Source organism: Macrotis lagotis, chromosome 2, assembly GCF_037893015.1.
Source record: "Macrotis lagotis isolate mMagLag1 chromosome 2, bilby.v1.9.chrom.fasta, whole genome shotgun sequence".
In the NCBI taxonomy this organism is placed as follows: Eukaryota; Metazoa; Chordata; class Mammalia; order Peramelemorphia; family Peramelidae; genus Macrotis; species Macrotis lagotis.
The window spans coordinates 149,067,991-149,212,169 of NC_133659.1; the positions used below are offsets into that span (position 1 = coordinate 149,067,991).

A 144,179-nucleotide genomic window follows, 5' to 3' on the forward strand; every position below is an offset into this window, starting at 1 on the left:
ACCCTCTCAGGCAGAACTTTTAAAACTTGGACTGCAGGCTCACTTAGATTTTCCTAAAATAACAAATACATTATAACCATGATATTTCTGAGAGTGTAAAGCCTATCACTTTTAACCAAATAGAAGGGAAGTTTAGAGAGGATTGATTAGAAAGTCCTGCCTCTTAGCCCAGTAGGATTGGTCTATGAGAATTACAACTTCACCCCTTTCTGGTTGGAAAGGGAAATTGAAGGATCACAGATTCCCTCCAACCCAGTATAGAAACCTAGGGTTACACAGAGCTTTTCTGTGACATCCATTTTACCATGATAAATGTTCAAAAATAACAAATTGGACAAGTTTAATATTTATTTAAAATATTTATCATGGCATCAGAGAATTTCTTTGGTTTGGATTATATTCATGGTGCCCCCTGAAAATCCATTGGCTGGGCTGTTACAGAAGTCTCTGTGGAATAAAGCTATAGGATTCTAGGTAAAAGAATGTGCTACTTTTCAGGTTTTGCTTAGCAAAGTGCTTCTGCAGTATATTCTTAGACCCTTAGAGATTTAGTGTTAACATCTCAGTATATATTTACTATATATAAACCTTTTTTTTTTTGCCAAACATTCCAATGGTATAAAGGGGCCAGATTACCTTTGGAGCTGTCTTACTTTACAATTGTTTTGAGCCTTAGCCCTAGAAATTTCTTCTAATTAGATAATTATCTATTATCTACTTGACAGTTTAATGATCATAATATATCAATAAATAAATCATTAAGCATTTATTAGATACCCACTATGTATAAGATACTGTTCCAGGTACTGGAGATACAAACACAAAAACAAGTCAGGGGTGATAGGAGATGGGGTGGGTGTGTGGAGGGAAAGAAGGCACTAGCAGTTGAGGAAGATGGGGTTGGGGAGATGAGGGTTGGGAGGAGGCATAAGAAGTCTCAAGGTGAAGGTGTCTCTTGGGCTGAATGTTTGACAGGCAGGACAAAGGCATGATGACAGATGATGTGTCACATATGAGGAAAGAGCCAGAAGGTTAGTATGACTGTACAAAATAAAGTGTGAAGAGGAGTAATGTAGACAAAGACTTGAAAGGTAAATGGATGTCAAATTGGGAAGAAGTTCAAATTCAAAATATAGGAATTTGTCTTTGATTTAAGTGGTAATAGGGAGCCACTAAAGTGGGGAAATGAAATGGTGTAACCTATATATTAGCAATATTACTTTGGAAACTTGTATGGCATATAGTATGCAATTGAGGAGCGACTTAAGGAAGGAAGAATAATTAGGAAATATTGTAGTGCTTCAGGAAAGATGCTTGAACTTCAAGGCTTGAACTATGGTGGTAGCTGTGTGAGTGGAGACAAATAGAGAAATGCTGTGGAGATAGAATGATAAGATTTGGCAATTTATCATATGGAATGAATTAGACTGAGGAACTGAGGATATTATCAAGTTTGCAATCCTGGATAACTGGAAGGATAGTGATATCCCCAATATAAAAAGGAACATTTTGAAGAAGAATAGTTTATTGAAGAGTTGGGATAGAGAGGAATGGTACTAGAAATTATGAGTTCTGTTTGAAATATATTGAGTTTCACATGCCTACGGGATGTGCATTTAAAAGTCCAAAATATAATTGGTGGAATCAGGAGAGATATAAGAATATATGAGATGTAAGAGGAATGCTGTGTCCTGTTTGTACTCCAGAAAAACTGAAGGTTGGAAGGAGAAAATGACTGAAATCTAAAAGTAACATTGAAATGTAAAGGGGGAAAACATAGGAAGATACTGTAGAACAAGAATTTGTCCAAAGGCACAGATAACCTTAAACAAGTTATGCAATCAACTAAGACCCAATAAGAATCTAGGAAATATAACTTGGTTGATCATCATAAATAAAAATAAATTCCAAAAAGGGAGGTCACTTTGAACCAAGAATCACTACTGAAAAGGATAAGATAGACTGCTATCATCTCATACTTAGAGGTGACAATCTAATAACTAAGAGTGTGAGAGAATCAAAGAACAGAAACTTCTGTCAATCTAAGCCTAAAGGTCATTGTTGACAAAGAAAAATGTAGTAAAACCAGTCCAAGCCAGTGATTGAAGGTAGTTACTCATCAAAGAGCAAGGCCAGGCAGCCCAGCAGAATGAACCATTTGTCAATGATGCTACACCCTATGAAGAGCCCAGTGATTGAACAATCTGCCCACACCAGCTTGGCAGTGGCAAAGCAATCTGCCCAGTCCAGGCTGCCAGCAGCTGACCCAGTGGGAAAGAAACCTGCCTTGTCTAGTCTTGTAGCTGCTGTGACTAGCAGTCAAACAACTCAATCATTATAACCAGCAGCAAGTGATCCCACATAGAATCTGGTTCATCAAAAGAGCAACCCGATTGACCTAGTCTAGCAGTGGATTGACCTTTTCAGCTGATTACACACACACACACACACACACACACACACACACACAAGCCCAATCTAGCAGAGGGGAAAAGACATATACATGTAAATATATTCAAATGAATAAGTTTAATTTAATAAAACCACCACCTATATTTGCATTCAAGGCCACTGAAATTCTACTTCATCAATCCCAATATCCTCTTCTATTTTACAAGGTCAGTTGACATCTTTTCCCTCGGTCCTCCTCCACTCTGGCCTAAGGGCAAAGCAAGTTCCTATAATTGTTTTCTACCTCTCTCTTCCTCTTCTCTGAGTAGGACTATTTAATTCACATTGCAAGAAGTTGACAACTCAGGATGTATGCCCTTGTGGGCCAGCCTCCAGCTCTCTCAAGTCAGCCTGAGGGACCTGTCCAGAGACTGAGTTGGCCTACATATTTAATTGCTTTCTCTTTTAGAAAAAGTATTGGATTTGGAATCTGGAGATCTGATTTAAATTCCACCTATTATACTTCATGAGCTGTGTGATCATGGACAATCTTTTATTTCTTGGAGTTTCAGTTTCCTCTTTAAAATGGGAATGATGGTCCTTTGATTCTCTATCTTACAGGACTATTATAAGGAAGGTCATTGATTACTCTTATTATCTCTTTCTTGTTATATATGTCAAGCAAATTTAGGGAAGAATGTGAATGCTGGGCGGCTAGGTGGTGCAGTGGATAGAGCACCAGCCCTGGAGTCAGGAGGGCCTGAGTTCAAATGTGACCTCAGACACTTAATAATTACCTAGCTGTGTGGCCTTGGGCAAGCCACTTAACCCCATTTGCCTTGCAGAAACCTAAAAAAAAATAAAAAAAGAATGTGAATGAATGGCCTGTCACAATACTTGGGTGTTGAGGGATAGACAGGATAAAGGCATGGTGGCATATGATGTGTCACATATAAAGAATAGCCAGAAGGTTGGTATGATTGGACCAAATAATGTATGGAGAGGAATCAAATGCTATATAAAGAGGGTATAGACAGATGAATAGTGAGCCATACAGGTCTAAAATAATGAGAACCTCCAACACTTTCATCATCCCATGGGACAATATCCATGTTGGTAGATAAGCAGTGTATGGAAATGCTAGGGGCCTAGTTTTAATAGTGTTTTTCTTGTAGTTGTTGTTGGGTTTGTTTGTTTTTTTTTAAGTGGGGCAATAGAGTTATGTGACTTGCTCAAGGCCACACAGCAAGTAAATAAGTATCAAGTATCTGAGTTCATATCCTCCTGATTCCAGGACTGGTACTTTATCCACCTAGCTGCCCCAATAGAGTTTTTAGAAAAAGAATGTCTAATGGTAGCTGTCATGTCCCTGGTGAATCAAAGGGTTCAAGGAACATGGACAGTAGCAAAAAGAGGAGAAGTCCCTAAAAATTTACTAGAAAGGCCCATTCAGGATGAGGGAGATGGAATTATTACTGTACCACATCAGCAAACTTGTGGGAACTTTTCAGTAGCCAGATCTAATTAGTACTGGATATGGTTAAGCCTTAAGCATATCAAGATTGTGTAATAGGAGGCAGGCCTGGGAGGGAAGGGCCAAAAACTCTTTTGGATATTTAATAAAGTCGGTATTCTCTTTCTTTCCTTTTTGTGACATTAAATAGTAGGCTGAATGGATGGAAAAACTAACTACCTTAACAGTAGTTTCATCTTCTGCTCAGAAATCTAGTAGTATTAGACCTGATGGTTAGTCTCAGTCCTGTTCGTACTCCAGAGTTACATGGTTAACAAAAAATCTCTTAAGCATGTTCTCAAACCTCAGATACATCTTCTATCAACATTCTGTATTCTAATTCTCTAACTGTTTGGAGCACATGAATAAAACAAACAAAGAAACCCAGTGATTGATGTCCTTGTGTAATGAGGGGATTGGCCAATGAGGGCTTAGTCCTTAGAGCATGCTTAGATCTGTCTGTTGGTGAGTTATATAGTGTGTACAGATATTTGTTGCCTTGTCCCAATCCAAAAAGTGGAGATTTGGGGGAGCCAACTTCTGGCCACAAGTGGCTGAGGGGTTGATACTGGATGGTGATGAAGAGTTTTCTGGCTGGTTGAGGAACTAATGATCCATAAGATGCAGAGGTGGAACAGGATGTGTATACAAAAGAACTAATTTACTTCTCTGAGTTGCTTTTTATCTTATTTTCCTTCCTAGAAGCAAGTAAAGTAGAATTTCTGTGAACTTTTAGGAGGAAGACTGAACAGCAACCCTTCTTCCAACTGGTCACCATTTATATATGAGCACATGTTGCCTCTAGGTTCCTTGTGTTAATTCTTCTGTGATCCTGAATGAATATTTGAAGAGGGGAATGTCCAGGAGACTAAGAGATCCATCAAAGGCATCAGAAGTACCACCAGTATTAAGAATGGTAGCACATCCTGCTACAGCAATGATAGCCAATGACAAGAGTGTCTGTAGATGAAGTTGGATAGTTCCCTTAGGATGGTAGTAGTTTCAGGGATCATGTTCCATTGGAACAGAGAGAAATATAGTACTGGTTTTAGATAAAAGAAAGAGAAGGGCCTGGCAATGGGCCAGGATTGAAATGTAAAGACAGTATTCTTATACCTTATTCCATTCTGTATACTCTGCAATCCAATGTCACTGGCTTCTTGCCTGTTTCTTACAACATACTCACATCCCCAATCTGCATTATTACTGTATGTTTCCCATGACTGAAATTCTCTTCATCTTTATCTCTTGGTTCCCTTGGATTCTTTCAAGTTTCAGCTAAATCCCACATTCTGCAAAAAAAGTCTTTCCTGTCCCCCTTAACAATGTCTTCCTTCTGAGATAATCTCCAATTTATCTCACACACACACACACACACACACACACACACACATACACACATCTATGTAGCTGTTTGCATGTTGCTTTTCCTCATTAGATTTTTGAGATCTTTGAGAGTAGGGACTATTTGGGGGATATTTTTGCCCTTATTTGTATCCCCAGTACTTAGCATAGAATCTGATCCATAAATGGAAACTAATAAACCCTTGCTGACCTGACTTGATTATATAGCAAAGTCAGGATAAGGTATCCATTAGCAGCAGGCATATCTAAAAATTGTGTTCCTTCCACTTTTCACCAGAGATATAGGAAACATAATAAAATAGATACCTACTGAGATATGAAGGAGATTTTTTTGTCATTAAAAGTATGTGCATTTATTTGTGTAAAAATAAGTGCTCCATGTGTGGTTTTCCTCTCTTTCTACATTTGTTCTTAGGTAGAAATCTGCCATAGGGCAGCCAGGTGATCCAGTGGAAAGAATATAAGGATTAGGGTAAGGAAGATTCATCTTCCTGAGTTTAAATCTGGCCTCAGATACTAGTTCTGTGACCTGGCCAAGTCAGCACCTCCCATCTATTATTATGAGGACCATACAAGATAAAATATGTAAAGTACACAGTAGATGCTGTATACATGTTAGCTACTTTGAGGAAGAGGATGCCAGTATAGCTACTTGCTCTTGTGTGAGTGATAATTTCATCTCTTTAGGTTTCAGTTTCTTCACCTTAGGAGGGGATTGCACTAGATGAGCTCTTATGTCCCTTCAAAGTCTTAACAGGCAGCATATCGAAGATTTAGAGCTGGAAGGGAAGATTTTATAGGTCATCATGTGCTACCCTCTTTTTTTTACAGATGAAGATACCAAGGCCCAGTCAGATTAAGTGATTTGCCCATCTTACAGGTAGTAAGCAACAGAACTGGATGGAATATGAATCCAGATCCTTTTTACTCAAAATCCATTGGTTTTTTTTCATCACATTGTTAGAATGAACACTTAATTTGTAGTTATGCTACTAAAAATCTTTTGGTTTTTGTGGCAAATCACAACCTCTCTGGCCCCCTTTCCTCATTTGTAAAGTGATAAATTTAGACAAGATGATTTCCATCAACTTGGATCTAAAAACTTTAAGAAATCAGTTGCCTATTTTATCTTGTATGATCCTCTCTATCACTTGTTTAGTCATGAATTCTTCCTCTATCATAGATCTATATGAAAGGCAATTTCTTCTCTAGTGTTCTAATTTTTTTTTTATGATGTGAACTATATCTATATCTAGATCCATTGGGCTTATCTTGGTATATGGTGTCAAATGCTAGTCTAAATCTGAGTTCTTTCAGATTGCTATCTAGTTGTTTTATTTATTTATTTAAGGCAATAGGGTTAATGTGACTTGCCCAAGGTCACACAGCTAGGTAATTATTAAGTGTCCAGATTTGAGCTCAGGTCCTCCTGACTCCAGGGCTGGTGTTCTATCCACTGCTCCACCAGCTGCCCCAAGTTTGTTTTTGCTAACAGTTTGTTAAAGTCTTTACCTGAGAAACTTGGGTCTTTGGGTTTATCAAATGCTATGCTACTATATTTACTTACTTTTGAAAATGTGTACTTCATCTGTTCTATTGAGCAACCTCTTTTGTAAAATATGTACTGAATCATTTTAATGATTATTGCTTTGTAGTACAGTTTGAGATCTTTTGTTTTTTAGGTTTTTGCAAGGCAATAGGGTTAAGTGGTTTGCCCAAGGCCACACAGCTAGGTAATTATTAAGTGTCTAAGGTCAGATTTGAACTCAGGTACTCCTGACTCCAAGGTGGTGCTCTATCCACTGCATCACCTAGCCACCCCCATTTTGAAATCTTGTACTGATAAAACCCTTCCAATTATTTTGTATTTCAATCTTTTGCTCCTCCATATGAATTTCACTAATATTTTTCATAATTTCATAAAATATTCCTTTGATGGTTTTATTGTCAGGACACTGAATAAGTAAATAAATTTATGTGATATTACCATTTTGGATTAACTGGCACAAAAGCAAATGAAGTATCTCCAATTACTATATTTTTTAATATAGTATATAATTGGCTTCATATAGTTCATAATTGAATCTTGGTAAATAGACTCAAATATATTATAGTTTTTGTAGCTATTTTGATGGATTTCTCTTTTTATTTCTTTTGTATTTTGTTGGAAATATCAAGGAATGCTGATGATTTACATAGATTTATTTTATATCCTACAAATTTGGCTGAAGTTATTTCAGCTATTTTTTTAACTGACTTTCTAGAATTCTCTAAATGCACTATCATAGCATCCACAAAGAGATAATTTTCTTTCATCTTGGTCTATACCTATACTCTCAATTTATTTTACTTATTGATATAACTAATATTTCTAGTATTAAATAGTATGGGTGACAATGGATATCCTTGTTTTACTACTCCTGATGTTATTACAAAGTTATCTAACTTGTCCATTACAATTTTTTTTTTACATTTGGAAGAATATTATTTATGACACTAAGGAAGGGATCATTTATTCCTATAATTTTAAAATCAAAACAGGTGTTAGATTTTGGATCTTGTAAGAAGTTTTTTTAAACATCTATTGTCACATTTTTATTACATAGTAATTATCATGAATTATTATATTCACAGTCTTTCTTAGATTGAAGCAACCATGAATTCCTGGTATAAAACAAATTTGGACATAATGTACAATCTTTCTAATAAATTGTTTTATTTAAATGTTTGTATCGATATTCATTACGGATATTGTTCTACAGTTTTCTTCTCTCCATTCTCTCCCTGGTTAGGATATTAATAGCATATTTATATTACAGAAAGTATGGAAGAGTGCCTTCTTTTATTATTAGTGCAGTTTACATAGTAGTAGAATGAATTGCTCTTTGGTATCTGATAGAATTCACTTGTGAATTCATATGGTCCTGGAAAACAGATAAATCTAAGATAAAATATTAGAAAAATCTAGATTAAAAACAGAGATAGTATAAGAATTATAGAACTATATGAAATCCTTGAATTAAAACAAAAGTCTGGACACCATATTTTAAACAGCAGTAGTAGTAGCCATAGTTATATTAGTGATTGTAGATGGGAGAGGCCTAGTGGTAAAGAAAGAAATTACTCTCAATAAGAAAATGAAAACATAATAGCAGAATGAGGATTTGAATACAGGTCCTGTACTCCTGAATCCACATTGTTCTAATCACACAATAACACTGAACTACAACTTTGTTTCCAAAGGGCTGGGTAGGAATCAATTATTTACATTTATAATATGTATGTGTATGTTTGTCTCTTCTGTATGTATGTACATGTGTTTGTGTGTGTGTGTGTGTGTGTGTGTGTGTCTGTGTGTGTGTGTGAGACTGCTCTTACTTTTTGACCCAGAGGTTCCATTCCACTTAGTTTTTTCTTATACTAAAGTCGAAAGGAATAAAATGATTAATTTGTAATCTTGCAAAGAAACTGTCTCCTATTAAGGCATGAATATTAGCCTTTCAATTGATTATATTTGTAATGAATGATGTTACTAGATTGTGTTTTAAGCATTCTTTATTGATTAATACTACATTTATGTGTGTGTGTGTGTGTGTGTAATAAAATGACTATCTTAAAAAAAGATGAAGATTTATTGTTTTCTTTCTCTCTGCTCTCCTCAAGTTATAATTTAATGAGAATCCATAGGCAAAAATTTCAACTTCTAAGTCTTTCTAAAAGATGATTTTCCCTAATTATTTTTAAAATGATTTAGTTTCTTGAATTAGTTTTATATTTAGATCAATGATCTTCAGAAATGTTTGCCTTCTCATGCACGATACAGCCCTACTCTTATGCTTTAACCTACTATAGGCAAGATCCTTGCATTTTCAAAGGTTATGCTAGTAAGATGCAATTCTGTTAGGTTCTACTAAATTGGAAAGATTTCAGATATTATTCCATCTGCACACTAATTTGTTGTTCTCAGAGAGACATAGGTATAGGAAATGAATGAGTAAAATCTTCCATAAAGAACAGATGATTACAATGAGATTCAGCATCTGTAGATGGATTGCAAGTTGATGAACTATTGGAAACCCATTTGTTTAATATAGTGTTTTAAAACCCCTTTTGAGTGTGTGAAACTTCTGAATGGTTTTTCATGTCTGGAACATCAGCCTCCTGTCTCTCTCTCATAGGGTTTTCCAATTAATCTTCCTTTTACAATCATTCTGGTGATTTCTTCTTTATGAGCTCTCTAGAGTTTATGGAATAATGTATGATTAATTTAAGGTCTGTCACAATCTGATAGTACCCTGACTTTCTAATATTATCTAATATTATTCCCCAATATACATTCTATGTTTCAGTCAAACAGAACAACTCTGTCATTTGAGTGTATGCTGTACTTTCCTGTTTCTGTACCTTGGCTCATACTTTTCCTAGTATATTTTTCCTTACATTACTGCTCTTCTGAAATTCAACAAAAAATCATCCTCTACAAACCCTTTCCTAATTATCTTGCTAGTAATTAATTAGACATTTGAAACCAAAGTAGTCTTTTGTTTTATACTTCTCTAAAGTACTTGGAGTGTTACTATAGTTTGGGGGATCATATAAAAACCACAGGCCCATGATTTACTAAAGTGGGAGTGCCTCAATTCTGGATTCTGACCAGGTTCATACTAAGAAGGCTCATATTGAACAAAGGATTAGGCTGTTAAAGAATTATGTAGAAACAACGCTGAACTGGGGATTCCTCCCACTAATCCCAGAGTCCCATTCTGGAGACAATCACTTAAACATAGCTCAAGTTACAGTCATGGAGAGGGTCTCTCCCTAATGAGGTCTTGTCTAGAAAGTGAATGTCCTTCAATAATAAATATGAATTTTGCTTACTTGTAACAAATATGAATGTTTCCATTATATCAACAGTCACAAGATGGCACCATCCTGGAGGGGGGAGATTCCCATGCTTTGTGTTCTTCAGCATAACTGATATGGCACAAAGATCTTGAGTTGGGAGGAATGGGAGTGACCACTCCTCCTACCCCAATGGAATTTCTGATAATGAACTTTCTGACCCTAATGAAACATCCTGACTGTACAAGAGCAGGAGCAGATTCCCCCTTTACTGGTATTTTTTTGTTTGTTTTTTTAGTTTTTTGCCAGGCAAATGGGGTTAAGTGGCCTGCCCAAGGCCACATAGCTAGGTAATTATTAATTGTCTGAGGCCGGATTTGAACTCAGGGACTCCTGACTCCAGGGCCAGTGATCTATCCACTGAGCCACCTAGTCCCCCTTTACTCTGAATAATGCTTCTCTAAAGCTTACAGACCTAATAAATGCATATATTCACCTAATTCCATTTGTTCTTTCTTAATACTAAATTCTGAAGGCTAACACATATTGGCTTAATTGTGGAGCTTAACACATCTGTTTAATTCTTTATTAAAGCCAAACTCAAAAGGTCATCAAAAGCAACTCAATTATAAGCATATACAAAATATATCAGGTATAGGAGAGCTATTTTATTTCCTCTATCATAAAAATTAAGCTAAAAACACAAAAGACTGACAAATGCACTTGAAGTATTAAAACTATATACAAGAGTTTTATTTTCAATTTAGATCTGTTTTCTGAGTAGTTCACTTAAGGTCCAATTGTTTTGGCCAGACTAGAATGCAGTTCTCTCATCATCACCTCTGCTTCTTGGCTTCCCTAGCTCTTGCTCCCCCAATGCAAGTAACTATGTGGTCTCAACACCTGCTAGAAGTAGGGGATTTCTTCCACTGGCTCCAACTTAATGTTCAAGGGAAAGCCTCAAAGCTTTCCAAACACTGGAGACAAACAGCTGCTTGTGCTGGTTAAATGACAAATTTTCTATGACCCAATCTCCAATGGAGAGTCTGGAATGACGTTTCTGGTTGTTCACGTCTTTTATCAAGGGGCCTACCAGAGAGGGAAAGGGTACATGGGACAACTCACTGAAATAGGCCTCAGATCTGGGGACAGCACATATCACCAAAGGAGACTGGTGACCTGTGGTCCACAAAGGTGCCTGGCTCCAGGTACCCTTCTTCCCAAGGAAGGAAGATTGTTATTCTCAGATTGCCCAGGAGAACTATTAGCTTCGTAAGGATCAGTACTTTGCTAGATATCCTGTCACCTAGCAGCATTCTGCACACAAAATTTTAAAGATTTCTGTTGTGGTTGTGAGATGTCTCTTAAGTGATGAATCAGATACAAATTAAACCTATACTCATCCTGTAGTTTAAGGAACTCTACATCTTGAAGAAAACATAGCTTCTTAAAAGTCAAAAGTTTATAATAGCTGGAGGTGAAATGAATCTTAAAGATAATATAATTTAATTTTCTCATTTATAACTATTATAACTATTAGTATTCAACTAGGGGTTTCCAAGAATGTCTAGACTTATTCATTGAAGTGGATGATACTGAATTAACAAGCCACAGAGACCTAACAACATCCACCACATATGGCACCTGGCTCAGATTCCCAGAGAATAATCAAAATCAAGCCTATCATTTAGAGATTCCAGATTTTAGTTTGTAAAATGGAACTAGAAGTAGAAGTGGAATGTCTTCTGAACTAGTTGGCTGGACATTTTGTTTTTGCTTTTATTATAGAGCTAACATGCTGTCAAAGGTCTTTTATATATGTATTTGTTTTTATTTTATTCACTCTGAACTTAATGCTAAAAAACCCCCAGCTTTCCATATAAAAAAGTGGAACAGAAAAAAGAATTCATATTTTACATATTTTAGATGGATTTTTAAATTCATTTTTATTCATTTTAGATGGATAAAGCATTTATCCTGGGCTAAGCATAGAGAATACAAATTCAAGCAGTTTGCTATAACAAGACATATGGGTTCCCTAAAAGCACTTTGATAGGAAATATTACACAATAAAAACCAGAGCCTTATGGGGAAAATAATAATAGATAATATTTATAGAGTGCCTACAATTCTTCAGGCACTTTACAAATATGATCCTGATTACAACCCTGGTAGGTAGGTGCTGTTAACATTTCTATTTTACAGACGAGGAAACTGAGGTAGTCAGCAGTTAAGTGACTTGCCTGGGTCACACAGCTAGCATCTGAGGCCAAAATCTCAACTGAGGTCTTCTTGACTCTAGGCCGGGCACTCTATTCACTGAACCACCTAGATATTCAAGTTATTACAAAGTGGTGCAGTGTTCTGCATTCTCCGTGTTTCTCTCATAAGAAATTGTGCAGAAGCAAACTCAAAATTTAAGCATGCTCAAAATGATCCCTAATATAGTAATAGTGTTGGAACAAAATTATATTTTCAAAACATACTTTATAGCAGAACTTACTGAACAAGCATCAAAAGACATCCTTGATACCTTCTAATGGGGAAACACAGTCATTTAAAAGGGAGCTGGGAGGAAGGCACAATAATGCTCACTGGGGCAAGGCAACCAAGTTCATATACAGACATTTCACTATATGTTGATAGGTAACTATCCAATTCTGCCCCTTACAATACCTAGGAATAAATCAATCTCCACTAAGTAGTTGCGTCTTATACAAATGATATTTGAACCAATGGTTGCATATATTTCAATATTTTTAGACTTTCAATTGTGTGGCAATTAATGTAGAACCAATGCTGAACCGGAGATTCCTACCACTAACTTGTGTGACTTTCAGCAAACACAGGACCAGGGAATCATAGATGTAAGACCTGAGTCTTCAGAGAAGGCATCTGAACTGATCTGTCTCCAAAACCACTGATCCTTCTTCTGGATGGTATATTGGGCTAGAGTACAGGACCCAAATCTTGGGTAATTACTTGTTTAACTCAGTTTCCTCAACTGTAAAAATAGGACAAGAATACCATCTACCTCATAGGATTATTATAAAATAACATTTTTAAAGCCTTGGCACTACTTATTATTATTATTGGCAATTAGGTGGAATAGTAAGGGGAATAGTCCTAGGTCTGGAGTCAAGAAGACCTAAGTTCAAATCTAGTTTTAGTCGCTTGTTTTGTGATCCTGGGCAGGCCGCTTAGCGCTGTTTGCCTCAGTTTCCCCATCTGTAAAATAAGCTGGAGAAGGAAACCGACAATAAACAATACTCTTTGCCAAGACAATCGAAGGGGTCATGAAGAAGGGGAAATGAAGACATGATTCTAGGCAGGATCAAATAAGATTGAATAAAGCTATCAGTTGTGATTATGAGTATTACGATGATGCTAACTCCCTTCCTGTCCTCAGTCCAGCTTCCACGGTGTCATCGGGCTTACAGAGTGGAGTAGAACAGGCCTCTGAGTTTTATAGGGAGGAAAAGGAGGTTTGAGGATGATTCCGTGACTCTGTCCCTGGCGCACTTTAGAACTGGTGTTCGGACTTTGTAAGAGTCACAGGTGGTCTCTCTTACGGCTCCAATATTTTCAGATTTTGTTTCAAGATCAGGTTTTAGGTCGGATTTCTGAATTCATCCTCCGTGCTTTGGTTTGGAAAAATAAAGCAGAAGGCGCACTAACACGGCGCGGGCGGGGCCGGGCGGGGCCGGGGGCCGGGGGCGTCCCGCCCCGGGGCCAGGCAGCGCGCCCCGCCCCGGGCCCGGGCAGCGCGCGCACGCGCACACCGGCGGCTCGGCGCGGCCCGGGCGGCCCGGCAGCGGCGCGCCTGAGCCATGGAGCGGGCCCTGGCCGACGCGCTGCTCGCCCAGAGCCCGGACCCCCGCCGCCTGCTCGGGGCGCTCTGCGCCTGGGAGCCGCCCGCGCCGCCGGAGCGCGTGGAGACGCTGCGCTTCCTGCTCCAGCGGCTCGAGGAGGGCCCGGAGCGGGGCGGCGGCGCCCTGCTGCAGGAGGCGGCGCGCGAGGTGGCGGCCCGGCACCTCGTGCCGCTGCTCCGGGGCCCGCGGGCGGCCGGGGAGCCGGGGGCGGCCGGGGAGCCGGGGGCGGCCGGGGAGCCGGCGGCGGGCGGGGAGCCGGGGGCGGCCGGGGAGCCGGGGGCGGCCGGGGAGCCGGGGGCGGCCGGGGAGCCGGGGGCGGCGGCCGGGGAGCCGGGGGCGGCCGGGGAGCGGCGGCGCCGCGTGCTGCGGGCCGCGGCGGGGGCCCTGCGCTCCTGCGCCCGCCTGTCCGGGGGCCCCCAGCTCGCGGCCCGGCTGGCGCGGGAGGCGCTCCGCGCCCTGCTGGCCCTGAGCCCCGCGGCGGGCCCGCAGGAGGCGGCGGCGGAGGAGGCCCCGGCGGCCCCGGGGGACTGCGGCCGGCTGGGCGCGGAGGAGGCCGTGGAGGTGCTGCTGGCCGTGGGCCCCTGCCTGCGGCCCCGCGAGGACCGGGCGCTGCTGGAGCGCCTGGCGCGGGCGGCGCTGGCCGTGGCCCTGCGGGACGAGGACGACGAGGAGCCCGGGGCGGCGGCGCTGGTGGCCGGGCGCCTGCTGCCGGCGCTGGGCCGGGGCAGCCCCGCGGCGCTGCGGGCGCTGTGGGACGGGCTGCTGCCCCGGGACGGGGCGGGCCCGGTGGCGCGGCAGCTGCTGGTGCTGAGCGCCCTGGCGGAGCGGCTGCTGGGCGCCCCGGGCGAGGCGGCCCCCGGGGACGAGGCCCCCGACGCGCGGCGCTGCCCCCGCTTCTGGAGGGCCGTGCAGGCCGGCCTGGTGCACGCGGACGGGCTGACCCGCAAGCGAGCCCGCTACCTGCTGCGGAGGGCGGTGGAGGCGTCGGCGGGGCCGGGGCCCGAGGCCGGCCGCCACGCCCGCCACGACGCGGGCCACGACGCCCACGGTACGGGGGAGCACTTGCCCACCGTCACACAGCACCCGCCGCGCTGCATAGACTTGGAGGGCATTGCCCCGGGGGGCCGCTGGGCCCTGCGGGCAGGAGCACCCGAGGTCAAACCCAGCCTCAGACGCTTAACCTGGCTGTGTGGCCTTGGGCAAGTCACTGCCTTGCCAAAACCTTACAAAAGGGCATTAACGTGCACAGTGTGCAATTGAAAAAGCTAGTTTTTGTCACAGGCGGCCCGTGTACTCTCACATCTTTAAAAGAGGCATTGGCGGTGCACATCAATTTGGGGATCTCTTTCCAGCGGAAATAACTAGTGTCACAAGTGTGGCTGCCCCAGCTGAGATTTCATCAACCCTTATTTCCCTTCCCTTTATAAGAGCTGAACTAGGCGTATTTTCCCCTTATGAATATGACCTTCCAGATTGATGACTTTACAGCATATTTGAAAATTTTCAGAAAACAATGGATTTCATAAAATTCTGTTCAAAATGAAGGGCGCACAAAGTTGTGTAAAGAATATAACAATAGAACCTTTATTGCAATGATGAAACCAAATATAAGATAGTAAAACACGTTGGCCTATTATTTTTTTCAGCCTGTTTGACAAATAGTCTCACATCAAAGGACATCATTCTTATTTAATTTCCTTTATTTCCCTGATAGGTCTAGTTTCTACATAATCCTTTGGAGTTATCTCTGGTAATGCCCTTGGGAGCATTGTTGCCTATAGATTCATTAATGTATGAAGAGATATTAAGTGATATCTCTTCATACACATCTAAGGAAACAGTTTACTAAAAGAACCAGATTGAGAATTTTTTTCAGATCTTTAAGCTTCTATCTTTTAAAGAAGTTGCTGTCAAAACAGCAGATGTAATATTAAGGCCTCTAATTTTTATTCCCATTAGGCTAGACTTCACTTTTCAAGTATGTCAAGAACGCTTGACTCAGCCCTTTTTAGGTTACAGTAGGTTGTATTTGTTCAGTTTCTCTTAAATAAGAATTTCTACCTTTATAGGGGGCATTTGATAAGTTGTAAGCAATGTACCCCTTTAAAGGAATAATTCAAGAAGTAGGAGAAACATTTTCCCAAAGGGTGATCACTTCCCAGATTTTATTATAGCTAGGCAGTCAGGAAAAAACTGCTTGGTCATAAGCATACTGTAAATTGCAACAAGGTTTTTGAAAAATAAATATTGGATATTTATAGGGAAATTTTGCTGCAGTTGTAAATGCATTAATTCAGTTATCATTTGCTAGTAGGATTAAAAAGCTTCATTAGAAAATATTTTTTACCCACTGAATGTTTTTAGCAACTCTTCACATACTTTTAACAATTACAAGATTATTAACTTATGAAAGTGATCATAAGCTATTGAGAAAATGAAGTGCTGTAGGTCTTAATTTAACTGTTTCTTAATTTCTTTTTAGATTAGATCCTCCTGTTACTTTTGCACATGGGCTTATGTTAGACTTTTACACACTAGAAAGCATTATTTTCATAATGTTAATAACATGAAATGCCATCATTAGTGAATATTTTGAGGTTAGTAGTACACAAAAATGACTGCATTTTTCTTATACTAGAACCAAGTCTGTTTTGGTGGTCTGATAAGAAAAAAGAAGAGCTTTTAAAGTTTTGGGAAAACTATATTTTAATCATGGAAACTCTAGAAGGAAATCAGGTAAGTAATTTAGTATTTTTTTTCCACCATTGCCTTTTCAGGAAAAATTACATAATACAGCAAAATGAATTCTAAGTAGTTTCAAAATTCAAGATAGGAAATATAAATATTCTTTTGCCTTTGATTTAGCAGAATAAAGTCTGATTAACATATGTCCTACTTTTTGATAAAAACAAGTTCCCAAAATTGAATACAATTCATATTTTTGTAAATTAAATTATCTTTCTTTGACTTAACATCATAATTATGGAACTATGCAGCTTTCTTCCTCTTTGTTTTTTTTTTTGTTTTTCTGTGTTTCTTTGTTTCTTTCCTCCTTTTTTTCTAACATTTAGTTTTCAGTTTTTCTTAAAAATTCAGTTGTCAGATTCCTGGCCTCTCCAAATGAATGATCTATAAACAAATAATTGAATATATCAGGGGAGTACTTATTTCAAAGAAAAAGTAACCTTGACTTAAATTCTTAAGTCAGTAATTTATCTTGTTTTATTATTTTGAATCCTTTTAATACTAGGATTTCTTAGAAGAATAATATATTTATTGATATGACATGTCTATTGACATCTGCATTTAGGAAATTTATAAGTGCTGATGAGAATATCGATTCTATGGATTTTTTTTTAAATACTGGAAATTAAAGTAATTTATAATTGACTTTAAATGCTTTAAAAAACAGGGCAGCTAGGTGGCATAATAGAGCACTGGTCCTGGAGTCAGGAGGACCTGAGTTCAAACTCTCCCTTAGACACTTAATCTACCTAGCTGTGTGACTTTGGGTAAGTCACATAACCCCATTTGCCTTGGCGGGGAAAAACCCAAAACAAAAAAAAGAAATACTCTTAAAAATAGATGTGTGTAGTGTGTTTATATATATACACACACACATACACATTGGGCCTAAATCTGGGATCCAGTCCTAGTTTTCCAACTTGCTATCCATGATACCTTGGCTTATCTTCTAGGCCTCTTGTTACCTCAAATATAAATGAACTAGAGTCTTTTCTAGCTTTAACAATGTATAATTTTAGGAATTCTCAGCAGATTGCTTGATTTTCCTATATTTATGAGGTAGAGGACTGAAGACACTGAAAATTACATTGAGGAGATTTGCTGCTGATTTTGCTGCTCATTGTGATCCTGGGAAAACTTGGAAATCTGCCTTAATTTTCTCACCTTTAAAATGGGTATAATATGTACTCTGCTGTTTGCTACCCATGTGAGCTTGAACATCTTACTTGATCTTTCTGGATCTCTTTGCTCATCTATAAAATGAGGGACTTAGGCTAGATGACTAACTCTTGAGGGTCCTTCCAGTTCTAAATCTGTATAATGCCTACTTACCTCACAGTGCTATTGGGGATCAAAGATCAAATTAGAAATGAAGGTAGTATGTGCAAAACAGCATTAGAATTCATAGAATGGCATATAAAATCTATAGTTTGCGCATATTCTTAAGTATACATCATCTTTGTTCTTCATAATTTTAGTTTTCTGAAGCTATGTGCTATATAAAAGAACTGTGTTTTTAACCATTAAATTCTTAATAATTTTCCAGTGTGATGATAAGACAATACTGTTTTATAATGACATCAGATCTAAATCTAAACACTTTTTGGAAATGTTTTCTACAAAATCTATTTCTTTATATTTCAGATCCATGTTATAAAACCTGTCTTACCAAAGCTAAACAGTTTATTTGACTTTGCAGTGTCAGTGGAAAAAGGTAATAGTTGCCCTTTCAAGAAGATGATTTATTCCTAAGTTTTTAAAAAGTGTCTTTTTTTGTGGTAGCATTACTTTTGTTAAAACCCCTCATTATCCCTTTAAAAACATCTGCTTTTGCCTCAGTAATTGCAAGTTACTTTTTAGGACCTTTAGACATTTTACTTGCACAAATATGTAAAGGTGTATTAGCATACTAAGATTGGTGGGGACTACAAAAAAAAGAATGAATCAGGGTCCCTGTTTCTATTACATTGACGGTAACAAAAGATGGATAGTTACTTTTAATTGCCACATAGCTGGGATTTCTTAATCAGCAGTAAGAATTCTACGATAAATCTAAAGTAGAATTCCTGGGCCTTAACCATTCCCAGTATTAGGGATTCTTTTCAGTGCAGGATGTATAGAAACTATTTAGGTAATTCTTACTGATGTCTTATAAGACAGGTTTATGAAATTGAAGTTCACATCAATGTAATAAGCAAACATAGGTTAACAGTATTTTGTATTCATGTGAATGATTAAGTACTACATTATAGTGTTTACATATGAGAATTAACTTGGTTGAGATGGGTTTTAGTATCTGTCTCAGATAATTACAATTTTAATAGGTTGACCCTTTAGGAATTGAGTCTTATTCAGCTTATTGCAGTAATCTTCTGATGCACTGGGATTTTCACAGACCATAAGAATCTATGGTCCCACCTGGGGCTAGAATTTAATTGAATCCTGGTGTGACTTCACTTAGCTATCTAGTATTAAAATGATACGCTTATTATTATGTTTTGCCCACAGCTCTTAGAATATGAAATCAAATGGCAATGAATGATTTTTAAAAATTACTGCTGCCAAAGAATTTTAAAAGCTTCTTCATGTAGATTGTAGATAATGAACTAATTTACTTATAACATGGTGAGAATTGAAGTTGAAAAATCAGTTTTATAAAAGAAGAGCCAGAAATATTTTTGTAACTAGAAGATAATTTCTCATTCTGATTTCCTCATCTGTAAAATGGGGCAATATTTTAATACAGCTATTCCTTGAGGTTGTTGTGGTGGAATGTACTTTGAAAACATAAAACATTCTATAAATAATAAGCTTTTGAATATCTGAATAAAATTTATATCACTAATTCTAAATCTATACCTCTTCAAAGCAGTGGATTTTTGTGCTTAGCAGTCCTCAAATTTACATGGTTAGCTCTACAATGTAAGACTGACTGATTCCAATGGCTTTCAATACTGACCCACTTTCCTATTGTATTATCCCCTTTAGTGACCAGTGTAATAATGAAGTAAAAATTTAGGTATTTTAAATTATAATTTAAATAGATTACATATATTTGATAACCTAAGATGAAGGCAAAATTGTGCTTTTGTTTTGACAGCATGTTGGCTCCTCCATCCCTCCTGGCATATGTGTATTTATAGAAGAATGTTTGAAAGTGAAAACAAAACTCTGACCAAAGAAGGCATTATACACTTTTTGGAGCTCTATGAAACAAAGAGTCTTCCAGGTGCACCAGGATTTTCTGAGGTAATAGTAGTCTTTCTTGTCCTCATGGTCAGGAGATCAAAAGACATTTGTTAAATTTTTAATCGTTAAGGGATTAATAGAACACCATTATTTCATGACTTGTTTCATGACTTTTGGGAAAACAAATTCTACTTAATATAGAAGAGCATCTATATAGGATGCTATATAGGAAAAGCCAACTGATAGCAAGATTAGCTTATAAAGTAGATTTTAGTCTTGTCTACCATTATAAAAAGGTTTCATTGTATTAGTAATAGAGATCACATAAATGTATCAGTGTGAATGCAAATTGTGACAGAATGAGGTCTATTACTTATGTTTTACATATATATATATATATATATATATATATATATATATATATGATTCAAAACAACAATGTAATGGCTTTTTTCATTAAATGCAGCCATTTCAAGTATTTTGGGTTATGATAGGAACTTTGACCCAAAATCAAGTCTAAAAGTGTTAAAGATACATTTGTAAACTTTGTCATTTTAGAATAATTTGTTGCTTTTGGAAAAATACTAATTTTCTGCTTTAACAAAGTTTTGCTCCACCCTTTCACTTATCTGAATAGATAACATGATGTTTTTAGAAATGCTGTGTAACTAATCTCATTAAGTCCTGAATTTACCAATTTAACCAATCAAAATTCCAGAGATAAAATTTAACATTTTTTTTTCCTTTAACTTCCAGGTAAGGGGCTTGAATCTCCTCTTGAGCACCTTATTCTCTTTCTCTGTCACTGCCTTTATTCCAGCATGTTACTACTTCAGCTTCCTTTCCTGCTTCTTGAACCAGCACATGAACCCTCTTCTCAGTATCCCAAACTTTTATATCAGGTGGGCAAATAGCTCTGCTGATTTTATCATTCTGGCAGAATTTATCTGCTTAAAAAGCACATCATTGTGTTCCAGCTTCTGTTAACCTTGGAGTCAAACTTTAGGGTGAGAAAGGTCTGTTTTGTCTGTATCAATCCTTCCTTCTCCTTATGTAGGATGAATACAAATCAAAGCAAGCCTAGTTATTTACTGGATTTCAAGATTATAAATATAATTTAATATAAATCATGTCTTTCTTTTTTCAGTTTATTATTGGACCACTAATGGAAGCACTTTCAGAAAGTTCTTTATATAGCAGGTAATTTTCTAATAATTATAGTGCATAGCAATAAGGAAAAAAATATGTTTGTCGGGGTGGCTTGGTGGTGTGGTGGATAGAGCACTGGCCCTGGAGTCAGGAGTACCTGAGTTCAAATCTGGCCTCAGACACTTACTAATTACCTAGCTGTGTGGCCTTGGACAAGCCACTTAACCCCATTACCTTGGGAAAAAACCCCTACAAAAAAAGAATATGTTTGTCATAGGCTTGGTACAGTACCAAATATCTTGTGGGGTGCCTGGCTTTAAATTGATGGTTAGTTTTAATATAGCCTTTACTCTTTACAGTAGTTGTTTTCCTGTCCCTTACCTTTTTTCCTTGTTCTAATTCCTTTATCAATTTTTTTCTTTATCCTCCTTAATTAAAGACAAACATAAACCCCCAAATTTTTCTCTCTTGTTATTTCTCTTTCTTTTTTCCTATTCTTCTCCCTTCTCTAGTATGTGGTTCCCCCCCCCCCCCATTCCTCCTTTTTGGTTTTTAGAAATTGCATCATCAGCCCCCTACATCAGTGATTTTTGACTTTGACTTGGGCCTGCCCTTGTTGAAATTGAAGGCTCTGGTCAACCACCTACTGTCAGTGAGAAATACCACTGATCTGGAATAAGAGGAGATTGTGAGTAGGTTCTGCACTTTTTGTATTCTTGAATTCTGTTTTCAAGAATTTTGCACTTTTGAAAGTAATTTTCTTGTAAATAATAATATGAAGAAATGAACATTTCTGTGTTCAACATACCTATGTTTGATATTTATAGAAAACACATTTGTCTATACTTCTGTTAATAATTAGATTTATTGAATTAGTATTTTCAAGATTTTATGTGCTAAGTTATGTTACTATTTAGCCTAATTTAATCACTATATAAAGAGTATAGCAATGCTTGATGTTTCAATTATTTTGTAGTTTTCAAATAACTCATTATTCTTGAATAGCTTATTGTAGTAATTAGACAGCTGGAGAGCAGTAAAATCAATGAAGACATATAATGTTTTCTGTAAGGTTTGGAAAACATTTATTATGGCATGCTTTTTAGATTCTAATGGTCTAATGTGTTCAATTAACAGATAATGTTCACTGCAGAATCATATAGTAGCAAAAAATGATTGGTAAATGTTAACAACTAAATGCTATAGCAGAAATAATTTATTGCTAATATCCATCTTGGCCATGAGAAAAAAAATGACCATTGTTTTTCAATTTAGCAAGACAAAGATGATCTTTTGGTGATTTTTTTTTTGATACCAAAGTGAACATAGACTTCAGTACTTGACTGCACAATGTCTGATACAGATAGGAGCTCATATATGTTTATTGGCTCCGATTGATCTAATTGCCATGGGTATCTTTCTCATTCATTTGTACTTTTTCATACTGTGACTTTCTTTCCCCATGTCCTCTGGTAGAACTTCCCTAGGGGAACCTTCCTCCCTGGTTTTTTTACCCTCATGTGGGTCAAGAATTGTAGCTCGATTGTCCATATGCAATCTGTCATTCTGCTACATTGCTGGTCTACCTCCTTTCCCTTTCTTTTTTTTTCTTCTAATTTTATTTATATAAGGCAGTGTAGTTAAGTGACTTGCCCAAGGCCACACAGCTAGGCAGTTATTAAGTATCTGAGCACAGATTTGAACTCAGGACCTCCTGACTTCAGGGTTGGTGCTCTGTCCACTGCGCCATCTAGGTGCCTCCTATCTTTCAACTAGAGGAGATCTTTTACATATGCAAAATTCAGATATTCTTAAATTAAAAAGTAATTGAGATATTGTAATACAGACTGTCATTATGTAATATGATCCTTGGCCCTATTCAGTCTCAGAAGGTAAAATAGAAGAAATTGAGTGCTGTGATCAGAAAAAGCCTGACCCATCCTCTAAATGTGTACTCAAGAAAACATACTTTCCCCTTTGTTCAATCATGAAAGACTTGTGGGCCAGGATGCCTTTGGATGCCTTTTAGTCTTGTATCATGATTTTTAACATTATTTTTTTTTCCTTTCTTCATTATAGATCCCCAGGCCACAAGATAGGAAGCTGTTCCCCTTTGGGAATGAAATTACAGACATTTTTAGTCACTTACGTTTCCCTTCTTTCAGAAGACATAAAAAGTAGGTTCTAATGCAGTTTTATTCTGTGAATTGAGTATATCTTTTCATTTTTTTTCTTAACATGAGGCATTCTCATTCTGAATGTAATTAAATAATAATTCTACAAACATTTATTAGCATCTGCTATATACAAATCACTACCACATTAGCTATTAGGGAGGTGGAAGGTTTGGGGACCCAGTGTGACCACATGTACCTTAGATAAGTAAGTACAAATGACTTTAAGTACTAATCAACTTAGCCTGATCAGCAAAGCTTTCATGGAAGAAGTAGCATCTGAGCTCAGCCTTGAAAAAAGTTAAGGATGCTTAGAGTTATAGATGACTAAAGTGTTCATGGATGGACATGGGAAATAGAACCCCGATTTTGGGAGTTCACCAGTAGAATAGTTTGGCTAGAACATGGCTTATGTAATGGAAGTCATATATGCTGTACAGGCAGGCTGCAGCCAATGTGGAGCTTAAGTGCCATTCTGAGGAGTTTATATTTTATTTTGGGGACCTGGAGCAAAGATTTTTGTCCAAGGAGTGACATGGTCAGACTCTTGTTTAGGAATATTGATCTGGCAACTATATAAAGGCTGGACTGGAAAGGGGCAAAGCTGGAAGGAGGCAGAGGAGGCTATTTCAGTGATCTAGGTGAGAGATGATTAGGGCTTGTATATAATGGGCTTGTGGCCATACAAATCGAGCGAGGGATGATTGACAAGATAGGCTCATAACTCAATATGGGGCATGAGGGAGAGGAAAGAGGAAGGGATAGCTATTGGATTGCAAATGTAGATAACTGGAAAGAAGGTTATTCCCTCAGATTTTAGAGGCTGGGAAATTTCAGTGGGAAGATAATGAGATTCTGTTTCAGGAGTGAAAAATTGCTCTTTTGCTCTTTCTGGGTGTGCTTTTTCTGTCAAAATTATAGAGGTATCTTATTGTGATTCACTAAGAATATTGCTATTAATACGTTAGTGTATTAAAGCTAGTTAGGTTTTCAGACCATCTGCCTTTTAATTTTTAGACTGGAGGAGGATAAAGAAAATTTGCGTTTAGAAAAATTTTGAAACTAAAATGCTTAAGCTGGCTAACTACAAGAGCCCTTTGTATTATACCATTCCTATCAGCATATGATTAATTTTCATTTCTAATAAAATTAATCATTGATACAGTTGCCCCTTTATAGAGCTAGAAAAGAGATTTAGACTTGCTTTATGTAACAATTAATGAACTTGAAATGTTCAAAGTGATTTTCAATCCAAGAGGTTAGGAAGTTTTCCAGAGTTGGCAAAGCAAAGCAGAGAGGTGATATCATTCTGTTAATCACAGAAAAGGCATGACATTAGGATACTTTGCCTTTATTTTCACTTCATCCTTTATAATTAGCATGAGTTATTGTGAGGATTAAATGAGATAATATTTGTAAAGCTATTTGCAAACCATGAAACACTGAACAAATGATAGCTCTTATTATATTAATATTACTGATAATAGTTAAGTGGTCCTGGTCATATCATATAACCTTCCTATTTTCATGTAATTGAATTTATATATGGAATGTTAAGATGATCACTGATATTATATGTTTAGAATTTAGAAGATATTGGAAAGAAGTTGCTTTATGTAAAGGATTTTTTCATTCACAAAAAAATTAGACATGTTATTCAAACTTTTTTTTAGGTTGATTTTTTTTTTTTCAAGGCAATGGGGTTAAGTGGCTTGCCCAAGGCCACACAGCTAGGTAATTATTAAGTGTTTGAGGCCGGATTTGAACTCAGGTACTCCTGACTTCAGGGCTGGTGCTCTATCCACTGTGCCACCTAGCTGCCCCCCCAAACTCCTTTTCCTTATTTATTCCCTTTCCCTATGTTAAAGATCTTGTCAGGAAAATGGAACAGCAAGGACAGTGGGGAGAAATAAAGATATCTCTTATTGAGGAGTGGTGTTTGATATTGTAATGTAGTATAGTACTTTTTGCCCTGAACTTTTGATCAAAGGATAACATTTGATCCTGGTTTTCTAAGGGAAGCATGATAGGATCACTTTTGGGGGGAAGTAGTCTATGGTGAATTCAATGAGTAAGCTGTATTGACTGAAATAAACTTAAAAAATATAACTGGATGAAAATGTATTCACCATTTCTGTCAGATGGATGAGAACCACAGTAGAAGAAGACTTCAAATACTATTAATTTCTATGCCATTTTTAGTGGTTTTTTTTAACCTAAAAAAATTCAGTTGCCTTCATGAAATCATGAATTAAGTAATAATTCAGCAAATATTTATTAAGTGTTTTATGTATCAGAGCTCTGATAAGCAATAGGAAATGTGAAATTTAAATCTTTGCTCCCATGAAGCTTTTTCATTTAGCAGGGGTATAAAAGTAACTGTAATACAAAAATATACCCAACTACCTGAGAGGAAGTACAAAGTACTTCCTATATGAGAGGGGAAAATATCATTACCACTTAGGGGGGAGCAGGTATGAGTTTAAGTTGGATATTAATGAATGGTTAGGAATTCAACAGACTGAGAGAAAATATGTTCTTTTTATGTCCACAAGATTAATGAATAATTATAAGGTAAAACTTTATGAATGTCAGATGATGTCAGGATTTAGTAATTACTAGCAGCATTTACATATATATATATATATATATATTATGTAGATATATTTAGCAAATTTCAGATCAGAAGTTGAAGAAATGAAAATTTAACATAGTATGAAAAGGAAGTTCTGAGTTTACTTAAGTCTTGAAGGGTGGGTATAAGCTGAATTTTTTTCTTCTCCATTTCTATATTTTGGTATTGAACTTTATAACATGCTATAGAGGTTAATAGGTAGATGTAACTAAATTTTGTCATGCTGTTAATTGGGTATACAGAGTACTTTGGTATGATTAGTGGGTGTACTTTTGAAAAGTAATGATAAGAGGAATATGATTTGAATTACTTTAAGAATTTTGCACTGACATAAGTATGTAATTTAGTTTTATTCTGGAGTTAACTGTAGTAAAACAATACTTAATTTAGCTAATGAAGAGGAAAAATATATTAGTAATCTTATTTCATATTGATTTTTTTTCTTTTAGGTAGTTTCCTATTGAAATTTATTAAGAAGATGACAAGTAGGCACTGGTGTGCTGTTCCCATTTTATTCCTGTCCAGGGCTCTGGCACACATCCCACGATGTAAAATGCTTGGAGTAGAAGGCCTCTTGGCTCTCAGGTAATGAGTTATGTTCAGTGAATATTTAGGGTCATATATTGTAGATTACAGGGACTTTTTTTTTTTTTTAGGTTTTTGCAAGGCAAATGGGGTTAAGTGGCTTGCCCAAGGCCACACAGCTAGGTAATTATTAAGTGTCTGAGACCGGATTTGAACCCAGGTACTCCTGACTCCAGGGCTGGTGCTTTATCCACTACGCCACCTAGCCACCACTGATTACAGGGACTTTTGAAGGTTTCCTTCACCATGTTGAACTTCCTTCACAAATTAAATGTTATAATTTTCTGTTGGAAAGTTGGATCCCATGGTAACACTACTATTTGTTTTCATATCTGTACTTTATTTGGCCCTGAGGGGAAAAACAAAACAAAAACCAAAAAATCTCTGGAATGTAAAACTGAGTATTCTGGGTATGCTTTCTTTTATGTATGACCAATATAAATAATGTAATACAGTTCTTAAGGTTTTCTGAAGCACTTTAAATAACACTAGAGCCTTTTACACTAGTCTTTAATCAATAGAATTATAATTATAAATTAGATAGAAATATAGAATGATAGCTGGATTTAAATAGTACTTATATAGTATAGCAAAATAAAAGGTTTGTGAAGTTCCTTACATGCATTGTCTCATTTTACTCTCACAACATCCCCCAAAAGTAGATACTGCAAGATATCACCATTTTGTAGATGAGGAATGTAAGAGAAGAGCTGTTAATTGGTTAACACTTCTTTTCTCATTGCTACTATCTTCTGGCCCTCACCTGTTTTCTGAATCTCTCCAGGTGACACCATTCCCTTGCCACACTTTCCAGTACTGGATCTTTTTTCTCTCATTCTGCCCAGCTGATAGGTAGCAAGAGGCTAAGGGAATTGGGATATTTCTTGCTTCCCATTTCCTCTTTCCAGCTCTCCCTCTGCCTCTTTCATTAAGCCGTCTTTCCTCCTTTTGAGTTTCACACTCTTCACTTTTATTGCCTTTTTCAAAGTCTAATGACTGTTATTGTAATGATGATATTTCCCTGCTTTCTCAAGTTAGTCTTTTGAAAAAATGTTTTGCCCTTTGTAACATTCTGCCATCCACACCTCCTACCACCATCCACACCTCCTACCACCATCCATACCTCAGATACTCAAACCTCCCAGTTCTTCAGTCTGCTAAATTCCCATCACCTATATCTCCATTGTTCCATCTAATCTACACACAAAGTTATGTCCTAAATCTCCACAATACTCACTAAAGGTCTTTTTCCTTATTCAAAAACTCTGAAATTCCTTTATCTGAGCATATCCTTTATTTATTCATTTCCCCTCTTATGTAATCCCTAACTTTAATTCTCATCATAATCTCCATTCCTCCACCTCAGCTCATTCATCACTCTTAGACTAGCTAAACTCTCTTCCTTTTCTTTTCCCAACTTCTTAGTAAAACAATTCAACTCTACATTATTATCCATTCTCAAATCCCTTGCTCCTCACCTTATTCTTTTTTTAAATTTAACTTCCATTTTCTTTAAAATTTTGAGTTTCAAATTTTCTTCCTCCCTTTAGTACCTTCCCTACCCACTGAGGAAGCAAGCATTATGATTTCAATTATACCTGTGAAATCTATCAATTAAACAGGTGACATCCCTTTCCCCATTATTTCTTGCCACATCTCAACATTGGGTTATTCCTACCATAGGCCTCCTTTTCCTTCTTAGATGCTGCTGAAAAAGTTGAGGGACATCATGAAATTAAAGATGGGGTCCACAACAAATTTATCTAATCTTGACTGGGCCCTCACTGCAGCAAGGAAGGCATTCTACTCCTCCCTAACTGATATTACTAACTATAGGTGTCTCCTAAAGCTTTGTCCTGAGTCTCTTCTTTTAGCTGAATATTATCTTACTTGGCTTCAATTATCTCACTGAAGGTAATTCCTGTCTGTGTGCCTAACCTTAGACTTTTTTTTTTTGATTCTAGTCCCATGTCACAAATTGCCCTTTGGACAGCTTGAATTTGATGTTTCATAAGTATCCCAAACGCACCAAGGTTAAAACAGAGCTCATATATCTTTTTCCCCAACTTCTCTGTTAACATTATCCTTCTAGTCACTCTTGACACATTTGGAGTTGGGATTTTGGAATTTGGAGATGGGATTTAGACCTAACTCTTAGCTTCAAGGCCTGTAACATGCCTTTTACTGTATCTAACTGCAATTCTGGCAAAACATTCTAAAATTTTAATTTAAATGCGAACATAAGGAAGATAACAGTCAGTATGGTTCAGTGGAATGATTACTGCCTCTAGTGTCAGGCAGAGAAGCTTTAATCAGAGGATCTAGGTTCAAATCCTGTCCCATTTGTTTACTATATACCTGATTTTAGACAAGTTGCTTAACCATATCAGATTTGAATTTCCTCAACTGTAAAATGAAGGGGGTGGCTTAGATGACTTCTTAACTATATAACCGTATAAAAATATGTGAACTGTGAAATTACTAGATAATTTTGCTTATTTAAACATCAGTTTCTAGGTAATGAAGAATAAATTTTTTTGAAGTTGAAAGTAAAACTTTGATGGTAGAAGTCTTAATTAAAAATCATAGAAATAAAAAAATCTGACTTTCAGTGTAAGGAATGAGATGAAATATAAATTTTAACTATTGTTAGTACACAGGCCTTATTATTTATGAGTCATACTTTTAAGGACTATTATATATAGTTCTATAAATGTGAAAATGTACATTAAAAGAATGTTTGGTTGTAGGGATGTTCTTCAGTGTACTATGATTACACATCAGATTCTATTGAGGGGAGCAGCTCAGTGCTACCTTCTTCAAACAGCTATGAATTTGATAGATGTGGTAAGTTCTTTACTTCTTCAGTATTTCGATTAAAAATATTTTAGAACCCAATTGTTACTTAATGAATGAATAGAATTTAAAAAACAAATTAACAATGAACTCTTTATTTTTGTAATTTTTGTGGGTCTGGGTTTGAATTTTCCCCTTAATTTCTTTTACATGCCTAAAGAAAGGATATGGTTGCCTTATGGCACAAAGAGAAGGGCTACTAGTAACTGGTTCCCTTGCTTTCAATATGGAGGCAAAACCTCCTTTAATAGCAGTGGTATTTTTATGACTTTTCTTCATCATATATAGGAATATAATCCTAGAGGGATGGAAGACCTAGGAGAAAACACTGTTTAGTCATTTAACCTTGAATGAGCAGAGTTAATAGGAAAGAACCATACCTCTTTGATTAACAGTGACGTTTATAGAAATCACATCATTAGTTAAGACTTTGGGTATGGTATTTTACAAATGGTAACTTCACTTTTAAGGGAAATAGGTTTATACTACCCTATTTGCAAATATTTTGACTTTTTCCTTGTAATATTTGGGATTTATTTATTTATTGTTTAGTTTGAAATATAAAATTATATAATCTGTTGGGTTTGTTGCATGGGGGAGGCAGTTGGGGTTAAGTGACTTGCCCAGGGTAATACAGCTAGTAAATGTCAAGTGTCTGAGGTCAGATTTGAACTCAGGTTTTCCTGATTCCAGACTGGTGCTCTATCTACTGTGCTACCTAGCTACCCAAGATTATATAATTAAAAAAAAATAGGTTTCCTATTTATTTAGTATTCGACTTAATTAGGGATAGTACTATATTTTAATTTTAATGTACTTGATTTTTTTCCAAAGTAATTTTGTTCTATTAAAACTGTTTTGATCTTTTTGGCTAAATATTTTCTTTCCTATTCCTCTAGGAAAAGGTATCATTTTCAGATGTCTCAAATTTTCTCATGTCCTTGAGACAAGAGGAATCTTTAGGTAGAGGTACTGCACTGTGGACAGAGGTAAGATGTGAAAATAATAAATCAAGTCTTTGGAATTGTATAAAAATTGCAACCCAGTAAATTTCTTACTAGACAGTTGTACAAGATATAATAAGCAGAAGAAAACTGTCCCATTATTCATAGTCTTCCCTAAGCAGTTAGATGCAGATCATTGTGGAGGAATAGAAGAGAATATTTGCCAGAGGGGTATGGCTGCAAGAAGAGGCAGTGGTGGTGACTAGATCTTTAGGTGGTCTGATTGTTTGGTTAGATAGAGCCTAGAGATGATGGAAAATGTTAGATTTAAGGGAAGATAGAAATTGAAGAGAGTAAACTAGATAGGAAGACTCAGAGAGAATATAGATTTAGTTAAATCAAAGAAAAGTCATCTTTGATTGTTACTGTAGTTGAGAACTTTAGAAAGGGTATTGGGCAGAAGGAAGATGGGGGAGGAGCAACCTATAAGTATCATCTGTAGGCTTAGAAATGGAATTAAGTTATTTTGGACTGTTTAGTAGCTCTTTAGTCTCTTTGCTATTTTAATTTAGTTGAACAAATATTTAAGTGCCTACTGCATGCTAAGGATTCAAATTTAAATAAAACATAAATGCCACTCTCAGGTAGCTTGCTTATAGTTTGCTTAGGAGTGACATGCCTTAATTTAGTGATATGCCTTAAAGAAATTTTGTGGCGCATTTTGAACTTTTTGAATTTAATATGTCAGGTAATCATTTGGGAGAAAAAGAGAGATCAACAAGGTATTGAACAAAAAATTTTGGTACTAACCCAACTCTCACATTCAAAGAACAGTGAAACTCATTTGAAGACTGACTGTAAGAGATCCTTCTAGTTATCTGTCCCTAGGATATAGTATAAATTCGACATTTCTTTCCAAATACAAACTCTTTGTTAAACTCCTACTCTGTGTTATACTTTTTACTATGGAAGATACAAAAGAATGTTAAGGATGTTCTAATTGAATTGGGGAACCAACCCTAAGACACAAAACATGAAAAAACAGTAATCAAGTGATAAATGATCTAATGCAGATTATAAATGCAATAGGAAATTAAGGGAAAAAAAGGGTCATTATTTTAGGTTAGTAAACATTTTGGAGAAAATTAGGACTTGATGGGGATTGCCCTTGAAGGATGAGTAGAATTTTGATATGTAGAAAGGAAAGGGGTGGGTATTTTTAGTGGTATACCCCAGTAACCTCAGCAAAACCTATGTCAGGAAGGAATAGGCAGGACCTAAAAGGGGCAGTGGAGTGAACTGGTGTCTCTTTGAGAACTGCACTGTATCCTGCTTCAGCCGCTTAATAGCCTTGCGATATCGAGCTGGTAACTCTCCCTTCAGTGTTCATAAAATGGGCATAATGGTACTTACCTGGCAGGGTTCTTTAGTCCTAAAGGCAGTAACATGAAAGCAATGCAAACCTGAAAGTGCTATGTAAATACTGATAGTAATGACCATATTGATAGGAGATCAGAATGTTGAAGGCTTTTAATAAGGGGTTCCAGTCACATATGACCAGTGGACCACACATTGCCCACAATACTCCCAAGCATGGCCTAAAGCAAACTAAAACTTGATTGGGAAATATCAAACAAAATAAATAAAAATATAATAAAACAGGTCATATTATTATGTAGTTTTTTAAATCACTATGCAGCTAGCAGGGATGATACTTATATATGGTTTTGTGACCTGCTTTTCTGTTTGATTTTGACACTGCTGGTTTACAGAGTGATTAGAAGACAGGATTCAGAGAAAAAGAGTCATTTTTATGACACAGGGCCGCTATAACTTTGCCTGCGTTTCTTCTGAAGCTCCCCCAGACAGAGTTGAGACATCCTAGCTTTTCACCTCTGCAGATTTTGCTGTTGGGTTCATTCTGTAGAGTCTTAGAAGCATTTCACTTTTTATTGACTCATTTGCTCATTCATTAGTAGCAGCATCTGAATCACCAGTGGTAGCGTTTCCCCGAACCAGCTCTGGATTGCCATCTAGTGATGAAAGTGCACAGCTACAGAGTGTGCTGCCTTCCTACTGGTTGGAAGGGAAAAGGATGCTTGTGTTCGGCTTTCAAATGTAATTATTCAGGCATGCAGAATTCTTAAAAATCTACATAAGTGATTAAAATTCAGCAGGTAGAGGGCTGAAACTTTCCATAATGGAGGAAAATATTTAAAAAATATTTCTAATATGCCTCTCTACCGTAAGAGTAAATTGCTGATTCATTCATTAAGAGCTTAGTATTACATTGATCTTTAATCTTTAATACTTTAGGGTAGGACCGGCCTCAGGAGTCTAGAAGTGTTTGTCTCACACTAAATGACCTAGTCTGTCATTTTATTTTTTATCTCCTGGAATTTTAAATATATTTTTCTGTTTATTCTTTCAATGTGAGTTATTAAATCCTAATATTGATGGATCTGCTTATAATAGCATCCTTCATTCACTTGTTCACTTTAGTCTTTCTGATCTGTTGTTCCACAGATTCTAAATTTGTCATAACTGCACATAAAAATAAACTTTGAATGATTGCTGAAGGTTATGTCTTAGGGATTAAAAATGCCTGATTTATCTGTTTTAGCTCTTGAGAGGGCTTTTTTTGTTTTATTTTTTTAGTCATTTTTAATATAACTTTTTTATCTATGTCCCAGTTTTTTAGCTATATCCCAAGGAGCTAATGCTATGAAATGAGAAACCTTTGTCTAGATGAAGGACAATTGTATGTAAATGAGTCTGATTATTGGTACATATTTTAAAAAAGGAAAACACTTTAAAATGGCATTTATATTATTATCTGTGAAAACCATTATTCTGAAAAATACAGTAAAAAAAAAATCAAACAACTTCATATTTTTCCCATGTCAAGTCAGGCTTAAGTCAGAAAGGTATCCCTTATGAAATTTTGGCTTATAGCAGGAGCAAAATTAACATTATTTGTAAAAAAGGTCTACTTAATACTTCTATCTTTCCTATCTAAGTACCCTTGTTTTGAAATAATGGTTATTAAAATTAGTTTTTAAGATACTAGCTGAAATTTAGAAGAGGTGGTCTCTAGAGTTTGCTAGTCTGATAGATCATCTGAATCATAGATGAGTTCTGCTTGAAACTGAAGCGATTCATTCTCTGGCTCTTGTCCTTCTTGAGGAAAGTGGAAAGAAGGAAAAATTGAATTCTGGATGAGCTCAAGGAAAGACAAAGCCAGGAAAATGTATGACTGATTCTTAGAGGGAAAAAATGTAAAAGGTCTGAGAATACCAACAAAAGTGACTGAGGACACCCTTGAGACCTCATGAAATTTCTCCTGTGTTTTTTTCCCCTCTATCTATATTTCCCTGTTGGGCCTTTGTAGCAAAAACTCTTTTTTTTTTAAATTTATTTTTATTAAAGATATTATTTGAATTTTACAATTCACCCCCCAATCTTACTTCCCCCCACCATGGAAAGCAATCTGTTAATCTTTACTTTGTTTCCATTTTGTACCTTGATCCAAATTGGGTGTGATGAGAGAGAAATCATATCCTTATAGAAGAGAGAAGTCTAAGAGGTAACAAGATCAGACAATAAGATATCTGTTTTTTCCTAAATTAAAGGGAATAGTCCTTGAACTTTGTTCAAATTCCACAGTTCCTTATCTGGATACAAGATGGTACTCTCCTTTGCAGACAGCCCAAAATTGTTCCTGATTGTTGCACTGATGGAATGAGTGAGTTCTTCAAGGTTGATCATCACTCCCATGTTGCTGTTAGGGTGTACAGTGTTTCTCTGGTTCTGCTCATCTCACTCAGCATCAGTTCATGGAAATCCCTCCAGGCTTCCCTGAAATCCCATCCCTCCTGGTTTCTAATAGAACAATAGTGTTCCATAACATACATATACCACAGTTTGCTAAGCCATTCTCCAATTGAAGGACATTTACTTGATTTCCAATTCTTTGCCACCACAAACAGGGCTGCTATAAATATTTTTATACAAGTGATGTTTTTACCAGTTTTCATCATCTCTTCAGGATATAGACCCAGTAGTGGTATTGCTGCTGGGTCAAAGGGTATGCACATTTTTGTTGCCCTTTGGGTGTAGTTCCAAATAGCTCTCCAGAAGGGTTGGATGAGTTCACAGCTCCACCAACAATGTTATAGTGTCCCAGATTTCCCACAACCCTTCCAACAATGATCATTATCCTTTCTGGTCATATTGGCCAATCTGAGAGGTGTGAGGTGGTACCTAAGAGAAGCTTTAATTTGCATTTCTCTAATAGTTAATGATTTAGAGCATTTTTTTCGTATGGCTATGGATTGCTTTGATCTCATCTATAAATTGCCTTTGCATATCCTTTGACCATTTGTCAATTGGGGAATGGCTTTTTGTTTTAAAAATATGACTCAGTTCTCTATATATTTTAGAAATGAGTCCTTTGTCAGAATCATTAGTTGTAAAGATTGTTTCCCAATTTACTACATTTCCTTTGATCTTGGTTACAGTGGTTTTATCTGTGCAAAAGCTTTTTAATTTAATGTAATCGAAATCATCTAATTGGTTTTTGGTGATGTCTCCAACTCTTCCTTAGTCATAAACTGCTCCCCTTTCCATAGATATGACAGGTAAACTAGTCCTTGATCTTCTAATTTGCTTATTGTATTGTTTTTTATGTCTAAGTCTTGTAACCATTTGGATCTTATCTTGGTATAGGGTGTTAGGTGTTGGTCTAATCTAAGTTTCTTCCATACTAACTTCCAATTTTCCCAGCAGTTTTTATCAAAGAGGGAGTTTTTATCCCAATGGCTAGACTCTTTGGGTTTATCAAACAGCAGATTACTATAATCATCTGCTTTTATGCAAAAACTCTTTTAGAGCATATCAGAGGTTTTATATTACATCTAGGGAATAGAAGAAAGGCAGGAAAAGAAAGGAAAGTTCCCTCAGGAGAAATAGATATTGGGAGCCTAGGAAAAGATGAGGACAGGGATAGCAATGAGAAAAGTACCAGTAACATATAGCCAAGACTTCTTGTTGAGAAAATGAAGGGGGGGTTAATTAATTATGTTATTGGTAACTCATAGCTATATTGCCAAAAGCAAATAACAAAATCAATGTTAGATTAGCATTTACTTCCACAAGTTTTCTAAAACCCGTTAAAGAAATAATACAATTTTTAAAAAATAAATGAATTGAAATATATTTTGATAAGCAGAGATGGTGGTCAAAGGCAATGCCAGTTTACAACATAAACTTGTTTGTAAAATCTTACAAAGGCTGATATCATCTTAGAAAGAAAAGAGATTAGTGAATAATGGAATCATTTTATAGAAAACTTAGCAAGAGATCCAATTTAGCAAAGTGATCCCAGGAGCAATTAAAGATGAAAATGGTGAGAGGATAACAAATAGGAAAAAAAAATAGAAAAGATTTGTAAAGATTGCTATAAGAAAACATTTAATCATCAAGGACAATGGCTCTTATGTTTGGACCCTAGGATTATAGTCTTGGATTTGCCTATAGGGGAGTTAGAAATGGCACTAGAAGAACAAAGTTGGTGGGGAAAACAGCCAGGTTACATCAGGTATTTTGGGAAGAGAATTGTGCTCGAGAAGAGATGATTGTGAGAGTAGTGAGGAGTGAGTATGTAGGAAATGAAGATATCTGAGGTGTGAAAAAATCTTGGAACTTATTATCGCCAAAAATAAAAAATAAAAAGACGATAGCCAACAGCTATCAGCCTACTAGCCTAAATCATCACATGAATAATGTACATACAAATGAAGCTCATTGTTTACCAGCAATATTTAGTAATAGACCTTGGTCATTTTTCAAAATGGCTGAAAGAGAATACATGGTCTCCTCTATATCTTATCAAATTCTAAAAAGGCAAATATGGTAGAATGGAAAGTGCAGTGGGTTTAAAGTTAGGAGTCCTGTGTTCAAATCTTTGCTTTACAGTCTAGTGGCTATATGATTTTGGACAAATCACTTCTGTGACTTCCCAAAAGCTTACATGTAGAGAGCAGCACTTTAAGGTTTGCAGTTATTATCTCATTTGATTCTCACAACAACCTTGGGAGGTGGTTACTGCTATTATCCCCATTTCATAGGTGAGGAAGCTAAGGCTCAGAGGAATTAAATAACTTGCCTAAGATAACACAGCTAGTAAGGTGGATAGAATTTGAACTCAGTTCTTCTTGACTTCCCTACTCCTTTTTTCTTACTTGATTTTCAAAGTGTCTTTTTGAGCTCTTCCATAGCCTGAGCCTAACTCCTATGTTTCTTGGAAGCTTTGGATACAGAAGCTTGGACTTCGTCATCTTCTGAGTTTATGTTTTGATCCTCCATGGGACCAAATTTTCTATGGTCAGGTTCCTTTTTTTCTGTTTGTTCTTTTCCCCAACCTGTGCCCTGGTTTTGTGGTGCTTCCCAAGTTTAGAGTATTATTGGGACACCCTGCAAGGACCTCAGTTCTTTCAATATTATGAGAGGCTTTGACTGCTCTCCTGGCATACTTCTCTGCCCTGGAGCTGTGAGGTAGGTCCTTGCTTTATGGCAGTGGGGGGCCCCAGACTGTGACCAGAGTTTGAATATGACAAAGCACAAGATTCCTGTCCCAGGGACAGAGGAGAGACCTTGATAGTATCCCCTCACCCTTTTATCTTCCATGGGCTGAGTGTTCTGGAAGCATCTGCTGGGTTGCTCTGTGTGCTGGGCAGCTCTGTGGGCTTGCTTCCATTTCCTGCGCTGAGGGCTGCAGCTGCGCCTGAGGGTCATGCTGGCTCCCACTCATGCTGGCAGAGGTTTCCCCGCTGATCTTCCAAGTTGTGCTTGGTGTTCCCTGGGTTGGCAGGTCAGGACACTGCTTCTGCTGCCAGGAGCTGGCACTCCCAGGGACCCAGGTGCCCCACGGGCTGTTCCCAGAAGGCTAGAGCTCTTTTACTCCTGTGCGTTGATCTTGGCTGTTCTGCCGTCCCCTCCAACCCTGTGGAACAGAATCTTTCCACAGTCTCCCAGGTTACCTTGGGCTGGAGCATTGCCTTACTGGATCTTTCTGTGGGTTCTGTCTCTTGAAAATTTAGAGTCATAATTTTAAGGTTTTTGAAATATTTTGGAGAGAGCTTTTAGGAAAGACTGTTCTCAAGTTGCCATCTCCTATTCCTTTCTGTGCTTCAGTTTCTTCATAAAATGATGATCTTATTGTGTGTATTTATTTTTTTTATTATGAAAAAGCATTTGATTCAGTAGAGCAAAATACTTCCTTAAAGTCATTCACAACTAATTAAAAAATTAGTTGATCTCCCTTTGTGATGGAGATCTAATGTCGTGTGCCACTTGAGGAGGGTTTCTCAGAAGGTGGTCACATCTTCCAGATGTACCTGTTGATGGATGATATATTAATTGCATGAAATCATGGAATATTACAGAGCTTCCTAGATGTTATTAATGGCTCATAAATATAAAAAGCTTAGTCTGGAATAATTAAAATAACTTTTATTAACTTTTCTTCAGAAAAGGACCATTTTCCCTAGGAAAGGCCTCAATTGTGTCAATATTTATTTTTATATGCAGTTTGAAAGGTGTTCTCCTTCCCTCTGAGCCAGCCATTGGTCTGAATTGCCAGGGTTATGATACACCCAACCCATACTATTCTCCAATATTCTTTCCCTTGCCCTGGTCATTATCCTGATGAACACAGGGGGAGTGTAACTTCATATGAATGGATCTCATTAAGCAGGTGCACATGCAGGGGACAGGGACCCTGGGACCCTAGGTGTAGATGGAACAGGCCTGGACTGATCACAGGTTGGGAGACCTCTCCCAGGTCTGTGAATAGTTGGGGTCAATTCCTTTATCTCCCCTTTTGTTTATTCTCACATACCTGCAGGTAGGCACAACAGCCACAGGCAGACCCCAATATCTTAAGGCAGCTTCCTCCCTGTATTTCTCACACTGGAATAGATCTATAATTACTCAAAAACCTTTAATCTGACCTTCCTCACTGGAAAAATCAAGTAGGTGAAGAATGTCCGTCATCCAGATCATGACATAGATTGGATGCCCACAGAGAGACATTCTAGACCTTGTATATATGTTCCTGGGATAGACATGGCAGATGGAGAGTTATTAAGTAACATTCAACCCCTTTTTAGATATGGAGTTAATTTATTAACTTTATGCTGTGTATATTTTTAATGTGTACTTGTCTCCTTAATTAGGATGTAAACTCATTTCAAGTAGGAGTCACTTGATGCTTTGTACTCGATAGTCCAGTGCTTGCTTGGCACACTGTCATTATTTAATTAAAAAAATATTGATTACTTGGTGATTGTTATTTGTCTCTTATCAAAGATTTTTTTTCCTATTCAATCCTTCTTTTATTCTTTTTGTCTTGATTTTATTGGTACAAAAATTTTTCACTTTTGTCTGCTTATCCTTTTATTTGGTTTAGTTGAGGTAACTAATATTTATTAAGCACTTACTATGTCCCAAGCACTATTCTAAGTTATGTTGAGAATACAAATACAAGCAGAAAGAAAGTCATTCCCTGCTCTCAAGGTGCTTTTATTCTAATGGGATTTTTTTTAGGTTTTTTTTTTTTGCAAGGCAGATGGGGTTAAGTGGCTTGCCCAAGGCCACACAGCTAGGTAATTTATTAAGTGTCTGAGGCTGGATTTGAACCCAGATACTCCTGACTCCAGGGCCAGTGCTTTAATCCACTGCGCCACCTAGCCACCCTTCTAATGGGATTTAATAGGAATTTGGAAAGGTTGGGTGGGGAAGAGGTGAAAGACCTGGAGGAGACTCTGAAATGCAATCTTTGGAGGCTTCCTTTGTTGTTGTGTTAAGAATTTTTCCCTCTAGTCTTACATAGAAAAATACTTGATTCTTTTTTGTTTTATTTAATATTCAAGCTATGTATCCATTTTTGAGATTATTGTAGTATATCTATTAAGCTCTATTCTTAGTAAATATCCTTTAAATTATTTTTATTAAATTAGTTTCACTGTCAGGCATTTCATATATAATTTTTTTTTTTTTTTTTAGATTTTTGCAAGGCAATGGGGTTAAGTGGCTTGCCCAGGGCCACACAGCTAGGTAATTATTAAGTGTTTGAGGCCAGATTTGAACTCAGGTACTCCTGACTCCAGGGCTGGTGCTCTATCCACTGCACCACCTAGTTGCCCCCCATATATAATTTTTAAAATATGGTTTTAAATTTTCCTTATTAATGAAAATTATGAGAGGCAGCCTTAGAGTCAGAAAGACCTATCCTGACTTGTGTCCCTGAATGAATCAACTATCTTCTAAATGCCTCTCTTAAGATTATAAACTGATCTGCATGGGTAGAAAGAGTTTCTAGACCAAAAAATTGAAAATTTAAAAAAAAAGATTGGGGGGACAGAGCTTGACCAAATTCTGCTGATTCTCTCTTTTTTTTTAAATAAGGAGGAACTTTTTTCTGATTCTCTTCTGAATTCTCTGATTCTTCACCTGCATCATAGAGGTTACTGAAAGTTATCCTAGTGGAATCTAAGCTCTGGCAGACCCTGCCAAGCTTGGAAGGCTTTGATTATGGACTAGTGATGATGAACTATTTGTCATCTGAGTATGTGAACTTGGTTCTGAGTAGCTTAGTTCATCCTTGAGAGACTGCCCATAACATTTGATAAATAATTTTGAACTATAAGAATGCTTGCTAAAGTGTTTAGAGGTTGTGATCTTTGTTAATGGTCCCATATGAGTGAAACCCCAAATTTTGAGAGAGATCGTAGGGCATATTTTATCTGTCTATGTATGTCCATATGACTATATGAAGTAATTACTATTTTTTTCCATGTCTTAGCTCTGTGACTGGTTACGGGTTAATGAGAAGTACTTTGGAGAAATCCCTGACTACATTGGCTTTTCTGGCAGATGTTCCTTAAATGTTTATGTACAGTGCCTGGTACAAGACTATATTAAGTCATCTGTCTTGGAAAGTAAGTTGGAAATGATTTTTTTTGGTGATAATAATGAAAAATATTTTTAGAAGGTATCTCTGCAGAACCATCTCTGTAGGTGAAATCGGACTTAACACAGTTGCTAGCTCATTGGTAGCAGTAACTTATTTCAACTCACCATAGAGGCCAAATGTCAGTACTGGACTGATCTTTGGATGATTGCATCCTGGCTCCTATCACTGCTAGTTTCTGCATTTCAAAATGGCATTTTTGGAGAAATATATATATATATATATATATATATATATATATATATATATATATATATATATATATATAACCACTCTGGCCATTTTAATTAAAAATGTTGTTTTAAAACAAAGTGTGTTCCTTTGCTTTCCATTATCAGTGCTGAAAGATTTGAAAATAACAAATATATTTGATTACAAAAATGGATTTGAGAATAAACTGTTTTTTGGTAATATCACTTGTATATCAAGTTAGCATTTATTTCTTTTTAATCCCTCTTTAATATCCAGAAAAGAGCCATTAGCAAATTCTTTGGGATTAAATAGGGATGTTTAGAATTACTAATTACACATAATTAGGGGGCTGTTATATATGTAAGAAATATTTGACTTACTGATATATCTTCAGAAGTTATGGCTGGAAGGTAACTGTGGAGAGAAGACACATTTTGGCTCAGGATAAAGACCTTCCTAATAGTCAGAACTGTTCAGAAATCACATAAGCTGCCTCATGAGATACCACATCTTTTGTTACTGAGGGATTAAAACATGGCCTGAATCCTCACTTACCCGGGATGTAGTAGAGCAGGGACCTTTTTTGTTTTTGTGACATGGACTCCTTGGCAGTCTGTTAAAATCTATGCATTCCTTCTCAGAGTCATGATTTTTGCATAGAATAAAATACATAGGATTACAGAGTAAGTCAAATGTTAGTGAAAATAAAGACATAATTTATTTACCCCATCAAGTTTACAAGACCCACTAAATCTACCCATTAATTTGTGGTACTAAGGTTAAGAGCCCTTATAGAGGGAATTCATACACAAGGTAGGGAGGAGATTGGTCTGGTCTATGTGGTCTTCAAGATTCCATTTTTCAAGATTCTTTGGATTCTTTTTGCTTTTCTGTTATCAAAGTATTCTCTCATTAAAAAGATTACTTCCATTAGTATCATGAATAAATGATCATTTGCATGAATTTTACATTTTGATTTTCTCACTGTTTGCCAGAACTGTCCCAGACCAAGTTATAATTTCATATATTGATATTACCCATCAAAGACATATAGACTATATTAACAGATGATTCCCCTTTTTGAATAATACTGTGCTTTCTTTCCTGTTGGAGCATTCACCTATTGTACAAGTGTTCAATGTGTTATGTAAGTTCTATGTATCCAATTGCTTAGGAGATTGTTTTAGTAGTCTACTTAACATAGCTTTTTAAACAACCTAAATTTATGGGGATACTATTTCAATATCTTGTAATGTGTGTCATAAATTTTCAAATCTGATTAAATATGTAAAGTTTGCATATGAGATTGCTGTTAGGAGCAAAGTGTGTTCCTTAAAAATTTAAGGAGTTGAGATCTTGATGTAATTAATGGAAATTATATTTAATAATTTAAACTCTTTTGCTGACTTGAAAGGGAAAGGGAACAAATGTCATTGTGGAAGAACTGAGAGGCAGTTTAAAGTGGTAAATAGAGAGCTGGGTTTAGAGCCAGGGAGACCTGGGTTTAAGTCCTATCTGACAGAATCCTGATTGTGTCCTTAGGTTTGGCACCTGACCCTATCTAAGTTGTTTAACTCTAACACTGTAAGTTGTTTAAAGGTGTTGACCTGCATTTGTAGAGTGAGTTTCCTTATTTGTTGATTCCCCATACAAATGAAATTTCAGCTCCAGTCCCTGTCTCGTGTTGCCAACACTACATGGGCCAAAACTTGAAAGGTTTTGGCCAAAAGCTCTTACAAAACTTGGGAGTATGAAAATTAAATGTAGTGGTCTTTGAAGTAGGTTATACAGCTCAGAGCAGTGTTAAATTGAGCTTTTGAGAATGAAAAACTGTACTATTCTGAAGTTGATTTTGGCTTGATAGAATCCTCAAGCTAAAACATCACCATACTAATTGCTGCATCTAAAATAACTTTTGTTCTGATTTCTCAAAGCGGCCAATGCAGAAAAGAGAAACTAAGTTAAGAACGTGTCTGTATCGGGCAGTAAGTAACAGACCTTTTTTGTTTTTTACACCAGACGCTTGATATTTCTCATTTTTCTGTTCTGAATTTAATGAACACCAAAAACGAGCATTCCCATATAGAAGGTAGAATATAAGAAAATTATTTATGAGAAACCTACCTTTTTCAAAAACTGTTCCTGAGGGCAGTTAGTCATAGTAAGCCTAGAAAACTTATATTCTAGTTCCTGCTACATAGATCAAAATAAATGCAATTTTTGAAATTCTTCTTGGGTTCTACAAATAAATTGAAGGAGGCCTTTGACATCTGCCTTCAATCACAGAATACTATAGAAGTGAATAGATGGTAAAAGTTTATCTGAGCTTGGATTAGCTCTAAGTATAGAGATCTTTTGTGATTACTTTTGAGTAATCTATTTTGTACCAAATAGTCAGCATATCAGGTAAATTATTTGGGTCAAAGATCATATTGTTCCTACTTGAAAAGGGATGGATAGTCCAAAGAAATTGATTAACAGCGAAGTGTATCTTATGGCAGCTCCAACTAATTGTTAGGTTCTATAATTAGACATAGGACATTTTTGAATGATATCTCTCTGCATTTTTGAATGATGTCTCTCTGAGTTAAGAATCCTATTTTAAAGTGTTTTGGAACTTCCCTTATTCTGTATCTGTTTCCTCCCCTAAAAAAACTTTTAGAGTTTGAATTATTGGTCTAACAAAGCCAGTTATTTTTAGCGCTTTTCTTTAGGAGATGTTATCAAGTGCTTAAGAACTTAGTATTTTTGCAGTCTATTTAAAAAAACCTGTTAGCCAAAAATATTCATTTTTAGATTTGTTGTTTAGTCTCTAAAATAACTGGAATCTCAGTGTTTTTCAGGGATGGGTAAAAACTGTTCTTCCTCCTTCATGAATTTCCCCTTATTCAAATCTAAACAGAGAAACAGAATTCAGAGCTCTAGGAGAACTTCAGAACTCTAGGAGATCTAGTTTTGACTGCTTCTTTTCACAGATGACAAAATAGACTGGGATGTTAAGTGTTTATTTACATAAAGTTAATCTAGTAATATAAGAATCAGAACCATGTTTGAACCTAAATCTGGTGTTCTTTTCTTAATTGAATGATTGATAAAATGAAAATGTTTTTTAAGTCCAAATGCAAGATACATACATATATATGTGTATATGTATGTGTGTGTGTGTATATATATATATGAGACACACATGTGTCTGTATATGTATGCATGTGTATATATGTATGTGTGTGTATAAAAGTAAGATAATTCTTACCTTCAAGGAACTTATTCACATAGAAAGAGGTACTATTATATATGAGAGAGTTCATCTATAGAACAGATGGATGGAAAGGCCCAACCTGCCAGGGCAGATAAGGCCTTTTCTTTAATGTCATTTCCATCGATGAAACCATACCTGCTTCTGATGTTGAATCATTTGATAGTGCTAAGGACCTATACTTGGCAACTAAGTGTGATTTTATATTTTATATCCCTTTCGTCATTTTTATCACAGTCCCTTTTGTACCATAACCTACATACATTATTTATTTGACATATTTGTGAGGTAAGTAATAGAGAGGTTATAATCATTGTAATAATGGAAGAAATGGAGAATCAGAGAGGTTAATTTATTTGTTTGACTTACTACAAGTACTTTTCTGTACTTGTTCTAGAGATCTCCATTTATCTGCTAACACATTTTATATATCTTCTTTCTGTACTTAAGTTGTACTTTGTATTCCTGGCTTCACCTAAGACTACCTATTCATCATTTATCAACTCAGATGCCACCTTCTTCATGAAACTTTCTCTAATGTCTGCTTTATCCAGAAGGGTTCTGTGAAATGACATTGCACCAATTTTAATATTCACTCATTTATTAGGTACCTACTTTGTGCAATGCACTCCTTTTTGTTACTGACATACATATTTCACTGTAAACCAGATTGTAAGTTTCTTGAGGTTTAGTATTGTGTCTTAATACCTTGATTTTGACTAGCTCAGTATCTTGCAAACTGTAGATGCCTAGCAAATATTTTTTGAATTAATGGTACAAGATTCTTAAAATCATTTTTTACTGATATTTGTTTTTATACCACCTGAATTTTTCTCCCTGCATCCTTTCCTTTCTATCCCTGGAAAGCCATTCTTTATAATAAATATTTAAAAGAGGAAAAGGGGGAAAATTTCAGTGAAACCAGTATTTGATGTTATATGCAATTGTTTCTACATATGGACCCTGTCAGCTTTGCAAAGGAGTGAAGGAAGTATCTTCTCAGCTCTTTTTGGGACCAGAATTGTTCTATATATTCACAATATTAATTTTCCACTGTTTTGTGAAATTTTTTTTACATTGCTGTAGTCACATATATATTTTTTAATCTTTGCTTCTTTTTGTGTTGCTTCATTCTTTTTACTCATTATGTTCATCATTTCATGTAATCAAAAAAAGCATTTATTATGCATCTACCATGAAGCATTGTTTTGTTTTGGGAGTACAACAAAAGTCCTCCTCTACCCCTGACCTTAGCAAAAGAACAGTCCCTGCCTTCAAGGAACTCACAGTCTCATGGAAGAGACAACATGCCAACAACTATGTTTAATTCCAAATTATATCCCAGAATTGTGTTATTTGTAGAGTTTTCAATGAATTCCTTAAGGATAGGGGCTGTCTTAATTGTATTTGTGCTAAATGTCTTACATCAGAAATATAGCAGGTATGAAATATTTTTAATTAAATTATATACTAACTATTGAATGTATTTGTTATATTAGGGGATTTTCTTGGACCTATATTTTATTGAAAATTTTTTTGAAGTGAATTGTCATAATGGAAATTGTGCTGTATTTAATTTCAATTACTTAATTCTTTTCTAGTTTCATATTAGTATTACTTAGAAATTTGGTATTTACTGTTTATAAAATATTGTCGTATGAGAGATATCAGTAAGTTAGGCAAAGAACCGAATAATAATTGATTGATTCACATATGAACTTGATTATAATACCTTACAAGCTTTTAAATATTATTGTTCAAGCAGGAGAAAATTGCTTTATGCCTGATTGGTATGAAGCTAAACTTGTTGCTGTAATGATCCTGCTTGCTGCAGATGTGGAGGAAATGAAAAATAAATATAGGTAAGTATGTTACCTTAAAAAGAAAGGTAATTAGTTCTGTGCTTCCATTCAGATGACCGGATGCAGGGGTTTACTCATTAGATTTGTTGATGGCATCATAGGTGGGATGACTAGCATCTTGGTCTGCCTATGAAGAAAATGTTCAAAAATAATCAAAGTGATTTTGAAAAATAGCAAATTAGTCAGTTTATGGAAGAAGAACAACTGATTTTTTTTTTATAATAAGGGCCAAAAACTCATTATACTTTGGATAGCAAGTACACAATTATTTTCTCCAAATCTCCTAAGTTGATTAATATCACAATTGAAATTTCCTGAAATTCTCCCTTCCTGAATATTTTGTATTTATTGCACAAGTAAAAAAGGAGCATTTTTTTAATGTGTCCATAATTTAAAATTAGTTTTTAGGGCTATAAGATTTGAATGCTTTGTATAAAAATAGGAACACATAATTGACTTATATTTGGATGGGATACTAGTGTTTTTATCTTTTTTTGTTATATGTGTTATTCACTTTTCTTTTACTTTATTTTTCATGATGTAAAAAGTAAATATAACCCCACCATCCCCACAAAGGAAGAGAAGAAACCTTAAGAAAAAGAAAGTGAGAGAGAAAAAAAATTTTTCTTCAACCTATATTCAGATGCCAACAGCTCTGTCTTTGGGATAGATAGCATTCTTTATCATAAGTCCATCAGAGAAATTGCTTCAAAATTTTTTTCCCACAATTGCTATTGCTAGTTGTATTCTTCCCCACCCCTATTTATTCTCTCTCCTTTCATCTTGTCCCTCAAAAGTATGTTGTATCTTACTATATTCTACCATGATCTTCCTTTCTTCTATCCCTTGTTCTGTTCCCCCCCATGTACCCCTCCCCATCTTTCCTTGACTATTTTCCTCTAGGGAAAGATAGTTTTCTATGCTCAATTGAGTATGTGTGTTATTTCCTCTCTGAGCCACTTCTGATAAGAGTGAAGCTAAAGCTATTTCTTGCCTCTTTTATATGAAATAACTTGGCCATTTCTACCTCTCCTTTCCTTTTTGTATTTATGCATATTTGGAAATAAGTATAAAATTTACTTAACCATGCTTTCCTTCTGAAGTGAATCTTATTAAACTTGGGGGGGGGATATGATTAAAATGAAAAATTGGAAAGTTCGGAGTTAAAAATCTGCCCAGGTATGAAGTATACATTCATAAATTATAAAACTAATTTATAACATTGGTTAATATTTAGTAATTCTGGGGAGGTAGTAAATCCATAAAGTTGTAGGTTGAATGGGATTTGTCTTAGCTTGAATAATTTATTTTGTTTTGTTTTTTGTTTGTTTTTAATGTATAGTGAAAGGAAGAATACACAGAATGAATTAAAGACTTTCCTGCAGCCTCTTATGGATGTCCTCATGAAACTTGGCACAAATGCTTACATACCCTTGTTGAAAACTGATAAATGCTTACAGTTGTTACTAAAGTTGTTACAAACTTGCTCGTTGAAAGATTCCCTCACACAAGATGGTAAGTTTTATGCTTGGACTGTTTATTGTTTGGGTTTGGGTTGAAGGGATGAGAAAATAAAAATGACTAAGTACTTTAGTATTTGACTTGATGAGAATATATATTTCTTCAGTGTGGAGAAACTCATCCATATCCAAATAGGTAAGTTCTAAATGCCTAAGTGGAGAAGACAAACAAAAAAGAGGAAAGAAGCCTTTGTGAAGCATGTGATTTATTGTGCATTGTGCTGAGCATGGGGTAGGATACTTCTGCCTTCCTGGAGCTTACATTCTGAAGGGGAAGGTGACACATAAAATAGAGCTGGAGTTAGGAATGACTGGGAATGGTGCCATGGTTTTGTCCAGACAAGATAAGAGTAGAGCTCCCTCATCAGAGCCAGTGGGTCTGTATGGACAGAGTTTTATGGGAGCAAGAGGAAGGCCAAGAGTGCAAGTGGCATGTTTGGGAAAAATAGAAGTGATGTTGATACTGTACTTAACCAGGTACGGTGCAATTTCAATCCAGGTTTCCTGCCACATTGCATATCCTTTTAGTTTAGCTAGCAGAAATTTTGTAGTCTGTGATTCCTTTTCTAGATAATTGAAATATCATCGTTTACAAAAGTGTTCAGTAATAACTACTTTTTTTAAGAGATGGATGGTGCTAGGTATTCAAAACAAATCCACAAATTAAATAATATTTATTTCTGTTACTGTGGATACAAATTTAAACAGACATGATCCATAGAGGAGTAGCAATAGTTGTATTTAATTTTCCAGAAATTATATAATGATAAATCACATATAAAATTCTGTAGATATGATTTAAACATTAAACACATGTGCAAATTAAGTTATTAACACTGTTAATAAACAGTGGGTAAATGGTTTTTCTTGGGGTAATGAAAAGAGTTGGTCATGAGTGATTTACCCAGATAATATTTTGAGTGAGGGAAATTATCCCTTAATAACATAAATAGGTTATTATTAAAGATATATGGTGAAAGTATACAATAGGAATAGGCCACATGATTGTAGTCACTTAGTTGACTCAAGGGTTCAGAGAATATATAAGATCCTCCTGCTTATTGTTTGCTAACTAAAAAAAAAATTTAGTTAAAAAAAAATAAAATATTTCCCTCAAGGCTCTTTTCCAACAAGTTTTCTCCCATGCACATATTACAGTACAGCCTATTCTTTTAAAGATGGAATAGCAAAGATAACTTTGTTTGAAATGAAGATGTATGTTTACCAGTGTTTTTTGCTGTTTGGATGATGTACAGCATGGAATCCAAATGGAAGTAGGATTCCTGCTGATGAATTTTCAAGGCACATTTGTTGTGGATGACCTTGTGCTGATTGCATTGGGAGCTAAAACACTGAAGATAACCCTGTCATGTACGAGAGATCTAGCAATTCCCACAGAAAAATTCAAATAGATGAAGTTTTTATCCAGATTATACCAAGCAATTGGATGGACAGGCTACATATACAATGCATTCTTCAATCATTCATAAATTTGTTCTTGGACAAATGCTGCAGATGGACAGTAAAGTCAACCCCAAACTGAATAGGTAAATTGCACAGTACTTATCTTAACCCTGAGCTTATCCCTGAAACAAAACTCCAGATTTTTAATATTAATACTATTCTGGTGATTCTGTATAGCTACAAATCATGAAATGCCACAGTCTACATAGAATCAAAATTGCAAGTCATTTAAAGGGCAATAGATGGATGCATGGTGGGTATGGGTAGGTTGTAGCATATTACCAACAAAATACTATGCACAAGAAGTAGTATAAAGATAGCATCATAGATGCACATGACTGAGAAAAAACCATGGTCTGGCTATGTATTAAGAGGAAGGGGTAATGGCTGGATATCCTATATGCTCTTATGGTATCCATGGGATGTCTAGAGATCTGGTAGACAGCTGCTAGTATGGTAGGTGAAGCCCTGTAGAGAATTTATGAGAAACATTATAAGACAAGGGTTGCATAGGATGAGAAAGCACAGATGGATTTAGTCTGAGTCATAGAGGGAATTAGATTGATTGGATGTATTGAATAGATCACAAATTTGTTTAAAGCTATGGAATAATAATAGTATCTGTTATACTTTGTTATCTGTTATCTGTTTTTCTTACACAGCTCTCTGATGTTAGTGATCTTTGTTTTACAGATGAAGAAAATGATAGGTTAAAAGTGATTTATCCAGTATTGTATAGCTTATAAATGGCAGAGTGGGAACTTTAAATCTGAAGGTCTACTTCAAGTCAACAATACCATACTCAGGCCTGGTCATCTTGGTGAAGCTCTCAAAATATTTTGAATATTTTTATTTAATTCACCTGTGACCTATTTTGTCTGTAACTTTCTGGAGACATTCATGAAATTGGAGGTAGAAGAATCAGGGTCATAGAAAAGAGAGATTAGTGTGCTGTGTTAGTTGAATACTTATTTCTAATTCAAATTGATTAATTTTATTTGGAATATCAGAAAATTTTGTAGGTACTGTAAGTTATTTTCCATTTTCTTCTACAGGGTATCCCCATTTTCCTTTTTTTATATAGATGAGAAACTGAGGCATATAGCAGTTAAGTGACTGTATGTATGTATGTATGTATGTACACAAAATAGAAGTGGAAAGCAGTAAGAAGGTCAGAGGAGCTCAGATGAAACAGACATTACTTCTGCTTGGTGGTATTGGGAAAGATTTCATTAAGATAGCATTTGATATGGACCTTGAAGGATGGATTGGAACTCATCAGATAATGGTCAAGAGGTAGTGCCATAGGAAAAACAAAAGTAAAGGAACAGAGGTAGGAAAGTATGGGACATAGAACTCATAGAATGATTTATACAAGTGTGATTCCTAGAGATATTCTAGTTCCATTCTTTTATTTTATAGGTAAAGTTACTAAGATCCAGAGAGAGAGAGAGATTTGTTCACAGCCACACAGTGTAGAGGTAGAGCAGGGACTGGAATCTATGTAATTCTTGAGTTTCACACCAATCTCCTACTTGTATACTTTACTGTCTTTGGGATCCCACAGCATATTTTGGGGGATGGTGAATACTGTGAACAGTTTCCTACCTTTGCCAAAATCAGTCTTCCTAAAGCACAGTTGACTTTGTCATTCTCCTATTCAAGGAACTTTAGTGGCTCCTTACTGACTCTGATAAAATTTAGAATCCTCAGTTCATCATTTAAAATCTGCCTCTGGTTACTTTTCCAGACTAATTTTCTAACATTTCCCTTACTTTGTTTCAGTTAAGCCTGAATCTGCCTGTTTTCAGAATCCATCACTACTCATAGTTCTGCCATCTAGGGTCATATTTAAGTCTAATACTAGAAGACTTATCATGTTCCTCTAAATCACTTCTCTTCTATTGATCACCATTTACTTCATTATTCTGGTTTTTCTAAATGCCTACTGGCTTTTTAATATTATTTCTAAAAAGTTATTCCTTTAGAAGGATGAAATTATCATTGAGGCAATGTAGGAAATTATTAGTTGCTATTTTTTGGCATATAGGGTTCCAAGCGGATAACTCAGGTCACTAAAATTCTTTCATTCTTCTTATGTTATGTTTCCTTGTTCAGTTAGTGATTTACTGTCTAAACTCAGTCATTTCACTTTTCATTCTGATGAGTTGTAATATAATTTATTTTTTTGTTTTGTTTTTAATCAATAATTTATTTTATTTTTCCAATTACATGCTATGGTAGTTTTTCGATACTTATCCACCTACAAATTTGTAAGTTACATATTTTTCTACCACCCTTCCTTCCCTCCCCCCTTCTCCTTGGAAGCAAATAGCCTGGTAAAAGTTGTACATGTACATTTGTGCTTAACATATTTACATATTAGTTATTTTGTATAAGAAATATTAGGACTAAGGGGAAAGAAGGAAAACCATGAGATAGAAAGGAAAAACATAAGAAAATTTTTTAAAAAGTGAGCCTAGTACACTTTCAGATTCAGTGGGTTTTTCCCCCCCTCTGAATATGAATGACTTTGTCCATAATAGGTCTCTCAGGGTTATTCTTGATCTCTGAACTGCTGAGAGGAACTGTATCCATCATAGTTGATCAGTTTACAATGTTGTACAATGTTCTTTTGGTTCTGCTCCCTTCACTTAGCATCAGTTCCTGTAATTCTTTCCATGTTTCTTTAAAGTCCAGCAGCTCATAGTTTCTAATAGAACAGTAATATCCCATAACATTCATATACTATAACTTGTTCAGCCATCCCCCAATTGATGGGCATCTCTTCAGTTTTCATTTCTTTGCCAGCTATAGTATAATGTTAGGTCATTGTCTGCTTTGGGGTTTGTTAGAATAATTTTTTTACACTTCTGTTTTGTATTTATTGATAATTATCCAAATTCTTTCCATCATTTTCCTCCCTCCTGGTTCTTGTATCTGAGTGTCTTTCTTGATATACCATGCTGTGCACTTTCCACCTCTCCTGCTTTTACCTGGCTTGTTCCTTTGAGTAAGATTCATTCATTCATTCATTCATTTATTTATTTATTTTGCAAGGCAAATGGGGTTAAGTGGCTTGCCCAAGGCCACACAGCTAAGTAATTGTGTAAGTGTCTGAGGTCAGATTTGAACTCAGGTACTCCTGACTCCAGGGCCTAGCCACCTTGAGTAAGATTTATTTTTAATAGAGCTATATTTCTGCCACCAGGCCATGGCAAATACCTGAGGTCAGATCTATTTCCTTGGGTTAGGAATTCTAGTTTATGTTTTATTTATCTAATTGCTTACGCTTATGTATATAGTTCTCTGAGGGCAGTTGTTTTATTGGGGATTTGTCTCTTGGATATGGGACTTGTACAAACTACCCCCTTATCATTCTGTTATTATTGGGGGAAAAGACTTCTATCCATCTAAAACCAAGTCCCTTTTACCCTTATGTAATATATTTTAAGATCTGACTAAATCTGATTTGTATAGCCAGTTTTGTATAATAAGAAACTTTGTTATGCGTTTATAGCAGTACATTGTTCTATAAGAAACCATGAGTGGCTGAACTTTAGAGAAGTATGGAAAGAACTGATATTAAGCAATGGGAGCAGAACCAAGAGAACATTGTACATGTTTCAACAACATTGTGAGTTGATAAACTTTGATGGTTGCAGCTCCTCAGACAGAAAATGACTAAAATGTAAAAATATCTTAAGCACAAATGTACATGTACAGTGTTCACTGGACTTTCATTGCTGAGGGGGTAGGGTGTGGGAAGGGAGGTGGAAGAAAATTCTGTAACATAAATATGTATGTGAATAATGTTGAAAAACTTTCTTAAAATGTAATTGGAAAAAATATCAATAAGAAAAAAATTTTAAATGAATATTTATAGAAGTGCCTGTTGTGATACTCAAGAAAGTGGATATACATTAATTGGGGATCTGCTGAACAAATCATGCTATATGATTTTAATGGAATGTTACTATACCACAAGAAATGATGAATGCAAATAATTTAGAGAAATTTGGGAATACTTTATGAATTGAAGCATAGTGAATTAAGTTGAACAAGATAGCTATTACATGGTTGACACAGTAATGTAAAGAAAAATAATCTCAAAAAAGTTCAGAATTCTCATCAGTGCCATGACTAGTGACATCAGCATATTAAGCCTCTGTCCTGCTTCATCAGAGGATTGTTGAATATACCTATAAAATGGGTCATACATTGTTATACATAACCAATGTGTTGATTTATTTTATTTGATTAAACTTCATTACAAGGTGTAATTATGTTGTGGGGAAGTGATATAAGAAGAAAACAATCAGTGAGGCAAACTGACAAAAATACTTTGTCAGAGGGTTTTATTCTGTTAAAAAATTTCCACTTTTTTAAGAAAACATGTGTTTAGAACTTTGAGAGATCATTACAAACTCTAATTGTTGCAGTGCTAAACATGAAAGTAACATGGCATTCTGTAGGTTGAAGTATGGGCCCATTGTGGCTTCTATTGCTTGTAAATGTCTGGCTACTGCTGAGACCCCTTTATCTCACTGATCTCAGTCTCTTGCTGAATTTGGCAAAATGAAGGCTATGGACTTAACTTTGTGCAACTCTTTGCTCTCTTGGGTTATTCTTAACTTGTGTTCTCAGTTGGAGTCTTTCTCTTTTGTTCATGTGATGTCAGAACCCAGCCGAAATGAGCATCTTACATTTAATTTAAAAAGGTCATGATGCACTTTTCTGTATTCACTAATAATGGAAACATTTGACTGCCACTATTTCAGAACGATTTTAGGTATATAAGTTATGAATATTAGGATGAAACTAAGCCCATGAGCCTACCACAGAATTCAGACCCCTTACTTTATAGTCACTCTCTGTGTACTTCTTTATTGCTGTTTCTTTTTCTGGGTGTATTTATTATTCTGGCTCTTCTCTTATGCACTGTGAGGAATTGATGACCCTTGTCCCTAACTTTCTGTGAAAAAGAAAACTAAGCTGTCATGTTTATAAGTAAATGAAGGAAAATCATATTATGTTACTCAGGCTCTAAGTCTTCTACAAAGGGGTTAGGAGGGTTATGCCAAATATGTTTTTTATTCTAAATCCTTCAGTTTTTTCCAAACTATAAAGCAAAGTTACTTGCTAAATAGTTAACTCATTTTTACTAAGTACTTACTATGGAAAAGGGACAGCATCAAAGGCTCCATAGTAGAGGGAATATGTCAATAAATAGCTTTCTATGTCAGTGTTATACTAATAAAAAGCATGTGTAGGGACAGTAGTGATAATGGTTGAAAGAAAGAGAATAATATCATGTTTCTCTGTCTTTCATCATCCTACTTACTTAGCCTTATATCCCTAAAAATTGCATTCTCACTCATAATAAATTAGGCCGATCCTGTGTGATTAAAAGTGCATAAGAGTATTTGTATGTATGTTAATTAGTATATATAGAATGTCATTTAGACAAGAAAATGAAGACGAAATGTCATAATTCCTTTCCTGTCATTTGGGTGATGGGGAGGAACTCTAAATTAACATACTTTTATTAAAGAAATTGCTTGCCTCTATCTGCCATTAGCTTGTGGCTTCTTTACACTAGGGGTCCAGCATGAACAGCTACTGTGGTAATGTGTAATGATGTAGCCAACATTAGTTTCTCTAAGTTTTGTATTTCCAGCTAAATTCCCACTTTCTGGAGGAAGCTTTTCCCCCATACCTCCTTTTACTTAGAGCCCTCCCTTTATTGCTCTTTCTAAATTATTCTGTATGTCTCTTACTTGTTCAGAGGTGTTTACAGGTTATCTCTCCCCTGTTACACTGTGAACTCTAGAGCTGGGATTTTTATTTATTTTTTAATCTATTTTTGTATTCCCAGTGCTTAGTACAATACCTTCCATAGTATGTGATTAAATGCTTTTTGTCTAGACCGTAATATTTTTAGTTCCATTTTTGATCTTTCTGGAGTAATGTGTTTTTTTTTTCTTTTGGAACAGATGGAGTACTAACTCTTCTTCAGAATTCTGTCATGGCCACTACAGAAAGCATTTTTGAGTTTATTGTTCGAAGGCTAACGGCCAGTGAATTGAGTACTGTAAGTATTTAATAGAATAACCTGACAGTTGTGTTGTTAAATTGAAATATTATATAATTTTTTTTCTTTGGGTAAATCTAAACAAATCTTTGTATGTGTAAAAGCTGATGTATATGTAAGAGCTTATGTGATTACAGCCTATCCTCCATTTCTTTTGCCAAATGATTCTTGGCTTTTTTATGCTTCTCCAGTGGCTTGTTTGTGTGTATGTGAGTATGTGTGTATATTTGTAAAAATGTTTCATCTTTGATTATGTTTCCTATTTTTTGCTATATAATCCATTTGTGAAGAATCATTGAATCTTCATTTTTATTTGTAATTTTTTTCTTCAAGATATTTAATGCTAGTTGTATGTATCTTTTATTTGTCTTAGGTTTCAGATCTAGAACGTAGTCACTTATACTTAACAATATTATCTGAACTTGTGAATTTACATGGGAAGATTGGTTGGAACAACAGTAACTCCATTTGGGGGTTCGTTTCCCTTTTAAATAATGCATCCATTCTACATCTGCAAGACGTGAATAGCGAAAAGGTAATTTTTCTAATGTAATTTTTCGTGAACCTGTTGAAGCATACAAAAATATTAGGTTTACCTCTAGTAATTGATCAGTTAGCCAGTAAGCATTTTTAAGCAACATCTGATTTTGAGGTACTATACTATGTGCTGAGGATAAAAAGATAAAAATGAAAAAGTTTCTACCCTCAAGAAGCTTTTATTTATTTGAGGGAGACATGTAGCCAAATAAATGATATATATAGATATAGATATAGATATAGATATAGATAGATACATAGATATAGATTAGATATAGATTAAATGCATTAGATATAGATTAAATGAATTTTCTCTTGTGGAGAAGGGGCACTAGCCCTTAGGAGGATCAGAAGGGCTTCCTTTAGAAATAGGTGCTTCAGCTGAATTTCAAAAGAAACAAGGCATTTTAAGAAGTGGCTGTCAGTCCATTCCAAATATGGAGGACAGCAACATTCAGAGATACCCAAAAGCAGGATAGAGTGTCATATGAGGGGGAGGACAAAAAGGTCAGTTTGGATGAATCTTACAGAAAAGACAGTGTGGATAGGTGGGATGGAGCAGGGTTGTAAAGGATTCTTAAAAGCTCAAAGGAAGAGCTAGAGGAAATGGGGAGCCAGTGGAGTTTATGAAGTAGGGTAGTGATATGGTCTGACATGTGCTTTAGGAAAATCACTTTGGAAACTGAGCTATGACTCCAGAATGGTCAGACTAAAATTGCAAATCATTCTTGACTCACTAATTTCTTATGTTGGGCATCAGTTTCTCCAATGGCAAAATGAGTTTATATGGATTATATGACTTTGAAAGTCTCTTACTAAATCTATGATCCTGTGACTGTGCTTTATAATAATATAAGAATTTAGGTTACAAGAATGTAACACTGGTGTAGGCCATATAGTCTTATGAAAAGGAGCATGACTGAGCTGAAGAGAATGAATTATGGGTCATGACCTCCAGATTTAGGTCTATTTAGACTGAGCTAAGTGACCCAATAAATAGAACCCAGGACTTGGAGTTAGGTGGTCTTGAGTTCAAATCCTGCCTCTGACCAACTGTGACCCCCTAGGAAAGTTACTTAATGTGTCTCAGTTTCCTCATCTATCAATAAATATAATAACACCTATTTCCCAGAGTTGTTGTGAGGATTAACTGAGATAATTGTAAAGCACTTTATAAACCTTCAATTGCTATATAAATGCTACTTACTGCTATTGTTATCATTATTAGAAATAATACTTCCTTGTGCCTATTTCTTACATGTCAAATGGGGACATTATTTTGGTCTGTCTACCCAGGGCTGTAGTAAGGTTGAAATAACAACAGATGGGAAAGTCCTATGAGCAATCCCAAGACTCTTTAATGGAAAACATTGTTCTTATTTAAAGTTGGCTCCCTTTCCAGAATTCTTACACAGGAACAGAACTCCAAGACCTTGTGTGTGTGTTGTGTCTCAAGCATCCTCTGTGTATCCTCAGTCTATCATCCATGGACCTCTTTAGACCAGTAAGATCAAAGAATCATAGAAAGAGATTGAGAAATCTCTTGAATGTCACCTTGTTCAATCCCTTTCATTTTATAGCTGACAAAACTGAGGCTCAGAGAAGTCCTTAAGTGATTTAAGGTCATACAGGTAGTAAGTGGCAAAACTGGTAATCAAACCTGGTTCTTATATCTCCAAATACAGTGTTTTGCATTGTGTTTTGATGATAAAGGAAAAATTTAATTTAAAAAAATTATATTTTTCCATAAAATATATCTTATATCTAAATAGCATAAATATAAAACAAAGTTCCCATAGTTATATAATAAAATAATAACTACTATATGAAAATTACTGTAATTTTATAAAGGTAGGCATGCTTTCTTTGTAAAATTTCATGATGCAATTTCTTTTATTTATATACACACACACACATATTTTGCTTAAATTTTTGTTCTTAAAGGACAGGATGGCTAGCATAAATAAAGCTTTCCATCTATGGTGATGAAAAATCTTTATGTAATTTGTCAATAATTTTCAATCTATTACTAAGAATCCATGTCTTCATTTTGGAACTCAGAGGAAAGTATAGTCCCAGGGTTACTCAGGCAGAAAGTATCAAAGCTAGGATTTGAATCTAGATTCTGTTGAATCCAGATCATGTGTTCCTTCTGACACATTAAAAGATTTCATTTTTAAGGGTTCCTTTTGAAGTGCTTTGAACTTCTTTAAGGTTATGAAGGTTAATTGTAACTAAAAAAGAAATTCAATTCTTTACTGTAAAAGTTATATTTGTTATTTCAAAAATATCATAGATATTGGTTATTTTTGTCCTCCCCCTTTGGGAAAGGGAAAATTTAAACAACATTTCCTTCAAGCAGGATGATATAGGCATGAACAGGTGGTAACTTGGGAGTCAGCCATGGTCCTTGGAGCCTTCCGCCTCTCTTTTCAAGGCACTCAACTTGCCAGTACAATGCTTCCTCAAAAGAGGGTGCCGCCACCCAGGCTTCTAAGATTACAGATTATGATTTAGAATGTCTATGTCAATCAACAAGCATTTGTTAAATACTTAAACATCCACTAAACAGCAAATATTATGCAAAGCATTCAGAATCCTAAGACAGACAGAAGTTTTGTCCTTCCCCTTAAGGAGCTCCCCTTGTAAAGGAGGAGAAAACATTTATATAACTACACACACACACACACACACACACACACACACAATAACTTGGTTTATTGAATAGATACAAGTGTAACACACCCACATAATTAACTGGAAGATAATTGTAGAGGGGAGGCACAAGAGTCACACACAGTTGACAGAATATGAATGAGAAAGCGAAAAGCATCTTGTAAACCTAATGGAAGTTTATCAGTGTTCTTCAGGATACACAGACAACTGAGGGAGGAAGCTCGGGGGGCATAAGAGGTGGAACGCTATCTCCCACTTAATATACTTAATAATTGTGTAGTCCTGAAGGAGTCACTTAACTTTTCAGCCTTGGTTTCCTCATCTGTAAAATGAGGATAAGAATAACAACTGAGGAATTTGATATGAGAATCAAATGAGATAATATTTTAAAAGGGTTTTGCAAACCTTAAGATAGGAGGAGGGAGCGGACATTGTAGAAAGGTAGATTTAATATTTATTTAAAGATATAGGGGTGGCTAGGTGGCATAGTGGATAAAGCACTGGTCCTGGAGTCAGGAGTACCTGGGTTCAAATCTAGTCTCAGACACTTAATAATTACCTAGCTGCGTGGCCTTGGGCAAGCCACTTAACCCCATTTGCCTTGCAAAAACTAAATTAAAAAAAAAAGATATAATAGATTTCATTTGACTTTTTGTTAAAATATTTTGGTGTTTTTTTCTTATCAGGACCTGAAACTTGGTAAACAGATTCAGAAAGTAGTTAGTATGGAATGTTTGGCAGTGGTCTGTGGGATCCTTTCCCAGAAGTCAGATCTGCATCTTGATTCCCTAGATATTGGAATTTTGGAAAAATTTATTTCTTCTTTTCATCTCAACCAGATAGTAAGAAAGCCACATGCTGAGGAACAAAATAGGTTTGTATGTCCTTACTAACTTAAGATGTTCTTGAATTTTTTTCTTTTATTGCTTTTAGATTTTTTAAAAGTCTGAAATCCTATCCTTGTGTTTTAGTAACTGAATTAGATACTCATCTTACTCTTTTTTATGTCAGTTGTTTTACCATGTGTAGTTTTGTATGTCCTTTAGACTGCAATGATATTAGCAGATTTTTCTTCCTTCTGGCTAATGATGAATGAGCTTATTCTCTTATTGGTAGGGATAGCAGTGATGTTTAAATTTGTCTCTATAAGAACATTACTATGTATGCAAAGAAAATAGAATATAAATAAATATAGCTAGTAATGGTACTTTTTTTGTTACAGTTTATTTGAAGAATCATCCTCTTCGCAAGGATGGGGGAGAGTAGTTGCCCAATACGTTCATGATCAGTGGCTCTGCCTCTCATTCCTATTAAACAAATACCATGACCTTACACCAGCCACAGAGGTTGAGATGCTAGAACCCTTTCTGCAGGTTGCCTTAAAGCCAGGAAGCATTTTGCAGTCGGCAATTGAAGCGCTCACTATCCTTCCTTCTGATCAAGTTTTACCAGTGTTTCATTGCATGAAAATACTGGTTCCTAAGGTAAGTGACAGACTTGAGAATTTAACAGTAGAAATAGTACAATTCTTTGAAATTAAGTGGTAATTATATCTCTCTCTTTTTTAAATAGCTTCTTTGCTCCTCTGAATCACTCTGCATTGAGTCTTTTGATATGGCTTGGAAAATTATATCTTCTTTGAGCAACACACAACTGACCTTCTGGTCTAATTTAAAAGCTTTTGTCCAGTTTGTCTTTGATATCAGAGTTCTTACTGTTGCTGCCAAAATCAAGGGCCAGGCCTTTTCAAAAATAAAAGAGGTAAATTAAATTTAACTAAATTTATTGTATTATCTTTTCTTCAAAGATATAAACAGAAGAAAAATAACTAACCAATATAATTTAATGAGCTTTATATAATAAAGGGAAAATCTAAACCCAAGTATGCCATAAAATTTTCTGTTTATGGAAAAGTGGTGCAGTTATTTATTCTCTTTTTTCCTATTTTTGGGAGGGAATTTGTTCTTTTGGAGATTTCTAGATGATTATCACTACTCAAAGAAGCAGACTGAAATTTAGGAAACTAAAATGATCTTGTTAGTACTGTGGTTTATTATTTTTCTTTCTTTATGGAACTCTTTCCTAGATTTGAATAGATTTGTTACAGATTCGATGTTGGCTCCGTTTAACTTCTGTTAAAGGGCTTTTAGCTAGAGGTTGTTCGTTCACCTGATAGTTGATAGAGTCACTGATTTCTTTGAAGACAAAAATGGAAGTAAGTAAATTGACTTACATTTTATTTTCATTCCAGATTATGTATAAGATAATTGAAATGTCTACAACAAAGACTGGGGTTTTCAATATATTGATAAGTTATTGTTGTCGATCTTGGATAGTTCCTTCTTCAGCTGATTTAACTCTGTCCCAAGATCTATTCTCAAGTGCTAGAGATTATATTGAACTTGTTATTGAAGGCTGCATCTTTGGAACTGTGTTTAGGCGAGATCAAAGGTAAAAAGGAACTTGATTTCTTACTAATCATATTAACAATAAGTACTTAATTGGGTAGAATTATATATGCCATCTACTTTATATTGCTTTTATTATTTTGAATTTTAATCTCTTAAATATTCTTTGGTCATTTTTTTTGGTCAAGGCTTATCCAGGATGTACAAGCCTATATAGAAAATCTTGGGTGTAAATGTGCAGCAAATATTGTCACAGAAAAGTAAGTATGTTTAATATTTTTTCTTGTCTTAACATAAATGGGAAATTGTTTATTATTTTATAAGAAATCTTTGTTAAATATGGGAATATTTATTACTTAGAAATAAGATTTAATTCAGATAACTTTTTTAAACACTTAGTTATGTTTAAGGAACAATGATGTTTAATCCAGCTATCAAAAGACACATTTAAATGTGCGATTCTTTGAAAACTGTTTTTCCTTGGTGCTATTGCCAATTAAATAATATTTCAGTGCAGTAACCTTTGCACTAGTAGCACCGAATTTAAAAAAAAGAGTTTGACTAACAGAAGATTTTAGGGATTTGAATATACTAAAATGATTCTTAAGATTTTCTTTGTTATGAAAATTTATAGGTGGCATATCTTAACTGTTTAATGCCATATCAAACAAAATATTGTTACTCTGAAACATTTTAAAAGTTTTTGTCTGTGATTAGATCTGATTTCTCTTATCCATCTTATGAATTTAGCTTGTGAAAATTTCAGGATAGTATTTTCATATTTTATGACTAATTATTCTCTTAACTTTCTAAAACTCATCTTTTTTTACATGAGTTTTAAAATTTATTTCTTACCCTAAAGAGAGCAGTATTGTGTTATTCTTTGTGATTTCTTTTTGTGAGGACTGATAATAAATTTTACTATTCTTCACTTTTCTTTGTAAAACCAAAAACTGTAGTCATCAAAATATATTATTTTGAAAGATATTTGCACGGATATTGTAGAGCATCTACCATTATTCATGGAGCTAAATTTATCCTTTTTTTTTAAAGAGTTTGGGCTTTAAACAAGAGAGAACTTATAGAACGGGATTTTAACTAGGATGGGAGTCCATAGATAGATTTCAGGGAATCTAAGAATTTGCATTAAAAAATCATTTTTATTTTTATAATTTATGACTTAAGTTTAGAATTTCCTTCTATTATGAATTTGAAGAAAAACAAAAAAAACATTTTTTTCTGGAAAAGATTCTGTAGACTTCTCCTGACTGCCAAATAGATCCATGACTCAAAAAAGGGTAAGAACCCTTCTGGTAGAACACAGCATATATAAAATTTTCTGGTTAACTTAAAATGATATCCTTATTCATATTAGAACTGTCAGAGAGATGTGGCAGTTTATTAAATTAACTGCCAATCATTTTTGTTAAAATGGTTTATATTTAGCTCTACTTCTTGTAGTTTTTCCAAGTAGAGTATAAAAGAATCCAAGTATGTAGGCACTTTTGCTAGTTGTACCTTACATTTTTTAATATAGAAAAATACTTGCTCTTGTGATACTTGGTATTTTTTCTAATTGCTACTTGAGAAAATGAGTATTTGTAATCTCATATTCAGTCTGCCTTTATAAAGTTTTATTAGGTGATACTGTTCATCCATTATCAATAGAGTATGATTGTTGAATTAGAACAGGAGTCAAGGTAAATTTGTATAGATCCATTCATATTCTCTTGAGAGTTCCTCCAATTGACAGAAATTGTTTTTTATCTAAAGTGTTAAAGCTATAATGAAAAATTCTTTCATTAAATATGACACTTTTAATAATATTTGTTTCATGAGGGTTTTAAAAAAGCTTTAATAAAAGTTTCGTTTGCTTACTGCATATTCAAGGCTTATTAAAAATTCTTCAATGTATATGTTTTCCAGTACTAACAGAGATGACCATTATGTGAGAGTCTGTGCTATTAAATTCCTTTGTTTGTTGGATGGATCAAATGTTTCCCATAAGATGTTTATAGAAGATCTTGCAATCAAGCTACTAGATAAAGTAAAAATTTTACTTTTTTATATTTAATTTTATATTACTTAAAAATAATTGTTTTTATTGAAGTAACAATATATTAACCCAGTAGGTTCAGTTAGCAGTGCATTGATTTTTTTTTTGCATAAGCAAAAAGTACATTTTAGTTTTTGAAGAAAATAAAACCTCTATTTCTAAACATTTTGGTTTGATATTAGCATAGTTACTACATTAGGTAAAATTGTTTTACTTAATCTAGATTTCATATCTAAGAACAGATAGCATAATTATAAAGGTATTGTTATAGCCCCTGGCTTGTGGATTTCAGAAAACTGACAGGATTTGCTTTGCATAATTCTTCCCGGTATATAATTTCCCATTTCCACTAAAATAATCATTGTAGTTAGATGCACAAATTTCTTGAAACTATACTCAGCTCTGGGTGCTTTGGGAGTAAGTGTAAGGTCTTCTGAAAAGAAGAGGAGAAGGAGCATCAAGTTGGAAGCCCTTTTCACCCTTTAAATGATTTATTAGAGAGAGAAACTTTTGGGTAGCAGCTTTTGGGGCCTATGGTTTTGAATTTCCTATTGCTTAAGGAGAGAAATTCAATTAGTGACTCTGGCACTGACTTTTTTGGGGGAAGAGAGAGTGATTCAACTTTAATATTCTGTAATTCTGACAATATAGGAAATTTGGAATGTCCACATACCTTAATTTGATTTTCTTTTGGTAGGATTTCAGAAAGGAATAAAAGAAGTAAAGTAATTCAGCTCAATAGAATTAAATTTTTGATACATGTTAGTCACTAATGGAGCATCTCTGACCTCAACAAGCTTATTTACAAGCTACTATTTACTTGGGGAAAATGTCAAGTGCATAGGAAGGAAAAAGCAAAGTAATTTTGAGGCATGTGTGGGGAGGGGATAAGTGTACTAATATAATGGGAATTTCAAGAAGGGCATCTTGTATGAGGTGGCACTTGATCTGAGCTTTGAAAGGAGCTATCCAGGAGTCTTAATAGTTTGAGGTTAGAGGGAAGAACATTTCAGATATAGAGAACCATTGTCCATGGGGAAAATTCAGTAGGCCAGGTTCTCTAGAACATGGTATGCATGGAAAAGGGGTACCTCCCTTGCATCCCCTGCATCCATCATGATTTTCTACTACTCAAATAGCCATTGCCCTAAATAGCCATTTGGTTCCTTCTCCTACAGACCCCATACTTGGTTTCTTCACCTCAAGTCATATTTAAGTTTGAAGTCAGGAAAAGCTTCCTGACAGTTAGAGCTGTGCACAGGAGGAACTGGATACTTTGAGAGGGAGTGGAAGCAGAGCCAGGACAGTCACTTGTTGGACAGGTTATAGTGGGCATTTCTAAATAGCTGCAGCTCTTGGATTCTGTGAAGTGTCTCTTATCCAATCTATCCTCCACCAAGTTGCCAACGTTATTTTCCTAAAGTGCAGATTTGATCATAATACTTGACTACAAAGTGACCTACAGTGACTTCTTTTTAACTCCCAAAATAAAATAGGAATTCCTCTGTTTGACTTTTAAAGCTTTCATTGTCTAGCTCTAGTTGTTTTTTTCAGCCTCATTACTCTCTTTCCCATACTTTATGGTACAGCTAGAGTGGCTTTCTTGCTCTTCTTTGCACAACGCCTTGAATTCTGTCTCTTTACTTTTTGCATTGGATATCCCCAATACCTAGAATGGACTCCTTCACTTCCATTTTGGAGAATCCCTTATTTCCCTTCTACATGACACTTATCCTGATTCCCCACCTGCCCTTTCTCCATAAGTCACCTTGATTGGTCTTCTCTGTTAAAGAAGAATATTTTTACTTTTGTCTTAGAAGGTGGATTTGAGCCAATTCTTGAAGGAAGATTAGCATTTAGGAAGATTTGAAAGATTATAAATTAGTGACAATAGTCGATATTCTTTTTTTTTTTTTTTTTTTTTTTTGCAAGGCAAATGGGGTCAAGTGGCTTGCCTAAGGCCACACAGCTAGGTAATTATTAAGTGTCTGAGACCAGATTTGAACCCAGGTACTCCTGACTCCAGGGCCAGTGCTTTATCCACTTCGCCACCTAGCCGCCCCAATAGTCGATATTCTTGAGCAAAAGTAAAAAGCCACATGCTATGAGTTTTGAGTTCAAAGCATCTTAGCCTCTTCTTTTGTATATGTATCTTTTCCCCTTCGTGTCCCTGCACATCTTTCTTCCTTTGTACCTCATTTTAAAAAAGTTTTATTACTGTTTTTTAAATTTTTATACAAAGCCATATTTTTCCTTCCTGTTTTTCCCTCTTTTTTCTCTTTCCCCTATTTTGTGTATGTATGTGTGTATTTTTCCTTTACCACTTTCTCTCCCACTGAATACCCTAGATTGCTCATGCCTTGGGCTAGGGTGGTAGAGTTTTTTAAAAAAATTACTAGACAAAAAGAGTACTTGGGAATTTGCCACAAACTAGCTTTGTGAGCTTTAGAAAATTTTTTTTAACCATTTCTGATTTCAGTTTTCATCTGAAAAATGAAGTTTGGTTAAATGATTCCTAAAGTTTCTTCATTGTGTTCTCATCCCTTTCCCTTTAATTATTAATAATATGAAATTAAGGCATATTTTAAAGTCATTTATTTTATTCAGTAAATGAAGTTTCATTCCTTTTCTGAATTTTAGAAGCAGATAAGTTGAACTGCCTGTTTAAAAAATGAAAAAAAGGTTCTACATTTAGTTGTCTTTTCTCTTTGCTTTCTTTTTTTGGCCCTCATTTGTTTTCCTACTCCCTCTTCTCCCTTTTCCTTTTGGGGTAGTTGAATTTATAGGCTGATGGGTTTAGGATTACCTTGTTATCAATTTATACTCTACAAATTGCATTTGTAACTTATTTTAACTTTGATCTCAATTTGTAAATGCTGTTTAGAAATCAGTGTTTTTAACATGAAAATTGAATTTCTTTTTAGGATGAACTGGTATCCAGGTCTAGAACACGGTATTATGTGAATTCTTTGCAACACAGAGTAAAAAATAGAGTGTGGCAGACTCTACTTGTACTCTTCCCCCAATTTGACCAGGTATAGTTTTCATCATATACAATATATCATTAAGAATAATTTACCTTTTTTATTTGATATTATTCTGTTAAAAATGCCTGATACTTTTAAATGAAATTAGGCTGAGGATTACATATTTATATTAAGCTTCATAATTAAAATTATGTAGAAGATTCATTTTTATGAAGAAGGTTTTTGGTCTAATCATTTATTTTACTAGGATACTAAGTTTTATAAAAATAAATTGGTAAATGGACTAAATAGTATAACCAATACCCCTTTAATATTTTATTATCTGGTAATAACCTTCACTAAAATGCAAATATGAACACAGAGAAAAATGACAGAAAATATGTTGAAAAAATATGGATTAAGTTTGAAAAACCAAGAAAGGAAAAAAAGATAAATCTAAACTGCTTGCATATTTCTTCAGTAAGAGAATTGGAAGACATGGAACTTGTGGACATAATAAATACTGGATTAACAGACAGAAAATCCAATTACTGATAATGAGAATCATTTCAAAATCAGTTGTCTTTGTCTTATTTACTGTTGTAGTTAGATAAACAAATGACTTCAAATTAGATGAAGGAGTAAAAGTGAGAAGATATCAAACAATTGCAAAAAGTTTATGCTGATATCTTCAAAACACCGGCCAATGTTGGGGGGAAGGAAAGGAAAATGGAAAAAAGGCATTAATAATGACATTATCATTCTTTCCTGTAAAAATATAGTTGATTATAAAACAGTCACTATAGGAAGGAGACCAAAAAAAACCTCATCCACTTCATCCAGTGTAGACTCCATCTCCTTGCCAAGTAAGAAATATGACAGTTTAGTATACTAACTCCTTTGTAAAACACTGGGAAGGATAGTGGTAGACTATTATGAATAGTATTTTTGTCTCATAAAACTAGAAACTGTAAAAGCAAAAACATCTATAGAAAGTTTGGCATGAAACCTAGCTCAGCCAAACTGTTTCAGGAATATTCTGTTTGGAGGATACAAATAGAAAGTGTAACTTTTTTGTGTTTCTAAAATTGTAAACATCAGTAATAGGATTCAAATATGGTCATTCCTCATTGTTTTTGAGTCCTTGTGTGTTATAAGATTTATTTAAAATGGCACTTAAAAGGAAGTTTAGAAGAGCAGCTGGTTCAGACACACTGAGGCAATCTGCTGAGGCAATGTAATTTTGAAGGTGTTGAGGTTGTGTTGAAGGCGTTGAAGATGATTTAAGGAAAAGAAAGTCACAGGCAAAATATTTTAGTCACAGGGTTAGGGAGGGGAAAATCACAGACAGACAATAAGAAAAGTCATTATATTGTTATCAATCTTTTTTAGGTATCAATAACTGCATATATATATATTTTCCTTTTCTTATAAAATCTTTTTATACATATTTTTATAAAATCTTTATGAGAATGATCTAAAAATATATTTTTTTTGGTATAATCAATTAACCAAAAAAAAGAAAGAAAAAAATTGAGGCTTTCAAAATCAGTTTTCTATAGCAAACCACAGGTTTTTGGTCATAGAAATTACTGAAAGAGAATGTGTGAGGGGTGACTAGGTGGCGCAGTGGATAGAGCACCAGCCCTGGAGTCAGGAGTACCTGAGTTCAAATCCAGCCTCAGACACTTAATAATTACCTAGCTATGTGGCCTTGGACAAGCCACTTAACCCCATTGCCTTGCAAAAAAAAAAACCCTAAAAAAAAAAAGAATGTGTGATTCCACTGCATTTGTTGATTAACAAGAGCATCTGGTTTAGTAGTTTAATATGCTGCCTTAAAAATGCTCTCCTCCTACAAACAGTTTTTCATACATCTACTAAGATCATACAAGATTTCTTAGTAGTATGATCCAGAGAAATTACTCAGTTCAAGGATTTTTTTTTTTTAGCAAATAAGGAATAAATTAGATGAATATGCTCTCTTAAGGTATTCACTACTTCATTGGATTATGTCCTAGGCAAGGTCAAAATGAAAAAGAGATTACCTCTTCATAGCAGAGTGACCTAGATGTATTTTGTGGATGATAATACATCTATCAAATCAAGCCCCAGAACATTATGGGGTCATCTTAGTGGGATATATGTTTACTCAAGAGATTAGTCAAATAATCCATCAAGAAAAACTTAAGTGGATATGGAAGAAAAATGTCTGTTGTCCAGACTCCGTATTTCATGGCTGGTCCATGAATCTCAGATATATCAAAATCCATGACAGGCACTATAGCTGAATGGTTAATTGGACCCCCAAAAAAGAAAAAGTAGAGAGAAGAATGTGGTTAATTTGGGAAATTTTGTGGTATTCTCAACAATACCAAATTGCACACTGGCAAAAAAAGTCAGCTTTCAAAAAAAAACCCAAATGTTCTTCTAATGATTCTGTATAGTTGTAAATCTTTAAAAATTACAATTTCTGAGAGCCAGTGTTACCAGGGTCCCAAAGTTCAACTTTTATCTGTCCATTTTAGTCAAAAGTAGATTAAAATATATATTTCTACTGAAAAGTATATGTAAGAATTAAAATCATTGTAGAAATATATAATCAGAAAAAGATGTGAGCTGATGGATTGAGTGCTATAGATAAGTTATACCAAATGTCTACAAAATGTAAAGACTTTTAGAGTGAGGTTTCTAGTATTTTGAGTAGTCTTTGTAGAAAAGTTCTGGGAGATAATAGAAGAAAGTCATTCATGATGGGAAGATATGAACAAGTCGCTATCTGTATAGATGGGTAAGTTTACAAATTCATTTAAGTAGTAAAATATCCATGCTTTCCTACAGTAATCCTACAGAAATTCAGTTGAGCAAATTTTTAATGAACTGTGAGATATTGTGAAGTAGACTTTCAGGTCCTGTAAGTAGCAAGACGGAGTACTAGACACTTTTTACCAATTCTTATGACCTCTTAAAAATAGGAATTATATTCCAGAGATGAAGCAATTTTAGCTTTCTTCAAACACCAGACAGCTTTCTCTAAAACACCAATAGTTCTAACTAGCTAATAATCTTTGTTTACTCAAGAAATTAAGGATTTATTAAGCTTCTTTCTTGAACCTTAACATTCTCATTCAAACTCCTTCCCCATCAAATACTGTGATCTAGCTGGGCTGCAGAAGTAGATTCATGGTCTTGCAACAGAATTGAACTCTGGCTTTCCCTTCCTCTTCCCCTCCTTGCCACAGAACTTCTAAAAGTAGAAGCTTGCTCTATTAGGTTTGCAGCAAGGCAGTGTTCTGTGCCTCAGTAAAGCTCAACTGGAGAACTGAAGAACAAAGAGAACCGAGGCAGATGCTGATGTGTATGGTATATCACTTCGACTGAAGGAAAGGACCCAGTATTCAGCTGGGGCCATCTCTGTTCCCCCAGAAGTCACTTGGGGTAGAGATTGAGGCCAGTGAACCATAAATTGCCAGTAACAGTCATCAAAGAGGAAGAGTCAGAAAATTAAATATAAAGAATAATATATAGAAATTACCAAGATCTTGAATCAAAAGGGAAGCAGTAGAGGGAAAGATGAAAATAACAGAAAGGAATCTGGCCTCCATTTCAGTTTACCAAATCGAAGGAAAATGAATCAATAACCCAATGAGGCAGAGAACTCTGTAGATTAACAAAAGAACCTGGATCCGTATAGAGTAGCCTGTTCCCAAATGGTAAAAAAGGGGGGAAAGACTTGTATAAGTAGTGTTTATGGCCTGCACAACGGAAATAATCTACAGATCTGTAAGAAATAATGAGCTGATGGTCTTCAGAAAAGCCTGGAAACACTTGCATGAACTGATTCTGGATGAAGTAAGCAGAACCAGGAGAACATCATATATCTTAACAGCAATATTATATGAATGAGATCAGTTATGATGGTCTTAGCTCCTCTCAGCAGTTCAGTGATCAAGGATATTTCTAAAAGACTTGTGGTAGAAATTGCCATCCACATTTAGAGGTAAAGCTGTGGAGTCTGAATGCAGACCAAAGCATATAATTTTTAAAACTTGTTTTATGTTCTTTCGCCCTTTGTTTCAATATTTCCCCCCCTTTAATTCTGTTTCTTCTTCTTTCACTTTATGTCTAATGTGAAAATATGTTGACTAAAATTATAAATGATTACCTATATAAAATTTTTTTCTGTCATGGGGAGGGGGAAGGAAAGGAGGTAGAAAAATGTCGGCTTACAAAAAAAAGATAAATGTTGAAAACAATCTTTGCATGTAATTGAAAAAAATAACATTAAAAAAATTGATGGAACAGGAAAACTTGAAATCATAGCAGAAAACTGCTAAAGAAATGAAAGAACCAGCTTGTGGGTCAGAGCCAAGACGTTAACATGAAACAAGCATGCTCCTGAAATTTTCCCTACCCAAAGCTAAATGAAGCCTCTATACAGACATTAAAGCTAAAAAAAAAACACCAAAAAAAGAAAAGATTGAAATGTTTTCAACTATTCATGGAGGATCTTCAGCGAAAGTCTCTCTCTTTGGGGCGGGGGGGGGGGCGGGGAAATAAAGCCCAACTAGATGGGAGAGCAGGAAAACCAGCAGGAGACCAAGCCACAGTGAAGCCCAGGTCCTGATGGCTGGACAGCAGCACAGGTTCTGGCAACAAGATAGCAAGCTAGCCAGCAGGGAGGGTCCCAACGCCAGATAAAGTCTGAACCCTGGGAACATTGGGGCAAAAGACAGGACTAGTTTGGGAACAAATCATTGCATAAAAGCAACATCTTGAACAGTGAGAAGCCAGGAATCAGACCCCAGCCCCAGCACAAAATATTTCCTGTACCTCAGGAGCAGAACTCAAACAAGCAAAATGAGCCAAAAAACTAAAAGAGTACTTAGCATTGAAAGTTACTATGCAGATAGAGATGATAACAATGCCACCTCTGAAGAAAGCAATGACAAATTGCCTACAGGGGAAATCACAAAGGAGTCTATGAATTGGACTCAAATCCAAAACCTCATAGAAGAGCTTTAAAAAGAATTTAAAAACCAAAGAAGAGCAGAAGAAGAAAATTGAAAAAAAGAAATGAGAGCCATGCAGGGAAATTCAGAAAAATTGATCAAAAAAATCAACTCCTTTAAAAGTAAAAATAACCAACTGGAAAAAGAATTTAACTCTTCAAAAAGTAATATCAACTAACTAGAAAAGGAATGCAACTCAGCATACAGTAAAATTAACCAACTGGAAAAGTAAATGCAAAAGCTAACTGAAGATAAACTCTAAAAATTAGAATTGGATAAATTAAAAACTAATGAATCTATGAGACATCAAGATTCCATCAAATAAAGTCAAAAGGCTGAAAAATCTGAATAAACATGAAGTACCTTTTAGGAAAAACAAATGATCTGGAAAATAAATCCAGGACAGGTAATTTACAAACTATTGGTCTACCAAGAAGCTAGATTAAAAAAAATCTGGAAACATCTTTCAAGGAAATTATCAGGGAAAACTGCCCAAATTTACTAGACCAAGAAGACAAAATTGCCCTTGAAATAATACACAGAACACTTCCAGAAAGAGACCCCAGGATAAAAATTCCAAGGACAGTTATAGCCAAATTCCAGAATCCTCAAATAAAGGAGAAAATACTGTCAGTAGCCAAAAAGAAGCAATTTAAATATAAACAAAGCACAATCAGAATCACACAGCTTAAATCAGCTTCAACATTAAAGGATCTGAGGGTCTGGAATATATTTTAGAGGGCAAAAGACCTTGAATTACAACCAAGAATTTATTACCCTACAAAACTCAACATGTTCTGTCAGGGGAAAAGATGGATGTTCAGTGAAATAGAGGACTTCCAAAATTTCCTGATAAAAAGACCAGAATTGAACAGGGAATTTGATCCTCAAATACAGGACTCTGAAGATGCATAAAAATGGTAAATGGAAAGGGGAAAAAAAAAAAAAACAAGTGTTATCAAGAACATTAAATTGTACACTACAAGGAAGATAACTAGTTGAAGAGATTATATTTAGAGGATATGGATAGGATTGGTTCTTGTCCTTCAATAGTGAAGAATATCAAAATGACATCACTAAGTTTGAGATAAGTTGCAATGCATCTACCTGTGACTGATCAGACCAATATGAGCTCAGGATGCTCTGTCACAGGCTGGGCACAGATAGTCCAGATGAACATCTGGGACATTTGCTCTAAAGTTACATATCTCAAATTTTCTTCAAGCTTCTTTAATTCTGCCTTGCTCATAGAGTTCAGCACCTTCTCTGATGAGGGCACTCTAGGCTGGATTGTCCTGTGCCATTGTCTTCCATGCCTTACCATCACTGCTAATGGTTCTTAAAAGAGATCTTCAAGGTGTCCCAGTATTTAGAGACTCTGTGTAATTAAATCAGAAGTAACTTTAGTAGATACTTAGAGGTTTATAGTACAATTAGAGCAGAGAGTAGGATTGTATTTAAAAAAGATTGGTCATAAAGAGATTATCATAATCCATACTTTAGTATCATGGTTTTGGTGCTAAAGGGATAGTGGGAGAGAAAATACTGGATACTCTGGCTAGGAAGGGCTGTAGGACTTTGGTTGGAGTACTATAGAGATGGAGGGAGAATATACTTAGAGGGACTGGACATGAAAACATGATGAAGAGATATGCTTTGCTTGAAGCTTTGGCTGCAATTGGAGGGAGTACAAATGGTTCATGAAATAATTTGGCTTTGCATGATGCTTTGACTCATGAGGGCTGTGTTTCCATGGAGGGTACTTAAAAATGGAGTAAGGTATAAAGTGATTATAATTTGATATGATTCATGACCCTTGAGAAGTGTATTTCTAATGGGACAGAAGAGGGGAGAGTGCTTAGTGTCTATGAGGTAATGTTGCTTATCAGTCAAGCAATCACTGATTGATTGTACTTTGAACTTAACAATTGAGCAATTAATGAGTCGACCTTTGTACTCTGATAGTACTTTGAGCTTATCAATTAAGCATGTAATTGAATTTTGATTGATAATACTTCTTTCAGGTCAGATAAAAGGCGTATGTTTTGACAAAGGGAATGTAAGTATAAGACAGGGATAAAACATTTACTACTACTACTACTACTACTACTACTATTAATAATAATAATAATAATGTTCTTCATTTACAAAGAAGACTGTGACATCAGGGAGATGATGCCATGACAAGCATGTGAATTAGATTTGAGTGAGGGTGAACTGTGCTAAGTCACCAACCTCAGTTTCTTCTCCAGATATGAATTAGGATGATTGAAGACAGCCCTGTATGTGGGGCAATAAGTGACTTGCCTAAGGTCATATAGCTACTAAGTGGCAAGTGTCTGAGGCTAGATTCAAACTCCTGTCCTCCTGAATCCAAGACTAATGCTCTATCTATTGCACCACCTAGCTATTCTGGGTTAAAACAATAAAAACATAAAAAGGATGACTATCCTAGGAGAAGGCTAGGCATCAGTGCATAAATAACACTAGGTGAAGAGGCACAAAAACTATTATAGTAGAGGGAAAGAAGGGAGGGTCTGAACAGTGAGTAAATCATGTGCAACAGATGTGACTCGAGAGGGAATGACATACATTCCCAAATGGGTTTAAAAATCTATTCTACCCACAGGGAAGTGGGGGGGGGGGGCAGGGGGAAGAAAATGGAAGAAGGGACGGATAAAAGGGAATACTAAGGTATAAGTGAAAGTAAACTGAAAGTTAAAATTTAAAAGAAAAGGTAAAGAGTAAAGGGAGCAAAACATTGGTGAAGAGAGATAAGTTGAAAGAGAAAAGTACAACCAGGGAAAGATAATACGGAGGGAAATAAAGATTTAGTAATCTTAATTGTAATGTGAATGTGATGAACTCTCCCATAAAAGGGAAGCAACTAGCAGAATGGGTTAAAAACCATAATCCTCCAGTGTGTTGTTTACACAAAAACATTTGAAGCAGAGATACACACATTAAAGGTATGGAGTACTTTTGTTCTATAAAAAACTATGAATGGTCTCAAACTTCGAGAAGTATGGAAAGAATTGCAGAACAGAACATTGTACACATTATCAACATTGTGAGTTGATAACTTTGATGATCGCTGCTCCTCTCAGAAATTCAGAGAACTAACTAGGACAACCCTGGAAGACCTGTTATGGACAATGCTATTTACATCCAGATGAAGAAAATATCAAAACAAATCAAAACAACCCAACAGAATCTGAATGAACACCATGTTCACTTACTAAAAAAAATCTCTTTATGTTTTTCCTTCCTATCCCATAGTTTTTTTTTCCTTTTCCCTTAGTCCTAATTCCTCTTAGAGAAAATAACTAATATGGAAACATGCTAAACACAAATGTACATGGAAAATGTTAATAGACTGCTCACCACTGAGGGAAGGAGGGGTGAAGGGGAGGAAAGAAGGAAATTATATAACTTCTAAAAATACATATGGATGAATGTTGAAAACCTTCATAACATGTGATTGGAAAAATGAAATGCCATTTAGAATATAAATACATAGAAATGAAGGATGATCTTGGAACTGAGATGCAAAAACCTCCAATAATCTTAAGACAAAAATTGCAAAGGGATAAGCAAACATGAAACATATATTTTGATATCAAGCAATTTTTTGTTTTTTCAAATCCAGCTTCATACACTTGCCATTTATTAGCTGTGTGACCTTGGGCAAGTCACTTTAACCCTGACTACCTCACATTCAGGGTCACTTCCAGTCATCCTGATTCATATCTGGCCACTGAACCAATGGTTCTGGAGGACAAAGAGACTAGTGACTTAGCACAGCCCCTCCACACTCAAATCCAATTCGTGTTCTTGTCATGACATCACCTTCCTGATGTCATGATCTTCTTAGAGAATGAAGGACAAAAATCACCAATAGTTGTAAGTATTATAAATGACCTTGTGAACTTGGTTACTTTCAATTGTTAATGTGTAGTTTATTTCAATCATTCCAGTAACATTTAAAATTATTGATATAGAAATGTGCCAAAACAATTTAATGGTGGTTGTTAGGATTAAGTTTGCCTATCCAGTATTGAGTGGTTTGCTGAATATTTTAGAAAAATTCATGAAAAGTGAATAAAATTAAGCGGTGGGTTTTTTTGTATTTTATTTTATTTTACTTAATGTTTAATGAGCAAGAAATTATTTTTCCTCAGGGAAAACTGATTTTCTGATTTTTTTTTTTTACTTAGAACTTCTTGGATCAGATTATTGGCAAGATTTTTGAAGCAGGATTTGTCAATAACCAAGCATCCATAAAATATTTAATAGAATGGATTATTATATTGATTCTTCATAAATTTCCTCAGTTTCTTCCGAAGTTCTGGAATTGTTTTTGTTATGTAAGTAAATGACAGTTTTCATGTTTTGTTTAGAAAAAAGTTTCACTTAATGTATCTGTTTCATATTCTGTAGTAAAATGTTTGATGAATTCAGCTTTGAATCTGAGTACTTCATGAATAAGAAAAAGGAAGGTGTAAAAGAGAATAGTAATAGAGTTAACCTACTATGTTACCATTTAGTCTTGATTAGAAGTGATTTTTCTAAAACAAAAAAATCTGTAACAGCTTTTGTAAATAGAAACTAGTAATTAGAATGGATTGGGTATTATATCTATCTTCGTGTGTGTGTGTATATATATATATATATATATATTTGTGTTTATATATATATCTGTATTTATAGATATGTTTATCTACACTGACATAATTTATATACACATATATCAGACAAGCCCTTTGATTTGTTATTATGACATTGTTAATCCATTGAAGGCATTTAGGTAAAGATTAGTGAGGCAATATCCCAACCATCCTTAGAGTCTTGAAACCTAGGTCCAGGTCCTGCCTTTGACATGTGCTAGTGATACAACCATGGACAAGTCCCATAACTTCTCAGTACCCTTATAGCTACTTTCTATGTAGGTCTATAAGTTGTAGACTGCTCAGTTTGCATTGTTGGAGTCAGTTTCCATATTAAGAGTGCCTTATATTCATGAATTCATAGAGCTAGACTTCTCCAAAACAAAGAAATTCTAGAATTTTGATTGAAGAACTCTTAGAAGAATAGTTCCCGAAATATGTCTTGTTCTTTGTGTTGATTCTGTTATGCCCTCTGAAATATGACTTCCAAAATGCAGCAACTTTCAAATCTGTTAGCTTACCTGTAATCATCCCCTTCCAAACCATCTGATGTACCCCCACTATTGTCTTCTTCATCTTTTAACAATGTACTTTTATATCTCCACTGCCCTTAAACCTTTAATAAATGCTTCCATTTTACCCCATAAAGTTCATATAATGTAGCAGAGCAGTCAAGGTTCTTTCTAATCTCAATCCAATAGAACTTTATGTCTTTGCTTTTCCTGCTCCTCTGTTGGAATCTTTTGCTTTTGTGGATATAGTGCTTGCTTTCCCATATTTAGTATTTGATTTGTTCCAGTCCCTTCTTCAAGGATTCACAGTTTGCCAAACCCCTACCTTTGTTTAACTGATTTGTTGTTTTTTTCTCTGTGAAACTTTCTCAGACCATTCTAGTTCACAGTGACTTAGCATTCTCTTCTTCACCACTCTTTTTAATATCATTCCTTCATATACTACTTATGTTGTAATATTTGTATTATTAACTTTTTATAATCTTATAACCTTATCTTCCTTACTAGAGTATGAACTTCTCAACGTTAAGGATCATGTCATATCCTTAATTTATTTATATCCTTCAAGTGCCTTGTACTGATTAAATACTTGCACCAAATGCTAACTGATTCTTTTTCTCTAGGGTGAAGAAAAACTCAAAATGAGTATTTGTACATTTTTATCAGTTCTGTCACATTTGGATATCATTATTCAGAATATGTCTGATATGGTAAGTTTAAATGTTTAAGGTAAAAAAACATGTTTTACATATATAGATCATCAATTTTAAACATCAGTAGTAATTTCCTTGATATATTGAATACTTGCTATTAGTTTAATTTTACCACCTTCCCTACTACCACAAAAAAGATTACAACTATTTCCCTTTTCAAAAAAAGTTAGAAAAAAATCTGAATTTGTAGACAAAATAAATTATTTAAAGATTACAAAATTTTTAAATCTGTCTGGAGTTAGCTAGCATGCTTCCTCTTAAGTTCTTTTAAGTTGTGGCGGATCATTGTGTTGAAGAGAGATGCCAAGTCTTTCAAAGTCATTATCTTTTTAATATTGCTGTTACTATGTATGTTCTCCTGTTTCTGCTCATTTTCTTTGCATGAGTCTTCCCAGCTTTCACCACTCTTGTCATTTCTTATAGTAAATAGTATTGGATCACATTCATACATCTCAACTCATACAATTCATACATTCTCCAGTTGATGAGCATCCCTTGTTTGTAATTCTTTGCCATTACAAAAAGAGTTTCTATCAATATTTTTATTCACAAGGGTTCTTTTCACTTTTCTGTGTTTCTTTAGATTACAGATCCTAGTAGCTGTATTGACTGGTCAGAGGGGATGCAGTTTTATACTCCTTTGGGCATAGTTCCAGATTGCTCTCCAAAGTGCTTGAAACAGTTCACAACTCTACTAACAGTGCTCTAGTGTACCTATTTTCCCCATATTCCCATCAATATTTGTCATTTTCCTTTTCTGTCGTATTAACCAATTTAGTGATTAAGAGAATTACAAACAAGGGGTGGGGTGCTCATTAGCTGGAGAATGATTGAACAAGTTGTGATATATGAATGTGATCCAAAACTATTGTGCTATAAGAAATGGCAATTGTGACTAAGACTGGGAATACTCATGCAAAGAAAATGAGATATCTCAGAGTTTGTTTTAATTTGCATTTCTCAGTGATATAGTTTTTTCTTAATTAGTTCCAAAAATTTTTGTAGTAACAACAAAACTACTACATTAACAGTTCCTTAATTGTTAATAATAGAAGCCAATATAAGAACAACTCTAGCCACAGTATCAGTTTAAAATGAACATGTCAGAAATGGAACTGAATTATCTTTTCCTTTTTAATTTTCCTTTCATCTTTAGCTTCTATCTTTCAGTTTGTCCTAGTGATTCTTCCACTATAATAAATCTCAATTTCTACAGTTTTTTCATTCCCGTTGCCCCATTCCAAACACCATTTATATGGTTTGTGCCTAGACCATTACATCATTTCTTTTGCTGATCATTTAAACTCAGTCTAGCAGATACCACCTCCAAACTTAGATCATATGGTAAAGAAAGTCATCTTCCTCTAAAATCAGTTTGTCATCAGAACTTTTCATCCTTCCCTATTTTATTCCTATTCTTCAAAACTGACCTGATCATTGAACTACTAAGTCTTTTAGCTGTTGGTGGTGTTTTTTTTCCATTCTGTGATCTTCCCTCTAGCCAGAAAATTATACTCATTTTCTTTAATCATTTTGCTTTGTCCCATGTATATTATATGTAACTATTGACAATACTATTCACTTTTTACTTAATCTTATAATCATACTTAGTGTAGTGACTTTTTTTTTTTTGCTCGGCAATGGGGTTAAGTGGATTGCCCAAGGCCACACAACTAGGTAATTATTAAGTGTCTGAGACTGGATTTGAACTCATGTACTCTTGACTCCAGGACTGGTGCTCTATCCACTGTGCCACCTAGCAGACTCCTACAGTGGCTCTTAATACATATCGATGACTGTTTGAATAAAGGAATTTAATGCTATTTTAAATGTGCTACAATTGTACTGACTAAGTGATTTAACTCTTGACTGTCTTGTCAATACAGATTCCTCCATCTAATTATTAGCAACTTATTTTTGACCTTTAAGATAGAGATGTATCTAGCTCAGCTAAGACTTCCATCTGACAGGAGTATCTGAGTGGTTAATTTAGCAAGTAAAAAAATAAATTGACATACTTTTATTTAAAAGTTTGATTCTTATAGTTTCAACATTTAGATAAAACAGACTCTACCTGAATAGTTGTTAATTGCCTAATAATCTTCTTTCTAATCTAAAGTAAACCTTGTGATTTAAAAATAAGGAAAACCCAATTAGTATATTAATGGTAATTTTTTGGTTTTATGTAGGAAAGTGAGCATGGCCTAGTGGATAGTCTTATCTGGCACACACAACTCTTCTTCCTTAAAATCTGTGACCTTCTCTGTCTTCTTCAGCTATAGTATTCTTACCTTCCATCTCTGAACCTTTGTACTGCTTTACTTTGTACTATAAGGTAAACTCCTTTGGAGTAGGTGTTGTTTCCTTCTTTGTATTTTTATCCCTATCACCTAGTTGCATTGCTAGTTATATAGTAGGCACTTTTAAATGCCTGTTGGTTATTCAAGATTCTATTATTCCAGGATCATTTTTACCACTGAGTCCCTATATAATTTATAAAAGACAATTATCTTTGAACATTTCAATTCCCTTTCCAGACCCTCTCTGACTTCATAGGAACTTTTAAATAAAAGTGTGTCAATTTATTTTTTAACTTGCTAAATTAACTACTCAGAGTTCTTGTCAGGTGAAAATCTTAACTGACCTAGATATATCTATCGTAAAGGTCAAAAATAAATACAAAACACATTTATTGAGCACTTAATGTGTGAACAGCTCACTGTACCAGATACTAAGGAAGAAACATAATTTAGACAAAAATGATCCCTGTCTTCAGACATCTAATTATTTAAGTATTCTTAATTTATCAGCATAGGATTTATGTAAAGCTTATGATTGTGATATTTTTGTAATGGAAAAAATCCCCTGGGTACTCTAGAGTTGGATTTAGGATATACAATTCGTAAGGTTTATTTTTTAATTGATTTTTTATTGGTAATTTTGATTTTTCTTACAAACTAGCATAATTTTACAAGATTAGTAGGCAGTGGTATCAGTTCTGTGAAGAGGAATAATCTTTGATTTTATTGAAATAGAATATGAGAAAGCTAAATTGCCTTGTTAATTTTGCATACATCTTAATTTCCTACTACATTCTTTATGCTGACATCAAGTTGATTAAAAAAGGTATAGTAGCAAAAGTAAGCAATGAGAGAGGTACCTAAGTGTACCTAAGTGGTGAAGTGGATAGAGTTCCAACCCTGGAGCCAGTAGGACCTGAGTTCAAATTTGGTCTCAGACATTTAATAATTAACTAGCTATGTGACCTCAGGCAAGTCATTTAACCCAATTGCCTTGCAAAAGTTAAAATAAAATCAAAAGCAGTGAGAAAGACAGAAGCTCTTTATGTGGTATCTAATTTGCAAACATTTAACAAATTTTTCACTTAGTTCTTAAAGAATATTCCATGTTATAGTTAGAAAAAAGGTGAAAGAAATAGTTGGAGCTAAACTTTAACAAACACATTTTCTTTTTAACATCGAGGCTATGCTACTAATTAATTTTGTGGTCTTGGGCAAATCATTATCACTCTTTGGGCCTCATGTTGTAAGAAAGGGCTGGATTAGGTGAACTTTTAAGATCCTATCCAACTAATTCCCCATGATTCTAAACTATTTGAATTAATCAGGAAGCATTTATTAAGCTCCTAATATGTCTTAGGCACTGTGTTAAGTTCCGGGGATACTGAGAAAGACAAAAAAACCCCCCCAAAAACCCTGACCTAGAAGAGCTCATGGTCAATAGGCAAACAACTATGTATAGACATGCTATACATGGACATTTATATATGTGTATATTATATATATATATATATATGTATATACATACATACATACACACATATGTATAAGAATCAACAGAGGGAGGCACTAATTTAATCCAAATTAACCTTTTTTTTAAAGTATTAACTACAGAGTTGAGAAAACTTTTTTTCCCTATAAAATGCAAATGTAAAAATGCCTAATCTAAAATGAAGTGGTTGTTAATTTAGGTGTGTTAATTTTCTGAGTCCTAATACAATGTATATTATTGTGATGATTGCAATTTATTTGTACCTAATTCCTTATTCACTAGGTTTTTGAGGTAGATGGTATGAGTGTTATTATTCCTGCTTTCTTGATCAAGAAACTGAAGCACAGCGATTAAGTGACTTAATTTTCACTCATCAAACAACACTAAACCCAGATTCTCTTATGTCAGCCTTATTCCCCTTTGACTAATGTGGAATCTTCATCAGTTTTTAATCTTTTTGCACAGGTGGTAACAGATAATATTTATATTTAAATTTGAAGATTCTTTTTGTCCTTTCTTTTAGAAACCAGCTCTAAAACAAGCTCTTACTGTTGTACTTCAGTGGTGTTTCAACTATAATTTTAGTGTTCGACTGTATGCTTTATTAGCTCTTAAGAAAATTTGGGCTATGTGCAAAGCTTTGCATGTAGAGGAGTTTGATGCTCTAACTGCTGTTATAGAATCCAGCCTTCATCAAGTGGAAACCATGCATGGTGCAGGGTATGTAAAATTCTGTAATTAGTGCTTTGTTTATTTCTATGGTTGAGCTCTAAGATGATACTGGTCTGCTAATATTTTTGCCAGATTGTAGCTGTCTTCCTTTATTTTAAATGTTATATTAGATGGTATATATGGAGATTCTAAAACCACATAGTAAATTCTAATCTGTCCAGTTTAATGATAATTGTATTTAAATTGAGCCTGATTTTTAACTTTTGCAAATTATATATTTTAAGCCTTTTATTCTTTATATAATGTTTTACACATTTTCAGGGGTGGCTAGGTGGTGCAGTGGATAAAGCACCAGCCCTGGAGTCAGGAGTACCTGGGTTCAAATCCGGTCCCAGACACTTAATAATTACCTAGCTGTGTGGCCTTGGGCAAGCCACTTAACCCCATTTGCCTTGCAAAAACTTAAAAAAAAAATACATACATACATATATATATATATATATATATATATATATATGTATATATATGTGTATATATATATATATATATGTATAATGTTTTACACATTTTGAGAAAGAATTACTACAAGATTTATACAAAGTCAATAAGCAATACTAAGGGTTTTTTTTTTATAAAATTACCATGCAGGTCTGGAACAAAGGGATCTGTGGGAATGAGATTCATTTTGTTGTATGTGTTAGACTTAACTTTAATGGAGTATAAGCTTATTTGTTAATTACTTGTTGATTGTTATAGAAAAAATAAAAATGCTAGCAAAAATTTTATAAGGTCATAGATGTAGAGATAAATAAGGATCTTGGAAATCAGTGGGGGCAGCTAGGTGGTGCAGTGGATAGAGCACCAGCCCTGGAGTTAGGAGTACCTGAGTTCAAATCCAAACTGTGTGGCCTTGGGCAAGTCACTTAACCCCATTGCCTTGCAAAAAACTTAAAAAAAATTTAAGGGGAAGTCATTGAATCTTTTTTTTTTAAGGTGTTTTTTTTTTTGCAAGGCAAATGGGCTTAAGTGGCTTGCCCAAGGCCACACAGCTAGGTAATTATTACATGTCTGTGACTGGATTTGAACCCAGGTACTCCTGACTCCAAGGCCGGTGCTTTATCCACTACGCCACCTAGCCGCCCGAAGTCATTGAATCTTAAGTGACTCATTTTGTTGATGAGAAACTGAGACTCAGGTGAAGCAGGTTGCCCTAGGTTCACCCTAAAAATAAATAATAAGCAGTATTCAGAATAAGAGAATTCAGACCTAGATCTTCAAACTCCTATATTCTGCCTCTACTGTGCTTGCGGGTAGCTAGGTGATGCAGTGGATAGAGCACTGGCCTTGGAGTTAGGAGTACAGGAGTTTGAATCCAGCCTCTGACACTTACTAGCTTTGTAATTCTGATTATTTTGCATCCAGGGCCATCTCCAGTCTCCTGATTCATATCTGCTCACTGGACCCAGATGACTCTGGAGGAGAAAGTGAGGCTGGTGACATTGTATAGCACCCCTTACTCAGATCCAATTCATATGCTTGTCATGGCATCACCTTCCTGATGTCATTTCTTCTTTAAGAATGAAGGACAATCATCATCCTCTCCCTATATCAGTAGAGTCATTAGATTTCCCAAGTCTGTTTATAATTAGTTTGAGAAGGCTGAAAGTTTTATTAATTTCCAGCAGCCTGGGAAATGAATGTAGCCTATTATTAAAAGTGCTGATTATTTTTAGTTAAAACATTAAAAGAATTAGTTTGGCATAGCAGATAGAGAGCTAGACTTGGAGCTAGGAATATCACATATTTGGTGTGTGTGACTGTGAGCAGGTCACTTAACCCCGAAATTACCAAAAAGTTGCTGATCTGCATTTGTGAAGGAAGTTTGTGTGTGTGTGTGTGTGTGGCATATGTATATATTTCATCAACAACAGTTTATATTTATGTAGTGCTTTTACATAAAAACTTGAAGGAATATATTTTATTAGTACTCAAAACTTAAATAGCTTAGGAAATTTGAAAAAGAATTATATGTGAACCATTAATGTATTAGAATTTACAGTTTTGATCATCAAAAAGGAGATATTTAAGTCAGTCACTTAATAAATATTTTGATAGGAGCTAGTAATATCATGAAAACAGTGTGAAAGGTTCCAGAGAAGTCAGGATGAGGAGTAGGAAAAGGCCATTCATTGCTTTTGATAAGAGATTGTGAGTAACCTTTGGAGAGATTAATTTTGTTGGCAAAGGAGGACAGATTTCATCAGAGGAGAGTTAAGAATGAGAGGAAAGGAAATGGAGACATTTCTAGTAGACAGCTTTCTCAAGGAGTTTAGCCATAAAAGGGAAAAGAGAGCTGGGACAGTAGTCATTAGTTGTTGGGAGGGGTGAGCTGAAAGAGGGTTTTTGAGAATGAGTAAGACATGATCATGTTTATAGCCAGTAGGGAAGCATCTAGTAGACAGAATATTGAAGATAATTATGAGAAGGGCCAGTCTGAGCTGTCTAGGTGGCACAGTGGATAGCCCTGGAATCAGAAGGACTTGAGTTCAAATCCAGCCTCAGACACTTAATAATTACCTAGCTGTGTGGCCTTGGGCAAGTCACTTAACCCCATTGCCTTGCAAAAAGCTAGAGAGAGAGACTGACAGACAGACAGACAGACAGTCTGCCAGGGATGATAAAATAGAATGGGATTACAGTAAGAAGGGTCAGCTCTTCCCAAGAGAAATGAGTGAAGAAGTGGTAGAAGGCATTTGGGTGAAACCTGAGATAAGGAGAGGGGGAAAAGAAGATCTTTCTTTAGAAGAAACATCTTTCTCCTTTCCTCAACAACACAAAAGTGAATGTCTTTCAATTTTTGAGTAAAATACGAAGCAAGTTTTTCAGCAGAGGAGACAAGGAGGACAGCCCTGGGAGAGCCCATGACAGCATGGAAAAGTTTCAAAGAGTTCTTGTGATAGGTGGAATAGTAAGTGAATTAAGAAAATATAAAAGGATTTCCTTGCAGGCCTAGTAGAAATTACAGCGTACACTCCTTCAGCAGGGTTTAATCTTTCGCTAGCTTCACTCAGCTGCACATGCAAATGTTGCAGGAGATGGGATTCAGTCAGTGCCTGGTCCTGAACTCATTTTTCTTGGACCATTTTATCTTAGCATTCTACAGAATTGCTTTCCCTGAGTAAGGACTAATTTTGCCTGAGGGGGGAAAAAATTTGAACACATTTTTACCTTTTATAAAATCATGCTTGAAGACAATGACCATTATTGGTGCCCAGTGTCTCATCACATATAAATTACTCATTTGATTTAGTACTGTGACAATTTTTTCCTTTAAGACAAATTTCTTTGCTTGCCTTATCGTGCAAGACTTTATAAGTTAAATTATTTCCCTTCGCTACTAGGAAATAGGTATGTTTAAGCACTTAATGGCAGTAATTTATCATTTGTATTACCCTCTAGGACCTTTTTCTTTTCACCTTTCCTTTGCCTTTGCCTAATTTTTCTTTTAATTGATTTATTTTATGTTTTTAAAGATTTCTTAGATTTTTGGGGAAGAGAAAGAAGCCTATAAATCCTAAATAAGCAATTAGCTTGGGATTCCTCCAACAAGCAAATTGAACAACTAGAACATGGTCTCTTGCAAATAAAGCTTTCATTATATTTCAGATTTTTGATTATATTGACTAGTTAATATCTAGAACTCAAAAGGAACAAAAATTTATTCCATATAATTTCAATTTTTCTTATTAAGAAACTTATGGTGGGTAGTTAGTCATCTTACTGCACAAAATACAGTATAAATATTTAAGATTCTTAATTTTCCAAGTGTGATTAACTGCTAAAGTCAGACTTTTGCTATTTCATGGGTTTTTTAAATATATATATATATATATATATATATATATATATATATAATTATGTTAGTCAATTATTTGATTTCAAACTATCTGGTACACTATGCAAAAGAAGAGCACTGAATTAGGGATCAGAGGATCCGGTATAAAACCTGTTTTTGCCCTTTAGACCAGTAAATAAATATTTCTTTATCTGCATAACTTGGGGAAGTCAATTCACCACTTGACCATTTTTCTCATTTCTAAAATAAGCATTTGCCTATACCTCTAAATTCTTTCCAGTTTGAAAAATCTGATCTGCTCTCTTTCTCCCACTCTCATTTAGAATGTATTTTGTGAAAACTGGTTAACTTATTTTCTCATGTAGAGTTAGATAAACTTTATGATAAGACCAGTTAAGTCTGAAAACAAACAGATAAAGATGAAAATTGACTCAAAAATGACATTTGTTCCAAAATATCTACAAAGATAAAAGACTTTTAAAAATTATATTTGTTCCAAAATTTCCAGTTTTGGTGGTTGTGATAGTAAGTAGGAGTAACTGAGGTAGCTGATCTTTCCATATGGAATCTCACAGGGGAAAAAATATTGAGCATTAGTATTATAACAGAATTTGTATTTATATATTTAATTTTCAGTTTTTAAGAATTATTTTAGTCATATTTATAATGTTATTTTATATAAGTTTCTAGTACTCTATGACTTGATTCCTCAAAATTGCCTTTTTTACCCACATTCTTGATTTTAAGAAACAATGTTTTTCTGGAATAAATGTTCATTTGTTCTCTTCATATATGTGCTATTGAGTGCACAGTAAAACTTTTCAGTTTATTGTTGAAAACATTTCCAATTCATCACTTCTAGATATGTCAGCTGGAATCTGGCCTAATAACTATTCTTTAAAAAATGATCTCTTACCTATTCTTTTGAAATTGTTTCTTGTAATAGTAGTTTTTTCCACCCTTTTTTGATTCTTATTACTTTTATTTGGTGGTAGGTCTGTGAATTTTTAGAGTTTGATTGCCATACTAGGGGACCTAGTGTTTTGTTATCATAACTGCTGACTGACTCATCTGTGACCTTGAAAATGGAATTTCATTTTTTTTCTTATTTCCCTTTCAAGGATGTTGTAAGATTGAATAAAATGTATTTGAAAAGTTTTTAATTGTCTTGGAGAAATATGTTATATGACAAAGTTTCATTTTCCTTCTAAAATATGTAGTAGCTAGTAAGATATCTAATAGATTTTATTTCTCTAACTATAGTTGTAAAACTCAACTATCTCTCAAAGTATCATTTTATTTTTTTTATTCTTAGGAATGCCAAAAAAAATTGGCAAAGAATTCAAGAGCATTTCTTTTTTGCAACATTTCATCCACTTAAGGATTATAACCTAGAGGTAAGAATAGCATACCATTCTAAAATTTTATTTGCTCTGCTTTTAACACTAACATTTCCTTTTGTTATCATAATTATTGAAGGAAGATAATTAAATAAAAATATTTTTCTTCCTGTTTACAAGAATTATCTTAGATTTTAAAGTTATGTTAATTTTATTTCTCATTATTTTGTAAATGATCTGCACTTCACTCATTAGTAGTGAATATTGGCTAGTTATTTTCAATTTCTATCTTTGGCCATTGCCTGTCTGACCCTGGAAGGGAATATTTAACTCTAGAAAGAAATCAGCTATTAAAAGGAAATGAGCGAAAACATTTGTGCAGGTGAGATTTTTGTTGTAGTGAAGCTTATTGTGATGAAAGAACATAGAGTTCAGTCCTTTTTTAAAACTATATTTCTCTGTTTCTGGTTGGGTGAAATCCTATAGCAAATTCTTAAGCAAATTATTTGACAGTAGTGGAATTTTGTTTGGTCATTTTAAAAACAGGGAACAAAACCCCAACATTTTTCTTGAAAATAAATGACAGCATATTACAAAAATGTTATAAACCACTTTTCTCATTTTAAAATTTATAGTAATATTCCAGTTTTGAATTATAAACTTTGACTTTTGTCATTTGCTTTCCTTTAAATACCTTAAATAGTTTCCTTTGAATAGTTAAAATGTATTTATAAATAACATCAACTATCTTACCATGCTAATTATTTAATAAGTTTTTAGATTTACATTATTATTTGTTTGTCCATATTTTAAAATTCTCCAATATGTGCTATGGTGTATATACTTTAGATTTTAATTATTGGGTATAATGGCCCAATTTTACTTCTTTTAATAAAAATAGAAAGCATTTTTTAAAAAAACCAACATTTTCTGCTCTGTGGTCTTCCAAATTCACTTTTTTTTGATAGTTTTGATACTTTCTGCAGGATTCACTTTATCATTTGTATTAATTGTCTTTTGTCAATATACTTTTAACCTGACTGGATTAATTCCCTTGTTTATCTTTCTTTGACCCTTTTCTCCTATGATCTCTTGGTGCTTTTCTTTCTATTCCTCATATAAATTCTTTAATACTATAGCTAGTATTATTAGGTCACAAAGTACAAAATGATTCTCTTCCCCCATCCCCACAAAAAAAAAATTAAAGAATGGAAAAATGCAATATAAACAAACTAGATGTATGTATGTTAGGATATTTTAAATTGAAGTCTTTTAAGGTTGGGACTGTCTTCATATATTTGAATTAGTGTTTAGTATATAATAATTATATCAACTAGAATTTCCATGATTTCAATGCCTTTGAACAGTATGTTAAAGCATATGATGATTTAAATAATTTGAATTTTAGCTATGTACTATTAAAGCAAATCAGGTTGTATTTTCCAAGTAGGAATGTTACTTTTTTAGTCTTTCATATAATACAACAAATTGTTATTTAAAAAATTCTTTTTTTATTGTTTTTTCCCTGTGGTGTAGATACCAAGAAAACTACCATTAGTTTTCAATGAGTCAGAAATTTGTTGTTTATTTATGTTTATCTAAGACCTTTTTTCTGACTCTCATTTTGTCCTTCCATAGCTTTACTTCAAACCTCTTTCAGAAGAGGAAGAGGGGAAACACTTTTTTATATTATTCATTGTGGTAAAAGATTTGGTGAAGAAAGCGTTTGGAACTAATGGCTTAACTAAAGCTTTTATATTTACTGCATTAGGTACATTTAGAAATCAAAAAGAAGTTGAAGATGTGGTCCCTGTGTTCAAGTAATTTATGATGTCTTACAGTGCACAAGACATACATTTAGAAAACAATTAGAGAATAAATAAGGTTAATAAAGAATATGATCTGTGTGTTTATAGTCTGGCATACTACATAGTTAATCAAGTTGACTATTTAGAAATTCATAAAGCTGTTATAAGGAAAAATAAAAATTGTGAACAATTGTCCTTTCAGACTATATTTTATACCCTTCCACGCTTGTCAGACCTTGTTGAAGATGAGTGGATCACCATTAATAAATTCATAAAGTTCACTGACATTCCAATAGATTCAGCATTTCATTGGTACCTTTCTCAAACTGAACTTCATGAACTAAAACCAAGTGACTGGTCCCAGCAAGATATAGGTAAAATGTATTTTTGATTTCTTATTATGTTGTTTTGACTCTTAGTGAATTGTTAATAAGTATACCTGGATTTTTTTCACCTGACTTTGCCAGTGAATTTTTATCTTCTACTTAGAGAAAAGATATTTAAGGTATATTTATGAATTTTGTAAATAGTAAACCCATAATGTCGCAACCTTTAAGTTGAACACTTCAGTGTTCAGTTAAACTCATTGGCTTTTTGGACAAATTGTTATAATTTGACATTCATATAACATGATAAAGAATTGAAAGTGGGTTGAGGATAATTCCTACATAAATCTAAAGCAGTAAATCAAAACAGAAAGTTAATAGGAATGTACTTGAGGAAAGACATTGGAATGCATTATAAGGCATATGTGTGTATATACATATTTACATATGCATACATATATACAATATACGCATATACTGTGTGCATAAACTTTGTAATCATAAAAATATTATATAAAGGTAAGTTATATTCAAAAAAGTTAATTTCTGTGAGTTTCTGTTGGAAAGAAGGATGGAAGCATTGTTTTGTTTTGTTATTATTTCCTTTTATGTTGTAGACATTGTATAATAGTTTTTCTGCTTCTACTTATTTCAGTTCAATTTGTTTAGCTATTCCTCAGAGTAGAGGAAACTTAATTTGTTTCTAGTTCCTTGCTCCTGTAAGAACTGCTATTTTGGCATATATGCCCAGGAGTGGAATCTCTGGGTCAAAGGGTATGGATGTTTTAGTTATTTTCTTTATATAAAGCTTTTCAGACTAGTTTCTAGTTTTTCCTAGAAATTCTTGTCAATTAGGAAAATTCTTAGATAATTTATGTTTTCTGGTTTATCACTCATTCAGTTATTATTAAGTTATGTTTTGTTGTTCATTTTTTAGGCTGTTTCATTAATCTTTTTTTTTTTTTAGAAAAGCATAACTGGGGCAGCTAGTGGATAGAGCATAGCCCTGGAGTCAGAAGGATCTGAGTTCAAATAAGGCCTCAAACACTTGATACTTACTAGCTATGTGACCTTGGGTACCTCATTGTCTCACACAAAAAAACCCCCCAAAAAATGAAAAAAAAAAGCAGTACCAAATAGTGTTGATGAAATCCTGATTAATAAAAGTTTGAAGTCTGGAAATGATATTGCCCTCTTGATTTCTACTTTTAAAAATTATTCTATCTTCTTGTTCCTCCAAATACAGTTTGTAATTATTTTGCCTAATTATAAAATTTGCCCATGGTGGTTTTATTTGCATAGCACTAAATATGTATATCAATTTAGGGAGCAGTGTCATTGAATATCCCTTCAGTTAAGTTCATTTTGGGAGGATCATATTTATATAAGTATTGACTGCATTCTGTTAAATTAGACTCTCATGTATGATGTTTTTGTATGTCTTGAATATGACTTACCTTTCAATTATTGCTCTTTATTACCATATGGAAATGTTGATTTTTTTTTTGTGGGTTTATTTGTATTAACTTTACTGAAGCTATTGTTTCATTTAGTTTCTTTGTTGATTCCCTGGGATTTTCTAAGTAAACCATTATATCATCAGAAATCTTTAGATCTTTTTTTTTGTGTGTTTTTGCTATTGCTCATCTTTCTAGAACCATATCAGATAACATTAGGGAAAGGGAGGGACCATTCTTGCTTTATTTTTATATTGATTGGGAAAGCTTTTATTATTTCTCATATGTATATAAGGCTGACTTTCAGTTTTAGATACTTTTTATCATATTTTAAAATGTCCTTCCATGAGTATGCATTGTAGGTTCATTAACATGAATGTATTATACCTTCTCAAAGGCTTTTTTTTGCATTGTATTGATCTAATTATGTGGTTTTTCTATTTATTAAAACATAATAGCATTGTTTCCCTAAGTTTGAACAATCCTTGTATCTCTAGTATATATCCATCTTGATCACACATCTAGTAAATGATTTAAGAAATAATTTGTTGCAGTTTTTTTTTCCAGGATTTTATTTTAAAATTTTCAGTTAATATTCATTAATAATATTTGTTCAAGGAATTATTTTTTTTCTCCCCAGGTTCCAACTCAATAGAGGGAGACAACCAATCAGAATGGATTGATGTTCAAAAGAAAATGATCCCTTGGAAAAATAATGTTTCTAATTTAGAACTTGACTTGGTATTTCAAGATCGTGCTGCTAAACTTGGAAAATCTATTAGCAGATTGATTGTAGTAGCTTCACTCATTGATAAGCCAACCAATTTAGGAGGTAATATCTTAGACTCTCTCTCATGTCTGGCAATTTTTACTAGTCTATAAAATTTTTACTAGTTTTTATTACATTTATCAATATTATAAAATGATAAATTTGATGTCTATATTATATCTAGATATCTGCCCCTTGAAAGGAAGAGATTCAGAGTGATCCCTTAATTTGCTAACTGCAGACTGCTTTTATATTATTTAAATTAAAATATTTATCCTGATCTGTTAAATCATTTTCAAAAGAGTCAGACAAGTCAGTGATTATAAAAACAACAAGCCTTTATTTGACTCTTATAAAAGAAAAAGTTTGTGGCTTAAGGTGGAAACACAGAAGCTATCATAGGGCAATAAGGAAAAGATACAGATTGGGTGCTGGGAGTCTGCACATCATGACAGGGAGGAGGAATGAAATTTAAGGATAGTTCTGTGAAGAAGTTGCTCTTCAGTGATGATACTCAAGATTGCAGCAATAATCAATTCTCCATCAATGTAGGAAATAGCCATTGACACTTCATTTCCTCAGACAAGACTCATTAACACTTCCTGTTCTTTCCCTTTCTTCCCACCTTCCTCCCCAAACAACTACTGTTGCTTCTGTAACAGCCATTATGTTTAGACTAGTGCAGCACACTGACACAGTAGAGTCAGAAGCCAGCATCTTCAGAACACATCGCATGCACATTAGGACAGCCCACACACACTAGGGTGACCTAGTGTAGACTGACTACCCAGATAATGATGAAACAGTGGCCATGGGCAGAGACAAGATCTCAGGTACCTTTTGTTTTGTCACATTATCCTCAATGTGCTTCTGACCTCTGATGTAACAGGCAGGGAGGTGCTAGTTGCATGGAAGAAAGAAATTTCCACATGCAGATTTCAGAAAAGATAATTGTATCCAAATAGAAAGTGTGTTATAAGGAAGACTAAGCATACTAAGCCCAACATATCTAAGGGAGAATTCAATACATTACCCCAAACACATCCTTTTAATTTTCCTATTAAGAGTACCACTGCCCTTGTAGTCCCATAGGTTCAGAACTTAGGAGTCACTCGTCTCCCCACTCACTTTCATAACCAGGCAGTTGTCTTCTCTCTTTTACCTCAGCAGTTTCTCCCATCCCAGACTCCCCTAGCCAAGACCCTCAGCAACTGTCATCTACACTAGTGCAGTGGCTTCCTGATTAATCTCCCTGTCTTAAGTCTGTCCCTTCTACATATACTCATTTGTCAAATTGATATATTTTAGAGAATTCATCTTACCAGAAACTCCTTTAAACTTCATTGACTCCCCTGTTTCCTTCATTTTTAAAATGAATTTGATACCTAAAATCCTTTATAATTCACTTTTTCCCAAGTTGATTACACATGACTTCCCCTTAAACACTTTAGAGTTAAGCCACATTGTACTGTTGATTGTTCCCTAAATATGAGACCTCATGGCTTGTCTCTGAGGTGCCTTTTTGTGAGCTGAATCCATGCCTGAACTGTTCTCCTTCCCCTTCTCATAGGTCTCTTGAAAATTTATTTCATGTGTGTCCCTGTTGGTCCTTTCAAAATCCCCCCTATTGTTAGTCTCCCTCCTCCCCCATCAAAGGGTGGGTGTGTGTGTGTGTGTGTGTGTGTGTGTGTGTGTGTGTATAGTTTGTACTTACTCTTTGTGCCCTCCCTAAATGTGGGGTGGGGGGAGGCAGGGGGACTGTTTTGTTGTGGTTGGACTTTGGGGGCTATCAAAAAAAACAACCACAGAGCATATGCCTTGTTACCCTTCCCTGCTACTTATAAAATTATCTTTCAGCCTCCCTAGAAAATATAAAAGGGGTGTTTCACTGAAATTTTACTCTATTTGCTGAGAGCATGAGTTAAATTAGAAACTTTTTCCTCATTTTAATTTTTGTTCTTATGTCACAGAATTTATGTTTTCTGTCATTCTATGTTCTCCACTAGAGTTCTCTTCATGGTATGAAAATCACCCAAAGTTCTTAAGTACTGTGCTAGTAGAATGAAATTGCCACCAGGCTTGGAAGACTTCAAATAAAGTGCCTAGTGATCTATCTCCCAAAATCAGTGTGAGGCACAAGGGATACAAGTGAAAAAAAAACACTCCTTATTTGCCATGAGCTTACATTTGAGTGTGGAATGTAGTTCATAAAAACACATAAAAGCATAAAAACTAGTTAAATATAAGGTGGTTCGGGAGGAAGGATACTAGCTACTATGGTCAGGAAAAGCTTCATTCAAAAGATGGCATTTGAACTGGATCTTAAGCAGAGATTATTTCAGTGAGGTCTAGATAAGGAAGGGGCCCCTCTTACTCATGAGGAGCAAAGGCAAGACAAACAGAAGGCCGGCTTGACTGCAATGTAGTGTATAAGGTGGAAGAGGAATGTCTAATAAGTCTAGAAGTATAGCTGAGCCAGAGGGTTGAGATTTCAACCTAGGAGGCTGATGGAATTGATGAGTGTAGGGTATTACATTGCCAGATTTATGGTTAAGGAAAATGACTTTGGCAGCAGCATATAGGATGAACTGGAAAGATGAAAGTGGAAACAAATTAGGAGGAATTAGTGAGAAATGATGAGGACCTGAATCAAGGATAGCTGTGTGAATAGAAAGAAATGTTTGGTTGCAAGAAATGGTAGGAAGGTAGAAATAAAACCTGGCAATTTACTGGTCATGAAGAGTGATGGAAATTAATGATTAATGCTGAGACCCAATCTCTAGACTGATGGAGAGTGATTCCTTTGTCAAATAGAGGCAAGTTTAAAAGAGGAAGTGGTTTAAAGGGAAAGATAGTACAATTTTTAGACATGTTAATTTGAACTATCCTTTTTGGTTAAAAAGACTCATCACCAGTTTGGCTGCAAGGTGATACATTTTTTGGCCTCAGAGGGTCCCAAAGTCCAACTTCTAATATTTCGAGTTATGGTTGAGTTTGTTAATAAGGGAATATACATATGGGAAGATTAAAAGTTCATTGAATATTAAAGTAAGCTATTCTGTGTAAGCATAATGTTATAAAAAAATACATAATTTTGACTTTGTTTTTAATTTGGTTTTGTAGGTTTGTGCCGAACCTGTGAAATATTTGGTGCCTCTGCTCTAGTAGTAGGTAGTCTTCATTGTATCAATGATAAGCAGTTTCAGCATCTCAGTGTTTCTGCAGAACAATGGCTTCCTCTGGTGGAGGTGAGTAAAAAGTAATTTATCATGTAATTATCTTATTTGGAAATGTTTTGTAGAGTTCTTTTTTTAAAAATAGCATTTCTGTGGAAATTTTATAGTAAGCCAACCTTAAAAGAAAATACCCTATAGCAGGTAATCACCATTTAGTTTCTCCTTCCTCATTTATTGAATTTTGTTTTTTAGCCCTTAGTGTGGTCAACCTGTTAGTAAATGGCAGTAAATTTAATGAACAAAAATATGGCTTACATATATTGTAGAATGTGTTAGCCTTTTTTGTCTTGAGAATTTTATATACCACAAATCTTGTTTCTTGAAATTTTTGTTATTGATTTTTCTCTAAGAATGGCTATAAGTAAAATTTGCTAATGTTGGGATTCTTCAATCATTTTTAAAATTTTTAGGTAAAACCACATCAGCTTGTTGATTACTTACAGAAGAAAAAAACAGAAGGCTATACTACCATAGGTGTGGAGCAAACTGCCAAAAGTTCAGACCTAACAGAATATTGTTTTCCTGAGAAATCTCTGCTCTTACTAGGGTAATTCCCTTTTGTCTACTACTTCCTTTTTTTTTTCTTCTAATAAGTTGAATAAATTACTGTTTATTTAAAGGAGAGTGACATCAAGCTAGCTTTTCTCTGGAGTGATATGACATTCATTTAGATCTGTTCAAGATAGGAGGTCTCATTCATTGGTCAATGGTTTTGTGCTTGTTAGAAGGATTTTTTACCCTATTATCCTAGTAATTTTTGATTTGCAAAGGGCTGATCTGTATTTTTATATAAGCATTTTTGTGTCCTTTTCTTGCATGCTCCTGTTAAAATCTAGTATTTTACTTGAAGACTATATGAAAAGTTGCCTCTGTTTCCTTTTGTTCTCATCAGAAATGAACGCGAGGGAATTCCAGCAAACCTGATTCAGCATTTGGATGTGTGTGTGGAAATTCCTCAACATGGCATCATACGGTCCCTTAATGTTCATGTGAGTGGAGCTTTACTAATTTGGGAATATACCAGGCAACAGATGGTCAAACAAAAAGATATAAAGTAATTACAAAAAGAGAACGTTTTGTGCCTTATCTGAAATTAATGGTGCTATTGAGATATATTTTTAAACTCTTTGCACTTATGGAATTGGCTAACTTTTATTGAGGATAATTCTGTATTGTTTGTGATATATTTATTTTAATGGTTTAAAATATTAAAAATAACTTTGTAAATAAGCAACTGGGTGCTTTGTGTTCATTCTTTTTTTAAAATTTTACTTATTTAAAGCAGTGGAGTTAAGTGACTTGCCCAAGGTCACATAACCAGGTAATTATTTCTGAGGCCGGTTTTGAATTCAGGGTCAGGTGCTCTTGTGTTTATTCTTTAATAGAAATCATGACTATCATAATTATTTCATTTCAAGAAATATTTATTAAGTTTTCCTAGACATGTTTAGAGCCCTGTTCTAGGAGAATGGATGATTCGGTTTATATAAGACACAGTCATTGCCCTCACAGAGCTTATCTATTACTATTACATTGATAAGTCATTTATTGAATAAAATACATGTTGTAAGGGAGGAGGTACTAAATCAAGTCAGAATTCAACCAATAAATGGAGGGTAGAGCTGAGTAACAATAGAATTGCTGGGAAACATTGTGGAATCTTTGTAGCTTATTTCATACACATTAACTGTGGGGTATGCTAAATTATGAGTTAGGGCCACCTGGGTTCAAATTCTACTTCTGGGCCTTCATTCCCTCATCTGTAAAATGAAGGGTTTGGAATGGATTAATTCTGAAGTCCCTCTGTCCTCTAGTTCTTTAATCATTTGAGTTTTCATAATGGCCGTGGGAAATAGGCAGGTAAAAGATCTCCAGTTTTCTGGACAAATAAACCTAACTTCATAGAAGAAAATACAAGAGCACATGACTAGTTAGAAGCAGCAAAACTAAAATCTTAGCCTTCTGATGCCTCTTGCTTTCTATTATGCCTTAAATATTATATTCTACATAAATCAAAAGAACAACATTATGCTGATATCTTTTCCCTTGAGTTTATCATGACAGTCTTGAAACATTTCCGTTTTACAAGTACAGAAATGTGGCAGTCATCTAACTAGAAATAAAAGCATTTGGCCCCAGGTTATGACTTCTTAATTTATGATTTCTAAAAAGACTGTGTTATTTACAAATTACTGTTTATTAACCATCACATGTAGCAAAATACTTAATAGGGCTCTAATATAAAATCTACCCCTTGAAATTTTACATTGCATCATATCTTAGTGTTAGCTTTCAAGTTTTTTCATTTCACTCAAGTAAAATATTGGTGTTATATGTAACACTTAAAATATCAATTCCAAAACAATGTCATTCTCATCTTGAAAAAGGGGGGGGGGCAATCACATTTATGTTTATTTTGTTATGAAAATGAACAATAAAAGCCACTTCCATAATATAAATTGCTCTATACTACTTTATTCAAATTATTCCCTGGATTAATTAAATATTCTAATCCTATTGGATTCTTGATCATTTCTGGTACTGTTAAGAGCAGGAGAACTGTGTTGTCAGGCAATGAGTCCCATCTGTCAAACTTCATAATTCAAACAATCTAGTATTTGAAAGAATATTCACTGTTGTCCACAAAGAACAGTCTTAATGTTTGTAAAAAAAAAAAATTTTTTTTAACAAAGAACTATGATGTTGATCTTCTTTCTGAAGGCTCAAATTGTCCCGCTTCAAACTTTTCTTTGAACTTTAAGTAATCTCTTCTTTTATCAAAATGTTTAATCTATTAAAGAGAGAACACAATTAGGGAAACAAAGTAAAAAAAACCACTATGCAGCATGGCAAAATCAGAGCAAAAAAGCAGTCAATAAATTGAATCATTATCTGAACACCTTTTATAGCATGTACATATGTCACAATCAAAATTTAGAGCTGGAAGCAAATTTAATAATTATGCTAAATCACTTCATTAGAAAAGGTAAATACTGTTAAGTCTTTTATGTTTAAATTAGCCTACAATAAGGTAGAATTATAAAAATAAGTAAATGTAGTGTTGATAACCACGATGCTTGCAAGGTAAGTGGACACTTAAGAAAAAGTATGTTTCCACCCACTTAGGGAAAAAAGATAGAAAAATCTGAATGGATATAAGATTGTAAGTCAATTCAAAGTTACTAATATGTACAAATAAAATCTAATTTTATACACACTATCTTCTCACAAAATGGAAAAGCACAGATGTCATCCTTACAATTTAATGCTTGCTTTGCTATTAAATCATTAGTTTTAAAATATGTCAATTTCTTTCTTTTACACTAAAGTGACTATATTAAACCATTAATATGAGTACAATAAATTTTTTATACAAAATGTTGGTGTTGTATACAACACTTTAAATATCAATTCCCTTTGTATATATGTGTATTCCCATATATATATATATTATATATATATATATATATATATATATATATATATATATATATATATATACACACACACACACACACACACACATACATATATATTTTTAAAATATCAAGCTTCATCATGATGACTTTGGGCTCTTCAAGTTATACAAATAGTGAAAATTTGATAGTGCTTCCAAAGCTAAAAAAGCTATCAGTGAAGAAAAAGTTGTGGCAGGGCCTCCTATTATGTAAAAACTTCAAATGTGAAGGGACTTGAGAAGGAGGCATGTCATCTACCATGATGATGTTCCACTCCTTCTGTTTCTGGAGAAACTGAGTCCCCAGAGAGGGTCAATAACAAAAGTCAAAAAGTTGGTAAAACTGGCTTTTGAAGCCAATTCTTCTGATTCCAATTCTAATGATCTTTTCTACTACACAATGATCTTCATGAAAATTCATTTCTTAAAAGTTTCCTGTTTGCAAAATATTTCTATAATCTGCCTCTTTATAAAATTTTCTTCAAAAGGTTATAAATTTACATTTTAGATAAGCCGTATTATTCAGCTATATAACAATTCTACGATGCCATTAAAAAATGACATAGTAATTCAGTGAAATGTAAGAACAAGGACAATGAACACATGACTATACTGATGCAAACAAAACCAAAAGGCAGCCAAATTGATTGTTATGACTATACTGGTCCTAGAGAACAGGGTTAAGTGACTTGCCCAAGTTCATAAAGAAGACCCTAGGCACAGAATGTTGCAAATATCCTAATCTGTTTATTGGTTTTGTTTAACTGTTTTTCTTGGTGACACATAGGAGGGTATGTTGGGAAAATGACTGATATAATGATGATAGCATTAATATAGTAGCAGATATCTTATGCTCACAACAATCCTAGGAGGTATTGGTGCTATGATTTTTATCTCCATATTACAAGATGAGGAAACTGAGGCAGGCAGGTTAAATGGCTTGTCTAGGGTCACACAGCTAATTAATGTCTGAGTTCAGATTTGAACTTGAGTTTTCCTCTATAACCGAGGCCATCTCACTACCTATTAAAACCAAAACTTTTTAAAGACTATTATTAAAAACTTTAACAGAAGTCAGCATGATATAGTGGAAAGTTCATCTGGGATTACCCAGAAGTTAGAGACCTTGGGCAAGCTCTTCAGCCATCAAGCCTGAGCTTCCCTTGACTCAAAATATAAGGCTGCACTGATGACTTCTTGCTAAGGTCTTTTCCAACACTAAAATACCAGTGTTTCTTAATGGTTTTAATAGGCATTGGGACTTAAGCTATTATATTATGTATTATGGTATTGAGAATTTCCCAAATGAAGCAACACATCCACCAATGCAGGCTGGTACTTTCCATTCAGGCTTATGAGCTGCCTGTATGCAATACTGTGACTTCCCACAGTCAACACAGCTAGTTTAGGTCAAAGGTAGGATATTTTGCCTCCAAAAACAATGCTATGGGGGGCGGCTAGGTGGCATTGTGGCTGGCCTTGGAGTCAGGAGTACCTAGGTTCAAATCTGGTCTCAGACACTTCATAATTACCTAGCTGTGTGGCCACTTAACCCCATTTGCTTTGCAAAAAACCCAAAAAAACAATGCTATGCTATTTTCAATAATATGATACCTGATTATAGATAGGAGTTTGGAGTGATATTTTCCCTTTCATTAAGAAGCGTTTTTAATAACCAAAAATGGCAATTTCTTTTTAAAATAACTCATTTTTATCTATTCTGTCTAAACTACAGGCAGAAGTGAAATGGATACTAACAAGGATACAGTGTTTAACAGGAAATATGTAAGAAAAAAACTGTACATGTATGCTAATTCTTTGATCACATCTCATCTTCCTTCCTATACCTTGCCTTCAACACAGTTCTCTCTTTCACATCGCCAGAGTGGACTAGCTCATTCCCCTTAATGAATAGATGAGGCAACCAAGAATGACAAGTAAAGTGACTTATCCAGGGTCACAAAGTTGCAGAACTTAGGATGTGAATCCAAGTCTTTTCAACTGACACTTTCCCTCTACCACAAAATACTTTACTTCAGGAATATGATCAACAATATATTCAGACATTTCTCATCAAGTTAACAAGTATTATAAGTTCTTACTTTGTGGCAGGCACTGTACTAAATGATATTAAATGTTATTAAAAATGAGTATCTCCCTATCTATGTAAAAAGATAATTGCCAGCATTACTTACCCACTGAGGGGGGCAGTTTGATTCCAAAATGCTTCTTAATTTTTTACACTTAGAGGCATCTTCACTATTTTCATCCAAGCACTTCCAGTAGTCATCCCGAGCTCCCCAGCAAACTTGCCTTTCTTTCTTGGAAGGTGCTGTCATTTTTACTGCTATCACAGAAAAAAAGAACCAATGCTTGAAGAGATCACTGTCATTTATTAGGCAACTTGTACTACATAAGATAAGGCAGAATTCTACTAGAATCTTATTGCCTACAAATGACAGCATAGTGCTGAAGTGCACAGAGCTGCCTTTAAGTCTAATTCATAGCTTATAACCAATAGTGCAGTAGTGATTCTTTTCAATATTCTTTCCTTCTTTTGTCATCTTTGAATTGTTTTGATTTGCATTTATCTTATACAAGTAATTTGAAGCAATCTTTAATACAATTACTACAATCTGCATTTTTCTTCCCCTGAAGAATTTCTTGTTCATTTTCTCTGGCCATTTATCCATTTGAGAATGACTTTGTTGAATGTGATTAATTAGGTGACCAAGACTGGAAAGGGAGATAAGTAAAATTATTAGAGTGGAAGATTGCAAATAATAATAAAGGCAAAGTATAGGTGAAAAGATGAAACAAAGAGAACTAAAATAAGGGAACCGATCAAATGGGAAAAAAAAATCTCATCCTCTCTCCATCCTCAATTTCTGCCAAAACTCAACCAGGGATGGACGAAGGAATACTCCCAAATCTGGTAACTACAGACTGAAAGACAGCAGAGCTTGTGTGTCGGAGTCCTTGCCGCATGAGACAAGTAGCTAAGTTGGACATCCACCACAAACACTTAATATCTGTGCATACACACACCGATATATACCCAAGTGATGTCTGTACATTTACTATATGCCGGACGATTTACAGTTACAGCAGCTGGGGGAGTAGTGGGCCGAGTGCCAGACCTGGAGTCTGACTGACCTTGGGCGAGTCACTCCACCTTTTTGCCTGTTTCCTCCACTATAAAATGAGCTGGAGGAAGAAATGGCAAGCCACTCCCCTATATTTGCCGAGAAAACCCGAAACTGAGTGGGAGGTGGCTGAACAATGACTTTACAACCTCCAAGGCACGTGACCGTCGGGGATTCCGTCCGTAACCCCGCGAAGGAAGATCTCAGAGGCCCAGTGCCGCGGCCGGGGTGTGACGACTCCAGACCCTCAGGCGGTCACCGGGGCGGGTTCCATCTTATCGGAACCTCCCCGCTCGGTGAGGCGGGGCCTCCCGCTGTCTCCATGTCACTGATGGGGAAACTGAGGCAGGAGTGAGTGCGAGAGAGGGGAGGGAGGGAGAGGGGGCGCCGGGCCCCGTCCGACTCCCCAGCACGCGTCTCCATGCCGTGCTCCAGCGGTCAGCCTCCTCCCGCCGCCCCGGGCCGGGCTGCAGGAAGCGCCCGGCCGGCTCCTTCCGCTTCCGGCCTTGGGCTTCGCCCCCGGCGGCGGCTGCGAGCGCGGGCCGGGCTGCGCGGGCCGGGAGGCGGCCACGCGCCCACCCTCTCCCTGGAAACTCTAACGAGAGGGTCTGCACAGCCGCCCCCACCCCCACCACCGTCACTAGCGCCGCCGCTTACCTGCCCGGGGCCCGCCCGGCCTGACTCCAGCCGGAGGGGGGGGGCTCCCTGCGCGCTTCCTCTTCCCTGGGAGCGATTTCCGGTTGTAGCCGGAACCCGCCGGAGGTCACGCAGCGGACTTGGAGATGGCGGCTCCGGCTCTGCCCTTGGCTTCCGCCCCGGGCGGGCCCGCTCCGCCGTCTCCCGCGCCCTCCCTGCGGCCCCGGGGCGGGAGGCTTCGGAGGACGGCTCGCCGAGGAGGGCGCTTTTGTTGTGAACCAGGTGCATGCGGGAGCCCGGCAAACACGCCCTAGCAAAGGGCTGAGCCCTCGTGGGGAGGCCCATCCGCGTGCCGGCGCGAGCGGGTGGCCCTGGCACAGGCACGCGGCCCGCAGAGCCAGGGGCTGAAGCGGGCGCCTCCCGGACCCGAGGCCGAGGCCTGGGCCTTTGGTTTCCTCTGTGTGGCCTGGCAGACCCGAGCGCGGGCGCGCGCGCACACACACGCACACTCTCTCTCTCTCTCTCTCTCTCTCTCTCTCCCCCCATATATATATGTATATATATATATGTATATATACATGGAGAGAGAGAGAGAGAGAGAGAGAGAGAGATATCTATATCTATCTATCTATCTATCTATATATATATATATATATCTCGGGTTCAAGGATCTGTTAGTCTTCTGGCTTTGAGACCATCTCTTTAGCCCCTGCACCCCTCTCCCACTGATGCCCCTTAAAAGCCCTCCTGCCTCCTCCCAAGTCCTCCCTGAACCCCAGGATTAATATGACTCCCCTCAGAGCTCTTGGTGGGTGACTTTGGTTGTAAGTGGCAGACCCTGCGTTGGTTGCCGTTATTCCAATTACTGGCGTCTCCTCCTCCTCGAGTATCAGCCCCCAAGGGGGCTGGATTGTGCTCTGTGTCACCCATTTAGCACCGTTCATTGTGCATAGAAGGTGCTAAGAGTTTATTGCTTAAGAGTAGGGATTCTTAACCTGTGGTCCATGGACCATATATGTAGGGTACCAGCGAACTGTGAGGGGAGAAAAAGTGTTTTCATTGATCTCTAACAGAAATTTAGTATTTTCAATAATGATTTCAAAACCTTCTGTAAAGGGTCTATAGAGACTCTATAGGTTTTACCTGACTTCTAACAGGGTGTGACATAAAAAAAGGTTAAGAACATCAGATGGTAGAAAGGATACTAGGTTTCATTTAGTACACTGGGTTCCATCTTTTGTGTGTGTTTGTGTGTTGTGTGTGTGTGTGTGTGTAGTCACACCACAATTCCATTTAAGGTTTTCTTTTCTTTTTTATTTTTTGCAAGGCAATGAGGTTAAGCAGCTTGCCCAAGGCCACACAGCTAGGTAATTATTAAGTGTCTGAGGTCGAATTTGAACTCAGGTACTTCCTACTCAGGGCCGATGCTCCATCCACCTCACCACCTAGCCGCCTCACATTTAAGGTTTTCTTGCTAGAGATACTGGGGTAGTTTGCCATTTCCTTCTCCAGCCCTTTTTGCTATGTGGAAACTGAGGCAAACAGGATTACATGACTTGTCCAAGGTCACAAAGCTACTAACTGAGGTCCAATCGAAACTCAAGCCTTCCTGACTCCAGACCCTGGACTCTATCCATTTATTAACTGTGATAATAATTTTTTTCCCTGAGCTGTGGTTTATTCACTGTGAGGAAAAGACGCATTATAAATGATAAAGCAACATATAAGCTTGAGTTATTATTACTGCAAAGATTTTCAGAGCTCCCTATTTCTTAAGAATTTAAATTTGGAAGGGCCTATCTAGTCCAATCTATTTTACAGGTAGGGGGAGAAGAAGGGACAACTCACAAACCTCCCCTCCACACCATATCAGATGAGTGATAGGCCAAACAACTTTTGATTAGTGACCTTAGATGAAAGTCCCAGAGAGTTGACCAAATGTAGGCAGTAATAGCTACTTTCCCCAAATTCTTAATTTTCTTTTTTTGCAAGGCAATGGGGCTCAAATTCTTAATTGTTAACAAAAATTTCGCCTTATGTTGTGATACATTTGCCTCTACAACTTTAACTCATTAATACTGGTTCTGCCCTCTTGGACTTTTTTAAAAATTTTGAAAACAGTTTTAAGTTTTCTCTAGCTGAAAACATACCCAGTTATAACTGGAAGGGATTCTTAGGGGTCACCTAGTTCATTTTATAGTCGAAGAAAATGATATAAAGAAATACAAAGATATAGAAAGGTAGATAGATAGATCTCTATATATATACATGTATATATATATATATATATACATGTATATATATATTTGTTTTTGTGGGGCAGTAGAGTTAAGTGACCAAATCTGAGATAAGATTTGAACTCAGGTCCTCCTAACTGTCACCTAGCTGCCCCAATCTGGTCCAATATTCTACTATGACAAGACTATTTTGAATTCTGACTTGTCATTGAATATGTTTGCCATCTCTAACATTGTGTCATCTACAAATTTGACAAGATTGTCATCTATGCTTTTATCCAGTTATTGATAAAATTTGTTAAAAAACAAATAATGGATCCCTGAAAAACTCCTCTGGAGATTTCCATTCAAATTGATACCAATTACACTGGGTTTATTGTTTGTTTGTTTGTTTTTAAACTAGTGGATAGAGCACTGGGTTTGCAATCAGAAAAACTTATCTTCCTGAGTTTAAATCTGACCTCAGACACACATAATTGCTTTAACACTGGTCAAGTTACTTAACTCCTATTTACTTCAGTTCCTTAATTGTAAAATGGGGGCACATTGGAGAAGGAAATGGCAAATCACTCCAGTATCTTTGCCAAGAAACCCCATGAACAAGTCCATATAATTAAACTGTGAGAATTCTTGAACACCAAATTCATAGTTCATAGAGATATACCTTTTAAATTTGTAGAAAGCCTTGCCATGGACTACTCCCAGGATCTGAATTTCACCAAAAGGTTATAAGAGGTTATAAATTGGAGGTAGATATTTGTCATATAGTTTGTCTGGGATTAGGACTAGGGTCCAGGAAAGATGGAAGGAAATAAAATGCATTATATTTATTTATCTTTATTCATACCTTATATCCATCTGTTTAAACTTACACATTTATTCTCCCATATATTAGGTCCTCGAGAATCTAATATAGTACTTTGAGTATGGTAGATGATTAATATTGGTTCAATAAATGAATTTGCCCTATTGTATTTATCAGTTTTTCTTTTTCAACCCTTTTCATCTTTTCAAGTCTTCTGAAAAATACTTCTGCAACTCTTTTTAAAATGATGCTGATGACTTTACAAGAATAAACTCTAACTGAGGTCAGTTTTTGCTATTAAGATTAATGAATAAAGATCAGTCCTCAATCTGATTCTGAAACAGATTCCATATGTTGAGAGCTTTTAGTCCTGTAGTATATAAACATATAAGCATTATTTCAATTTAGTGCTTTAGAGCTGATTTTGTATCCTTTATATTCAACATTGGCAGATTTTCAGGGTGTTTATGTGATGCTCACCACCACCACACTTATGTTCTGCAGCATGGGAAATGCCATTGATTCAGTTTAATAACACAGATGGACTCTTCACTGTGGGGTGATATTAGAATCACCACTAATTTTCCTTTTATATCATGTCCAAAGGTGACAGTTTATTAAGCATCAATGTGCTATAAATGTAACTTCTATTTAGAATGTTTCTCTTATTATGATTGCTAAGAAGGTACTGTCTTGTTTAATTATGTTATGGACTCAATTCAACAACAAACACTAAGCATTTACTCTGTGAAAAGGCACTGTGCTAGACAACGAGCTTATAAAGATGAAAATAAGATTATTTGCTTTAAAAGATCTCACATTCTTCTGGTGTTTGGAGGAGGTACAGAATTTTTACAGATGCATGAATATAAGGACATTCGAATGTAAGAATTATAACCGTGCATTAATTTCAATTTTTCAATCTTCTTTTCTCAATATAATTACCAAATCTTGCTATTTCTATCTCCTCAATATCTTCCCACCTCAAACACCACTTTGGTTCAGGTCCTTATCACCTTTCACTTAGATTATTGCAATTAACTGGTCTCTATTTTAAGTGTTTCACAACTGTAGTCCATCTTAGATATTATTGCCAAAGTGCTAAATGATAATCTAACCATGTTACTGTCCTGCCCAATAAATGCAAATGACTTTCTGTTGCCTCTAGAAAAAAATATAAATTCTTTAGCTTTTAGATTCCTTTACAACCTGGTCCCAAACTGATTCTTTTCGGACTCTTTGGACACTATTCTCCCTTCTTATACTCTTTGATCAAGCAAAATTGGTCTTTCTCACCTCCTCATTCATGATATTCTACCTCCCATATCCATGTGTTTAAGATGCAGCTCAGAAATCGTCTTCTGCATGAAGTTTTTCTTCTCACTATAACTGCTAGAGTCTTCCTCTCAAACTTCCTTATAAGTTTTTATTTTTATTAATTTTTGGTTTTGCTGTATATGTTTAAATATACTGTTCTCCTTGTTAGAATGTAAGTTCATTATGAATAGATATTATTCCCTAATCTTGCTCCAAGCACTCTTTCCAGACTATTGTATATCACTCTCTCTTTGATCCATTTAAACTGACCTTTTATCTCTTTTCCTCACAGAGCACTCTCCATCTTGAGATTTCAGTGTCTGTACTGGTTGTTTCCCATGATTGAAATGCAGTCTCTCCACACTTCTACATCATAAAATCTTTCTATTCTTTAGGTTTGTTTTTTTTAGGGGTGTTTTTTTTTTTTTTGCAAGGCAGTGGGGTTAAGTGGCTTGCCCAAGGCCACACAGCTAGGTAATTATGAAGTGTCTGAGGTCAAATTTGAACTCAGGTACTCCTGACTCCAGGGCCGGTGCTTTTATGCACTGCGCTACCTAGCTGCCCCAAATCTTTGTATGCTTTCAAGACGCTGCATGACCATTCTATCCATATGAAGCCTTTCTGGATTCCCTCAAATGCTAGTGATCTTCTCAGTCAGTCTTTCATTTCACCACTTTGTATTTATTCTCTTTCTCTTTATTTGGTAAGGGGCAGCTAAGTGGTGCAGTGGATAGAGCACTGACTGACCTTGGAGTCAGGAAGACTTGAGTTTGAATTTGGCCTCAGACAGCTCACTCCAACTAGCAGTGTGATCTTGGGCAAGTCACTTAACCCTGATTGCCTTACATCCAGAGCCTTTTCCAGTCATCCTGATTCATATATGATCACTGGATCCAGATGATAATGGAAGAGAAAGTGAGGCTGGTGACCTAGCACAGTACCCCACCTTACTCAAAACCAATTCATGTCCTTGTTATGGCATCACCTCCCTGATGTCATGGTCTTCTTTAAGAATGAAGGACAAACATTACATTTGGTATATACTTATATAAGTTCTAGACATTCTTATGCCCCTTAAAATATAAACTCCTTGACAATGATTGTCCCTTTTATTGTATTTGTTTCTTGACTGATTCGAAGGGTGAGAGAACAGGAAGAATTTTGGATTTGGCACAGGCATTTCTAAGGAAGTGGCACCTGAACTGAAGCTCAAAGAAAGAGAAGGATTGTGAGAGTCATAAAAGAGGAGGCAGTGTATTAAATAGGCATGGAATATGGTTTGTTTAGGTCAATAGAAATAGAAGGTAAAATGTTGCATAGTTCGGTTTGGCTAGAATATGGACTCTGAAGAAATAAGGTCATAAAGGAAGGTTGATGCCTTCAATGTCAAGCAGAGTAATCTTTTGCTTAATTAAAGAATATAGGGAAACACTGAAGAATTTTGAGCCAGAGAGAGACTTGGTCAGAAATAAAGGAAAATTATTTGCGCACTAGAGAAGATGTAAGAATGGTAAGAATGGACCATTGGTATCAATCCCTAAATTACTGCAATTCTTTTAAATGAAATTTTTAATCATGCAAAACATTTTGTGTTCCAAACCAAATGAGTGAAGAGTGCTTATTGTCCAAATTACATTATACAATTGATTGGATAACCCATAAAGCTGGTCATTTAGTGTGAATATATTTTTGAAGCCTCTGTAGGTGATTAATGAATTAACCTCAGAATTGAAAAGGAGAAATAAGTCAAGGTAGATTGTACAATGTTTGGCAGATTATGAAATGATTTTAATAACCCCAGACTTTTTTTTTAGATTATTGCAAGGCAAATGGGATTCAGTGGCTTGACAAAGCCACATTAGCTAGGTCATTATTAAGTGTCTGAGGCTGGATTTGAACTCAGGTACTCCTGACTCCAGGGCCAGTGCTCTATCCACTGCACCACTTAGCCGCCCCTAAGCCCAGACTTTTTAATAAACCAAAACTTAATTTTTAGCAACAATATTTGGGGAGGATCCTATTTGGGTGTGAATCATTAAATTAATTAAATTATCAAATTTCTAAATTATTAAATCTCTAAAGAATCAACAGTGTACATCATCCAAAAGGCAATAGTTGTTTGTTATAAATAGGCTGGATAACATTTCCAGAAAATAATTAAAAAATTAAAAGTAGAATAAAAGATTATCAAAGATAAGTATGATGAGAAAAGTAAAAAGGGCTGGTCATTTACCAAGAGTGAGAGTTAACAAATGGCTCAACATTGTACTCAGTTTGCTAGTCACAGATCAACAAATGTAGAGAAAGGTTCCCAAAACATTAAGTATAAAGGATTTATAGGAGAATGTGTGTGTGTGTGTGGGGGGGGAGGAATCACAAGAGTATAAGAAAACATGTTGAAAAAAATATTGATGAAATCAAAAATCTATCAAAATAGAAAAGAACTGGAAATAGAAGAAAATGGAAGTGGGAAGAATATTGTATTATTAAAATAGTGCTGAGAGATGATGGTAGAGAAGAGGTGAGAATAGATGCAAGAGATAATGATAATATGGGATTGATTTAACTGGATAACCAAATGTACTGAGACACTAGGATCATCACAACTATGGAAAAAATAAAATACATTATAAAAAAAGTCACTTGTAATCAGGAAGACCTGAGTTCAAATCTAGCCTCAGACATTTGCCCTATCATTTATCTTCTCTCAACTTCATTTTCTTTCTTTGGACCTTGGGAATAATAATAATCCTATATTATAAAACTGTTATGAGAATCAAATGAGATAATATATATATATACATACATATATATACATATATATATATATATATATATATATATATATATAAACAATCTACAAAACTTAAATGGTAGCTATTAAGCATTAGGATTTATTGTCCTTCATTCTTAAAGAAGACTATGACATCAGGGAGGTGATGCTATGACCAGCACATGAATTGGATTTGAGTGAGGGGATGCTGTGCTAAATCACTGACCTCAATTTATCTTCCAGAGCCATCTGGATCCAGTGGCCAGATATGAATCAGGACAACTGGAGATGGCCCTGGATGCAAGGCATTTGGGGTTAAGTGACTTGCTCAAGTTCACATAGCTGATAAATGTCAAATAATTGAGCATTCAAACTCTCATCCTCTTGACTCCAAGGCCAGTGCTCCATCCATTGCACCACCTAGCTGTCCTAATAAACATTATAGAAGTAGAATATGTAGATCACATTGGGTACAGGATACATTTACGTACAACATATACAAATCACTTTTCATGAAAATAAGAACTGGCTCAAATGATCACTTTTTCAAAAGATTTTTAAAAAATTATTAATACTTTTTTGTTTAGATAACACATTTATTCTGAATATATTCTGCCCTTCTCCCCTAACCAGTGAGTCATTCCTTGTATCAAAGATTTAAAATAGGGGTGGCTAGGCTGCGTAGTGGATAAAGCACCTGCCTTGAAGTCAGGAGTACCTGGATTCAAATCCGGTCTCAGACACTTAATAATTACCTAGCTGTGTGGCCTTGGGCAAGCCATTTACCCCCATTTGCCTTGCAAAAACCTTAAAAAAACGATTTAAAATAAAAAGGTGGGGGGGAAGCTTTAGAGCAGAAACATCCAATACTTCAATTCCATAGCCATACCCTCCCTACTTTTGAAAAAAAAGGGGAGGGACTGCATTTTCTTAACTCTTTTTTTCTGGGACCAAACTTAGTTATTAATAGAAGGCAAAATGCATTTTCTTTTTGTGTCTTTTCAGTTTACAATACTATAGTAATTATGCACATAGTATTTCTGGTTGTACTTCACTCTACATCAATTCATATAAATTCTCATACTTCTGAGAAGATTAAGATTGATCCTGTATCATTTTTTTAATTGACCCTATTTGCAATTAACTGATTTTGTTTTCTTAGGTCATGACCCTCTGTCTCTGAACTTCTTTAAAAGATTCAACTAATCTATAATGAATTGATGAGAGTAGATATTGATTTGGTATTTATATTAAGTTCTGTTTTCTGTCCTTTGTATTTTATTCTTTCTGTAAGAGATTCTATTTTTGTAACCATATTCTGTATTTAGGTAATAGGCCCAGTCCTTTTCTTTGTCTCTAAGATAAACAGCTCTGAAGTTCAAAAGTCCTATAGCTTTCCTATGAACATTGCTTATTAAGAAGGAACTCTGAGCATGGGAACTTTTATCTCAGCATCACCTGTAAGTTAGACTGCCAGCAAGTTTTATTACTCATATAACTTCAGACTCAGAATAGTTGAATGATATCTATGTACCATCCTTTAGAACTAGACCAAGTTTACCTTAGCCCATCCTAAGTCTCCATCCTTATAAATTTCAAATGGTTTTATCTTATGCATTTTAGGTTTGATGCTCCTGTTAAGTATTATAACCTCAAGATGTAGCTGGACTCATAAATTCACAACAGCATTTTTTTTAGTGGCAAGAAAGGGGTGCTCTGATGCCCAGGGGTGTTGAATATTCCTTCCTTAAGGTAACCAATCATAATTTCCTAAATTTTTTATGTTAACAGTCATAATCAATTATGTGATTTTTGTTCTGGCTTTGTACTATGGTTATAAAAATATGTTACACCCCCATATTGGAATCTTTTTGACTATTCAAGCAGTCAAGATATCTGCATGACTTTGCTCAGAGAAAGCCTGCCTCAGTTTACCCTTTTATAATAATTCTTTACATTAACCATTTCTTTGAACATTATAGCATTCAATTATAGCCATATGCAACAATCTGTTTAGTCAACTTTCAGTAAACAGGTTCACACTTTGCCTCTAGATCTTGACTACCACAAAAAAAAGTTGCAATGAATAATTTCATATATTGGACCTTTATAACATAATGCCTAGCAATGGGATCTCTGCTTCAAAGGGCATTTTGTTTTGAGATAATTTTTGTTGATTTATTTTTTAAATAAAAAATTGATGTAATTATATTAAAATTCAAAATTCAATTTTGTTACAAATTTGTATAAAAATTTTATATCAAAAATTTTTCTAGCTATCTTTCCCCTTCTCAGCCATCTTTTAAAGAAAAAGAATCAGCAAAACTAAGCAAAACATCAAAATAGTCTAAAAATATTTGCAATCTACCTCACCTCTACAGAAGAAAAGGGTGGGGCTATATTCTTATATCTTCTTTGTAGACCAGCTAGTTCTTTGTAATTTTGCAACATTATCTGATGGTTGCTCTTTCAGTTTACATTGTTGTAGTCATTGTGCATGTAATTTTCTTGGCTTTATTTCGCTCATTTTGTATCACATGTAAATATTTCCATGTTTCCTATGTTCATCATATTTGTTAGTTCATACAGAGGCACAATAAATTCCATTACACTCATGTGGCACAATTTGTTTAGTATTTTCTCAGTTGATATTTCTTTGATTCCAGTTGTTTGCTATCACAAAAAATATTCCTATAATGTTTTCATATATATGAAGATTTATTCATTTTCAATTCTTAAATTTTAATTTTCTTGGGCTTTAAGCATAATAGTGTAATCTCTGGGTCAAAGAGTATATACATTTTAGTAGCTTTCTTGTTTGAGCATCATTTCAAATAGCTTTCCAGAATAAATGGAATTATTCATAGCTCAACCAATTTTATTGCTTTAGTGTATCTCCTCAACTCTTTCAGAATTGTTTCAATCTTTTGTCTCTTTGACAGTGTAGCAAATGTAAGGTGAAATCTGAGTTGTTTTATTTGCATTTTTCTTATTAGTAATTTGGACACACTTTCATGCATTTGCTGATAATTCTTTTGAGAACTATTGATATCCTTTGACCACATATCCTTTAGAGTATGATTCTTTAACTTACAAATTTGTATTGATTATCTATTTATTTTGATATCAGACACTTAATCGGTAATAGTTGATAGCAAGATTTTCCCCAGTTAATAGTTTTCTTTATTTAAGCTTCATAGATTTTGTTCAAAAAGCTTTTTTTTGTTTTCATATTTATCTTCTGTTATCTCCCCTCGTTCCTTTTTAGGTTAAGAATTCTTCCTCAAGTCATAGCTGTGAAAAGGTGCAGGAAATTAGTTTTAATGACTTATTTTAAAAAATAGATTTTCACTTTCATCTTTTTTTTCATATCATCCAATTTCTCTGTATCTCCTTTGACCCTTCACCTCAGTTTTTTTTTAGGTTTTTGCAAGGCAAACGGAGTTAAGTGGCTTGCCCAAGGCCACACAGCTAGGTAATCATTAAGTGTCTGAGACCGACTGGATTTGAACCCAGGTACTCCTGAGTCCAGGGCCAGTGCTTTATCCACTGCCTAGCCACCCCCCTTCACCTCAGTTTCTTCCCTTTTCTTCCAAAGAATCATCCCCTATAATAAAGAATTTTAAAAACAACTTATAATGGTAAATCAGGCAGAGAACATACACAGAAGAAGAGATAAAGGGGACTAAGGTTAATGAGAGAGAAAAGAACATACAGAAATAGAATATTGGTAATAAGAGTGAAGACTTAACAGTGAAAATATCTCCAGAAAGATAGCAATAATGATACATTTTCCATAATAGGAACCTTTTCAAAGGATGAGATTGATATTGGGGAGGCTTAATCTCTAAACTTCAAAGAAAAAAAGAAGTGAGAAGAAAAAAATTATCTCTGTTCTTCAATTTATTTGAATTTTTCAAACTAAGAATACATAGCTAACATCATCATAAGGTACTTTCCCTATATTACAGATACATTTCAGTTTTTCTGAACTTGCAAACCTACCTGTTGCTTCTTTTTTCATAAAAAAGCTATACAAAGGGGCAGCTAGGTGGCGCAGTGGATAGAGTACGGGCCCTGGAGTCAGGAGTACCTGAGTTCAAATTTGACCTCAGACATTTAATAATTACCTGGCTGTGTGGCCTTGGGTAAACCACTTAACCCCTTTTGCCTTGCAAATACCTTAAAAAAAAGTTATACAAAAGATCTTTATAAAGAAGAGAGGAATCTTTTTTTGATGTTTCCATTGATAACATTTTCCCAAACTTACATTGTCAACAAACATTTTCTGAGCAAAGTGTGGGTGATAGAAAGAAACATTAACATACACATAGAGCAAAAAGCAAACAGAAAATCTAATCTATGCTTAAGGAGCTCATAGTCTAATGATGGAGACATGTAAACAACTATGCACAAACAAAATATAGAAAGCATAAATTGAAAACAACAGAGGGAAGCATTAGCATTAAGAGAAATGGAGAAAAATTTCTTGCTGAAAGTAAGATTTTAGCTAAGAGTTGAAAGAAGGGAAGTCAGGAGGCAAAGATGAGAGGAAAACATTCCAGGTATGAGGAAAAAATGAAAATGCATAATTGGAAGATGAAGTATTTTGTGAAAGAAGTAGGAGAGTGCTACTGGATTATAGCATTTTAAGTAAAAGAGAGTAAAGAATATATAAGAAGACTGGAACAAAAGAAAAGGGTTAGGTTATGAAGGACTTCAAAAGCCAAACAGAACTATTTATTTGATCCTGGAGGTGATTAGGAACCACTGAAATTGGTGATAACTGAATATTTATCTAGTAATTTATCAGATCCTCTCTGCCACTTTCTCCTCCGTTCTGCCTATCTCACATGATGAAGTGTCCTTACTCCTTACTAAGGTCAACTTCTGCATTTGTTCATGTGATCCTATTCAATTCTATCTCCTCCAAGAGCTCTTTTATCTTCACTTTTTTTACTTGTTTTTGATTTCTCTCTATTAGCTTACTTCCTACTGTTTACAAGCATGTCCATGTCTTTTCTCTCCTGAATAAAAAAACACTAACCTTCACTTGATCCTTCTATCCCCATTATTATACTATATCTGTTCTGCCATTTGTAATAATACTAATTGAAAAAAAAACTATAATAGATGCCTCTACTTTTTCTCTTCTTTAAAAATTTGACTAGTGGCCTTAACATTCCATTGAAACTGCTTTCTCCACACTTACTAATGTTTGCTTCATTGCCAAATCCAAAGGTCTTTTCATAATCATCATTCTTCTTGACCTTTCTGTAGTCTTTGACTCTGTTGATCATTGTCTCCTCCTTAATACTTTATTCTCTCTAGGTTTTCAGGACATTAGTCCTGGTTTTCATCCTCCCTATTTGACCTCTCCTTTTCTGTCTGCCTCCTTTGTTGGATCTTCCTCTAGATCACACCCTCAAGATGACCTTCAGGGTTCACAATAATAATAAAAATAAAAAATATAACTGACATTTTTGTGGTATTTCAAGCTCTATAAAACACATTGCAAATATTTTATTCTCACAGCAGCCCTGGGAAGAAAATGTTATTATTCCCACTTTTCAAATGAACAAACTGAGGTAGGCAGAGGTTAAATGACTTGCTGAGGATCATACAAATAGGAAGTGTCTGAGGTCAGATTTGAACTCAGGTCTTTCTGTCTCCAGTTTCAATGTTTTACCTACAACATCACCTAGTTGGTCAATTGTGGGGTTTTTACCTCATCGTACTCTACTGTAGTTTTTGATGTTACTTTTTCTTCTAAATACAGTATATCCTAAACATGATATACAGTTTTAAATTTAAATTTTACTTATATTATTGGGACTTTCCCTGTACATATGAGCATTGTAGAACAAGATAACCAAATATCTCATGAAATGATGGTTCTTAGTGCCTTTGTATGCACAATAAAACTAATTTCATTATGAAGCTGTGTGCTATTTTTCAATTTCACTGCAGTTTCTTTCTTGTTTCATTTATATCAGAATGTCCATATTGATCAGATTCAACTGTTCCAGTTGTCATTGAAAAAGGATCTTGCATTAAGAGTATCAAGAATTGAATTAAAACTTATAGATGACTCAGCAACATTGAACTTTTAATACCCTCTGTTATATTTGTGTTAATTTCTTTTTGTCTTGGGATAGCAGACTTTTTATCAAAGATAGTTTATGTAAAAGTTGTTTTTCTCAGCTGACCATTTCTTTCTAACCTAGCTGCATTGATTTTATTAATATCTTTAATGCTTTTTATTATACCTTGCCACATTCAAAAAAGTAATGTTTTTTACAAATGAAAAGTGTTATGGGGGGGGAACTATCTACCATAGAAAATAGGAAGATTTATAGTTTTACTTTATTGATCTTTTCATTTGCATTTAGTAATAGTTGTAAACATTGTTTCCTGATTTGACTTGCTTCAGTTTCAGTTCATATATGTCTTCTCATGTTTCTCTGAATTTGTCATATTCATTATTGCAGTGAATAATATTCCATTACATTGATGTACCACAATTTGTTTTCCATTCTATCCATTTTATTTCCAATGCTACTACAAAAATTACTATTATAAATATCATGATTAAATAGGACTTTTTTGCTTTTGAACTCTTTGTGCTATATGCCTAGCAATCAAATTCTTAAGTCAAAGGATATAGACATTTTAATCCCTTTTTTTCTTTGCACAGTTCCAGTTTATTTCCAGAATGATTGAATCACTTCACAGTTTTGTTGTTTGTAAAATATTATATGTGCATTATATTTAATCCAATAGGAAAAGCAATTTGTGATTTCATATCTAGTTTCTCTAGACTGTTTTAGAAATTTGCATCAGTATTTATGTAATAGTTTTTAAAAAACCTTGGGGTGGAATTCATAAGGTTCTTATGTGATAAACCAATCTCTCTCTTAGACACACATGCCCTTAGTGCAATGCTTTTACCTCACTCATTTTTTGGAAAGTTTCTATGTTGAAAACTCAGTCCCCCAATCTATTAAACTGGTCTTCATTAGCCAGTCTGACATCTTCCTTTGAGTGGTTCAGAAGTAGAGCAGATGTTTCTACTAGAGAGCCTATTCTCACTATGTAAATCCTATGACCCTCAATTTCATTACCAAGTGACTATGATGGAGGACAGAACCCATGTGCCCCCACATCAAACTAGAAGGATATCAATCTTAGAATAATTAACTTGAGGGTGGCCTTTCATAACTCCAACAACATCTTTCCTCCTGTTGTGGTCTGAATATTCCTGCTATATTGAGGTTGTATCCTATCTGCAGAGGGGACTGAGAGCCAGATATATCCTTTACCCTGAAACTCTCTTCCCTTGCCCCTTCTTCCTAATGCTATCAAGAGTCTTTAGTTGGACCTTAAGTTTTCTTGTAGGTGTGAAAATATGTCTGTAATAAAGACTAATCTTAGTCTTACCCAGGGTTCACCATTTGCATAAAGCTCTTTGTGGAGATTCAAGTTATGTGCCTATGGTGAGAGGAAGAGGTGGCATGAGACTGCTCGAAGAGGAGAGACATTCTTCCCTTCCCCCTTACTTTCTTGAAGAGAAATAAGGGGGGAGGGGAGAGAGATGAGAAAGATTGCTGAAAATGAGCGATAAATAAAAGTGCCAACTCCCCTACATTTTGGCTATTACCCAAAATATTTTATCTCAAAGAAGGGGAAAAATAATATCTCTCTTTTCTCAAGTTGTAATATCAACTCTGTCCTCAAGCATGCATGTTGTACTGAATCAGTATTCTCTTCACCAATGAGACATAGGGCCTAGCCTTGAACCCTGTACACACACACACACACACACACACACACACATACACACACACAACCAAGATGCACACAATTTATTTTTAACATTTTCTTTTTGAGTTTCAAATTCTCTCCCTCCCTTCACCCCTCCCCTACACAATGAAACATCAAGTAATATATCAATTATTCATGTGAAGTCATCCAAAACATATTTTCACATTAGCCATATTGTAAAAAAAAAGCAAAATAAGTGAGAAAATTATACTTCAATTTATGCTCTGACTAGATTGACTTCTATTTCCTCTAAGTGGATAGCACTTTTTTCCTTGTGAGTCCTTTGAAATTGTCTGAGATCATTATATTAATCAGAATAGCCAAGTCTTTCACAGTTGATCATCACTACATTGCTATTACTGTGCACAATTTCTCATTTTGCTCATTTCACTTTGCATTGTCCTTACCATGCTTTCCTGAAACCACTTCCCATTGTTTCTTATAAAACAATAATACTCCATCACAATCATATGTTGCAATTTGTTCAGCCGTTGAGTTTCCCTTCAACTACTAATTCTTTGCCACCATAAAAAGTTCTGATAAAAATATATTTTTACATATAGTTCCATTTCTTTTTCCTTTGATCTCTTTGGAATATAGACTTAGTAGTTCTATTACTAGGTCAGATTGTATGCACAATTTTATAGCCCTTAGGGCATAAAGCTGAATTATTCTCTGGACTGACTGGACAAGTTTATTATTCCAACAACAGTTTGTTAGTGTACCTATTTTTTCCTCATTTTCTCTAGTACTTGTCATTTCTGCACATGTGAGGTGCCACCTCAGAGTTGTTTTAATTTTCATGTCTCTAATTATAGTGATTTAGATCATTATTTTCATATGACTAGAGATTTGATTTCTTTGGAAAACTATTCATATCCTTTAATCATTTAACAATTGAGGAATGGCTCCTATTTTTACAAATTTGACTCAGTTCTCTACATAGTTGTGAAATGAGGCCTTGAGCAGAGAAACATACTATACATACAGTATATACTATATTTGCTATACATACTTATTATTACTTCATTGTCTATGGTGCCTTTTAACAAAATGTAATTTCCCTGATATCTTTTTTAATTATTTTTATTTTTTCTTTTGCCCTTTTTATATAAGCTGAAGTATATTAGATTCTATTCTGTCTATTCCAAATCCTCCACTCTTTTATTTTAACTTAGTGTTTATCTTTCTGTTTCAAGTTTATCTCATTATTGTTGGATTCTGATTTCTCATCCATTCTGCTATCCACTTCCATTTTATGGGTGAGTTCATCCTAGGCACAGTAACAGTTATGATTACTGACTCCATCCTATTTTCTTTTATTTATTCTTCTCTCTTTATTTTTATCCTTAAAAAGTCTATTTTTATTCTAACCACTGTTCCCCTCTTACTCTCCCTCTCTTTTATCCTTCCCCTTCCCCCTCTCTTATTCCCTTTCCTTCCTTTTTCTCTCTTGGAAAGACATATTTCTATATCCAACTGAGTGTGTATATAAATATATGTATTATATACATATATATTCTTCCCTCTTTGAATCAATTCCAGTAAATTCTGGCATTAGTCCCCCCTCCCCCATTCCCCTCTACTGTAAAAGCTTTTCCTTTTATCTCTTTTTATGAAAGAAACCTCCCCTTAACCTCTTCCTCCCCCTTTCCCCCTAGAGCATCCCTCTTTTTCATCTTTATTTTTTTGTGAATACTATTCCACATAATTGACTCAGACCTGTGCCCTCTGTCTTTGTAAACTCCTTTTAATTGCCCTATCAATGATAAAGTTTTTAGGAGTTACATGTATAATATGACTATATAGGTATAAAACAATTTAGCCCTATTGAATCCCTTATGATTTCTCTTTCGTGTTTACTGCTTTATGCTTCTTTTCAGTCTATGTTTGAATTTCAGATTTTCTATCCAGCTCTGGTCTTTATATTGGGAGTGCTTGAAAGTCATCCTTTCTTTCATTAAATATCCATTTGGGTTGTATGTCTGTTTCCTTTGCCTTCTGGAATACTATATTCTGAGTGCTCCACTCCTTTAATGTAGAAGCCCCTAAATCTTGTGTTATCTTGAGAGTGACTTCATAATATTTGAATTACTGTTTTATGAATACATGGAATACTTTTTCCTTGAAGTAGGAGCTCTGGAATTTGGATCTAATATTTCAGGGAGTTTTCATTATAGGATCTCTTTCAGAAGATGATCAGTGGATTTTTTCAATTTCTATTATGTTCTTTGAATTTAAGATATCAGAGCAGTTTTTATTTATAATTTCTTAAAATCTGATGTTTAGGTTCTTTTCTTTTTGGTCATGACTTTCTGGTAGCCCCAAAATTCTTAATTCTTGATCTATTTTCCAAGTCAATTGTTTTTCTGATGAGTTATTTCACATTTTTGTCTATTTTTTCATTCTTTTGACTTTGTTTTTATTGTTTCTTGATGTCTCATGTAGTCCCTATCTTCTTCTTGCATAATTTAAAGTTTTAAGGAATTATTTTCTTCAGTGAATATTGTGCTTCTTTTTTAATTTGGCCCATTTTGCCTTGTAAGGAGTTATTTTCTTTGGTGAATTTTGGTGCTTATCAGGCCTGTTTTGTTTTTTAAGACATTATTTTCTTCACTATTTTTGTGTCTCTTTATTAAGCAGTTAATTTTCTTTTCATAATTATCTTATATCTCTCATTTCTTTTTTAAAATTTTTTCTTGGGGTGGCTAGGTGGCACAGTAGATAGAACATCACCAGTCCTGGAGTCAGGAGAACCTGAGTCCAAATCTGACCTCAGACACTTAATAATGATCTAGCTGTGTAAACTTGGACAAGCCACTTTAACCCCATTGCCTAATTAATAAATAAAATTAATAATAAAATAAAAATTTTCCTCAACCACTAATCTTTTTCTTTAATTTTTCCAGGAATTCTTGTTTGGCTTGTATTCAATTGGCATTTTTCAATGAAGCCTTGCTTGTAGATGTTTTAAAACTTTTGTCTTCTTTTGGGTGGCTTGGTCTTCCCTGCCATTGTAGTAATTTTTTACAGTCAAGTTATTTTTATTTTTGTTGTATGTTCTTTTTTCTCCCTATTTCTTGACTTTGAATTTTATATTAAAATTGGGCTCTGCTCACCTGGTGGGGGGGCAGTGCTGTTTTCTGAGCTAATTCTGGGTGTTTTCAAGTCTCTAGTGCTTCAAAAGGTGGTGTGATTTGGGAAAAATGTGATCAAACCTCTCCTGGTCTGTAGTCTATTCCTCTTGGCCCTGGAACTGTGACCATATCTCCTGCTCTACTTTTTTTCCCCCTGGAACTGAGACCAAGGGCCTCTTCTCCCTTGTGACAGACCACAAGAACTCCTCTCCACCCAGCAATTACAATACAGAACTCCATATGGGTAAGAGCATTGTTAATTAGCAACAGCTGCATGCAGTGCCAGCAATAGTCAGCTGTAATCTCTTTCTGACCAGTTGTCTGACTCTCTTACTCTCTTTGGGTTCAGAAATTCCAAATCTGAAGCTGTTGCTCCCACTATTGCTGCCACAGCATGTGTACATTCTGTACAGACCTTTCCTCCTGACCTCCCAAGTTTTCTTAGGTCAGAAAAATGTTTCACCCTGACCTTTCGTGGCCTCTGCTGCTCCAAAATTTAACTGAAGCTTTATTTTAAAGTTGTTTGGAGGAGAATGCTGAGAAAGTTCAACTGTGTAGCAGCCTCCAATCTGCCATCTTAGCTTTGTGGTCTCCCCACCCCATTTATTTGGCTTTGGCTTATATTTGTTTCACAGGTTAGTCTTCCTTTTTTTGGTCAAAACAACTCCAAGAAACAAAACAACTATAATATACTGGAATGATCTGTTTCTCTAAATATATTTATTTTATATTCTTATTTAATATTTCCCAAGTTCCAGTAGTCATATACTTAACTACAATGAAGATATGATCTTAGTCCTCAGAAAACTTTAGTTTTCTATAGAACAAGAATGAGAACAGTGTGCCTTTTGTAAATATCTGGTAGTATTACAACTCCTAACAACATGCCTGGGCCAAGAATTAGCAATTCTTGATGATGCATGATGTTTCTTTTTAATTTTTTCCCTCAAGCTTGGACATGACCTTTACTGGAAAGTTCATATCCCTTCTCCAGAAGCTGTTTTGGAGTAAATGATCTAAATGTTTGGTAGCAAAATGCTTCAGAGCCACCAAATCAGTGGTAGCCACAATGATTACAGGTGGATAAAAAGAGAGAAGTGCGTGAGACCTCCTAGCAATGCTTATGAAAGGGATCATACCTTAATTAATCAGTTAACATGAAAGGATAAGGATTAAAAATGTATCTGAAAACAGGAAGGTACTTAGGAAAGAATTGGAACACCAGAAAGAGGCATTAAAGTGAACGTGTGAAAAGCAAAGAAAAAACTATCAGTGTTGTCTAATGTTTGCTGAATGATTGCAGAATAAAATATGTAACTTGGGTGTCCATGTTCACCTTATGAGATCTTACAGAAGGTGGGCAAAGAAAAGAATGTAGGCCCTCTAGGGTAATTAAAAATATATTGTGTTTTTTATATAAAAGAGATGTAATCTCCTTCCCAGACTATGTTTGGAGAAGAGAGGAGGTGAGGAGAGTCAGTGTGAAGAATAGAAAACATTCTGTACTGGCTGTTGCTACCCAAAGGAGGTATGCTGTGGGGGTGTTCTCTGGACTGAACTGTGCAGCTCTAAGAACTATGGTGGTGGGTTGGGCCAGACACCCATTAGCAATTAAAACTGATGTGTTGTTGTTTTTCTGTTGCTGCCCACAGACTGCTATTTATAATATGTGCAATATTACAAGGCAGTTGTCATAGACACCTACATAGGAACTCAAATAGGAAAAAAAATCCTTTGACTTACATTACATCGCACTTTCCTGGCTTTCTCTTCCATTCCTGCATTTCTAGATTACAGAATAAAAAAAGTTGGAAGGGGCTTCACAGGTTATTTAGTGTGACCAATGTGTGAACAGAAATCCCTTCTACAATATTTCTGACAAGTCATCATCCAGTTATACTTGTTAGAAACCTTTTCCTTATATCTAATATTTGTTAAAATTGTCACTTTGTATTTGGCACCTGTTTCTCTTACTTATTGTCTCTGAGGCAATCAATGCAATCTAAACTTTTCCAAGAATGTTTTTTTAGAGACAACTATGTGGTGCAATGGATAGAATTTAAGGGTTAGAGTCAAGAAGACCTGAGTTCTAATGTGATCTGAGGCATTAATTACTAAGTGGGTGATCCTTAACAAGTCACTTAATGTCCATTTGCCTTAATTTTCTCATCTGTAAAAAGGAGATAGTAACAACCTCCTCCCCTAGTTGTTGTGAAAACCAAATAAGGTAATATTTGTAGAGGACTTATGACATGGCCAGGTACATAGTAGGTAGATAATATGTATAGTAGGTAGATAATATTATATATATATATATATATGTATATATATATATATACATATATATATATATATAATACTTTTTTCCCCTTCCCCCCGTAAAATGGTATAGTCATCAAATTTGCAGATGAAAAAAACTGGTGAGGGCAGCTAACAAATTAAATGACAGAATTGATTCAAAAAGACCTTGGCAATCCAAAGCATTAGACTAAATCTAGTAAGATGAAATGTCATGTGAATAAAATGTCTTATACTTGAATTCCTGAAATCAATTTCGTAAGTACAGGAAGTGAAGAGAACAGTGGTCTGAAAAGATCTGAGATTGAAGGTTAGGAGAGAGATGGGATAATAGTTTAAGGGTTTGTTTTTTTTTAAGAATAGGGGAGCCCTGAGCATGTTTGTAGGTTGAGTGGGAGGGCAGAAAAAAAAGAAAGACAGAGAGACAGACAGATACAGACAAATAGAAATATAGAAAATATGTTAGATTAAATATGAGAGGAATAAAATGATACTATGGCTTTCATGTGACCACTGCAGAATTGTGTGACACTATTATTTCACCTGGGGCATCTAAGTAGTGCAGTGAATACAGTGTCAAACTTGTAAAAATAACTGAATTCAAATGTGGCCTAAGAGATTTAACTGGCTATTTGACCCTGGGCAAGTCATTTCATACTGTTTATCTCCACTTCCTCATCTGTAAGTTGAGCTGGAGAAGGAAATGACAAACCACTCTAAAATCTCTGTCAAAAAACCCCCAAATGTGGTCACAAAAAATCAGACATAATTGAATTGACTAAACAAAGAAATTATTTCTCCTGATATAGACACTCGTTAATATAGGCTAAGATTTCTTTACCTTTTCTTTTGTGCAACCGCTTTATAGAATTAGCTTATATTCAGCTTTTAGGCCACTCATCTTATTAAAATCTTCTTGTGATCTGCTTTTTAATTGTCCTCAGTTCATTCTCCATACTGCTTCCAAAATGATTTTCCTAAAGCATAGGTTTGACCATTGTCACTCTCCTACTTGATAAACAATAGTAGATCAAATATAAATTCCTCTGTTTTGTATTTAACCCATCATAACCTGCTTTGATGCTACCTTTACAGTCTATTTTGTTCTATTGAATGAATTCTTTACTTCAGCCAAATTGGATATTTTGCTCTTTTCCCATCTCTATATCTTTGCAGTAGCTATCACCTATGCCTGGAATTATGCTCCCTCTTCCCATCTACCTCTTGGAATCCCTGGTTTCCCTTAAGATTTGAACAATTGCCATACCCTGCACAAGACCCTTCCTTGTTGCCCTAGTTGCTAGTACTTTCTCTCCCCTCCTTCCTGCCCCCATTATCTAGTAATTCTTTTGTATATACTTTTGATTTCAATTTTTTTAATTGAAGGTAATGGAATTAAATGACTTGTCCAAGTTCATATAGCTAGGTTTTAAGTATCTGAGGCTGCATTCGAACTCAGTCCTCCTGACTCCAGGGCCAGTGCTCTATTCACTGTGCCACTTAGTTGCCCGTTGTATATACTTTTGTATGTATACATTGTCTCCTCTGTTAGAATGTAAGCTCCTTGATACAGGATCTATGTAATTATGGGTTTTGTAACTCTAGTGTCTAATGTAGCCTGGCACATATTGGATATTTAATCCAAGTTTATAAAGAAATATACTTGCAGCTGAAAATTCTTCTAAAAACTTTCTTGTCGAAGTATAGTATTTATTGCACTTACTGTGCTTAGCAGGTATAACTTTCTTGGTTGAGTAGAATCTTTTACTACTTCCAAGTAACTGAAATGACTTAAGATAATAAAATACTATAGATTTAAAAAAACCTCATAGAAAAACAAAAAAATCAGCTCTATATTGATATGATAAAAAAAACTGCATCACCTGCCTTTATGTTAATGCTTTGTGAACTAAGAGTACTATAAGATGATATTATGGTAATAATCATCACTGTCTTTTAGAGTCTAAATGCAGAGCTTAATATTTATTCCTGTTGGGTTTGTATTTTTTGTTTTTATTTTCTATTGTTTTATTTTGTTTCATTTTGTTGTTGTATTTTGAGTCTACCATCTAACACATTGATTATGCCCCAGAAGTTAACATACCAGGGAGGTGTTCAATTTAAGACAAGTTTCATTTAATATTATACTTCAAACAAAAGGTATCTATTGTTCTTTATAAAGATTAATCAATTGAATTTTACTTTTGGGCTTCTAGATCTTGATATCTGAGTGCCCCCCTTTATCTTAACTGTAAGCAAAGGAATGATTTTCAAAATTTTGGGAAAATTATTTTAGCAAATTATTTGACCACAGATGTTTCAGGCAAGTATGGTTAACTTAATCCTTGATCAAAACAATGAGCTGAAGGATTTATAGAAAAAGTTTTGCTGATTGCGGTTTTAAAAAAAATAGGTTTAAATTGGTAAAAGAGAATAAAGGGTAAAAGTTTCTATACCTAGTCAAGTATCATAATTTTTTTTCTGAATAGACTTCAACTTGAAAAAAAAAATCTCATTTTTAATCTAATGGTGCCAGCATGAGCCCTCAGTTACCTAGGCAATAGAGCTAGTTTCCATAGAAACCCAAAGGGATGCAGCACTGAAGAATCTCAGATTTTAATGGTATAAAGAGAGTCATCTAAGAGATGCTGAAGCTTGATATAAAGTGAACATTCCCCTGGTGTGATATTTGGCCTTTTCTAGTCATATTTGTATGTCTCTTTACCTCTTCTTTCATCCATGCTAAAAGGCCAGAACATTAAATGTTGCATTAAATCATCATCTGTCTGTTCCTTGTGCCGTTCAGAATTCCAGTGTCTTTCACAGTGACTGACCTATTCCTTACTACATACAAAAAAAACCCATGTGATTCTTCATTCTTTAATAAATCCAATTACATTTAGTACTTTTTAAACTTATTACAAAATTTATCAGGATTACATCCTGTTGTTGAGATGATTAAAATTATCATGCTTTTTAGCACTGGGGATCAACAATGAGGAAACTAGGTCCCACTTTCAGCACATACTTTGTGCGGGGGAGGGGTTGGGGGGGAGAGTATTCTCCATAACTCTATGAAAGCTTAATATATGTTTATGCTCCCTCTAGGTACTCAATAAATACTTGTTGACTAAGTTATTTGTGAATTGTACCTTTTATTAATAACTTTTAATTTGATTCAATTCAGTTCGCTTCCATTGATAAGTATATATTAAGTACTCACTTGTACAGACACTGCTAGGCATTTGGATGAACAAAGACAAAAACAGAAAGGCGGAAAGGATCCCTGATTTAAGAGACTTATATTCCATTACTATATTTCACTGGTTAGTGGAAATAAAGATATATTTTTTCCATCCAGGTTCATTGACCTCACTAAAATAAGCCTCCCCTTTGTAGGGAAGGGTACATGAAATTTAACTAATAATAATTGAGAGCAACTTACATTATCTCATTTGAGGCTTAAAATTTTTTTGGATGTATTTGTTTTGTTGTAAAAAATTTTATAGATTAGCACTATTCTCTGAAAATGAAAAGTAAAACTAATAATATAGTCAACATGAAACTGAAAATGCATGCAACATTTCACATCTGTAACATAACTCATACCTCTCTATTAAAAATATCAACTATATTTTTTAGTGAAATTTTCTCTCCTCATATCCCATCTTATTTAAAAAAAAAGACAGAGAGAGAGGAAAACAACTTCATTGCAACAAATATACACAGTCAAAGCAAGTTCCCTTATTAGTAATATGTATTGTATGTATGTAAGTAATATTACATATATATATATGTATATTTATATTCTACATTCCAAATCTATTACTATATGTAAGGTAAAAGAAAGAGCTCTAGACCTGTGATTTTTATCACTTCAGGAAACTCTCAGAAATTCCTTCTACTTATACAGAACAGCAACTTGTCACTTAAGCATTTGTCTATGGTCATAGAGCTATTATTATCAGAATCAGAACCTGAACCCAGGACTTCTGACTTCATAGCTATCCTTTTGTCCATTACTCTGTGCTGTTCTTCATTTTAAAATATGGCATAGCTGAATAGAGTTATTATTGACATTTAAATATCTCTATTTGAAGATAACATTATCTGTCTACCTGGGAAACCCTAGACCAGCACTGACAAAATTAACTGAGGTAATAAAATATTTTAGTGAAAAAGCAGGAAACAAGCTAAACCCTCAAAAATCACCTGCATTTCTATATACTCAAAAAACCATTAGAGAAATATCACATAGTATGAAAAATTATATTAAATATTTGGACATTTACTTATCAAAATACACCAAAAAACTTATACAAAGGTAACTTCAAAACAATTTCAATAGAAACCATGAAACAAATGAATAAATGGAAAGATATTCCCCTGTTGCTAGTAGAGTTGAAGAAAATATTATAAAAATGCTAGTATTTTACAAGATAAATTTCAAATTCAATGCATTATCAATCAAAAACCAATGGGTAACTACATAGAATTATAAAAGGTTATAATAAAATTTTTATTAAAACAATAAAATTATTATGTAAGATACAAAATTATCACAATAAAATTATATAACTATAATAAAAATATAAAAATAAAAGTAAAAATATCAAAAATTATGAAAAACTAGAAAAGGAAATAGTGCTATTATATCCTTCTAACATACCTTAAATTGATAAGAATGAAAACTGTCTAGATTTGCAAAAAGTACAGAAAAACTGATCAATGGAAGAAATTAATGATAAACTTCAATGTTTATAAAAGTAGCTGATAAACCTACACTTTAAAAACAATGGATTACTGAATTACTATTCTATAAAAAATTCTTACAGAACTGGACAATTTATATTGCAAAAGATGTTTGGATTCGTACCTCACAATACACATTATAATAAACTATAATTGGAACTGTGATATAACATTTAAAAATCATATTAAGCTGACACAAATAATGCATCTGTTTCATCTATAAATAGGTAGGTTTTAAAAATAAATTGATTGGAAACAAAATCAGCTAAATATAACTGTCTCCTTGCCAAAGGAAACATCAGTGTAAAAATATAATTATATGTGTAAAATATTATAGAGAAGCATAGTGGAAGATTCTGATTAATATCTCTCATAAAACAGCAAGAAAAACTGAAGGGGAAAACAAACATAAAGAAAACTTGGCAAAAGCTTGGCCAAGTGATACCAAGAACACTTAAGGATGAAATTAGAAAGAGGTCAATGAAGAGATGAGAAAAGGAAACAATTTCTTAATATTTCTACAATAAACTCTTTTCATCATGAAGGATAGCAGAGCTACCACTTTTGAGCTCTATCTTGAGTCTTACACTAGGAAATAGAAATATCACTGAACAAAACAAAGTATAGAAAGAGCAGTTGGTGGATACTGCAAGGAAATTGTGAAGACAATAGAATTTTGATTGAACTGAAAGATAAGTTCTCAAAGTATATGAGATAAATTTTGGGTAAGATGGGAAAGACTTGAAAAAATGTCTCTTTTTACCACAACAAAAGATGAATCAGAGAATATTAATAACTATTAGTCCATATGTTTTTTCTTTCTCTCTTCTCTACAATTTTTCTTGTAAGAATAATGTACACGGGCATTGAGGACATCCTTGATAAAAGATTTGAAAAGGGAGCAAGTCAACTTTGGCAAAATAATGTTCCACACAGACCCTGTTTCTACAGTTCAGCATTGTAGAGAGCTTAGAAAATGTAATATTCCATTGTGTTGACTGCTTGTTGACCATAATTAGATTTTTTTTCACTTAATTGAGCTAAGCACTAACTTAAAAGACTTCCCTTCAACACGGTGTCAAAATCATGCAAGATTCTTTGAAGTTAGTAATGACAATCTTATTTGATGACCCTCTGATTGTTAATATCAAATACCATAAAACCAAAATACATATACTTGTCAAATTTGTTGTCCGATAGCATGTAGTATGTCGATCACAGAGTCTAAGTCAAAGACAGATTACTCATTAATGGAGAGGTCCTCCAGATAATACATATTATTTTGATTTTATCAAGCCTAAAACAATGAAGAACCTTCTAAATCAACCCATTTGTTGATGGTCAGTTTATCAGTTGTGTCCAACTCTTTGTGTCCCCATTTGGGATTTTTATGGCAAAAATACTGGAGTAGTTTGACATTGCCTTCTCCACAGTTGAGGAAACTGAGGTAAGCAAGGTAAAGTGACTTTCACATAGCTAATAAGTGAAATGGGACCAGATTTGAGCTCAAGAAGATGAATCTTCCTGATTTCAAGCATAGTAATTTCATCCACTAGCAACCTGGTTGCCCTCCAAAAAAGCCCTAATCCCACTCAAAGAGTTTGAACTAACTATCCACAAAGTATTATAGGATCAAAGTTCCAAAACTGGAAAAGATTCAACCCTCTCATTTTATAGATGAGGAAACTGAGGTTCAGGCAAGCTATGACTTGTCCAAAGTATGAAGGTAGCAAAATCCTTTTGGGGTAGGTTTTGTGTCTACTTTTAACTCCAAAGCTAGTGTTTTTTCTACTCTACCATAGAAAACCCGATAAAATAGTACTTTTGTCCAGTCTATGTTACACCACTGTTGGGACAGTCTAAAAATATGATCCAACAGTGTACATATCAGACACTGCAAATTAACCAAGGAGTCTGGCCCACAGTTGAACAGTTATGTATTGCTTTGATAACTTCCTACTTGTCTGTGAAACAAAAGTCCATCTTTTTGACATCAATCTTTAATATCAATATTCTCCTAGTGATACTGGTGTGACTTGGGATCCCACTCTCTAAAAGAATTAAAGTTTATGTTTTCCCAGAGAACAACAAAAATGTGCACAGTGAGTATAAACAGGCATAGTATATAACAAATTGCACAGATATAGTGTAAGGGATATATGATGAAAGATATATAGTTAGAAAATGAGACTAACTGATTACACTGCAAAAGGCAGGATTATCAGTAGATTATATACTTCATTGGTAGTCAGGCAAAGTCAAGAGGAAGGCTCCTCTGCATATTTAATGTCCTTTATTTTAAAAGCGAATTTACAGGATTTAAAAAAAAGTTGTACAAAATGTGCAGTTTCTTCATTACTGGAACAAGTAGAGACATAGATGAGATGACAAATTAATCAAGAGTACTGAAATAGGGGTGGCTAGGTGGCACAGTGGATAAAGCACTGGCCCTGGAGTCAGGAGTACCTAGGTTCAAATCTGGTCTCAGACACTTAATAATTACCTAGCTGTGTGGCCTTGGGCAAGCCACTTAACCCCATTGCCTTGCAAAAACCTTAAAAAAAAAAGTACTGAAATAATCAACAAATTTTAATCACACAGATGAAAGGATTTTACCTAATATAAAACAATATATTTAAAATTAAGAAAATAGATTGGGGAAAGATAATTGCAATAAATCTACAAAAGTGTGCCATCCAAGATCTATAAGGAAACATTACATATCTGACTCATATTGTATATTTCATAATGAAGTGGAGGTTGTAGAATATGAACAATTTATGAATATTAAAAATCACATGAAATATAATTCCCCAATAATGAGAAATCAAATATCATACCTTCTAGAATGGTAAAAAAAGCAAAAAAATCCAATTCTGTAAGAACCAACATAAATGAAATAGGCATTCTAATAAATTGTTGTTGGAACCATATTCTACTGCAAATGTTCTGTAGAGAAAATGTCAATATGCAATGGGTCAAAAAAAAAATGATCTTTTGACTAGCAATGCCTGTTTTAGGATTTCATCCCCAAAAGAAGATTTAAAAGAAAAAAGTCCCTAGCTTTACGAACATATTTATTGCAGCTATTCTATTTGTAATGACAAAAAATTAGAAATAATCTTTGTCCAACAACTGGAAAATGGCTAAATAAATTGTTGTATATTAAAGTAATGGAGCATAATGATGCATGCAAAAACTGATAACCATGGAACATAAAAAGGAAATGTGGAATGACCTATATGGAGTAATATAATTAAGTCAGTAGAACAGAACTGTATATATATCCTGATTATATTACATGTCATAGGATAGAATAAAAGCACCTAGATGGCAGGAATTATTTCATTTTTATCTTTATATTTCCAGCACCTAACTCATTGCTTGAAATATAGTATACCCTTAAAAATATTTGCTGGTTGATCTTTTAAAGAAGGACAAGGTAAAAAAAGGAGAGACAAAGGTCAAAAGCAGAAAAATTTTGGACTGGTCTATAATGGGATGCAGAACAAAAGTATGTTGTTTGCATGTTTGTTGATTGTTTATTTGTTTCTACCTTGTGAAGTGCTGAGTTAATGGAAAATTTTACTACTTATTTTTATTGTTTTTGATTATTTGTTTTTATTGACAGTGACTGATATTTACGATAAAAATTGTAAAGATAGCATTGTTCAAATGTAGTAATAGCTCATTGTTCCTTACGCTTGACCTATTTTAATAAAGCGCTATAGTCTTGAGAAGTCATGGTTACAAATCTGTGATAACTTAAGCAAAAGAGCTCCATGTAGATTGGACCACATAATCAAGGCACCACCATCTGGTGGCAGTATATTCAAATTGTTCAGGTTTTGTAAGGGATAAAACCATAAATCTAAAGTTATAAAGTAATAACAAATGCTATATTCTTGTTCCTTCAGTTAATGAGATTAAGGATTATTAAGGATGATTAAGGATTATTATTCTTAGCTAATTAACTTCTTTTAGATATTTTGCTTTGGCAGCAAATGTTTGTAACACGAAGTCCATAATAACACTTTAAAACTGTTAAATAGTTTCAAAATTATTTTCTAATTCTTGCTTTCAGGGACAAAAATTTTAATTTCATACTTCTGTCATGGAAACATTTTTGGTATTTTCACCAAATAATTTCAATACAACAATATCCCAATCTTTTAAAAACATTTCCAGATACAGCTTCCTGTCTGCTAGTCAGTGAGAGTTGCTATGGAGATATAGGATGCAGAAAGCACAGAGGGCAAATGAATAGACTTTTAGAGGTTATAGAAACTGTGACACTGGAATGTGCTGTTGAGAAACCTGGGTGGGGAACAACACAGATTCATGCAGGTTTCTTGTTGAAGCAATGAAAAGCAAATAGATGAAGTTGGAGCATTAGACAGGTACATCATCATTATAGCTTCTGCTCCCACCCCCTTCCCCCCAAAACAAGCTTTTCTCTACTGAGACTCTTGCAAGTTACTGTTGCATCCTGTGGTGATGGGAAGCTATGAGTAGTACTGCTGGAAGCAGGTGTAAAATGGGTGGCCAACCTCATACACATACACACACAGACACTCACACACACACACACTATCATTTCATCTAAATCCTCTAAGAATGGCAAAAGTATTAATTCGCTGCATGCCACATACATGCAGGTTTGTTTACAATTAGTTGTGTGTGACCTATGTAAAAAAAAATAATGCTTACCTTTCAATCTCCAGAGACCCCAAAAGCTTCTCTACTCTAGGGAATTGTGAATTGACCTAGGTTTATAGTATCATAGTAAGCTAAAAATGATCACAAGCTCATTTAAAGCTAGAAGGAAATTTAGAGGTTTTACTGAATGCAATCCTCTCATTTTTTAGACAGGGAAACTGAAGTACAAAGTGGACTTTGTCAAATTTCAGGTTACACAGCTAGTGGTTCAGCTAAAAATCAAATCAAATCCTTGGGTTCCAAATTCAGTGTTTTTTTCCCCCCCACTGAACCATTTATAAGAAATTAAAGGTAAAAGACCATTTGAGAAATTTTTGCATGCAAAGCATAACTTGGCAACTCTGCTACTGATGGGGATATTTTTATTATTTTAAATGGCATTAAAACAACCTGTAATTAATTATCTTCCTGTGAGAGAGACTCATTCTGGTGTTCAATGTTCAGCCTTTTTTGGTCTGTTTCAGTTCCTGTAGTTTATATGCTTCAGTAAATTAGGATTTAGAATGGCATTACGTTTCACAGCAATTAAGAATTGTTATTTTGAAAACTTGTTGATTTCTATTCTTACTTCTTCCCAATATTATTTATCATCATGAGAAAGTCTTGACCAAGATAAATCTTGAAAAAAATTAGACCTGAGAAAAATTTTTTAAAAATTAGATCAGCTACACTATTGGCAATTATTGAATAGAAAAAATGTATGTATATTTGGCATTTATGCATGGTGAAAATTCATGGCATTTTACAAAAAAAATTTGCAATAATTGGTAAGACAAAACCCTTATAAACATTCAGAAAAGCAGAAATATAATATACATCCTTTACTGACTACAATCCCATGAAAATTATATTAAATAAAGAGTTGTTATAAGTGTATTGATCATCTGGAAACTAAATAGATTAATCCTGAAGAACTGGTGGGTCAGAATAAGTCATAGAAATGATAAATAATTTCACTATAGATAAAGACAACAGGAATACAACTAAAATAGTGAAGGGAAAAATTAATATCTCTAACTATATTTAGTAACAAAAAGAAAAAGTAAAAGGAGCAGACCAGTATATTGGGAATAAAATTAAAATACTAGAAAACTAGAAAATTAAAAAAACACAGACCAAAATTGAAATCCTGGAATAAAAAAAGAAATTAATAAAATTGTGAACTACTACTACTACAAAAACAAAACCATTAAATTACTATGTAAAACCGGGAGCTGATTTTTGAAGAAAAAAAAGATAAGCAATTATGTAATTTGATTAAAAAGAAGCAAACCAAATTATCAGTATCAAAAGCAAAAAAAAATTCAAAATAATTGAAGAATAAAATTTTATTTTATTAGAAACTTTCCCTTAAAAATATGCCAACTGGCAACTTAAATGAAATATAGAGTATCCAAATTAGCAAGAAGAAATAAATTACTCAATTTTGGAGGGGAAAAAATTGAACAAACCATAAATGAAATTCTAAAGAAAGAAATTCCCAGATCAGATGAATTCGTGGGAGAATTTTATCAAATATTTAAACAATTAATTCCAATATTATATAAACTGAAAAGGTAGTAAAAGTGAGGGATCTTACCAAATTCTTTACCAAATCCTTACCAAATTACCAAATTCCACAGATATGATTTTTTGAAACAGTGTTAAAACAGAAAACAAAACAAAATCAAACCATAGATAAGTATTCCTAATGAATAGAGATGAAAAAATTTTAAATAAAATATTAGCAAAGAGATTAAGGTACTCTATTTCATTTAAGTGGACAGTCTGGCATATTTTTGAGGGAAAGTGTTTAAAAATTAACCAAGATAAAGTCAAAATGACTAAAAGACTAAAGACATAAATGGTGAATACTATAAGCAAGTTAGGAAAACACAGAATAGTTTTACATTTAAGTTCATCGGAAAAGGGAAGAATTTATGATCAAATAAGAGATAAAGAACACTATGAAATGCAAAATTGATAATTCTGATTGCATTAAATTAAAAAGATTTTGCCCAAACAAAACCAATGTAACCAAGATTGGAAGGAAAGCAGAAAAAGGGGAAACAATTTTGATAGCCAATATTTCTGATAAAGACCTCAATTCTAAAATGCGTCAAATTTATAAGAATACAAATCATTCCCCAATTGATAAATGGCCAATGATATATGGACAGGCAGTTTTCAGATGAAGAAATTAAAGTTATCTATTACTATATGGGAAAATGCTCTAAATTATAATAATTAGAGAATTTCAAATTAAAGCATCAGAGATACCATCCCACACCTATCAGATTGGTTAATATAATAAGAAAAGGAGAATGACAAGTGTTGAAGATGTGGGGAAATTAGAACACTAATGCATTCATTGTTGGTGGAATTGTGAACTAATCCAACCCTTTTGGAGAGCATTTTGGAACTATGTCCAAAGGGCAATAGAACTGTATCTACCCTTTGATCTAGTAATACCACTACTAAGTTTATATACTAAAGAGATCACAAAAAAAGAGAAAAGGACCCTAGCAGCTCTTTCTGTGGTACAAAGACTTGGAAATTGAAGGAATCCCCATCAATTGAGGAATGACTGAATAAATTCTGACATGATTTTGATCACTATTATGCTATAGAAAATGCTGAACTGGTGGATTTCAGAAAATCTTGAAAAGACTTGAATGAATTGATGCTGTGTGGAGTGAGCAGAACCAGAGAACATTGTCCACAGTTTAAGAGCATCTAAGTTGCTATGTTCAACTATGATCAACTTAGCTCTTCTCAACATTATGATTCAAACTATGGAATCTGAATGCAGAACTATGTATACTGTTTTCCCTTTTTTTGTTTTTTGTTTTTCTCAGTATTTTCCTCTTTGTTCTAATTATTCTTTCACCACATAATGAGCATTATATATATATATATATATATACACACACACATACATATGTAACATGATTATACATGTATTACCTATATGTATATTATACAAACCTATACAAAAATTTGGAACTCAAAATTGTGTAAAACTGAATGTTGAAAGCTATCTTTACATATAATTGGGAAAAATACTATTAAGTGAAAAAAGAATTAAAACATTGCAAATAAAAGAGAATAAAATAGTAAAAGTCTTAATGTTTGTTTTCTTCCCATTTTAACTATGACTATAACTCTCAGGGTTCTGTCCTTGGCCATCTTTTTTCTCTCTCTAGGTTTTTCTCTGTGTGATTGATTCCCAGGGTCAGTTATCATCTCCTTACAGATATTTCCAAAATACCTACAGACATACAAGCATATATGTGTGTGTTTGTGTGATAAAACAATATTTATATAGTTCCAGTCTTCGTCATCTCTTGCCTGAATTATGATAATCCTAACCAGTTTCTTGATTGTATCTTCTCCCCCTGGCCAACCTATTCTCTACATGGTTGCCAAACTGATATTTCTAAAGCATTATTATGATCATGTCATTCACCTGCTCATGAAGCTTCCTTGACTTCACAATATTCCCTTCTGTCACACTCTATATTCCAGCCCATTTTACCAAAATGAGATTCATAATCCCTCAGAAAAGTTTGCCCTAACCATTTACACAGGCAAAAAATAGAGTGCATGAAGAATACCTATTGTCCAGACTATGTTTTGCAATTGGGTAGACTACTTATATTATTCTATATCTGGGTAGATACTGCAAATGGATAGTGAACTGAGTCCTGAACTAAATAGGAAGAAGAGAATTGGAGGGGTAGCATTTGGTAAATTGTGGGATGCTCAAAGAGCAAAGTTGTCTGTGAGTATGCTTCAGCATGTTATCAATGAAAAATTATTCAAGGGGAGCATTAAAAAGTATTTTATCAGAGGAGATATATGCCTGGAAAAGGAAGTGGGCTCGTCAGGCTTAGAGAGTGAGGGGTAATCAATGAACAATTTCATGCTTCATTCAAGAGATCTAGAGGAAGACCCCATAATAATAGACAAATATCCATGGACAATTTTGGGGAAGACATGGACTAGAGACAGATAGAAAATGGAAATGATAGAGAAAATAATGATGAGATTAAAGCTCAAAATATCAAAGTGTATGTGTAATGAATGTATATTGTGTGTGTGTGTGTCTCTCTATATATATATACATATATTATACACATATGTCTATAGTGTATATACATATATAGTTTATACTAGCTGACTTTTGTGTAGTGCTTTGTAATTTATCAGGTACTTCATGCACAAAATCATTTTTATGGTTCTGGCCCTGGACTTGGAGTGTGAAGGTCTGGGTTTCCATCATGACTGCTACTTTCCAGACCTGGGACTCTGTACTTTATTCTCATCTACTGTAAAATGACGGGTAGAAAGTATTCTGAATAATCTCTCCCAATTCTAAATCCTATGATTCTACCCTCAGGTATGAAACAGATTTACATGGGATTTTTAACTGTCTATTAAGCCAAATGTCAGTATTCAATTTGCCCTGGGCAGCTCACATGAGAGAGAAATAGTATTCAGTTTAACTTGTTAAATTCCTGTTCTGGGTGGATGTGATCTGGGCTGTAGTTATGATGAACACATTGTCCATCAGGGGGCATACACAGTCTAGTAACAAATCCAGAATCTTGAACTTCAGAGGCATGGTGCTGATATCACACTGCTTCTTTAACAGGTAAATCCATTTTCAGATCCTATCCCCGTTATTACAAACAGGTTTTCCCTTTGTGTGGTACTGCAATAACCTTGTAAGTTGGTTTCTCAATATTGGGTAAGTTCATTTTTGATCATTTATAGCCAATTAGAACCAATCCTGGGCAAGTCATCCCCAAGCACCCATTATTTTCATGCTTATTCCATCTGCTCCAGTTATTCTAGTTTAGTCGTCCACTTGGACATGTTCCCTCTGAGGGAAGATAATACTATATCCACAAGATTTTATTTCCCTTAACTTCTCATACTGCTTTATTCTCTTAAGGTTTTGCTAGATGATTGCATGACCAATTTGATAAACTAATTCAGATTAAGATATCAGTGCAGTAATAAGGGTTTAATATTTGATGTTCTTCAAGAAAAAGCTTAGTATTTTAAACTCTAGTAGAAAAAATAGACTTCTATTGAAGAAATCCAGGCTGTGGGGCAGCTAGGTGGTGCAGTGGATAGAGCACCAGCCCTGGAGTCAGGAGGACTTGAGTTCAAATTCAGCCTCAGACACTTTCTAATTACCTAGCTGTGTGATCTTGGGCAAATCATTTAACCCCATGCCTTGCAAAAACAAAAAAGAAAAAAAAAAGAAAGAAAGAAACCCAGGCTGTTCCATCATGTGGTCTTGGACAAATCATTTTATCTTCTTTTATGTCCAAAAGAAGAGAGTTGGACTAAATCAGTGTGTTTTTAACCTTTTTTTCTGCCATGGACCTCTAGGACTGTCTAGTGAAATCTCAGAATAACAATATTAAATAAATGGAAAACATGTGAAATTTACATTAGAGATTAGTGGAAAAAAAGAAAGATATATTTTTTTTTCTCATTCAAGCTCACAGATCCTCTGAAATCAATTCATAGATTTCTCAGGTATACTGAGACATCAGGTTAAGAGGTCCTGGATAGATTTTCTCTGAAAAACCTTTTTTCTGCCAAGGGTCCTTTGATTATTCATAACATCACACAAAATTATCAACTTAAAAACTATTTGGTCAAGCATTTAATTAAATCACTCCTAAAAAGCTCCTAGATTTATTGAGTTCCACCTATGGTTGCCATGGCTGTGCCAGACCAAATAATTTTGCAGGCCTTATACAACCCAGAGGGCCATTATTCCCTGCCCCAGCTCTAAAGGTACTCTATTTAAACTCATAAATGTGCCTTTAGAGTCAAGAATTTCAGGCATCTTCACAGGTTGAGTCTGAAGCTGGGCTGAATTAAGAGCCAAAAAATCTTTGGTCCACATCACATTATATTGCCTGTAGCTGAAGGCTGAACCTGTAGCCTAGAACAGAGGGGAGGGAAAGAAACAGCATATACCAATATTATCAATCATTGTAATTTTCTTTTTTCTGCCTTTAGAATTCCAGTCTTCTTTGCATGATTTCATTTAACTAAAAGTAGTCAGAATCTAAAACATCCAACAAGATTGGGAAATGATCATATTTGCTGGTCTGTTTAGAAAAATTCCTAAAGACATTCCTAGGAGGGACAGAAAAATGCCAAGAGAACTTGTGGTGATAAAAGCTTTTATTCTGATCTTACTCCTCTCTATTAAATCTTTCTTCATATGTCTTATAATGATCAAATTCAGTTTCTTGTCATAACTGAAATTAAAAAGAACCTGGTGATCATAATTCTAGTATGCCCTTTGGAGCATGGTTTTAGAATAGGTGATGCAGTGAATAGAGCACTGGCCTTGGAGTAAGGAGGACAGGGGTTTGAATCCAGCCTTAGATATTTACTAGTTGTGTGACCTTGAACAAGCCATTTAACCCTGTTCACCTGACATTCAGGCCCATCTCTAGTCATCCTGACTCATATCTGGCCCCTGGATCCAGATGGCTCTGGAGAAGAAAGTGAGGCTGGTGATTTAACACAGCACCCCCTCACTCAAATTCAATTCATGTGCTTGTCATGGCATCATCCCTCTAATGTCATGGTTTTCTTTGAGAATGAAAGACAAACATTTCTAGTCAAGCTCCATTATTCATCCCCATGTCCATAAAGTTAATAATACAATAGCTATTTCCCTAGTTTCCTCAAAGGGTCAGAAAGGGTCTGTTTTGGTTTTGATTTCTCCACCTCAACCCTGCCTCTGGTTTTTCATCAAAAATCCACACTGTCATCTTCCTGTTAGGTGCTGAACTATGAAGAGAGGTGACCTTTTAATTGATCTTTTTGTGTTTGTTCTGCCTGTTTGCCTGATCGATCTAATAACATTTCCAAATTTAAAACAGCTTGATTCTAAATTCCATAGCTAATTGTGCATCTATGATGGAGTCCATGTTGAGAGACTATTAGTAAAAATGGATTCCTGGTTAGTAAAGGATCATAGATTATGGGTTAGAAAATACCTTAGAAGTGATATAGTCCTTCATTTTTATCATTTTACAGATGAAAAAAATCAAGACTTGGAAAGATTAAGGGATTTAATTCCACTAGATTAGTGATTAGGTCAGAAGTAGAATCTGAGCCATGTCTTCTTAATTTTAGGTCCAGCACTAGTCCATCGCACCAAACTACCAAGAATTCAGGTCTTTGCTCTCCTTCCTCCTCCACTAAGCTGTTTGGTTTCTCTATATATTCTGGGAAGGGTTAAGGGTTCTCTGATTCCCATCATTTAAAATCTAATAAAGATGAGCATATTTTTCCCCATTATTGTTTAATATGCAAATTCATTGTTAAGGATTTCTGTATATATACTTTGTATATATATATTATACATGGCTATATACATATGTATGTGTGGATATATTTACATGTTTACTTTCATATATATGTAAATATGAGAAAGATGACATTGTAAATTGCCATTAGAAGTTGTAGTAAGATGTAACTTTAAGAAGACACTAAACAAGTGAAAAGATCTTAAAGAATTATAAATAGATGGAGCTGTAAATGAACCTTAGAGATTGCCCAGTTTTATCTACCTCATTTTGATGCAGGAAGTTATGGACTTAGGAGATGTTGTAACTGGAAACAAATTTTGTAATCTTTTACACTGTTAAATTCTGTCTGAGTGGGGAATATGTAGAAGAAGAAATAAAGAAGAAATATGTTTGGTAAGAAAATGTTATCTGTACCTGTGATGTAAATTGACTCCTATTGTTTCATTATTAAATGTAAATTCACAACCTCATGACCCCCCCCCCCCTTACAGTCTTATACCTGATTTCAGTCACATATGGGAGGGGGAGGGATTTCCCCCTTTGCCCATATTCTCTGTGGGCTAGATTGGCTTGGACTCCCCTCTGCACACAGAATCAGCCCTGTCAGCTCTCTTGACTTTCTTCTGTCTATCCGTTTGTCTGATTGTCTGTCTGACTGTCTGTCTGTATCTCTGTCTCTCTCTGACTCTCTCCCCCCCCCCCAACCTTGCCAGGCCTTTTGTTATTCGTTCCTTGCTATTCTTTTAGGAGGAGAAAAGGTTTTAATCTGTAAATTTTTCAGGCTTCTGAAAAATAAATCCTAAACTTGCAATTCCAGGGCTAAGGTGAATGCTTTCACTAGTGAGAATCCTCAAATCTCAATTGTCAATATCAATTCTCCAGCAACATAAGAAAAAACTGAGACCAAGAAAAGTGAAGTGATTGTGAAAGTTAACTCCTTAATAAAAGATACTTGACTAGAACAATAAGGTTGAACCTGGACATCAAGAAGGCTGAGAAAATAATAGAAGATGGAGGAGGAGGGGGAGGAAGAGAAAAACTAAGCAGTAGGAATGTGAGGAAAGAATGCCAGTATGGAGATAAGAGTGATGCAGAGAAATGTGGGCTTGGAAGTGATGAGATCAGTTGGAGGCAAACCTTATAAATCTTTTGTTTGCATTGTAAAGGGGCCTGACCTTCAACCTGATTTGGGTTACATTGTTTTTTGGTGGCAGCCAGGGAGCACAGGTCTTGGAAGACCACCCAAAAGATGCCTTTCCCCCAAAGTCAAAATCTCCAATGAAGGACTTGGGTCACCACCCCTTCCCATGGACTGTGGGAGAGAATTTAAGGAGGTCCAAGGTGGAAGGCAGCCTCTTTGAACTTCCAGTCTCCTGTGGAACCTTAGCCAGCCGGCCTGGCCAAAATTTATCAGCAATCCATGTGGTCTTCTCTTAAAACTGTAACTTTTCTATCCCTTTCTTAATATGCTGTAACTTCCTTTAATAAATCTCTATTAGTCTTTCCAATACCTGCATTCCCAAGTCGGTCCTGACCTCTCAAGGCAGAACTGAACCCAAGAAACAAATCAGCAGCTACAAGTGGATCAAAGCTTGAAGTGTAGGGGTTCAGATAGAAATCAGATAAATCATTCTATCTGAGGTTGTCTAAGCACAGTTATATGATTCATCATTTGTATGAGCTTGCTAAGGAGCTACATTTGCCTTTGTTTGAATTTTCATAGAAATAGAAATCTCTAATAAATATCCTTGTAGGGAGGAGTTGTAGGGAGGTAACTAGGGCAGGGCAATTGGGCATTTCCCCAAGTGCAGGATTCAGAGGGCAGCATTTGTATTCTTTTTGCAGAGTAGCATAGTGTTTCATTAGTAAGGATAATTTAGTTAAAATGGGAAGCCACCAGATGGTGATCTCAGGTGTGTTTCTCTCCCATATAGCATTGCTATTCCCCAACCTTCCAGTTTGCCCAAGTTCATACAGCTCTGTTACCTGTCTTACTGTCTGCTTCTTCTTAGTCTCCTTTGCATATCTAGATTTCTGAGAATGAGTTTTCTTTAAAGTCACCTTCTCTTTTTTCTCTCAACTTCTTCCTCAGTGATTTCATCACATTACTTCCCTTCATGTACTTCTATTTTGCCAAGTTGGGTCACTAGCTGCATCCATAATATACTATTCCATCTCCTGCCTTTATGCATTTACATAAAACATGCTCAAGGTGTTTTTCTTCCTTCAAGGTTGAGTCAGGAACTAACTTTTTTTGACTTTCTTGACTTCTTTTTGCTCTTTCCTCAACTTATCTTTTATTCACTTATCTGAATATGTTATGCCCTCCCATAAAACAAAGGTTTCCAGGATAGGAAATAGTTTAGTTTTTGGTCTTTATGCTTGAAAGAATCAGATATTTTATAAATGTTTAAGGAATTGATTTAAATTGAGAGAGCTAGAACTTGAAATCAGTTTCTTTAATTCCAAGTTTAATGGTCCTTCTAACTAAACAATGCTAGGCAGACAGCTAAGTGGCACAGAGAATAGAACACTGTAACTGGATTCAGGATGACCTGAGTTCAAACTCAGCCTCGCATGACTCTTACTAGCTTTGGCTTCTGGGCAAGTCACTTGCTTTAAACAAACAAACAAACAAACTAGAAAACTGTGCTATATTGGGAAAAGGAAGAGCCAGATGAGTTTAAGTTTGGGACCCTTGGCAATGTAATCTATAAAGACATATAAATTGCATAGGGCTGAAGTCTCTGGCTATGCTTTGTATCTGTATTTTATTTATGCTTATAATTTTGATCCCTAAATTCTCCAAAGAATAATAATTTCTTTTACTTTAAATGACTGGCCAGAGCTTATTGTGGCTGATTGAATCTCTACTGCTTTGTTTTTCAACACTACATTGATACAGAGAAACATGGGCATAGGGAGTGCTGGGTTCAGTTGGAGACAAGCTTTGTAAATCTTTTGTTTGCATTGTTAAGGGAATCTTCCTTCTTCCTTTATTGTTAGGTCATGGCCTGATTTTGGATTGCATTTTCTTTTGGTGGGACAGTCTGGGAGTGCAGATGCTGGAAGCTTGTCCAAGACAACCCAAAAGAGACCCCCCCCCAAAAAAAAGGCAAAATCTCCAATAGGGACTTGGATCTCTCCCAGGTCACAGCCCCTCCCCTGGAGAATTTAAGGGAGAATTTAAGGAGATCGGAGGAAGGGGCTTCTTCTCTTTTACCTTCAGCTGACCAGGCCTGACCAGTTCAGTCAGCAATCCACATGGTCTACTCTTTAAACTCTTCTTAACTTTCCCATCACTTTCTTATGTGTTGCAATTTCTTTTAATAAATCTCTATTTTCTTTCCACATCTGCATTTCCAATTCTGAATAGTGATTCTTCACAAGCAGTACTGAACTGAAGCAAGTGACAACAGCACCACTATAGAAAATGGTGGCAGCTACTGTTTGTAATCCCAATCACCATTACTCTCTTCATTCTTGGTCTTGGAAAGAAGATCAGAAAACAAAATTCCTTCCTTTGTAATGAGCTGTAGCATGGTGTGTGTGTGTGTGTGTGTGTGTGTGTGTGTGTGTGTGTGTATATACATGAGTAAACATGTGCTCTTCTGGTTCCCATTACAAAAGGAAGACATAATAGAACTGGAGAAAGTATAGAGATTATCAACCAAAATGATTCAAGGGGTTAAAGCTTTGTCAAATGTAAATAGGCTAAAAAGAGGAGTGTTCTTGCTGAAAAGATAATCACAAGAGATGAATTTTTCAGCTTATAGGTTAATGTGGAAAATGTAAAGAATATAGTGCAACCTATATTTGTTCCTTGGTCCCAGAATTTTACTTCAAAGTGCTGTAGGAATGTGAGTTATTTTTTCAACCATGCCAGACATGCTTCATATTGTGGGTGATAAAAAAAGATGGTCATGGTCCTTACTCTGAAGAATTCAGTTGAGGATACAAGATATAAAAATGTTCAAAATTTTAAAAAAATTAATATGAAATAAACAAACTAGAAGTTACATTTGATTATGTCAAATGACTGGCATAGACAAAAGGTGTCATGAAAGAATCTTCAGGGATAACATGTTGTTGGTTGAGTTCTTGGAACTATTACCAAAGAATCAAATAAATGGTTAAACCATTCATATTAGTTTTCAGAGACAGATTTATGATAATATTTAGGATCAAGTCATTGCCAATAGAAATTATAAAATGCCCATTTTATTCATTCTTTGAGGAACCTGAAATTATTGATCAGCGAAGATTAGCAGGAAAATCATAGAACTTATGCAGCATATCACTACCAGAAGTTTAGCATTTACAATTATGAAGAAAGACAAGATAGGACAGGCAGAAATTGTATAACAGAAACTCACTATGCTTCATAAACTAACAACTAACACAAACCTAAACTACAAATACAAATCTCAAACTATGCAACAAAAAACTGAAAAAAAACCCTGAACCTCTAGTATTCTTAACTTAGAAACATTTTCTGCAATTGCTAGGCATAACATTGATCCACAAAAAAATAAGAATGGTATTTTAATAGATATTACCATTCGGCATAATCAGATCCCCAAACCATATGAAATTAAAAGCTTTTTAATATAGTAATCAAATGGAAAAATCAAAACTTTCTGAGACCTTAATGAAGCACCATTGTGTTTGCTGTGGAAGTTGTCCTGAATATTTTTTCAGAATATAAGAGAAGCTTATATTCGAATATTATATTTCAATTGCAGAAAAAATTATCCACCTGTGCAGTACATTAAATATAAAAGAATAAAGAGCAAACCATTAAAGACACAAGGAAAAATAATGGTGATGATTATAGTCATTTATTTAAGTAAAATTTTAAGGCTTGAAAAACACTTCAAACATTCCATTTGAGCCTCATAACCACTCTAAGAGGGAAATGTCAGATGTGTTATTCTAATTTTTCAGATGAGTAAACTGAGTCTGACTTTCTTAGCGTTTTCCTAGATCCCACACCTATTACTACCAGAAATTTGGTGGGGTAAAGGATAGGATTTGAAATCAGGTATTCTTTATGTCAGTATTTGCATGTCTGTTTTAAAAAGGTTTATAGATAATAGAATCATTTAAAATAAGATCCATGTTGCTGACTGTTATTTGACTTTTATCCATTTTTAAATCCTAGAGGTATTTTTAAAAAATTTTTTTGGGTGGTTTTGTTCAATTTTATGTTTTGACCTGATCATCAGAGAAGGCCAGTTGATCAGAACAACCATTTAGGCATGCTTCCATGAATGTCAAGATCACTATCATTTGTTAAACGTGGGATTGAAGAACTTAATGGATTTCATGTTATAGTATACTTTCATTTATTTCAAATATGTTTTTCTTATCCCTTTAATGAAATGATAACTCTTTGAGACTAGGATTCCCTTATTGTTTCTTTAAACCTTCTACAGTAAAGAATCCATAGGTCGCTTTTTAAAAATAAAATTTAGTTTTAATTTTTAGTGAACAAAACTTTATTATCTCTCCTTCCCAACAAAAATCCAGTAACAAATATGTAGTTAGGCAAAGAAACAATGCTTCTGCATTGACCACTCTCAGAAATATTTCATTTTTGTTCCTCAAGTTCATCATGTCTGTCTAGAGGTGGGCAACATGCTTCACCCTTGATCTAGAATCAAACAAACTAAAGTTGTTGGATGTGTGTGTGTGTGTGTGTGTGTGTGTGTGTGTGTGTGTGTGTGTGTGACTAGCTCAATCTACCTACACTCCTTAATTTGACGTTTTAAGAGATAGTCATGTAAACATTCAAAATTCTTAAATATAAGCTGCTTTTGATAGGGTGATTCTTACCTTCAATAAATAATATTCCAAGATCCTAAAACTTTCGGATTTTTTAAGATGCAGGTCTGTTTCTTAGACCTTTCCTTTCTTTCTCCAGCAATTTAAAACTAGCTAAATAAATAAATATGATACTGAAACTGATGGTTAGAATTCCACTAAGAAATCAGAGCTGTCACTTCAGACTAAAAACAACTCTATAAGATTCGGCACAATATAAATTACTTTCCTCCCTCACCTCATTTCCCAGCTTAATGTTAAAGTAAGCTCACATAATCACCTGCTCAAAGAACTTGATTGGGTTATATAAAAAGTAAATTTAATAAAGAACAGACCTTTATTCTAGATGGAACTTACAAACTGAAACAGTATAGACTCAGAATGTTGAAGAGGAAACACTGTATGGGTAGATAAATAGAAGGAGGGATAAA

At 34.9% G+C, this 144,179-nt stretch overlaps 2 protein-coding genes across 8 annotated transcripts; one reads left to right on the plus strand and one right to left on the minus strand.

Moving 5' to 3' along the window:
• Positions 1-13,917: 13,917 nt before the first annotated feature.
• On the plus strand, positions 13,918-94,825 carry TARBP1 (tRNA guanosine 2 -O-methyltransferase TARBP1). 2 transcript variants are annotated; one of them, XM_074222986.1, is made up of 31 exons: positions 13,918-14,172; positions 14,275-15,031; positions 16,622-16,719; positions 18,373-18,442; positions 19,829-19,977; positions 21,065-21,117; positions 23,146-23,243; positions 26,325-26,460; positions 29,211-29,307; positions 30,216-30,305; positions 40,126-40,261; positions 45,504-45,603; positions 46,946-47,118; positions 54,584-54,681; positions 55,055-55,216; positions 58,581-58,768; positions 59,117-59,378; positions 59,467-59,655; positions 60,146-60,345; positions 60,491-60,562; positions 62,229-62,349; positions 65,283-65,393; positions 74,554-74,703; positions 76,139-76,225; positions 80,544-80,740; positions 85,864-85,945; positions 87,899-88,070; positions 90,120-90,311; positions 93,372-93,496; positions 93,895-94,031; positions 94,377-94,825. In XM_074222986.1, exons 1-31 carry the CDS (start codon positions 13,942-13,944, stop codon positions 94,540-94,542), a joined length of 4,899 nt encoding a protein of 1,632 aa, XP_074079087.1. In that variant the 5' UTR covers positions 13,918-13,941; the 3' UTR covers positions 94,543-94,825. The 2 variants fall into 2 exon arrangements, with proteins under 2 accessions (XP_074079087.1, XP_074079086.1); XM_074222985.1 differs by lacking the exons at positions 13,918-14,172; positions 14,275-15,031 and having other exon boundaries at positions 15,055-16,719; positions 45,507-45,603; positions 94,377-94,816.
• Positions 93,346-100,852, minus strand: COA6 (cytochrome c oxidase assembly factor 6). Of its 6 annotated transcripts, none has more exons than XM_074222992.1 (3): positions 100,237-100,539; positions 99,137-99,285; positions 93,346-96,275 (listed from the first exon to the last, which is right to left on the minus strand). In XM_074222992.1, exons 2-3 carry the CDS (start codon positions 99,278-99,280, stop codon positions 96,180-96,182), a joined length of 240 nt encoding a protein of 79 aa, XP_074079093.1. In that variant the 5' UTR covers positions 99,281-99,285; positions 100,237-100,539; the 3' UTR covers positions 93,346-96,179. The 6 variants fall into 6 exon arrangements, with proteins under 6 accessions (XP_074079093.1, XP_074079091.1, XP_074079092.1 ...); XM_074222990.1 differs by having other exon boundaries at positions 99,137-99,288; XM_074222991.1 differs by lacking the exon at positions 100,237-100,539 and adding an exon at positions 100,098-100,229.
• Positions 100,853-144,179: the final 43,327 nt, after the last annotated feature.

Coding starts and splice junctions, on each gene's coding strand:
- TARBP1 (XM_074222986.1), top strand. CDS start 13,942: ATGGAGCGGGCCCTGGCCGACGCGCTGCTCGCCCAGAGCCCGGACCCC. Junction 21,118..23,145: donor GAAAGTTCTTTATATAGCAG/GTAATTTTCTAA, acceptor TCTTCATTATAG/ATCCCCAGGCCACAAGATAG. Junction 45,604..46,945: donor GAAATGAAAAATAAATATAG/GTAAGTATGTTA, acceptor TTTAATGTATAG/TGAAAGGAAGAATACACAGA.
- COA6 (XM_074222992.1), bottom strand. CDS start 99,280: ATGACAGCACCTTCCAAGAAAGAAAGGCAAGTTTGCTGGGGAGCTCGG. Junction 96,276..99,136: donor CAAACTGCCCCCCTCAGTGG/GTAAGTAATGCT, acceptor TCTCTTTAATAG/ATTAAACATTTTGATAAAAG.